Raw genomic sequence first — 144179 nt, 5'->3', positions numbered from 1 at the left:
TACAAGAATATAACTACTATAATACAGCCCCCTAAGTACAAGAATATAACTACTATAATACAGCCCCCTAAGTACAAGAATATAACTACTATAATACTGCCCCCTATGTACAAGAATATAACTACTATAATACTGCCCCCTATGTACAAGAATATAACTACTATAATACTGCCCCCTATGTACAAGAATATAACTACTATAATACTGCCCCCTATGTACAAGAATATAACTACTATAATACAGCTCCTATGGACAAGAATATAACTACTATAATACTGCCCCCTATGTACAGGAATATAACTACTATAATACTGCCCCCTATGTACAGGAATATAACTACTATAATACTGCCCCCTATGTACAAGAATATAACTACTATAATACTGCTCCTATGTACAAGAATATAACTACTATAATACTGCCCCTATGTACAAGAATATAACTACTATAATACAGCCCCCTAAGTACAAGAATATAACTACTATAATACAGCCCCCTAAGTACAAGAATATAACTACTATAATACAGCCCCTATGTACAAGAATATAACTACTGTAATACTGACCCTATGTACAAGAATATAACTACTATAATACTGCTCCTATGTACAAGAAAATAACTACTATAATACTGCCCCCCATGTACAAGAATATAACTGCTATAATACTGCCCCTATGTACAAGAATATAACTGCTATAATACTGCCCCTATGTACAAGAATATAACTACTATAATACTGCTCCTATGTACAAGAATATAACTACTATAATACTGCCCCCTATGTACAAGAATATAACTACTATAATACTGCTCCTATGTACAAGAAAATAACTACTATAATACTGCCTCTATGTACAAGAATATAACTACTATAATACTGCCCCCTACGTACAAGAATATAACTACTATAATACTGCTCCTATGTACAAGAATATAACTACTATAATACTGCCCCCTATGTACAAAAATATAACTACTATAATACTGCTCCTATGTACAAGAATATAACTACTATAATACTGCCCCTATGTACAAGAATATAACTACTATAATACTGCCCCCTATGTACAAGAATGTAACTACTATAATGCTGCCCCCTATGTACAAGAATATAACTACTATAATACCGCTCCTATGTACAAGAATATAACTACTATAATACTGCCCCTATGTACAAGAATATAACCACTATAATACTGCCCCCTATGTACAAGAATATAACTACTATAATACTGCCCCCTATGTACAAGAATATAACTAAAATACTGCCCCCTATGTACAAGTATATAACTACTATAATACTGCTCCCTATGTACAAGAATATAACTACTATAATACTGCTCCTATGTACAAGAATATAACTACTATAATACTGCTCCCTATGTACAAGAATATAACTACTATAATACTGCTCCTATGTACAAGAATATAACTACTATAATACTGCCCCCTATGTACAAGAATATAACTACTATAATACAGCCCCCTAAGTACAAGAATATAACTACTATAATACAGCCCCCTAAGTACAAGAATATAACTACTATAATACAGCCCCTATGTACAAGAATATAACTACTGTAATACTGACCCTATGTACAAGAATATAACTACTATAATACTGCTCCTATGTACAAGAAAATAACTACTATAATACTGCCCCCTATGTACAAGAATATAACTGCTATAATACTGCCCCTATGTACAAGAATATAACTGCTATAATACTGCCCCTATGTACAAGAATATAACTACTATAATACTGCTCCTATGTACAAGAATATAACTACTATAATACTGCCCCCTATGTACAAGAATATAACTACTATAATACTGCTCCTATGTACAAGAAAATAACTACTATAATACTGCCTCTATGTACAAGAATATAACTACTATAATACTGCCCCCTATGTACAAGAATATAACTACTATAATACTGCTCCTATGTACAAGAATATAACTACTATAATACTGCTCCTATGTACAAGAATATAACTACTATAATACTGCCCCCTATGTACAAAAATATAACTACTATAATACTGCTCCTATGTACAAGAATATAACTACTATAATACTGCCCCTATGTACAAGAATATAACTACTATAATACTGCCCCCTATGTACAAGAATGTAACTACTATAATGCTGCCCCCTATGTACAAGAATATAACTACTATAATACCGCTCCTATGTACAAGAATATAACTACTATAATACTGCCCCTATGTACAAGAATATAACCACTATAATACTGCCCCCTATGTACAAGAATATAACTACTATAATACTGCCCCCTATGTACAAGAATATAACTAAAATACTGCCCCCTATGTACAAGTATATAACTACTATAATACTGCTCCCTATGTACAAGAATATAACTACTATAATACTGCTCCTATGTACAAGAATATAACTACTATAATACTGCTCCCTATGTACAAGAATATAACTACTATAATACTGCTCCTATGTACAAGAATATAACTACTATAATACTGCTCCTATGTACAAGAATATAACTACTATAATACTGCCCCCTATGTACAAAAATATAACTACTATAATACTGCTCCTATGTACAAGAATATAACTACTATAATACTGCCCCTATGTACAAGAATATAACTACTATAATACTGCCCCCAAGCTGTGAGGTTGTGTTTTGTAGCTCTCCTCATGTCTGGAGCAAGCCCAGGGCGGGGCCCCCCTGGGCGGGGAAGCTCCCCAGGCAAGGCCCAGGCTTCTCGGCCTACACTGGGACAAGGCTCCCAGGCTTCTTCCAATGGGAATAATACACCCAGAGTCACTGTGAGACCTGTGACTGCAGCACAAAGCTCCAGCAAGAAAGAAGGAGATAAAGAATCTGTGTGTAAAGGTTTGGGAGGAAAACCAGCTCCAAGTGCAACAAAGAAGCCAGATGTGAGTAACGAAATGCAGCAAAGTGTGAAGCTTTGTAATCCACCCAGTGGAAGTCCAGTCCGTGCACAGCCCCAGCCGGCAGCTCAGCCTCCATCACCATCAGGTGTGCAGCTCAGCTCTCCAGTCTGCAGACAGAGACGGACGTCTCTGGAGAAACAAACCCTCCAGGAAAATCTCCAGCAGCAGCATGTGGTGTCCGGCATGGTGAATTCAGGTCGCACGAGGTCGCAGTCTGGTGTCAGCGGTAAACTTGCCGCAGTGCCTGAATCCAACAAGGTAGCCACAAAAACACCTGTGGTGGACGCAAGGGACAAGTCAGTATTCAGAGTCCCTGACCCTGTGGCCAAGCCTAAATCTGTGGAGACGCAGCGTGCCCCCGAGCTGCAGCTGGCGGAGGAGATACCCGGACTGGTCAGGAAGATGGGTGAGTTGCAGCAGCACAAACAACTGCTGCAGATGCAGATAGACTTTATCTATAATCTAAAAGCAACTAACCCTGAGAGTAACGCTGTATGTGACATGAAACTGAACTCACTTGGTGTAGAGCTGGCGAGTGTGGTGCAGGACATGGACAGTGTGCTGGAAAGCATGGGGCCCCTGAAGGAGACCTACGCAAACCGGGCACGGTTCGCCTCCTATAAGCAGGACTGTGCTGCAGAGTCCAGAACCCCTGATGTGAAGTCAGAGACCCCCCAGCTGCAGGCACGACCGGTGTTACAGGCTCCCCGCTTCTGTTTCCAGGTTGGAAAAACACTGCAACAGCAGGCAGCGGCGTGTGAACGGGAGTGTATACCTCAGATTCCAGCAGAGGCACCACAAGTCCCAGAGTGCCCCACACAGGAGCAGGACATTGCATGTGAGACTGTTTGTGCTGATGAGGCCGAGGCTGAAGCACAGACTGGCGCTAATGATGCTGTGCCTATGGGGTTGGGGGCTGGGGGGGATTTACAGGCTGTGATGGACGTTGTACTGTCTGATGATAATAATGCTGTTCATGATAATGTGCATGATATGGGTGATTGTCCCCCTTTACCATCTAGTACACAAGGTGTGACAGCCCCTCCTGCTGCAGACCCTATCCCTGTCAGCCAGCCTAGTGTGACCCGGCAGGTGCCCCCCAGGAATGCCTGGAGCCGCGGCGCTCCGTCTTTCACCTCCGGAGCAGGGTATACGGGCCAGACATTTAGGCGTATAAATGTAGTGCGTTTTAAATTCTTAGGTGCCAAGGAGGATCTCCCACAGCGCAGGTATGTGGTGAGAGAGCTACTATGCCGCCAGATGGGGTTTGTGCCGACTGAAATCCTGGCGGTAACTAATCTGCAGGACAGGCAGGGCTATGATGTCAGCTTTAAGCTCATGCCTGACCTGGATAGATTCTGGGCCAATTACCCCAAGTTCAGAGAAACTGAAGGCTGGAATAAGTTTATACTGGTTCCCATTTCCAGGCCAGATACCGTCACTGTGAATATCACCTTCTGGAATGAGGCCGTTCCCCCACAGGACATCCAGGTGTGGCTCCAGAGACATTGTGACCTCGTCTCTGGACTCACCAAGATCAGAGATGAGGATGGTATCTGGACAACGGGGTGGAAGGTCCAGGTGAAGCTGCGGCAGTATAACAACATCACTGCCCACCTACCCAACTCCTTCTTCATTGGGAGGGAGAAGGGGGCATGTTACTATCCCGGGCAGCCAAGAAAATGCTTTAAATGTGGTAAAACAGGTCATCTGGCTAATGCCTGTACTGTACTAAAGTGCAGCCTGTGTGGGGTAATCGGCCATGTCGCTGCAGACTGCCGGGACGTTAGGTGCAACCTCTGTGGTAAGATGGGCCACCCTCACAGGGACTGTCCAGACGCCTGGCACAATATCTGCAAAGCCTTCCCTGATGAGGATGTGATGGCAGGGGCAGAGGCTCAGGAGGTGGTGGCAGGGGCAGAGGCTCAGGAGGTGGTGGCAGGGGCAGAGGCTCAGGAGGTGGTGGCAAGGGTGCAGGAGGAAGAGGATTTAACTTCAGCAGGGATACTGAATAGCTCAGGTGCCCGCCAGGAGTCCACCCATGTAACACCAGAACAGCGGGGTACAGAGGGTGCAGAGGGGAACATGGAGGTCGTGCCTCAGGTAGCCCCCCCTTCAGCATCAATGTCTGTATCTGATGACTGGAGCGTAAATCATAATAAAAGAAAGAAAAAGAACACGTCCTCCCGTAAACCTGAGGCAGAATATGACTCTGGTCAGAGTGGTAGTAAGAAGGTCCAGAGTTCTGCAGATGTGATGGTTGTGTCCAACAAATATGGAGTCTTATCTGAGGATAATGATGATGACTATGAGGAAGAGTTGAGGAAAATTGATGCTGAATGTGACAGGGACACAGAGGACCATCCCCCGCCAAAGCGGAAGCCCTTATCTGTGGACCCTCAGGTGGAGGCTGACATGGACACCGGTGGTGAACAGAATATTTCTGATTCACGATGATGGCTGTTACTCTGCTCCTTCTATATTGTGTTGTGATGGCGGGGTTCTCATTAACACTGACATCAAGTAACGTGAATAGTATTAAGGTGAGGAGGACGAGACACACGGTGTATGAACATCTCAGATACCTGGACACAGATGTCATCTTCCTGCAGGAGACACGACTGACATCTCTGGGGCTTTTGAGAGAGGCAGAGAGGGAATGGCGGTCCGGTCCATCTTTCTGGTCACTGGCTGTGGAGCCTTACGCCGGGGTTGCTATCCTGTTTAACACCCATGATGTGACTGTACATAGGATGACAGAAGTGGTCATGGGAAGGTGTCGGGTCCTGGAAGTCACTATCCATGGTAGGCGACTCCGGCTTATTAACATCTATGGGCCACAGACGGTGACTGACAGGATCCAGCTGTTTAATGACGTCAGGCCTTTCCTCTTCACCTCTCTCCCGGTGGTGATGGCGGGAGACTTTAATGCCATACTGACATCAGGTGACAGCTCCTCAGGTAGGACAGTGACCAGGGACGGCAAGGTCCTACATAACATCATAATGCAGGCAGGACTGACTGATATTTTCACACAGGGAGGTCGTCAGCCAAAATTTACGTATTCTTGTTCCAACAGGAGCAGTAGGATAGATTTTGTTTTTGCGAGTCCTACTGAGGCTGTCAGCTCCCTGAGTGAGAAGGTCGTCCCTTACTCTGACCACCTCGCCTTGTGCTTCTGTCTGGGGACCTCTAACCGCCCGGACATTGGTAGAGGGTTGTGGAAGCTTAATTCCAGTCTCCTAGGTGATGCCTATGTCCAGAGTCGTGTCCACTCCCTTATTCAGGTCCATCTAGACAGGGTTGATTTTTATGACAACATGACCGACTGGTGGGAGGACGTCAAGGAGGATATCAGATCCCTCTTAAAGAGACTGTCAGTTAATAAAGGGAGGAACAAGTACAGCCAGTACCTAAAGCTGCGTAAAGAATTGGAGTCATTGTATTCGGCAGGCGGGGATGATAAAGTGAAGATCGACCGGCTGAAATCTGAGATAAGGCAGTATCAGTACAGCAGGTACACCTCCCTGGTTCTTGAACGGGATTATGGGTCCTTAGGGGCACCTGATCCCTTTGAGAATTGCAGGGAGAGGGTGGCCAAAAAAATGGTCCCAGGTCTCACTGACTCCCAGGGTGTATTGCAGGATTCACGGGAGGGTATTCTGGGGGTCGTGAGATCTTACTATGCTGACTTGTTTCAGAGGAAAGTTTTGGATAAAAATAAGATGGCTCAATTCTTGGAGGCAACTCCAGTGCCTGATACTAACGATCTGGACTTTTCTTCTTTGACAGCAGAATTAACGGTGGAGGAAGTTAAGGCGGCTATTGATAAATTATATCTGAAGAAGGCACCAGGTCCAGATGGTATAACAGCAGAATTTTATAAGGAATTCAGAGACCTCCTGGCTCCAATCCTTGTGGATGTGTATAGGAATTGTCTAGAAAATCACCTGATGCCTCCATCCATGAGAGTGTCCTCGTTAATTCTGCTGTCTAAAGGTAAAGAGCCGAGTGACATCAAGAACTGGAGGCCGATTGCCCTCTTGAATGTAGACAGGAAGATTCTGGCAAAGATCCTGTTTTCTAGGTTAGTTTGTTTGTCCCCGGCACTGTTGGCAGGCTCTCAGTTTGGCACAGTAAAAGGGCGGAACATCTCTGGAGCAGTCATCTCGATACGGGAGATGTTTGAGAGATGTAAAGCTCTGCGGTGTGGGAGATATGTTGTCAGTCTGGACCAGGCTAAAGCCTTTGACAGGGTTGATCACGATTATCTGTGGGCCACTTTGTCAAAGTACGGTGTTCCGGGACAATTCGTGGATTGGCTGAAGACTTTGTATAGAGAGGCGCTGAGCTTTCCTCTGATTAATGGTTGGCAGGGTGATACTTTTGGAGTTGAGGCAGGGGTGAGACAGGGCTGCCCACTGAGTCCGCTCCTGTATGTTTTCGCCATAGACCCGTTTCTGAGGTCACTGCAGGAGTGTGATTTTCAGGGGGTGCCGGTCCCCCACTGCCTGCCTCTGACTGTTGTTGCCTATGCTGATGATGTGACGTTGGTGATCTCCAATCCTCAAGAGGTGCGGATGTTATCGGCGGCCATCAGAAGCTACTCTGAGGCCTCCGGGTCTCTGGTCAACCTTGAGAAGAGTCAAGCTCTGTGGACGTTAGACACTGATCCCGGCTTTGATCTGCCACAGTTTGCTAAGGCCTCCACCCATATTAAGATCTTAGGGGTTAAATTTGGGAGGGATGATAATGCCAAGCTAAATTGGGAAGAGAAATTGGAAACCGGAAATGCAAAGGTTCAGCGATGGAAGAACTGGAGGCTGACCTACAGAGAAAGGGTCGCTATGTTGAAGACGTACCTGGTCCCCATCTTCTTGTATGTCTCTGTTATTTTCCCTTTGCCAGAGTCTTTCTCAGCGAGGCTTTTCAGCTTGTTCTTCCAGCTCTTGTGGGGGAATAGGTTGAACCTAATAAAGAGGGGAGTAACGTACCTACGGCGGAGAGATGGTGGGCTGGATATGTTAAATCCAAGGGTTTTCTTTGACTCCCTGTTTCTAAAAGTGAATTTTGGGAACATGGACTCAAACAGTAGCTCCCTGTGGGTGAATAGTATCAAGGACTGGATATTGCCTTTTGCAGAGTCTTGGGTGCGAGGTGGCAGTCTCAAGAGGAGGAGATGGACAGGTGGCCACCTCCCCCAGTATCTGGACTACGGTCTGAAGTGTGTCAGGAAGTGGGGACTGGAGAGGTCTTACATTGAGAGCAATACGAGAAGAGACCTATATGCTCATGTATGTGGGACGTTCTTCTTTTCTCCACTGGCCCTGAGAGATTGTGTCACCACCACCCTGCAGGAAAGTCTCAGGTTCCTAAACGGGAAACGACTTCCTCCCAAACTGTTTGACATCTCTTGGCTTTCACTACATAGTCGGCTCTTTGTCAGGGGGAACCTGAAACATCTGAGTGTCTCTGATCGGAATTGTCCCCTTGGTTGTCAGCAGGAGGAGACTATGGAGCACTTTATCTGTGATTGCTGGGGAGGGAGGAAGATCTGGGAGGAGGTGTCAGGTAATCTAAAAATCCCCAGACTTCTGACCCTAAAGTATCCTGACATAATCTATGGTGTCCCATCCACTGTCAGTAACATCGACAGAGAGACCATGTACATTATAATCAGTGTCATAAAATACTATCACTGGCACATGAGAACCCGGGTATCACTGCACAATGAGCCGTTCGATCACACCGCTGCAGCCAATCAGGTGATATCAGAACTCCGGTGGATAAAATCACTAGAAGTTGGAAGGAGTCAGAAAAACATAAAGTTATGGAGCAACGTAAAATTCAGTTAGGGAATATGATGATGATTATTATTATTATTATTATTATTTTTTTTTTTCCGCAGGCGTGGACTTTTTAATTTATTTATGTATATGATCTGATTATTTTAATGTTTTTTATTTTTTGCATATATAACCCATGTGATTTGTCTTTTTGTAATACTGGATGATTTTTGTTTGTTATAATTGTATTTATGTTTGTTTTTATAATAAAAATTGCCCCTATGTACAAGAATATAACTACTATAATACTGCCCCCTATGTACAAGAATGTAACTACTATAATACTGCCCCCTATGTACAAGAATATAACTACTATAATACCGCTCCTATGTACAAGAATATAACTACTATAATACTGCCCCTATGTACAAGAATATAACCACTATAATACTGCCCCCTATGTACAAGTATATAACTACTATAATACTGCTCCCTATGTACAAGAATATAACTACTATAATACTGCTCCTATGTACAAGAATATAACTACTATAATTCTGCTCCCTATGTACAAGAATATAACTACTATAATACTGCTCCTATGTACAAGAATATAACTACTATAATACTGCTCCCTATGTACAAGAATATAACTACTATAATACTGCTCCTATGTACAAGAATATAACTACTATAATACTGCCCCCTATGTACAAGAATATAACTACTATAATACTGCCCCCTATGTACAAGAATATAACTACTATAATACTGCTATGTACAAGAATATAACTACTATAATACTGCTCCTATGTACAAGAATATAACTACTATAATACTGCTCCTATGTACAAGAATATAACTACTATAATACTGCTCCTATGTACAAGAATATAACTACTATAATACTGCTCCCTATGTACAAGAAAATAACTACTATAATACTGCTCCTATGTACAAGAATATAACTACTATAATACTGCTCCTATGTACAAGAATATAACTACTATAATATGCTCCCTATGTACAAGAATATAACTACTATAATACTGCTCCTATGTACAAGAATATAACTACTATAATACTGCCCCCTATGTACAAGAATATAACTACTATAATACTGCTCCCTATGTACAAGAATTTAACTACTATAATACTGCCCCCTATGTACAAGAATATAACTACTATAATACTGCTATGTACAAGAATATAACTACTATAATACTGCTCCTATGTACAAGAATATAACTACTATAATACTGCTCCTATATACAAGAATATAACTACTATAATACTGCTCCTATGTACAAGAATATAACTACTATAATTCTGCTCCTATGTACAAGAATATAACTACTATAATGCTGCTCCTATGTGCAAGAATATAACTACTATAATACTGCTCCCTATGTACAAGATTATAACTACTATAATACTGCTCCTATGTGCAAGAATATAACTACTATAATACTGCCCCTATGTACAAGAATATAACTACTATAATACTGCTCCTATGTACAAGATTATAACTACTATAATACTGCTCCCCTATGTACAAGAATATAACTACTATAATACTGCTCCTATGTACAAGAATATAACTACTATAATACTGCCCCCTATGTACAAGAATATTATTACTATAATACAGCCCCCTAAGTACAAGAATATAACTACTATAATACAGCCCCCTAAGTACAAGAATATAACTACTATAATACTGCCCCCTATGTACAAGAATATTATTACTATAATACAGCCCCCTAAGTACAAGAATATAACTACTATAATACAGCCCCCTAAGTACAAGAATATAACTACTATAATACTGCCCCCTATGTACAAGAATATAACTACTATAATACTGCCCCCTATGTACAAGAATATAACTACTATAATACTGCCCCCTATGTACAAGAATATAACTACTATAATACTGCCCCCTATGTACAAGAATATAACTACTATAATACTGCCCCCTATGTACAAGAATATAACTACTATAATACAGCTCCTATGGACAAGAATATAACTACTATAATACTGCCCCCTATGTACAGGAATATAACTACTATAATACTGCCCCCTATGTACAGGAATATAACTACTATAATACTGCCCCCTATGTACAAGAATATAACTACTATAATACTGCTCCTATGTACAAGAATATAACTACTATAATACTGCCCCCTATGTACAAGAATATAACTACTATAATACAGCCCCCCAAGTACAAGAATATAACTACTATAATACAGCCCCCTAAGTACAAGAATATAACTACTATAATACAGCCCCTATGTACAAGAATATAACTACTGTAATACTGACCCTATGTACAAGAATATAACTACTATAATACTGCTCCTATGTACAAGAATATAACTACTATAATACTGCTCCCCTATGTACAAGATTATAACTACTATAATTCTGCTCCTATGTACAAGAATATAACTACTATAATGCTGCTCCTATGTGCAAGAATATAACTACTATAATACTGCTCCCTATGTACAAGATTATAACTACTATAATACTGCTCCTATGTGCAAGAATATAACTACTATAATACTGCCCCTATGTACAAGAATATAACTACTATAATACTGCTCCTATGTACAAGATTATAACTACTATAATACTGCTCCCCTATGTACAAGAATATAACTACTATAATACTGCTCCTATGTACAAGAATATAACTACTATAATACTGCCCCCTATGTACAAGAATATTATTACTATAATACAGCCCCCTAAGTACAAGAATATAACTACTATAATACAGCCCCCTAAGTACAAGAATATAACTACTATAATACTGCCCCCTATGTACAAGAATATAACTACTATAATACAGCCCCCTAAGTACAAGAATATAACTACTATAATACAGCCCCCTAAGTACAAGAATATAACTACTATAATACAGCCCCTATGTACAAGAATATAACTACTGTAATACTGACCCTATGTACAAGAATATAACTACTATAATACTGCTCCTATGTACAAGAAAATAACTACTATAATACTGCCCCTATGTACAAGAATATAACTGCTATAATACTGCCCCTATGTACAAGAATATAACTGCTATAATACTGCCCCTATGTACAAGAATATAACTACTATAATACTGCTCCTATGTACAAGAATATAACTACTATAATACTGCCCCTATGTACAAGAATATAACTACTATAATACTGCTCCTATGTACAAGAAAATAACTACTATAATACTGCCTCTATGTACAAGAATATAACCACTATAATACTGCCCCCTATGTACAAGAATATAACTACTATAATACTGCCCCCTATGTACAAGAATATAACTACTAAAATACTGCTCCCTATGTACAAGAATATAACTACTATAATACTGCTCCTATGTACAAGAATATAACTACGATAATACTGCTCCCTATGTACAAGAATATAACTACTATAATACTGCTCCCTATGTACAAGAATATAACTACTATAATACTGCTCCTATGTACAAGAATATAACTACTATAATACTGCTCCTATGTACAAGAATATAACTACTATAATACTGCTCCCTATGTACAAGAATATAACTACTATAATACTGCTCCTATGTACAAGAATATAACTACTATAATACTGCCCCCTATGTACAAGAATTTAACTACTATAATACTGCCCCCTATGTACAAGAATATAACTACTATAATACTGCTCCTATGTACAAGAATATAACTACTATAATACTGCTCCCTATGTACAAGATTATAACTACTATAATACTGCTCCTATGTGCAAGAATATAACTACTATAATACTGCCCCTATGTACAAGAATATAACTACTATAATACTGCTCCTATGTACAAGATTATAACTACTATAATACTGCTCCCCTATGTACAAGATTATAACTACTATAATACTGCTCCTATGTACAAGAATATAACTACTATAATACTGCCCCCTATGTACAAGAATATAACTACTATAATACAGCCCCCTAAGTACAAGAATATAACTACTATAATACAGCCCCCTAAGTAAAAGAATATAACTACTATAATACTGCCCCCTATGTACAAGAATATAACTACTATAATACTGCCCCCTATGTACAAGAATATAACTACTATAATACTGCCCCCTATGTACAAGAATATAACTACTATAATACTGCCCCCTATGTACAAGAATATAACTACTATAATACAGCTCCTATGGACAAGAATATAACTACTATAATACTGCCCCCTATGTACAGGAATATAACTACTATAATACTGCCCCCTATGTACAGGAATATAACTACTATAATACTGCCCCCTATGTACAGGAATATAACTACTATAATACTGCCCCTATGTACAGGAATATAACTACTATAATACTGCCCCCTATGTACAAGAATATAACTACTATAATACTGCTCCTATGTACAAGAATATAACTATTATAATACTGCCCCTATGTACAAGAATATAACTACTATAATACAGCCCCCTAAGTACAAGAATATAACTACTATAATACAGCCCCCTAAGTACAAGAATATAACTACTATAATACAGCCCCTATGTACAAGAATATAACTACTGTAATACTGACCCTATGTACAAGAATATAACTACTATAATACTGCTCCTATGTACAAGAAAATAACTACTATAATACTGCCCCCCATGTACAAGAATATAACTACTATAATACTGCCCCCCATGTACAAGAATATAACTGCTATAATACTGCCCCTATGTACAAGAATATAACTGCTATAATACTGCCCCTATGTACAAGAATATAACTACTATAATACTGCTCCTATGTACAAGAATATAACTACTATAATACTGCCCCCTATGTACAAGAATATAACTACTATAATACTGCTCCTATGTACAAGAAAATAACTACTATAATACTGCCTCTATGTACAAGAATATAACTACTATAATACTGCCCCCTACGTACAAGAATATAACTACTATAATACTGCTCCTATGTACAAGAATATAACTACTATAATACTGCCCCCTATGTACAAAAATATAACTACTATAATACTGCTCCTATGTACAAGAATATAACTACTATAATACTGCCCCTATATACAAGAATATAACTACTATAATACTGCCCCCTATGTACAAGAATGTAACTACTATAATGCTGCCCCCTATGTACAAGAATATAACTACTATAATACCGCTCCTATGTACAAGATTATAACTACTATAATACTGCTCCCCTATGTACAAGATTATAACTACTATAATACTGCTCCTATGTACAAGAATATAACTACTATAATACTGCCCCCTATGTACAAGAATATAACCACTATAATACTGCCCCCTATGTACAAGAATATAACTACTATAATACTGCCCCCTATGTACAAGAATATAACTAAAATACTGCCCCCTATGTACAAGTATATAACTACTATAATACTGCTCCCTATGTACAAGAATATAACTACTATAATACTGCTCCTATGTACAAGAATATAACTACTATAATACTGCTCCCTATGTACAAGAATATAACTACTATAATACTGCTCCTATGTACAAGAATAAAACTACTATAATACTGCTCCCTATGTACAAGAATATAACTACTATAATACTGCTCCCTATGTACAAGAATATAACTACTATAATACTGCTCCTATGTACAAGAATATAACTACTATAATACTGCTCCCTATGTACAAGAATATAACTACTATAATACTGCCCCCTATGTACAAGAATATAACTACTATAATACTGCTCCTATGTACAAGAATATAACTACTATAATACTGCTCCTATGTACAAGAATATAATTACTATAATACTGCTCCTATGTACAAGAATATAACTACTATAATACTGCTCCCTATGTACAAGAATATAACTACTATAATACTGCTCCTATGTACAAGAATATAACTACTATAATACTGCTCCTATGTACAAGAATATAACTACTATAATACTGCTCCCTATGTACAAGAATATAACTACTATAATACTGCTCCTCTGTACAAGAATATAACTACTATAATACTGCTCCTATGTACAAGAATATAACTACTATAATACTGCTCCCTATGTACAAGAATATAACTACTATAATACTGCTCCTATGTACAAGAATATAACTACTATAATACTGCCCCCTATGTACAAGAATATAACTACTATAATACTGCTCCCTATGTACAAGAATATAACTACTATAATACTGCTCCCTATGTACAAGAATATAACTACTATAATACTGCTCCTATGTACAAGAATATAACTACTATAATACTGCTCCTATGTACAAGAATATAACTACTATAATACTGCTCCTATATACAAGAAAATAACTACTATAATACTGCTCCTATGTACAAGAATATAACTACTATAATACTGCTCCCCTATGTACAAGATTATAACTACTATAATACTGCTCCTATGTACAAGAATATAACTACTATAATTCTGCTCCTATGTACAAGAATATAACTACTATAATACTGCTCCCCTATGTACAAGATTATAACTACTATAATGCTGCTCCTATGTGCAAGAATATAACTACTATAATACTGCTCCCTATGTACAAGATTATAACTACTATAATACAGCTCCTATGGACAAGAATATAACTACTATAATACTGCCCCCTATGTACAGGAATATAACTACTATAATACTGCTCCTATGTACAAGATTATAACTACTATAATACTGCTCCCCTATGTACAAGAATATAACTACTATAATACTGCTCCTATGTACAAGAATATAACTACTATAATACTGCCCCCTATGTACAAGAATATTATTACTATAATACAGCCCCCTAAGTACAAGAATATAACTACTATAATACAGCCCCCTAAGTACAAGAATATAACTACTATAATACTGCCCCCTATGTACAAGAATATAACTACTATAATACAGCCCCCTAAGTACAAGAATATAACTACTATAATACAGCCCCCTAAGTACAAGAATATAACTACTATAATACAGCCCCTATGTACAAGAATATAACTACTGTAATACTGACCCTATGTACAAGAATATAACTACTATAATACTGCTCCTATGTACAAGAAAATAACTACTATAATACTGCCCCTATGTACAAGAATATAACTGCTATAATACTGCCCCTATGTACAAGAATATAACTGCTATAATACTGCCCCTATGTACAAGAATATAACTACTATAATACTGCTCCTATGTACAAGAATATAACTACTATAATACTGCCCCTATGTACAAGAATATAACTACTATAATACTGCTCCTATGTACAAGAAAATAACTACTATAATACTGCCTCTATGTACAAGAATATAACCACTATAATACTGCCCCCTATGTACAAGAATATAACTACTATAATACTGCCCCCTATGTACAAGAATATAACTACTAAAATACTGCTCCCTATGTACAAGAATATAACTACTATAATACTGCTCCTATGTACAAGAATATAACTACGATAATACTGCTCCCTATGTACAAGAATATAACTACTATAATACTGCTCCTATGTACAAGAATATAACTACTATAATACTGCTCCCTATGTACAAGAATATAACTACTATAATACTGCTCCTATGTACAAGAATATAACTACTATAATACTGCTCCTATGTACAAGAATATAACTACTATAATACTGCTCCCTATGTACAAGAATATAACTACTATAATACTGCTCCTATGTACAAGAATATAACTACTATAATACTGCCCCCTATGTACAAGAATATAACTACTATAATACTGCTCCCTATGTACAAGAATTTAACTACTATAATACTGCCCCCTATGTACAAGAATATAACTACTATAATACTGCTCCTATGTACAAGAATATAACTACTATAATACTGCTCCTATGTACAAGAATATAACTACTATAATACTGCTCCTATGTACAAGAATATAACTACTATAATACTGCTCCTATGTACAAGAATATAACTACTATAATACTGCTCCCCTATGTACAAGATTATAACTACTATAATACTGCTCCTATGTACAAGAATATAACTACTATAATACTGCTCCCCTATGTACAAGATTATAACTACTATAATTCTGCTCCTATGTACAAGAATATAACTACTATAATGCTGCTCCTATGTGCAAGAATATAACTACTATAATACTGCTCCCTATGTACAAGATTATAACTACTATAATACTGCTCCTATGTGCAAGAATATAACTACTATAATACTGCCCCTATGTACAAGAATATAACTACTATAATACTGCTCCTATGTACAAGATTATAACTACTATAATACTGCTCCCCTATGTACAAGAATATAACTACTATAATACTGCTCCTATGTACAAGAATATAACTACTATAATACTGCCCCCTATGTACAAGAATATAACTACTATAATACAGCCCCCTAAGTACAAGAATATAACTACTATAATACAGCCCCCTAAGTAAAAGAATATAACTACTATAATACTGCCCCCTATGTACAAGAATATAACTACTATAATACTGCCCCCTATGTACAAGAATATAACTACTATAATACTGCCCCCTATGTACAAGAATATAACTACTATAATACTGCCCCCTATGTACAAGAATATAACTACTATAATACAGCTCCTATGGACAAGAATATAACTACTATAATACTGCCCCCTATGTACAGGAATATAACTACTATAATACTGCCCCCTATGTACAAGAATATAACTACTATAATACTGCTCCTATGTACAAGAATATAACTACTATAATACTGCCCCTATGTACAAGAATATAACTACTATAATACAGCCCCCTAAGTACAAGAATATAACTACTATAATACAGCCCCCTAAGTACAAGAATATAACTACTATAATACAGCCCCTATGTACAAGAATATAACTACTGTAATACTGACCCTATGTACAAGAATATAACTACTATAATACTGCTCCTATGTACAAGAAAATAACTACTATAATACTGCCCCCCATGTACAAGAATATAACTGCTATAATACTGCCCCTATGTACAAGAATATAACTGCTATAATACTGCCCCTATGTACAAGAATATAACTACTATAATACTGCTCCTATGTACAAGAATATAACTACTATAATACTGCCCCCTATGTACAAGAATATAACTACTATAATACTGCTCCTATGTACAAGAAAATAACTACTATAATACTGCCTCTATGTACAAGAATATAACTACTATAATACTGCCCCCTACGTACAAGAATATAACTACTATAATACTGCTCCTATGTACAAGAATATAACTACTATAATACTGCCCCCTATGTACAAAAATATAACTACTATAATACTGCTCCTATGTACAAGAATATAACTACTATAATACTGCCCCTATATACAAGAATATAACTACTATAATACTGCCCCCTATGTACAAGAATGTAACTACTATAATGCTGCCCCCTATGTACAAGAATATAACTACTATAATACCGCTCCTATGTACAAGAATATAACTACTATAATACTGCCCCTATGTACAAGAATATAACCACTATAATACTGCCCCCTATGTACAAGAATATAACTACTATAATACTGCCCCCTATGTACAAGAATATAACTAAAATACTGCCCCCTATGTACAAGTATATAACTACTATAATACTGCTCCCTATGTACAAGAATATAACTACTATAATACTGCTCCTATGTACAAGAATATAACTACTATAATACTGCTCCCTATGTACAAGAATATAACTACTATAATACTGCTCCTATGTACAAGAATAAAACTACTATAATACTGCTCCCTATGTACAAGAATATAACTACTATAATACTGCTCCCTATGTACAAGAATATAACTACTATAATACTGCTCCTATGTACAAGAATATAACTACTATAATACTGCTCCCTATGTACAAGAATATAACTACTATAATACTGCCCCCTATGTACAAGAATATAACTACTATAATACTGCTCCTATGTACAAGAATATAACTACTATAATACTGCTCCTATGTACAAGAATATAACTACTATAATACTGCTCCTATGTACAAGAATATAACTACTATAATACTGCTCCCTATGTACAAGAATATAACTACTATAATACTGCTCCTATGTACAAGAATATAACTACTATAATACTGCTCCTATGTACAAGAATATAACTACTATAATACTGCTCCCTATGTACAAGAATATAACTACTATAATACTGCTCCTCTGTACAAGAATATAACTACTATAATACTGCTCCTATGTACAAGAATATAACTACTATAATACTGCTCCCTATGTACAAGAATATAACTACTATAATACTGCTCCTATGTACAAGAATATAACTACTATAATACTGCCCCCTATGTACAAGAATATAACTACTATAATACTGCTCCCTATGTACAAGAATATAACTACTATAATACTGCTCCCTATGTACAAGAATATAACTACTATAATACTGCTCCTATGTACAAGAATATAACTACTATAATACTGCTCCTATGTACAAGAATATAACTACTATAATACTGCTCCTATATACAAGAAAATAACTACTATAATACTGCTCCTATGTACAAGAATATAACTACTATAATACTGCTCCCCTATGTACAAGATTATAACTACTATAATACTGCTCCTATGTACAAGAATATAACTACTATAATTCTGCTCCTATGTACAAGAATATAACTACTATAATACTGCTCCCCTATGTACAAGATTATAACTACTATAATGCTGCTCCTATGTGCAAGAATATAACTACTATAATACTGCTCCCTATGTACAAGATTATAACTACTATAATACAGCTCCTATGGACAAGAATATAACTACTATAATACTGCCCCCTATGTACAGGAATATAACTACTATAATACTGCCCCCTATGTACAGGAATATAACTACTATAATACTGCCCCCTATGTACAAGAATATAACTACTATAATACTGCTCCTATGCACAAGAATATAACTACTATAATACTGCCCCCTATGTACAAGAATATAACTACTATAATACAGCCCCCTAAGTACAAGAATATAACTACTATAATACAGCCCCCTAAGTACAAGAATATAACTACTATAATACAGCCCCTATGTACAAGAATATAACTACTATAATACTGCCCCCTATGTACAAGAATATAACTACTATAATACTGCCCCCTATGTACAAGAATATAACTACTATAATACAGCTCCTATGGACAAGAATATAACTACTATAATACTGCCCCCTATGTACAGGAATATAACTACTATAATACTGCCCCCTATGTACAGGAATATAACTACTATAATACTGCCCCCTATGTACAAGAATATAACTACTATAATACTGCTCCTATGTACAAGAATATAACTACTATAATACTGCCCCTATGTACAAGAATATAACTACTATAATACAGCCCCCTAAGTACAAGAATATAACTACTATAATACAGCCCCCTAAGTACAAGAATATAACTACTATAATACAGCCCCTATGTACAAGAATATAACTACTGTAATACTGACCCTATGTACAAGAATATAACTACTATAATACTGCTCCTATGTACAAGAAAATAACTACTATAATACTGCCCCCCATGTACAAGAATATAACTGCTATAATACTGCCCCTATGTACAAGAATATAACTGCTATAATACTGCCCCTATGTACAAGAATATAACTACTATAATACTGCTCCTATGTACAAGAATATAACTACTATAATACTGCCCCCTATGTACAAGAATATAACTACTATAATACTGCTCCTATGTACAAGAAAATAACTACTATAATACTGCCTCTATGTACAAGAATATAACTACTATAATACTGCCCCCTACGTACAAGAATATAACTACTATAATACTGCTCCTATGCACAAGAATATAACTACTATAATACTGCCCCCTATGTACAAAAATATAACTACTATAATACTGCTCCTATGTACAAGAATATAACTACTATAATACTGCCCCTATATACAAGAATATAACTACTATAATACTGCCCCCTATGTACAAGAATGTAACTACTATAATGCTGCCCCCTATGTACAAGAATATAACTACTATAATACCGCTCCTATGTACAAGAATATAACTACTATAATACTGCCCCTATGTACAAGAATATAACCACTATAATACTGCCCCCTATGTACAAGAATATAACTACTATAATACTGCCCCCTATGTACAAGAATATAACTAAAATACTGCCCCCTATGTACAAGTATATAACTACTATAATACTGCTCCCTATGTACAAGAATATAACTACTATAATACTGCTCCTATGTACAAGAATATAACTACTATAATACTGCTCCCTATGTACAAGAATATAACTACTATAATACTGCTCCTATGTACAAGAATATAACTACTATAATACTGCTCCTATGTACAAGAATATAACTACTATAATACTGCTCCCTATGTACAAGAATATAACTACTATAATACTGCTCCTATGTACAAGAATATAACTACTATAATACTGCTCCCTATGTACAAGAATATAACTACTATAATACTGCCCCCTATGTACAAGAATATAACTACTATAATACTGCTCCTATGTACAAGAATATAACTACTATAATACTGCTCCTATGTACAAGAATATAACTACTATAATACTGCTCCTATGTACAAGAATATAACTACTATAATACTGCTCCCTATGTACAAGAATATAACTACTATAATACTGCTCCTATGTACAAGAATATAACTACTATAATACTGCTCCTATGTACAAGAATATAACTACTATAATACTGCTCCCTATGTACAAGAATATAACTACTATAATACTGCTCCTCTGTACAAGAATATAACTACTATAATACTGCTCCTATGTACAAGAATATAACTACTATAATACTGCTCCCTATGTACAAGAATATAACTACTATAATACTGCTCCTATGTACAAGAATATAACTACTATAATACTGCCCCCTATGTACAAGAATATAACTACTATAATACTGCTCCCTATGTACAAGAATATAACTACTATAATACTGCTCCCTATGTACAAGAATATAACTACTATAATACTGCTCCTATGTACAAGAATATAACTACTATAATACTGCTCCTATGTACAAGAATATAACTACTATAATACTGCTCCTATATACAAGAAAATAACTACTATAATACTGCTCCTATGTACAAGAATATAACTACTATAATACTGCTCCCCTATGTACAAGATTATAACTACTATAATACTGCTCCTATGTACAAGAATATAACTACTATAATTCTGCTCCTATGTACAAGAATATAACTACTATAATACTGCTCCCATATGTACAAGATTATAACTACTATAATGCTGCTCCTATGTGCAAGAATATAACTACTATAATACTGCTCCCTATGTACAAGATTATAACTACTATAATACAGCTCCTATGGACAAGAATATAACTACTATAATACTGCCCCCTATGTACAGGAATATAACTACTATAATACTGCCCCCTATGTACAGGAATATAACTACTATAATACTGCCCCCTATGTACAAGAATATAACTACTATAATACTGCTCCTATGTACAAGAATATAACTACTATAATACTGCCCCCTATGTACAAGAATATAACTACTATAATACAGCCCCCTAAGTACAAGAATATAACTACTATAATACAGCCCCCTAAGTACAAGAATATAACTACTATAATACAGCCCCTATGTACAAGAATATAACTACTGTAATACTGACCCTATGTACAAGAATATAACTACTATAATACTGCTCCTATGTACAAGAAAATAACTACTATAATACTGCCCCCTATGTACAAGAATATAACTGCTATAATACTGCCCCTATGTACAAGAATATAACTGCTATAATACTGCCCCTATGTACAAGAATATAACTACTATAATACTGCTCCTATGTACAAGAATATAACTACTATAATACTGCCCCCTATGTACAAGAATATAACTACTATAATACTGCTCCTATGTACAAGAAAATAACTACTATAATACTGCCTCTATGTACAAGAAAATAACTACTATAATACTGCCTCTATGTACAAGAATATAACTACTATAATACTGCCCCCTATGTACAAGAATATAACTACTATAATACTGCTCCTATGTACAAGAATATAACTACTATAATACTGCCCCCTATGTACAAAAATATAACTACTATAATACTGCTCCTATGTACAAGAATATAACTACTATAATAATGCCCCTATGTACAAGAATATAACTACTATAATACTGCCCCCTATGTACAAGAATGTAACTACTATAATACTGCCCCCTATGTACAAGAATATAACTACTATAATACCGCTCCTATGTACAAGAATATAACTACTATAATACTGCCCCTATGTACAAGAATATAACCACTATAATACTGCCCCCTATGTACAAGAATATAACTACTATAATACTGCCCCCTATGTACAAGAATATAACTACTAAAACACTGCCCCCTATGTACAAGTATATAACTACTATAATACTGCTCCCTATGTACAAGAATATAACTACTATAATACTGCTCCTATGTACAAGAATATAACTACTATAATACTGCTCCTATGTACAAGAATATAACTACTATAATACTGCTCCCTATGTATAAGAATATAACTACTATAATACTGCTCCTATGTACAAGAATATAACTACTATAATACTGCTCCTATGTACAAGAATATAACTACTATAATACTGCCCCTATGTACAAGAATATAACTACTATAATACTGCCCCCTATGTACAAGAATATAACTACTATAATACTGCCCCCTATGTACAAAAATATAACTACTATAATACTGCTCCTATGTACAAGAATATAACTACTATAATACTGCCCCTATGTACAAGAATATAACTACTATAATACTGCCCCTATGTACAAGAATGTAACTACTATAATACTGCCCCTATGTACAAGAATATAACTACTATAATACCGCTCCTATGTACAAGAATATAACTACTATAATACTGCCCCTATGTACAAGAATATAACTACTATAATACTGCCCCCTATGTACAAGAATATAACTACTATAATACTGCCCCCTATGTACAAGAATATAACTACTAAAATACTGCCCCCTATGTACAAGTATATAACTACTATAATACTGCCCCCTATGTACAAGAATATAACTACTATAATACTGCTCCTATGTACAAGAATATAACTACTAAAATACTGCCCCCTATGTACAAGAATATAACTACTATAATACTGCCCCCTATGTACAAGAATATAACTACTATAATACTGCTCCTATGTACAAGAATATAACTACTATAATACTGCTCCTATGTACAAGAATATAACTACTATAATACTGCTCCTATGTACAAGAATATAACTACTATAATACTGCTCCTATGTACAAGAATATAACTACTATAATACTGCCCCCTATGTACAAGAATATAACTACTATAATACTGCTCCCTATGTACAAGAATATAACTACTATAATACTGCTCCCTATGTACAAGAATATAACTACTATAATACTGCTCCTATGTACAAGAATATAACTACTATAATACTGCTCCTATGTACAAGAATATAACTACTATAATACTGCTCCTATATACAAGAAAATAACTACTATAATACTGCTCCTATGTACAAGAATATAACTACTATAATACTGCTCCCCTATGTACAAGATTATAACTACTATAATACTGCTCCTATGTACAAGAATATAACTACTATAATTCTGCTCCTATGTACAAGAATATAACTACTATAATACTGCTCCCCTATGTACAAGATTATAACTACTATAATGCTGCTCCTATGTGCAAGAATATAACTACTATAATACTGCTCCCTATGTACAAGATTATAACTACTATAATACAGCTCCTATGGACAAGAATATAACTACTATAATACTGCCCCCTATGTACAGGAATATAACTACTATAATACTGCCCCCTATGTACAGGAATATAACTACTATAATACTGCCCCCTATGTACAAGAATATAACTACTATAATACTGCTCCTATGTACAAGAATATAACTACTATAATACTGCCCCCTATGTACAAGAATATAACTACTATAATACAGCCCCCTAAGTACAAGAATATAACTACTATAATACAGCCCCCCTAAGTACAAGAATATAACTACTATAATACAGCCCCTATGTACAAGAATATAACTACTGTAATACTGACCCTATGTACAAGAATATAACTACTATAATACTGCTCCTATGTACAAGAAAATAACTACTATAATACTGCCCCCTATGTACAAGAATATAACTGCTATAATACTGCCCCTATGTACAAGAATATAACTGCTATAATACTGCCCCTATGTACAAGAATATAACTACTATAATACTGCTCCTATGTACAAGAATATAACTACTATAATACTGCCCCCTATGTACAAGAATATAACTACTATAATACTGCTCCTATGTACAAGAAAATAACTACTATAATACTGCCTCTATGTACAAGAAAATAACTACTATAATACTGCCTCTATGTACAAGAATATAACTACTATAATACTGCCCCCTATGTACAAGAATATAACTACTATAATACTGCTCCTATGTACAAGAATATAACTACTATAATACTGCCCCCTATGTACAAAAATATAACTACTATAATACTGCTCCTATGTACAAGAATATAACTACTATAATAATGCCCCTATGTACAAGAATATAACTACTATAATACTGCCCCCTATGTACAAGAATGTAACTACTATAATACTGCCCCCTATGTACAAGAATATAACTACTATAATACCGCTCCTATGTACAAGAATATAACTACTATAATACTGCCCCTATGTACAAGAATATAACCACTATAATACTGCCCCCTATGTACAAGAATATAACTACTATAATACTGCCCCCTATGTACAAGAATATAACTACTAAAACACTGCCCCCTATGTACAAGTATATAACTACTATAATACTGCTCCCTATGTACAAGAATATAACTACTATAATACTGCTCCTATGTACAAGAATATAACTACTATAATACTGCTCCTATGTACAAGAATATAACTACTATAATACTGCCCCTATGTACAAGAATATAACTACTATAATACTGCCCCTTATGTACAAGAATATAACTACTATAATACTGCTCCTATGTACAAGAATATAACTACTATAATACTGCCCCCTATGTACAAGAATATAACTACTATAATACTGCTCCTATGTACAAGAATATAACTACTATAATACTGCCCCCTATGTACAAAAATATAACTACTATAATACTGCTCCTATGTACAAGAATATAACTACTATAATACTGCCCCTATGTACAAGAATATAACTACTATAATACTGCCCCTATGTACAAGAATGTAACTACTATAATACTGCCCCTATGTACAAGAATATAACTACTATAATACCGCTCCTATGTACAAGAATATAACTACTATAATACTGCCCCTATGTACAAGAATATAACTACTATAATACTGCCCCCTATGTACAAGAATATAACTACTATAATACTGCCCCCTATGTACAAGAATATAACTACTAAAATACTGCCCCCTATGTACAAGTATATAACTACTATAATACTGCTCCCTATGTACAAGTATATAACTACTATAATACTGCTCCCTATGTACAAGAATATAACTACTATAATACTGCTCCTATGTACAAGAATATAACTACTATAATACTGCTCCCTATGTACAAGAATATAACTACTATAATACTGCTCCTATGTAAAAGAATATAACTACTATAATACTGCTCCTATGTACAAGAATATAACTACTATAATACTGCTCCCTATGTACAAGAATATAACTACTATAATACTGCCCCCTATGTACAAGAATATAACTACTATAATACTGCTCCTATGTACAAGAATATAACTACTATAATACTGCTCCTATGTACAAGAATATAACTACTATAATACTGCTCCTATGTACAAGAATATAACTACTATAATACTGCTCCTATGTACAAGAATATAACTACTATAATACTGCTCCTATGTACAAGAATATAACTACTATAATACTGCTCCTATGTACAAGAATATAACTACTATAATACTGCTCCCTATGTACAAGAATATAACTACTATAATACTGCCCCCTATGTACAAAAATATAACTACTATAATACTGCTCCTATGTACAAGAATATAACTACTATAATACTGCTCCCTATGTACAAGAATATAACTACTATAATACTGCTCCTATGTACAAGAATATAACTACTATAATACTGCCCCCTATGTACAAGAATATAACTACTATAATACTGCTCCCTATGTACAAGAATATAACTACTATAATACTGCCCCCTATGTACAAGAATATAACTACTATAATACTGCTCCTATGTACAAGAATATAACTACTATAATACTGCTCCTATGTACAAGAATATAACTACTATAATACTGCTCCTATATACAAGAATATAACTACTATAATACTGCTCCTATGTACAAGAATATAACTACTATAATACTGCTCCTATGTACAAGAATATAACTACTATAATACTGCTCCTATGTACAAGAATATAACTACTATAATACTGCTCCTATGTACAAGAATATAACTACTATAATACTGCCCCCATGTACAAGAATATAACTACTATAATACTGCTCCCCTATGTACAAGATTATAACTACTATAATACTGCTCCTATGTACAAGAATATAACTACTATAATACTGCTCCTATGTACAAGAATATAACTACTATAATGCTGCCCCTATATGCAAGAATATAACTACTATAACACTGCTCCCTATGTACAAGATTATAACTACTATAATACTGCTCCTATGTGCAAGAATATAACTACTATAATACTGCCCCTATGTACAAGAATATAACTACTATAATACTGCTCCTATGTACAAGATTATAACTACTATAATACTGCCCCTATGTACAAGAATATAACTACTATAATACTGCCCCTATGTACAAGAATATAACTACTATAATACTGCCCCCTATGTACAAGAATATAACTACTATAATACTGCTCCCTATGTACAAGAATATAACTACTATAATACTGCCCCCTATATACAAGAATATAACTACTATAATACTGCTCCTATGTGCAAGAATATAACTACTATAATACTGCCCCTATGTACAAGAATATAACTGCTATAATACTGCTCCTATATACAAGAATATAACTACTATAATACTGCTCCTATGTGCAAGAATATAACTACTATAATACTGCCCCCTATATACAAGAATATAACTACTATAATACTGCTCCTATGTGCAAGAATATAACTACTATAATACTGCCCCTTTGTACAAGAATATAACTGCTATAATACTGCCCCCTATGTACAAGAATATAACTACTATAATACTGCCCCTATGTACAAGAATATAACTACTATAATACTGCTCCTATGTACAAGAATATAACTGCTATAATACTGCCCCCTATGTACAAGAATATAACTGCTATAATACTGCCCCCTATGTACAAGAATATAACTACTATAATACTGCCCCTATGTACAGGAATATAACTACTATAATACTGCTCCTATGTACAAGAATATATCTACTATAATACTGCTCCTATGTACAAGAATATAACTGCTATAATACTGCCCCCTATGTACAAGAATATAACTGCTATAATACTGCTCCTATCTACAAGGATATAATGACTGAGGTGTAGATGAAGGTTACTTTTTAATAAAAGGGCACTTCATTTAGACTTTATTAACCTAAAATGTCGGACAGAGAACAGTAGTTTGCAACGATCTATGTAATAATGTTACAAATCAAACATCACAGGATATGTCATGGTATATGAGCGCCGATACATATATATCTATATATTTGTGAATGTGACAGGATGTCTTCCCGTGTTGTATAATTATACGGTATTTTAGGTCATGTGAATCTTCTGATTAAAAAAAATAATGATATATTATGTCGACTCTCCATATGATGAATAAATTATAATCTGTTTGTGCCGGATGGTCACCACACTCATTCCTTGTAGGTTCCAGTCTCTTTTTAATGAGTTGGCTCTGCAGATACTGAATAAAAACAAAAATTAAATAACAGCTGTGAGGTTGATAACACTGTGCCGGCCCCTGAGTCCTCCCTTCTGACCGAGCCGGGATAAGTCTGACAACCGTGAGGAGATAAGACAATGGACAGGATCATGCGCCTTTTTGGAATACACAGAGAAAGAGAGAGAGAGAGGGTTCCTCATGGGGCGAGGGCTCGGCCCCACCTCTGCCGTCCTTCACCACGCTTTCTTCATCCCTCAACAAGTGAGTGGCAGTTCCGTGGCAAGTCTCGTTAGCCCTTCACAAACTGGAAAGTGCACCCTACACTGGAAATCTTGCATGAGGAAGGGGTGCCACTTCCGACCAGTTTCCTCCACCTAGGTGGGGGGGGTGACCTTCACCAGGAACCTTCCGGCTACGCGGGTCTCTTCTCTTTTCAAACTGGTTTCTGCCATGTAGTGCCCTCATCAAACCGCTGTCTCCAAGTCGTCGTTGGAAAGAAGTTGCTTCGCTTGAGATGTTTCCAAGTAAGATGCAAGTTCGGAGTCTCCTGTGTTTTGGGCAACGTCCAGCGGGGTTTGTCCCTGTTGAAATTTAAAAAAAATCTGGTAACGAGTAATAAAATATATTGGTCAAAATGAATACAAATTTGCTAATTTTGTAAGAATTTTTCATGGACCACTAGTTTGGAAAGAAAAGCTGGTGAAAGTGTCGTAAAGCCACCAAATCTTCAAACATGTTCTGAGGAGCAGTGGTGGCCCACTGTAGTTCCTAAAAGGTTATATTACTAGGGGCATCGGACATTGTGTTAAATTTTATTAATTGCCAACTTTCACCCAATATGGATGGCCACTTTTATGCTAAACGCAGCTGGGTTATTGGCTTCCAGCTCCAAGGTGTCTCAACTATTTGGGAAAAGAAGCCAACACAGAAAGAGGAGGGTGTAGAAAGTAAAGGTGCGGTAGCAGAAGGTCTTAGTGAGATGGAAACGGTAGCAGAAGGTCTTAGAGAGACGGAAACGGTAGAAGAAGGTCTTAGGGAGATGGAAACGGTAGCAGAAGGTCTTAGGGAGATGTAAACAGTAGCAGAAGGTCTTAGGGAGATGGAAAGGGTAGCAGAAGGTCTTAGGGAGATGGAAACAGTAGCAGAAGGTCTTAGGGAGATGGAAACGGTAGCAAAAGGTCTTAGGGAGATGGAAACGGTAGCAAAAGGTCTTAGGGAGACGGAAACGGTAGCAGAAGGTCTTAGGGAGATGGAAACGGTAGCAGAAGGTCTTAGGGAGATGTAAACAGTAGCAGAAGGTCTTAGGGAGATGGAAAGGGTAGCAGAAGGTCTTAGGGAGATGGAAACAGTAGCAGAAGGTCTTAGGGAGATGGAAACGGTAGCAAAAGGTCTTAGGGAGACGGAAACGGTAGCAGAAGGTCTTAGGGAGATGGAAACGGCAGCAGAAGGTCTTAGGGAGATGGAAAAGGTAGCAGAAGGTCTTAGGGAGATGGAACCAGTAGCAGAAGGTCTTAGGTGGATGGAAACAATAGCAGAAGGTCTTAGGGAGATGGAAACGGCACCAGAAGGTCTTAGGGAGATGGAAACGGCAACAGAAGGTCTTAGGGAGATGAAAAAGGCACCAGAAGGTCTTAGGGAGATGAAAAAGGCACCAGAAGGTCTTAGGGAGATGAAAACGGCACGAGAAGGTCTTAGGGAGATAGAAACTGTAGCAGAGGGTCTTAGGGAGATGGAAACGGCAGCAAAAGGTCTTAGGGAGACAGAAACGGTAGCAGAAGATCTTAGGTGGATGGAAACAGCAGCAGAAGGTCTTAGGGAGACGGAAACGGTAGCAGAAGGTCTTAGGGAGATGGAAACGGTAGCAGAAGGTCTTAGGGAGATGGAAACGGTAGCAGAAGGTCTTAGGGAGATGGAAACGGTAGCAGAAGGTCTTAGGGAGACGGAAACGGTAGCAGAAGGTCTTAGGGAGATGGAAACAGTAGCAGAAGGTCTTAGGTGGATGGAAACAGTAGCAGAAGGTCTTAGGGAGATGGAAACGGTAGCAGAAGGTCTTAGGGAGATGGAAACGGCACCTGAAGGTCTTAGGGAGATGAAAACGGCACGAGAAGGTCTTAGGGAGATAGAAACTGTAGCAGAGGGTCTTAGGGAGATGGAAACGGCAGCAAAAGGTCTTAGGGAGACAGAAACGGTAGCAGAAGATCTTAGGTGGATGGAAACAGCAGCAGAAGGTCTTAGGGAGACGGAAACGGTAGCAGAAGGTCTTAGGGAGATGGAAACGGTAGCAGAAGGTCTTAGGGAGATGGAAACGGTAGCAGAAGGTCTTAGGGAGATGGAAACGGTAGCAGAAGGTCTTAGGGAGACGGAAACGGTAGCAGAAGGTCTTAGGGAGATGGAAACAGTAGCAGAAGGTCTTAGGTGGATGGAAACAGTAGCAGAAGGTCTTAGGGAGATGGAAACGGTAGCAGAAGGTCTTAGGGAGATGGAAACGGCACCTGAAGGTCTTAGGGAGATGGAAATGGCAGCAGAAGGTCTTAGGGAGATGGAAATGGCAGCAGAAGGTCTTAGGGAGATGGAAACGGCAGCAGAAGGTCTTAGGGAGATGGAAACGGCAGCAGAAGGTCTTAGGGAGATGGAAACGGCAGCAGAAGGTCTTAGGGAGATGGAAACGGTAGCAGAAGGTCTTAGGGAGACGGAAACGGTAGCAAAAGGTCTTAGGGAGACGGAAACGGTAGCAGAAGGTCTTAGGGAGATGGAAACGGTAGCAGAAGGTCTTAGGGAGATGGAAAAGGTAGCAGAAGGTCTTAGGGAGATGGAACCAGTAGCAGAAGGTCTTAGGTGGATGGAAACAATAGCAGAAGGTCTTAGGGAGATGGAAACGGCACCAGAAGGTCTTAGGGAGATGGAAACGGCAACAGAAGGTCTTAGGGAGATGAAAAAGGCAACAGAAGGTCTTAGGGAGATGAAAAAGGCAACAGAAGGTCTTAGGGAGATGAAAACGGCACCAGAAGGTCTTAGGGAGATAGAAACTGTAGCAGAGGGTCTTAGGGAGATGGAAACGGCAGCAAAAGGTCTTAGGGAGACAGAAACGGTAGCAGAAGATCTTAGGTGGATGGAAACAGCAGCAGAAGGTCTTAGGTGGATGGAAACAGTAGCAGAAGGTCTTAGGGAGATGGAAACGGCAGCAGAAGGTCTTAGGGAGATAGAAACTGCAGCAGAGGGTCTTAGGGAGATGGAAACGGCAGCAGAAGGTCTTAGGGAGATGAAAAAGGCACCAGAAGGTCTTAGGGAGATGAAAACGGCACCAGAAGGTCTTAGGGAGATAGAAACTGTAGCAGAGGGTCTTAGGGAGATGGAAACGGCAGCAAAAGGTCTTAGGGAGACAGAAACGGTAGCAGAAGATCTTAGGTGGATGGAAACAGCAGCAGAAGGTCTTAGGGAGACGGAAACGGTAGCAGAAGGTCTTAGAGAGATGGAAACGGCACCTTAAGGTCTTAGGGAGATGGAAATGGCAGCAGAAGGTCTTAGGGAGATGGAAACGGCAGCAGAAGGTCTTAGGGAGATGGAAACGGCAGCAGAAGGTCTTAGGGAGATAGAAACTGCAGCAGAGGGTCTTAGGGAGATGGAAACGGCAGCAGAAGGTCTTAGGGAGATGGAAACGGCAGCAGAAGGTCTTAGGGAGATGGAAACACCAGCAGAAGGTCTTAGGGAGAAGGAAACAGCAGCAGAAAGTCTTAGGGAGATGGAAACAGCAGCAGAAGGTGTTAGGGAGATGGAAGCGGCAGCAGAAGGTCTTAGGGAGATTGAAACGGTAGTAGAAGGTCTTAGAGAGATGGAAACGTTAGCAGAAGGCCATAGGGTGATGGTAACGGTAGCAGAAGGTCTTAGGTAGATGGAAACAGCAGCAGAAGGTCTTAGGGAGATGGAAACGGTAACAGAAGGTCTTAGGGAGATGGAAACGGTAGCAGAAGGTCTTAGGGAGATGGAAACGGTAGCAGAAGGTCTTAGGGAGATGGAAACTTTTGAAATTGATATCTTTTTGGGCTGGCCATATAACAGGAATTTGACATTTGTTAATAGGCTACTCAAACTAAGCTCTCAGGGGGCCACCGTAAAGATCCACTGGCTCGAAACTGAGATCTTCTTCTAATCCTACAGACATCCAATAATAACTGTCACACGTCGTGGACCTGATAGACATAATCTGATCTGTTTTTAGAATTTTTTTGACAGAACAGGTGCAACAACTCAGTGACCCTAAAATACATAAAACCAGTTGATGATTTACCTTAAAATCCCTCTTCGACAAACAGGCACCGGCGTCCACAAGAATTTGGCAAACATGCCGGTGTCCCTGGAAAGCAGCTTTGTGCAATGCCGTCTCTCCTCTGAAAAAAAAACACATAAAAGTGAACACACATTGTGCAAGCTCATACATCTGGGACAAAAAGTCAATGTACATGTAAGTCTGATGCACAAAAATGCCCTTTCTGAACCTCAGAGATAGAAAATAAAGAGTTGGCTACATTTTATTAGGAACTAGATGGTGGCCCGATTCTAACGCATCGGGTATTCTAGAATATGTATGTGGCAGACTGGGCGCAATCAGCAGAGCGGTGTTTAAATTTGAAGCCAAAATCGCTGATTGGTCGCGGCCGGCAACCGCGACCAATCAGCAAAGCGGTCTTGAACTTTGGCGACTATATCGCTGATTGGTCACGGCCGGCGGTCGAGACTAATCAGCAGAGCGGGGTTTAAATTTTGCGCCAATAATGCTGATTGGTCGCAGCCAGCGAACCCGACCAATAGCAAAGCAGTGTTTAAATTTGGCGCCAATAATGGTGATTGGTCACGGCCGCGACCATTCAGCAGAGCGGTGTTTAAATTTGGCGGCAATAATGCTGATTAGTCGCGGCCGGCAATTTGGCGCCAACAATGCTGATTAGTCGCGGCCGGCAACCGCGACCAATCAGCAGAGCGGGGTTTAAATTTGGCACCAAAATCGCTGATTGGTGGCGGCCGCGACCAATCAGCAGAGCGGTGTTTAAATTTGGCGCCAATACTGCCGATTGGTCGCGGTTGCCGGCCGCGACCAATCAGCAGAGCGGGGTTTAAATTTGGCGCCAATACTGCTGATTGGTCACGGCCGGCAACCGCGACCAATCAGCAGTATTGGCGCCAAATTTAAACCCCGCTCTGCTGATTGGTGGCGGCCGGCGGTCGCGACCAATCAGCAGAGCGGTGTTTAAATTTGGCGCCAATAATGCTGATTAGTCGCGGTCGGCATCCGCGACCAATTAGCAGAGCGGGGTTTAAATTTGGCGCCAAAATCGCTGATTGGTGGCGGCCGGCGGTCGCGACCAATCAGCAGAGCGGGGTACTTCCGCAGCGAGAACCCGGGACATGAGCGGGCGCTCGCAGCAGAAGTATCCCGACCCGCAGCGCCGCTCCCCGGTCCTCCCTTCCGCATGGAGGTCAGCGACGCCGGCGGTCCTTCCGCTGCTACCGGCCGGGAGATGAGCGCCTCCGGCCGGTCATCTCCCGGCTGCATCTCCGTCCCGCAGATGGGTCCGGCGGTCGAGGTCCTTCTGCTGTTACCGGCCGGGATATGAGCGCCTCGCGGCGCTCATCTCCCGGCTGCATCGCCACTGAGCTCCGTCCCACAGATGAGCCGCTAACGGCCGCCATCTTTTTTCAGAAATCCCGCGGCGCTGATTGGCCGCTGCCGGACCAATGAGCGACGCGGGATTTCCAGGACAGACAGACAGAAAGACAGACAGAAAGACAGACAGACAGACGGGATAAGACAATTATATAGTAGATGAATACATCCAGAGCTGCATTTATAATTCTGCTGGATTCCCTTTTTTTTCCAAGGAGCCAAGATTAACAAAAAGGGTAAGAAAGGAGACAGAGACTGGTAAACTTACGTGGTTCTATCGACCATGTCCAGGAGATCCTCAGATCCTAAAGGGAGAAAGTAAAAAAAAAAATGGTAATGAGAGTTTAAAGGAAAACTCCACTTTACAGTATATAAGGCTGAGTAATAACCAAGGTCACAAGGGCAGATATTTGTGTTTTTTCCCTTATTTTTCTATTATCCGTCTTATCCTTACTGCTATTATGATTATCCCTATGTTAAATGGCTTGTCCGGGAATAAAAAAAACAAAGAACAAGGCTCCCCAAGGCTCCTTAAAGTGAATAGTGCAGCTTTGCGTATTATTTTCCTGCACGAAAGACACTTCCACTCATCCGATGCATACAGTCCGCAATTTACTCGAACGAGAAAAATCACTGACATGTGAATGAGCCTCAAGTTGAGGACTGTGTGGAACATTGAGGATTTCTGTGAAGGCAAGGACTCTTCAAAAATGAGGGCAGAAAAAACTTAGAACTTGTTTCATTTTGCTTAGTCTTGAAAAACAGCTTTGTCAGTCTTGCACTTAAAAACTATGAGTCAAGAAGAAAACCCAAAAGGATAAAGAGGATAATCATGCTTGAAAGAGCCATGAGGACGAAAAGCAAAAAGATGAATCTATAAGATCACCGAGATCATGGCTACACCACTGAGAAGCTCAGAGAGCCAAAAAGAACCAACAACGGTATTAAGAAGTCCATCCTATGGCTGTTAGAAGTCAAAACCCTAAATAGATACTAATATGATGAAGAGCGTTCAGAGTACCAAATTTGGCAAGGAAAACCAACAAGTAACAACTTGAGCAATCATGTCACTAGATGACTGAAGCTCTACAAGAAGAAGACCCAACTGAATGGAGAAGACAATTAGGTTTGAAAGAGGATAAAAAAAGAAAAAAAAAATCGATAGAAACAATCACGGGGATCATGACTATGCCACGGAGAAGCTCCGAGAGCCAAATAAAACCAACAATGATCTCGAGAAGCCCATTCTAATATGTTTCTAATATGGTTAAGAGTGTTCAAAGTACCAAGGGTGGCAAGAAAAACCAACAATCATTTGACCAATTAAAGCCACCATTTTCCCCTCAAAGACTGAGTGTCTGGGTTTACATTAGGAATGACCCAACTCAATGTAGAGGACCATTAGACTTGAAAGAAAAAAAATTCAATAGAAACAAGCTATCAACTCTTTACCACTCTGAAGCTTAGAAAGTCATCCAGAACCAACTATGATATTGAGAAGTCCATCCTGTTGGTGTTAGAAGTCAAAGCTCTCAACAGATACTAAGATGATGAAAACTGCTCAGAAGACCAAAGGTCACAAGAAAAACCAACAAGTAACCACTTGAGCAATCAAGCCAACTCGTCTGCTCAAAGACTGAAGCTTTACGAGAAGACGACTCAACTCAATGGGAAGACAAGCTTCAAAGACTCTAAAGAATTAAAAAAAAATTGATAGTAATGATCACAAAGATTATGACTATGCCACTGAAAAGCAAAACACAACCGACAATGATCTCGAGAAGTCCATCCTATGGTTGTTAGAAGTCAAAGCCCTCAACAGATACTAAGCTGATAAAGACTGCTCAGAGAACCAAGGCTGTCAAGGAAAACCAACATGTAACCACTTGACTAATCAAGCCAACTGTTCAAAGTACCAAGGGTGGCAAGAAAAACCAACATGTTAACCACTAGACCAATCAAGCCAACTGTTCAAAGTACCAAGGGTGGCAAGAAAAACCAACATGTTAACCACTAGACCAATCAAGCCAACTGTTCAAAGTACCAAGGGTGGCAAGAAAAACCAACATGTTAACCACTTGGTCAATCAAGCCGACCGTTTCGCTCGCAGACTGAAGCGCTGCAAGAAGAAGACCCAACTCAATGGAGAAAACAATTAGGCTTCAAAACTCCAAGAGGATTAAAAAAATATACATTGATAGAAAAGATGACTGAGATTATAACTATGCCATTAAGAAGCTCAGAGAGCAAAACAGAGCCAGCAATGATCTTGAGAAGTCCACCCTATGGTTGTTAGAAGTCAAAACCCTCAACAGATACTAAGATGATGTAAAATGTTCAGAGTACCAAGGGTGGCAAGGAAAAGCAAAAAATAACAACCTGACCAATCAACCAAACTCTTCCTCTAGAAGACTGAAGTTCTACAAGAAGACTCAACTCAATGGTAAAGATAATTAGGCTTCAAATACCCAAGAGGATGAAAAGAAAAAAAAAAATTGATAGAAATGATCACGGAGATCATAACTATGACACACTGTGAAGAAAGGATTGACAATTCTATGGAGACAACGAAGTGGTCGGTAGGAGTCAAAACCTTCAATACATGGATGCTGAATGTGCCCCACGATCTTTCCGAAGACCCTCCGTCAACTTGAGAACTTATAATTCCAGATCACTCCATTATTTTAAGGAGAATTAAAAAATACCAACCCAATGAGAAATCAATGTCATAACATTCGAAAAGATCTTTGCCACAACATGAATTTCAGGGTTGGGATGATAGAAAAAAAACACTTATCTGAAGTCAATAATGAGGAGTCCTGAGATTTGTGATGATTAGTGTGACATAAATAATTAATCTAAGGCTTAAGTAATAGACTCGGAGGGGGGCTCCAATGCTCTTTGCCCCAATGCTCTATTCTAATGTAAATCTTTAAGAAAAAAACTACAAAACAAAAATCTCCAGGATTTAGCCTGTTCCTGCAGGCGAGCCCTCCGTAATTACTGACACTGATCTACCCGAGGGATTACCACCAAGATATTAAGGGACTGAATGCCTCACAGATGGGAAATGAGAAACCTGTGTCCCAGGTAATGATTGTTTGACTATTCAGAGAAGGAACAATTGTAGGATCTTTGTGGTTGATGTCCGGAGTGAACAGACCTTCCTGACGCTTCTTGAAAGACATATCAGCTCAACCGGATACTGATCAGAGAATGCTGTCAGCTTGAGGAATAATATTTCTTTACGGGATATCTGATAAGGTCTCCTAAAAACACCACATAAGGTTTGTTCTATCTGCGGTCTTTTCATGGCACAATTTGGCACACAAAAGTCCTGCCTTTGATTACTGTCTGAGCCAACGGGCAATTGGACAGTGCCCAAAGACCCGCGAAAGGGCAACTGCGAGGCGCTTCTTCCCAACACAGTCAACAGTCCCAGGTAAGGTTCAATACAGGTCCCATTCTACTAACGATTTTTGATTTAGAATGACAAAACATTCACAATAAGTGACAACACAGTGTCCAGAGTAATGATGTCACTCACTCCGATCCTCGGTAGTCCCTACGCCAGTTCTAGACTACAGGTAAGTGCTTCCCATCTAAAACCCAAGGAATCACACCAGTACAGAGAGAATATAGACTGGTATGTTATGAATGAATATAGTGTGAAAAAGATGGTTATGCACACGTGGTATAGTAAAGGGTTGATCAATATAGGAAGAGGAAACTGACAGGATACAGGAGAAAGTGTAGCGGAGGTCAGTACAGACGGAGTATATAACCATTTTGATCAATTAGCCATTCGAATTACAGAACATTAAAAGTGACATTGTAGCATCGGTGTCCCTGCCTCCTGCTAGGCAGGGACGCCGTTCCCCTCACCTCTCCGCTCCGTGCCCGGCGTCTTCCTCCCGCTCTGCTGGCAGAGTGCGCTGCTTCCCGGCCTCTGTGCTTAGGGCGCGCGCGCTCCCCCTCTCTTAAAGGGGCCGCGCGCGCCGTCCTAAGGAGTCCCCGGCCAATGGCCGAAGGACCTCACCATATATAAGGCACCTCCTCCAAAATGGAGGTGCCCGAGCAATGTTGTTGCAAAGCCTTTCAACTCTGCTTCAGCCCTCAGGTCCCGTTACCAGTTACCTGCCAGTCACCTGCCAGATTCCTGCTTGATACCTGCCTGATATCTGCTTACCTGCTTGCTATCCTGTGGTCCGACAGTCTGCCTACCAGCACCTGCCAGTCTGTCTATGGATCAGTCCGCCTGCGGACCAGGAAGTACCTGCCAGATACCTGCCTGATACCTGCTTGCCTGTCCAGAGACTCTCACTCGCTCACCTGGGAGCGCCTACCTGCTAGCCCACCTGGGAGCGCTCACCTGCTACCTGCCTGCTAGCCTACCTGGAGGCTCTGCCGTCACTTGCCGTGACCACCTGCCTGTCCAGAGACTCTTGCCCGCTCACCTGGGAGCGCTCACCTGCTACCTGCCTGCTAGCCTACCTGGAGGCCCTGCCGTCACTTGCCATGACCACCTGTCTGTCCAGAGACTCTTGCCTGCTCACCTGGGAGCGCTCACCTGCTACCTGCCTGCTAGCCTATCTAGAGACTCTTCCCTGCTGTCACTTGCCGTGACCATCTGCCCGTCTAGAGACTCTTTCCCTGCTGTCACTTGCCGTGACCACCTGCCCGTCTAGAGACTCTTACCCTGCTGTCACTTGCCGTGACCATCCGCCTGTCAAGAGACTGACCCCGTCACTTGCCGTGACTTCCTGCCCCTTCTACCCAGAGACTGTCCCTGTCACTTGCCGTGACTACCTGCCCGCCTTCCCTGGGAGCCACCAGCTACCTTACAAGGACTGCCCCTTTGTATAGTTGCTCAGAGGTTCCACCTCCCAGACCCGTTACAGACATCATCCTGTCTGGAGTGATGATGTCACTAGTTCCAGGGTTCTGTTGTCATTGTTCCAGCTCTTAATAGTCAAGTGTTTCTCATTTAGTATCTCAGGACGGACCAGTACAAAAAGAATATACACTGGTGTGTTATAATAGAAGTCTGGGTAGAAAGGATACAATGTGGGAAGGATCGTTATGTGTAGCTGGCAATGTCTATCTATATACTCTTTCTACACTCTACACACTCCATAATTGTATGTACTTTCTCTATACTGAGCTACTATACACTACATCATTATATATATGAGTAAACAACACAGACTTTTGAAAAGCGGTATTCAAACCCACAAAACGCGCGTCAGGCCCCGACCATTTCCACCTCTTTGCCAGCTGATACTGACACTTCCACCTTTGGTAAGCCTAACCCCTCTCAAAATATCACTTTGATGGAAATCATTAGTCGTTGCTTTTTTAAGTTGTTTGTGACACTGGTTGTGACCTTGCTTTTTGAGGGGAGTTTTCTCTTGCCTAAACTGCACTTGTAATATACCTTAATATGTGGTTGTGGAGGCATTATGGCTGACATTTCATTATATTGTCCAGTTTTTTATGACACATTAAAACTTTTGTACTTATGCTTAATAAATATTTTTCACTTTTATACCTATAAGCTCTGTCTCTCTCCTGCTTATCATCATTATATATATGCCTTGTACACTGACCTACTATACACTCCTTTAGTTTTTATATTCTCCTTCTGTACTGACCGTATCTACACCTTCTCCTGTGTTCCTGTATCTCATCAATTTCCTCTCCTATATACTCCATCATTGTATATATTCCTTCTTTACTGACCTCCTATACACTCCACCATTGTATATACTCCTTCTAAACTGACATCCTATACACTCCATCATTGTATATACTGCTTCTATACTGATGTCCTATACACTCCACTATTTTACTCCTTCTATACTGAGCTCCCCTATACACTATTTCATTGTGTATACTACTTCTATACTGACCTTCTATACACTCCATCATTGTATACACTCCTTCTGAACTGAGCTCCTATACACTACATCATTGCACAGTATATACTCCTTCTCTACTGAGCTACTATACACTACATCATTGTATATACTCCTTCTGTACTGACCGTATCTACACCTTCTCCTGTGTTCCTGTATCTCATCAATTTCCTCTCCTATATACTCCATCATTGTATATATTCCTTCTTTACTGACCTCCTATACACTCCACCATTGTATATACTCCTTCTAAACTGACATCCTATACACTCCATCATTGTATATACTGCTTCTATACTGATGTCCTATACACTCCACTATTTTACTCCTTCTATACTGAGCTCCCCTATACACTATTTCATTGTGTATACTACTTCTATACTGACCTTCTATACACTCCATCATTGTATACACTCCTTCTGAACTGAGCTCCTATACACTACATCATTGCACAGTATATACTCCTTCTCTACTGAGCTACTATACACTACATCATTGTATATACTCCTTCTGTACTGACCTCTTATACACTCCTTTACTTTTCATATTCTCCTTCTGTACTGACCCCTTTTACGCCTTCTCCCATGTTCCTTTATCATCTGTTTTTTCTTACATACATAATATATATATATACTCCTTCTATACTGACCTCCTATACACTCCACCATTGTATATACTCATTCTATACTGACCTCCTATACACTCCACTATTGTATATACTCCTTCTATGCTGACCTCCTATGGATTCCATCATTGCATATACTCCTTCTATACTGACCTCCTATACCTTCCACCATTGTATATACTCCTTTTATACTGACCTCCTATACACTTAATCATTTTATATACTCCTTCTATACTGAGCTCCTATACACCCCACCATTGTATATACTCCTTTTATACTGACCTACTATATACTTCATCATTGTATATGCTCCTTCTATACTGACCTCCTATACACTCCACCATTGTATACACTCCTTCTGTACTGATCTCCTATACACTACATCATTGCATATACTCCCTCTGTACTGACTCCTTTTATGCCTTCTCCCATGTTCTTTTATCATCTGTTTTCTCTTATATACATCACATACAGTACAGACCAAAAGTTTGGACACACCTTCTCATTTAAAGATTTTTCTGTATTTTCATGACTACGAAAATTGTACATTCACACTGAAGGCATCAAAACTATGAATTACCACATGTGGAATTATATACTTAACAAAAAAGTGTGAAACAACTGAAAATATGTCTTATATTCTAGGTTTTTCACAGTAGCCACCTTTTGCTTTGATGACTGCTTTGCACACTCTTGGCATTCTCTTCATGAGCTTCAAGAGGTAGTCACCGGAAATGGTTTTCACTTCACAGGTGTGCCCTGTCAGGTTTAATAAGTGGGATTTCTTGCCTTATAAATGGGGTTGGGACCATCAGTTGTGTTGTGCAGAAGTCAGGTGGATACACAGCTGATAGTCCTACTGAATAGACTGTTAGAATTTGTATTATGGCAAGAAAAAAGCAGCTAAGTAAAGAAAAACGAGTGGCCATCATTACTTTAAGAAATGAAGGTTAATCAATCCAAAAAATTGAGAAAACTTTGAAAGTGCCCCCAAGTGCAGTTGCAAAAACCATCAAGCACTACAAAGAAACTGGCTCACATGAGGACCACGCCAGGAAAGGAAGACCAAGAGTCACCTCTGCTTCTGAGGATAAGCTTATCCGAGTCACCTGCCTCAGAAATCGCAGGTTAACAGCAGCTCAGATTAGAGACCAGGTCAATGCCACACAGAGTTCTAGCAGCAGACACATCTCTTCAACAACTGTTAAGAGGAGACTTTGTGCAGCAGGTCTTCATGGTAAAATAGCTGCTAGGAAACCACTGCTAAGGACAGGCAACAAGCAGAAGAGACTTGTTTGGACTAAAGAACACAAGGAATGGACATTAGACCAGTGGAAATCTGTGCTTTGGTCTGATGAGTCCAAATTTGAGATCTTTGGTTCCAACCACCGTGTCTTTGTGCGACGCAGAATAGGTGAACGGATGGACTCTACATGCCTGGTTCCCACCGTGAAGCATGGAGGAGGAGGTGTGATGGTGTGGGGGTGCTTTGCTGGTGACACTGTTGGGGATTTATTCAAAATTGAAGGCATACTGAACCAGCATGGCTACCACAGCATCTTGCAGCGGCATGCTATTCCATCCGGTTTGCGTTTAGTTGGACCATCATTTATTTTTCAACAGGACAATGACCCCAAACACACCTCCAGGCTGTGTAAGGGCTATTTGACCAAGAAGGAGAGTGATGGGGTGCTACGCCAGATGACCTGGCCTCCACAGTCACCAGACCTGAACCCAATCGAGATGGTTTGGGGTGAGCTGGACCGCAGAGTGAAGGCAAAAGGGCCAACAAGTGCTAAGCATCTCTGGGAACTCCTTCAAGATTGTTGGAAGACCATTTCCGGTGACTACCTCTTGAAGCTCATCAAGAGAATGCCAAGAGTGTAAAGAGCAGTCATCAAAGCAAAAGGTAGCTACTTTGAAGAACCTAGAATATAAGACATATTTTCAGTTGTTTCACACTTTTTTGTTAAGTATATAATTCCACATGTGGTAATTCATAGTTTTGATGCCTTCAGTGTGAATGTACAATTTTCAAAGTCATGAAAATACAGAAAAATCTTTAAATGAGAAGGTGTGTCCAAACTTTTGGTCTGTACTGACCTCCCACACACTCCATCATTGTATATACTCCTTCTATACTGGCCTCCTACATACTACACTATTGTATATACTCCTTCTATGCTGTCCTACTATACACTTCATCATTGTATATACTCCTTCTATACTGACCTCCTATACACTCCACTATTGTATATACTTCTTCTATACTGACCTCCTATACACTCCATCATTGTATATACTCCTTCTATACTGACCTCCTATACACTACATCATTGCATATACTCCTTCTATACTGACCTCCTATACTCTCCATCATTGTATATACTCCTTCTATACTGACCTCCTATACACTCCATGATTGTATATACTCCTTCTGTACTGAGCTCCTATACACTACATCATTGCACAGTATATACTACTTATATACTGACCTCCTATACACTCCATCATTGTATATACTCCTTGTCTATTGACCGTTTATACAGTCCTTTACTTTTTTTATATTCTCCTTCTGTTCTGATCTCTACATCTCCTCCTGTATCATTGCATTGCATAAAGCAATGGAACGTATACAAGGTCAGTAAAGAAGGATGATTGTATAGAATTTTTTCCTCTTTGTGATGACTTCAAACTTTCTAATAATTTGGGCTCTGACTCCGCGAGGATCTTGGGCAGAGTAACCCGGGCATCACCAGTGAACCATCCCAAAATCTCCTCTGCAGCTCAGGCATAAAAGGGAAGAAGCTATAGAGAAGATGCCATTACCAGACTGTCAGTCAGCGCCCAGCGGGTGCCCACACAGGAGACAAGAAGGAGGAGAGGCAAAAGAAGGAGAAAAGGAGACAAAACCAGCCAGGGCTGTGAAAAAAGAGGGCAGAGGGGGGAGGAAGCAGCAGGGAGGCGGCACATACAAAGGCTCAGCACACAGGCGCAGCGGGGAGGGAAAAATACTGCCAGAAAAGTGGGCACTGTTGTGATGATTGAGAAAAGATGGCTGCGGAGGGAAGGGACGGGGAGCTGAGGTCATGGTCAGGCGGTAGTCGATTTAACCCCTCCAGTCTCGTACACAAATGACCAAGTGTACCGCCTGAATTTACCATACAGATATAGCAGAGCTGGGATTGTCCGATACAGCAGAGCAGAAACTGTTATGTGTGGCAAAGCTGAAGTTAGTGTAATGTAAGGTTTGTCAGGGGAGCAGTCGGGATAGATGTGTCTGGAGCAGAACAGAGTTTATTTGATCTAGCAGAGCCAAGTTTGCCTAATGTAGCAGAGCCGGACTGGTCGGATGCATCAGTTTTGTTTCTGTCCGTTGTAGCTGAGCTGAGTTGGTCAGGCGTAGCAGAGATGAATATAGAAATTTTCTGCAATCAGCTCACCGTTCTCCAAGATGTATGATAAGATCTCCGCGTGCCCGGCCCGCGCCGCCAGGTGTAACAGTGAGCAGCGCACCGGCCCCTGGATCCGTAAACGTGCTCCTTTCTCACAACACTCAGTGACCTGCGGGGGAAAAAAAAAAAAACACAGAGTAAAAATTTTACAACTTCTCTGCGAAAAATTTCTCTACTTGTGTCCCTATGACAACACTTCTGAGCACCGGCAGCTCAGTTTTATCATACCAGAGGGAAATAGAGCAGATCTTTGTCCCTAGGACGACACTGAGGGGAGCACAGGACAAAGTCGAAAACTTAATACAAGAGGCTTTAGTGAAGATTTTCCCTTTTAAGGAATTTAGATTGTAAGCTCTGATGTAGCAGAGCCCGACTGAGCGTTTGTATCAACGGACTCAAATAGAAGGAGGATTCCCATCAATCAAAGGAAATTAAGAGCCAGGGAGAAAACGGTGCGAACAAAGGGTGAAGAATCCTGCGCCGGGCACGATAATGGACGGACCCGCAATTGTGATAATGGGAGGTAGGAAATTGACAGACTGAATGAACTTGGTTGTAAGTTTCTGCCACTAGAGGGCGATCTGCAAGTGGCGCTCCCTAGTGGTGACAGCAAGTTAAGCCTAGACGTCCGCTGATTGGACGGCGGCGGAGTACCCCATCAATGCCAAAACAACCCTTTAGCATCATTTTAAGCTACATTTACGTGACCTCCCCCTTCAATCATAGAGAAATCCTCCCCCCCTATTATTGCCCCTCCTCAAGGTCGTCCATCGCATTCCTTCTCCTGTGGCCTCCAACATTTACTGATTAGAGCACAAAGTGAAAAAAAAAAACCTAAATATTTAACCCCTTCAATTGCAGCCAGGTATGGCGGCACATAATAGCGTTCGCACCAGTTAACTGAGGAGCTTTGCTCCGCCTTCTATCTAAACATTCTAAGAGAAAAAAAAAAACGTTTTTTGTTGCCCCCAGCAACCAATTCAAAACTTTCATCTCTTCAACTGCTCTATGATTGGTTGCTATGGGCAACAACGACAGTTAATTCTTACAGTTTTCAAAAATTCTGCCTTTGGATGTAAAACCAGCCTGATGTTTCTGCTATGAAAATACAAAGTGAAAATATGAGTTGAATTTAATACTTATAGTGAACCCACCCGTAAAATCCAATAATCCAGAATGATGGGGGGGGGGGGGGGAGGTTATACTTTCTCTTGGACTTTCTGACTTGTGTGAGATCCAATATGGTTCCACACCAACACTCAGGCATCTTTTATTGTTCTCAAGTGTTTTCCTTGAGGCAGCAAAACAGAAGAAAAATTCTGAACTGTCAGAAGCCAGATGAATAGAATATGAGACGTAAAAATAGTGAGAAACTGAACTATTTTGTGCATTAACTCCCATGTTGATCCCTCCGATGTACCTTCAATCCCTGCGATCAATGTTGATGGTGGTCTCTACAATATGTCAAGGAGGAAGAACCCTTTTGGAGCAGGATCCCCAACCTTTCTTACCTTAAGAGCCACATTCAACTCGGTTGTGAGCCACATCCTACGAGAATAAATCTATGAAGCCCCCCTGTATGTTCCTTTATAAGGGGGCATTCTGGAAATTATAACCTTTAAAGTAATGATGCTGTGACTGCCTTCATATAATATGCTCCTTCTAAAGAAATAATGCCCCTTCAGTGCCCTCTTAAAAAATAACAATTCCCAGAGTGCCCCCTTATAAGAAATAATGCTGTGAGTGCTCCCTTATAAAGTTATAATGCTGAGAGTGTCCTCTTATAAAGTAATAATGAATGCCGCGAGTGCTCCCTTATGAAGTTATAATGCTACGAGTGCCCACTTATAAAGTTATAATGCTGAGAGTGCCCCCTTATAAAGTTATAATGCTACGAGTGCCCACTTATAAAGTTATAATGCTGAGAGTGCTCCCTTATAAAGTTATAATGCTGTGAGTGCTCCCTTATAAAGAAATAATGCCCATTCAGGGCTCTCTTAAAAGGTAACAATTCCAAAGTAAAATTTACACACAGTGTCCCCTTGAAAAATACTGTAATTCCCTAAGGTGCCCCCTTAAGTAGTAATATTATTATCATGAGTGTCCCTTTCAAGATAATAATGCCCTCCCTCCCCCGAGTCCCATCTTAAGTAATAATAACGCCTCCGAGAGCTCGGACATAGGGGGTTCACCTATTTGGCAGACTGCTGAGCCCCATGACTGTCCCTTGAGGTGTGTGTTTAGGTTTGATCACATTTTACGTTCACGGAGCTATTTTTTTTCTAAAATTTGCAGCAAAAGCGCGATTCTTTAGCGCAAAGACGTAAAAATGTTCCCACAAAATCCCTTAAGGCCATACTGTAATTATAAAAAGTGATCTGCCAGAACAGTATAAATACACAAAAAAAGGTAAAATAAGTGAAAAAACAGCCTAAAAAACTAAAAATGTCATCGAACTAGAAACATGGCATCCTCGTATTCGTAATAATCGGTCAAAGAGGCCAAACAAAGAAACCTTGAGTTCAAGGTTCTGGAACAATAATGGGCACTAAAATGGTGCCTAAAAACCTAAAAACTCCAAACGACTTTTTATAGCTCTATGAACACAAAAAATAAAAAAAGTTATGACTGTGGTGATGAAAGGAAGCAAAATCAAAACATTTTTCGGTCTCTGTAGCCAAAATTGTGTGTGTCATTAAGGGGTTAAACATCTGAACTTGCATGGGAGGATGCAAGGGAGGAGCATCATGGGAAATACCCAAAAGCATTGTGGTTCCAGAGTTGCGTAATATCAGTCTCTTCACTTATATGCAACAGGACAGGTCAGGACAGGAGAACAGTGAGTGACCCCCTGCCGACAGAGAAGGTAAATAGCGGGGCCCTGAAAAGAGGGTATGGAAACTTTAAGAAATGGAACGCTTTAAGAGATTCCTAGTTGAGCCCTAAATCTTCCCTCACTGTCACCCCCCTTCCAGTGATTTGCACCTTTTCCTTGTCGCGGGTTCACCCCGGATGATGATCCTGTAATACATTGCTTAAGTTTTTGGTAATTTAAAGCAATCACCGGATGGTACATTCCGGCCAAAATGGCGCATGGGGCGGTTTTTAGGTCATTAACAAATGTTTGCCACGGTAATATGTGATGGGGCTTGTTGTGAAAAATCCCGATCACCAGATTTTGCGATCACAATAGATTACAGTGTAATATTGGGTACAGATGCCGCTAACATGGGCTAAACTATAGGGATATAAGGGCGTATGTGATTTCATCGAGGTAAGAGTTAAATGCTCGCTTATATATACATGTACATATGTGCAGCTTGCACACCAGCTACATGTAAGCGAGCACACATACACGTACACACAAACCACATACCTGCACACACACTGTATGCAAACTAAGTACAGGCAAACACACATACATTTACCCACAACATGCATGACCATGGGCACACACACCCATAGATACATGCACACTCACTAAATACTATACATGCACACTTCACATGCATGCACAGATATCTCCAAAGCACACACACTGTATGCATACTAAGTACATACATGTAAGCACGCAGACACATGCACCCCCATGCACAATCACTAAATATTGTGTAATTACATTTCACTTTCATGCACACACACATGCACACTTCATATTCATTCATGCACACATCACATTCATGCACACACACACATACTACACATTCATTCATGCACACACACACTACACATTCATTCATGCACACACACATGCACACTTCACATTCATTCATGCACACACACACATTTCACATTCATGCGCACATGCAGACATTCATGCACACTTCACATTCATTCATGCACACATACACATGCACACGTCACATTCATGCACACACATGCACATGTCACATTCATTCACACACATGCACACGTAACATTCATGCACACACACACATGCACATGTCACATTCATTCATGCACACACACATGCACACTTCATTCATGCACTCACATGCACACTTCACATTCATTCATGCACACGTCACATTCATGCACACACATGCACACGTAACATTCATTCATGCACACACACACATTTCACATTCATGCGCACGTGCAGACATTCATGCACACTTCACATTCATTCATGCACACACACACACAAGCACACGTCACATTCATGCACACACATGCACATGTCACATTCATTCACACACATGCACACGTAACATTCATGCACACACACACACATGCATACGTCACATTCATGCACACACATGCACACGTCACATTCATTCATGCACACGTCACATTCATGCACACACACATGCACATGTCACATTCATTCATGCACACACATGCACTCTTCACATTCATTCATGCACATGTCACATTCATTCATGCACACGTCACATTCATTCATGCACACACATGCACACTTCACATTCACGCACACACACATGTCACATTCATGCACACACACGCCACATTCATTCATGCACTCACATGCACACTTCACATTCATTCATGCACACATCACATTCATGCACACACACATGCACACGTCACATTCATGCACACACACATGCACACATTCATGCACACTTCACATTCATTCATGCACACACACACATTTCACATTCATGCGCACATGCAGACATTCATGCACACTTCACATTCATTCATGCACACACACACACATGCACACGTCACATTCATGCACACACATGCACAAATCACATTCATTCATACACACACATGCACACGTAACATTCATGCACACACACACGTCACATTCATTCATGCACACACATGCACACTTCACATTCATTCATGCACACGTCACATTTATGCGCACACACATGCACAAGTCTCATTCATTCATGCACACACACACATTTCACATTCATGCACACATGCAGACATTCATGCACACTTCACATTCATTCATGCACACACATGCACACTTCACATTCATGCACACACACGTCACATTCATGCACACACACGCCACATTCATTCATGCACTCACATGCACACTTCATATTCATTCATGCACACATCACATTCATGCACACGTCACATTCATGCACACACACATGCACACATTCATGCACACTTCACATTCATTCATGCACACACACACATTTCACATTCATGCGCACATGCAGACATTCATGCACACTTCACATTCATTCATGCACACACACACACGTCACATTCATGCACACACATGCACAAATCACATTCATTCATGCACACACATGCACACTTCATTCATGCACTCACATGCACACTTCACATTCATTCATGCACACACACACACGTCACATTCATTCATGCACACACATGCACACTTCATTCATGCACACACATGCACACTTCATTCATGCACTCACATGCACACTTCACATTCATTCATGCACACGTCACATTCATGCGCACACACATGCACAAGTCTCATTCATTCATGCACACACACACATTTCACATTCATGCACACATGCAGACATTCATGCACACTTCACATTCATTCATGCACACACACACAAGCACACGTCACATTCATGCACACACATGCACATGTCACATTCATTCACACACATGCACACGTAACATTCATGCATACACATGCACATGTCACATTCATTCATGCACACATCACATTCATGCACACACACATGCACACGTCACATTCATTCATGCACACACACATGCACACATTCATGCACACTTCACATTCATTCATGCACACACACACATTTCACATTCATGCGCACATGCAGACATTCATGCACACTTCACATTCATTCAAGCACACACACACATGCACACGTCACATTCATGCACACACATGCACACGTCACATTCATACACACACATGCACACGTAACATTCATGCACACACACACGTCACATTCATTCATGGACACACATGCACACTTCATTCATGCACTCACATGCACACTTCACATTCATTCATGCACACGTCACATTCATGCACACACACATGCACACGTCACATTCATTCATGCACACACACACATTTCACATTCATGCGCACATGCAGACATTCATGCACACTTCACATTCATTCAAGCACACACACACATGCACACGTCACATTCATGCACACACATGCACACGTCACATTCATACACACACATGCACACGTAACATTCATGCACACACACACACACGTCACATTCATTCATGCACACACATGCACACTTCATTCATGCACTCACATGCACACTTCACATTCATTCATGCACACGTCACATTCATGCACACACACATGCACACGTCACATTCATTCATGCACACACACACATTTCACATTCATGCGCACATGCAGACATTCATGCACACTTCACATTCATTCATGCACACACACACATGCATACGTCACATTCATGCACACACATGCACAAATCACATTCATTCATACACACGTCACATTCATTCATGCACACCCATGCACACTTCACATTCACGCACACACACACTGTTGAAGACGAGAGGGGATCTGGCTTCTCTCAGGCAGAAAATAGACTCTAAAAAGAGATCTCTTGTATCGGCGCTTTCAAATAAGACACTCACTACAGACTGTCGCAAGAGAATCATCCTGTTTATTATTAGATGTTGTCATATTATATACCCTTAGTAAAAGAGGGTAGGACTATGTAAAGTGTAAAGGATTATGTAGATAATATGCGATCTTTGGCAGACAGGAAGTGAAGAACAATTACTTGTCAATTCTTCTGGAGGATGTTCATGATGTATGATATAGCTAACATCCTTTCACACAGATAGTGTTCTGCTTACCACTAACCTTGGGTATAATCCAGGTTAAGGGATGTCTAGGGAATTTCCTGGAATTGATAAGTGGGGGATAGGGATGATGTTCCTTGCGGACAGATTTAGATCAAGCATGATAATTGTAGGCTCTCTCAGCCAACTCCTAGGTGTGTATACAGGTCAATCTTGTGATTTTGAGAAAAACAAGATGAGGTGAATCGAGCAAAAACTCAGAGTAAATAGATTTCTTAAAGGCAATGTTGGTACTGAACCATTATTTTAACAACACATGCACACTTCACATTCATTAATACACACATGCACAATTCACATTCATGCACACACACTTCTCATATTCATTCATGCACACATTCATTCATGCACACACACACATGCACAATTCACATTCATGCACACTTCACATTAATACACACACACATGCACAATTCACATTCATTCATGCACACTTCACATTCATTAATGCACACTTCACATTCATTCATGCACACACACACATGCACACTTCACATTCATGCACACACACTTCTCATATTCATTCATGCACACATTCATTCATGCACACACATGCACACATTCATTCATGCACACACATGCACACTTCACATTCATGTACACACACATGCACACTTTACATTCATTCATGCACACACACATGCACACTTCACATTCATTCATGCACACTTCACATTCATTCACACACATGCACACTTCACATTCATGTACACACACATGCACACTTTACATTCATTCATGCACACACACATGCACACTTCACATTCATTCATGCACACTTCACATTCATTCACACACATGCACACTTCACATTCATGTACACACACATGCACACTTTACATTCATTCATGCCCACACACATGTGTAGCACCCCGAGGGCTCGGCCGCTACAGGGGTATTGCACCTCAGACCAGAGGTGTGATATTCCACTCCCGGGTAAGGATGGAGTGCGGACCGGGACTCGTTTAGCTGCATGCACCACACACACCCCATTTCCGAGGAACAGACCAACGGTGCTCCCACTAGACAGAGTGCAGGCACGACAGCTTCTGTCCCTGGCTGGAGTGGGGAGGGGAAAGTACACCCAGTGGTGTAGGAGCAGATAGGGGTGGGTCTCTGGGCATAGACAGGAGCCCATTGGTTGCTAGTCACCTGGGCTCGGGTGTCAGAAGGAGGTATAAAAGGTGGGCACCATCTTAGATCAGGGTTCAGTCCAGTTCAGTTCAGTGGAGACAGTCTGAGGAGAAGACAGGAAGCAGAGCCCCTGCATGGGCTCTGCTCTGCAGGCAGGCCTTGTCAGGAGGCTGGAGCCTGAGAGAGAGAGAGAGAAGGAACAGAAAGGAAAGTAGGAAAGGAACTGGAACAGAGGAGAAAGGAAGCAAGGAACACAGAGAAAGGCCCAGAGACACGAAGGCAGAAGGAACCCCATATGCCCAGAGGAGATACAGGGTGAAGGGTTGGCAGAGCAGGGTACCGGAACCCGAATTGGTGGAGGCAACAGATTCCTCAGCCAAAGACCGGAGGTTGTTACCACATCTTGGTGCGACCCCTCACTACATCCACCAGAAAGGCATACCGTATAGGGTCAGGGAAACCGGAGAGAGGTTTCGCCAACAGAAGGCCCGAGGAAGCTGGACAAAGGTGGGTCACTGGTGGGGACGGCCAGAGAAAGGAAAGAGAAGGGAGCTCTGAACCACACTCCGGAATTGCCTGGGAGTTGACCGAGTCCCTCACCTGGTGGACGCAGCATGACTCGGGCGGTCCTAACTGCGCACAAGTGACCTGATAAAGAACTGTGAGTAAAGCATTGAAAACTGCAACTGCACGTCTCTGTGGTTCCTCGCCGCACCAGCACCATCAGTACTGGGACACTCACACCATCACTCCCAGCATCCACACTAGCTGCCCTGAGGCAATACTTCTCCCGTGGGGAGTTATTCTATATTCGGCTGCGCAAACTACATCAGCCTCAGCGGTCTGCAGCGCAGCGGCGGTCCCCACTGACCGCAATCCACGGGTGGCGTAGTCGGACATTTGCTATACATTAAGACTGCCACTGGTTTGACCACCCTGGGCACGGACCGGGTCACCGCCACACGGAGACTACAACCCCCAGCATCCTACAACAGGCCCGGTTCCGGGTTCCCCTGCACAACACAGGCCCAGGGGGCGCGTCAACTTTGGCGTAGTCGGCAGGATCATTACCAACCCGCCACAAGCGGGTATTGCGTGCCTGAAAAAGAGACTTTTATACTTACCTGTGGTGAAGTTTCCCGCCGTCCGGAGTCGTTTCCCGCCATCCGGAGCCGATTCCCGCCATCAGACGCCATCTTGGACCGTTTCCCGCCATCTTCATCCGTTTTTCCCGCCCTGGCAGAGCGGACGCCATTATGTGCGCACCAAAGGACAGCAGGAAGCCACCTCCCATCGTGGGCCAGGTCCCAGAGTGGCGCCAAAGAAGGAGCCCGCCCCCACCAGCCATGAATGCAGCAGTGGAGATGTCCATCAGCGTGGGAGGGCTGCCCTTGAAACTGACTGTCACCAAGTTGCCCCAGGACCACCCCCAATGGGGGCGGGAAGTGAAGAAAACTGTGGGGCAGGGCGCGGTCTGGATCAGTCTGGACAGACCGCACCCGGAAATGGAGGAAGCGTCCAGCAGTGCCAACACCTTGGTCCGGAGCCTGCTGCAGGCCGCACCGCCGGACAGCCTGGTGGAGATCCTGGCGCAGCTCCCCAGAGACCCGGAGTGTGCACAGGCTGCGCTGGAGGACTTGGACCGGAGGATGGTCCGGGCACAGCAGGATGCGCTGGCCGAGTGGAGAAGGGAAATGGCCCGGCAGGCTGGAACCCGCCAGCAGGAGGCGACACCCGCAACCTGGAGCACGCCTGCCTCTGAGGATGGTGCAGGAGGGACGAAGGCCGGAGACGACGCCGCGGAGGGAGCTGCAAGGATTGAGGCAGGTAATGGGGACGTCATCACCCCGAGCCCAGCAGCTGTAAGCCTGCCCCAGCCTCCCGTCGCAGAGCCCGAAGCCCTACTCACCACACCCGTTGCCGCGCCGCCACTGCTCCCAACTAGGCCTCAAGCGGCAGGAGCCGCGGTCACGCCCCGTTCCGCGCCACGCCCCTCGACCCCGGGCGCGGCAAAAGAGGAAGTACCACCGGCCTGGTCGCAAGGCCTGGTGAACCCGGGCGCCGCTGCCCCTCCAGCGCCCTCTTCCTCAACAGTGCCACCCCCAGACCCAACCGGAAATTCCCCGGCCTGGTCGCAAGGCCGAGTGCCCCCGGGCGCTGCTCCCCGACCGAGGCCCGTGGTGCCACCCCTGGGCGCAGACCTCTTTGCGCAACATACCAGCCCGGACGGGCTGCCCTTCGTGTGGCCACCGGAGTACGTCAACCCCCGTCTCCGGAGGGAACGACCCCTGTGTGAGCCTCTGATCCCGGCTCCGGAGCCCGCCAAAATCGCTCCGCTCCCGCTGGAGGACACTCAATTCGCATGGGATCCCACCGGTGAGAATCTCATGGGGTTCACCCAGGAGACTCGGGCGGACGCAGCCCGGCGTGAGGAGAGCTGCCGTCAACAGCTGGAGGTATTTGAAAGGGAACGGCGGGAGAGGCGAATCCGAGAGGAACAGCTGCAGGCCCGGAGCGCGGAGCAGAAGCGCAGGGCCCGACAAGACCCCCGAGCCGCCCGCGGTCCCCGAGTCAACGGGACCGTAATAAAGTTCCAGCTGGAGCATGGCTGGGGCTTTATCCGAGACCATCGAACCCCCGGCGACGTCTTTGTCACCCGCAGGGACGTCGAGAGCCACCTGCCAGAGGGACACCGCGGACGCGATCTCTACCCGGGTGATGTGGTCACCTTCACCCGGCACAAGGGTGCCAAGGGACCGTACGCCCTCCACGTTCACCGGCTCACGGAAGAGGAACTACAGTACCGCCCAGAAACTGAGTACACCGAGGGTCCGGACGGACCAGTAGATTACCCGGAAGAGCGAGGAGGACACCGTTACCAGTGAACGGTAAAGTGGAACTGTATATAGTTACCCGTCAGGGTGCAAGAACTGTTGCTGATTGAAGTGTGGTCCCCGTTGGGACTAGTATGGAACTGTTAAAGAACTGTTACCTGTGTGCCCCTAATCCCTAACCAGGCTGAGGACTGTGAGCAGCCATTCCCCTATCCCCACTGGCCGAGGACTGAGAGCGGCCATCCCTTGTATATAGTTGCGCTTCTTAAAGCGCCCCCTACCGGTTTTATACAAAAACTGAAACGCCTACCTCGGAGTTAAATGGACTGTTGCACCTTTACCTGGTCGCAAGTTGCACAGTGGCCAGTGAAGAAGAGAATCTACTAAAATGTTTTACCAGAAAAAGTTTGATATGCTGAATAGTTTTATATGCTGCTAGAAAATGTTATATGACAAAAGAGTTCCAGTAATATTAAGAGTGCAGTATAATGTCTAGTAAAGAGAAAGTGTTTCCCATAAAGGGAAGTTGAATAATGCCGGCCGGTTTCTAATGTGAAAAGTTTTGAAAAAGTATTGCATGTTTTTGAATTGTCTTTGCTCTTTTCCAGCCCGAGGACGTGCTGTGATTTACCAGGGGGGATTGTAGCACCCCGAGGGCTCGGCTGCTACAGGGGTATTGCACCTCAGACCAGAGGTGTGATATTCCACTCCCGGGTAAGGATGGAGTGTGGACCGGGACTCGTTTAGCTGCATGCACCACACACACCCCATTTCCGAGGGACAGCTCAACGGTGCTCCCACAGAAGTGCAGGCACGACAGCTTCTGTCCCTGGCTGGAGTGGGGCGGGGAAAGGAAAACCCAGTGGTGTAGGAGCAGATAGGGGTGAGTCTCTGGGCATAGACAGGAGCCCATTGGTTGCTAGTCACATGGGCTCGGGTGTCAGAAGGAGGTATAAAAGGTGGGCACCATCTTAGATCAGGGTTCAGTCCAGTTCAGTTCAGTGGAGACAGTCTGAGGAGAAGACAGGAAGCAGAGCCCCTGCATGGGCTCTGCTCTGCAGGCAGGCCTTGTCAGGAGGCTGGAGCCTGAGAGAGAGAGAGAGAAGGAACAGAAAGGAAAGTAGGAAAGGAACTGGAACAGAGGAGAAAGGAAGCAAGGAACACAGAGAAAGGCCCAGAGACACGAGGACAGAAGGAACCCCATATGCCCAGAGGAGATACAGGGTGAAGGGTTGGCAGAACAGGGTACCGGAACCCAAATTGGTGGAGGCAACAGATTCCTCAGCCAAAGACCGGAGGTTGTTACCACATCTTGGTGCGACCCCTCACTACATCCACCAGAAAGGCATACCGTATAGGGTCAGGGAAACCGGCGAGAGGTTTCGCCAACAGAAGGCCCGAGGAAGCAGGACAAAGGTGGGTCACTGGTGGGGACGGCCAGAGAAAGGAAAGAGAAGGGAGCTCTGAACCACACTCCGGAATTGCCTGTGAGTTGACAGAGTCCCTCACCTGGTGGACGCAGCATGACTCGGGCGGTCCTAACTGCGCACAAGTGACCTGATAAAGAACTGTGAGTAAAGCATTGAAAACTGCAACTGCACGTCTCTGTGGTTCCTCGCCGCACCAGCACCATCAGTACTGGGACACTCACACCATCACTCCCAGCATCCACACTAGCTGCCCTGAGGCAATACTTCTCCCGTGGGGAGTTATTCCATATTCGGCTGCGCAAACTACATCAGCCTCAGCGGTCTGCAGCGCAGCGGCGGTCCCCACTGACCGCAATCCACGGGTGGCGTAGTCGGACATTTGCTATACATTAAGACTGCCACTGGTTTGACCACCCTGGGCACGGACCGGGTCACCGCCACACGGAGACTACAACCCCCAGTATCCTACAACAGGCCCGGTTCCGGGTTCCCCTGCACAACACAGGCCCAGGGGGCGCGTCACATGCACACTTCACATTCATTCACACACATGCACACTTCACATTCATGCACACACACATGCACACTTTACATTCATTCATGCACACACACATGCACGCTTCACATTCATGCACACACACATGCACACTTCACATTCATTCATGCACACACTTCACATTCATGCACACACTTCACATTCATGCACACACACATGCACACTTCACATTCATTCGTGCATACACATACTTCACATTCATGCACACACACATGCACAATTCACATTCATTCATGCACACATGCACACTTAATTCATGCACACACTTCACATTCACAATTCAAATTCATTCATGCACACACACAAACTACAGATCTACCAAAACACACACACAAACACACACTGTATGTACACTAAGTGAATAAATGCAAGCACACAGAACATCGGGAGGTTGATGGGTGAAAGAAGAAACATCCCCATTCTCTAACCGCTTAAATGCTGAGGTCATGACTTGGCAGCTGCATCTAAGGGGTTAGAAAGCAGTTAAGACTGATCCGCTCCAAGCACCTGTAGAACGTCACAATATAGCGTAGCACTGCCAATATTACACCTCTCTGATGGTATATACGTATACCACGTGTCATTCCCCCCCCCCTGATATTTCCTGCGTAACTTTATTGGGTTAGGGGCCGCACTGCAAAGGAATCCTCAATGCGTCTGACTGGTTTTCTCCGAGGCTTCTAGTGAAGAAGTGATGGAAGACAGACCTGACATTTTAACCTAATCCTAAATGTATGATGAGTCATTTGTAGAAACTCTTAAAAGGGGCAGCAGGCTGATCTGACTCCTTTATTTTTCCATCTTTTATCCAAATAATCATTCGGATCAGAGGTAAAAATTTTAAAACAAAAATTGGCCCTGACAGCCAAAATTGTGTCGTTAAAGGGTTAAAAAAATGTTTCTTTTGGGTAGGAGGAAGTGTGGGAGGTGTATCATAAGAAAGAAAGAAAAACAAATGCTTTGTGGTTCCCCAGCTGCGGATATATTAATAGTCTTGGCCCCTACATGCAACAGGCCAGGAGAACAGAGGGTGACTTCCAGCCAAAGGAGAAGGTAAATAATGACCTGGGGGGCAAAAATCAGCTTTCTGCCGGGCTGGAGGATATGGAGTAGTGCTTCAGCTAAAAGCCTTAATAGTCAGTTTAAGGAGTTTTCAGATGGTTTTGGGCCACCTCGGTCATTTACTGAGCGTTTTCCGACAGTTTTGGCCCACCTTGGTAGTTTCCTGAGCGTTCCTCCGATGGTTTTGGCCCACCTTGGTCGTTGCCTGAGCATTGCTCTGATGGTTTTTGCCCACCTCCGACTCTGGCTCCATGAAAACGGACACGGACTCTGGACTCCCAACTCCACAGCACTGGTTTCTCCGACAGTTTTGGCCCATCTCAATTGGTTCCTGAGATTCCTCTGACAGTTTTGGCCCGCCTTAGTCATTTCCTGAGCATTTCTCCAACGTTTTCAACCCGCCTAAGTCGTTTCTTGAGCGTTTTCTGACAGTTTTGGTTCATCTTGGTTGTTTCATGAGCGTTTTTCCCGACAGTTTTGGCCCGCCTTGGTTATTTCATGAGCGTTTCTCTAAATGAATACACTCAGAAAATGGGCAAGCCAAACCCGACAGTTTTGGTACACCTTGGTCGTTTCATATGTGTTTTTCCAGACAGTTGTGGCCCATCTCGGTTGTTTCATGAGTGTTTCTCTGATGGTTTTGGCCCGTTTCGGTTGTTTCCTGAGCATTTCTCCAATGTTTTTGGCCCGCCTCAGTCATTTTTTGAGCATTTTTCTGATGGTTTTGGTCCACCTCGGTTGTTTCTTGAGCATTTTTCTGATGGTTTTGGCCCACCTCGGTTGTTTCCTGAGAGTTTCTCTGACAGTTTTGGCACGCCTCGGTTGTTTCCTGAGAGTTTCTCTGACAGTTTTGGCACGCCTCGGTTGTTTCATGAGCGTTTTTCCTGATGGTTTTGGCCCGCCTCAGTCGCTTCCTGAGTGTTTCTTCGATGGTTTTGGACCACCTCAGTCCTTTCCTGTGCATTCCTTAGATGGTTTTGGACCGCCTTGGTCCTTTCCTGAGCGTTTTTCCAACGGTTTTGGCCCACCTAAATGGGTTCCTGAGCATTTTCAGATGGTTTTGGCCCGCCTTGGTCATTTACTGAGCGTTTCTCCCACTGTTTTTGCCTGTCTCGGACATTTCCAGAGCGTTTTCCCAATGGTTTTGGCCATTTGGCGGTTTTTTTTCCCCATGGTGTATAGGACATCTTTTTACTGCCGTTTTCCAGTCTTTTTAAACCCACTGTTGAATAATGAAGAAACTGCTAGGTTTTTTATCAAGTGAAAAATGATGGAAAAATGCTGTCAGAGACTAGATGTTCTCTCTCAGGTAGAATCGATCTGCATAGGTACTGAGGATTGGTGAAGACTAAAGAGCAAAGACACACACCAGGTCTCTTCAAGGCAGTCTCGTTTATTAGGTCATGAGCCCATCTTTTTATAGGGGGCTCTGGTTATGTAAAGTATTTCAAAATATTACACAATGTGTGGCATTAATACTTGTAGAAACAATGATTTGGCAGAGACCATGACTTTTGATATGATGGATTATAACTTATGGTGTCATCATGACGCCTAGAATATAAGAAAATATGACGGGCACACCGGCAGAGTGGATATAGGTGCTCAGTAGTAGAAAACGGCATAACAACAGCATAAATTGTCATTGACAGTTTGTCAGTTTGTCCTTGGCCAGAATAGAAATTCTGTGCTTTCACATGATTTCCAAGAAAAGGGGGTATTTGTACAGTCAAAAACTCCCATCCGGTCAAGTCCAACTTATGTGCACAAAACTCCTCGAAAAACTCCATCTGCACATAGCCCGATAGGGTTTGTTGCAGTTTTGGATGAAGGCTGGAGCTCCTCGATGATTACATTGTGCGATAGTGGCAAACTGAAAAAGTTGCATTCGATCAGGATTTTATCTGTAGGGTGTTTTTAAGACTTTTACTTTAGGGAAGGCTCAATGCCTAAATCTTACGTAAGATGGTAATGTACTTATTGCGTACAGTTTGCATCACGCCACAAGACTTTTTTTTTTTTTTTTTTTTTAATCCCCGACAACTCTTCTAAGTGTCGGAGAGTTTACCACCCCACCTTCATTAACGAGTCTAGTTTTGTAGTTTTTAGAATTATAGACTGTAAAACTCTCGTGTACATGCGTCTCTACAGAATTAAGCATAGGGGGGACAAAGGGAAAATCTATTATTCGTACTAACCGCTTAGATGCTATGGACCGTGGCATCTGAGGGGGTTAAGGAACTAGAGCTGTCCTGCTGTCTTCCATTCCACCGGAGCAGCAATCACAGGGCTCAGGGGCTTACAGAGATGTAGTTATAGAGTTAATCCCATAGGATAGGTGATAACTTGCGGATCACTGGGTGGTCTGACAACTGGGAACCCCACCGTTCCTGAGAAATGTGCTCTTATATTGCCCCATTGGAATGAGGGTCAACTCTGTGGGACTGCCAGAGATAGCCCATTTTCGGGATCTTTCGTCAGACCCCTACCAATTTATCTATTCTATTAATAGTACTTTTCAAATAAACTTAATAAAATAATATGTGTAAAATTGTATATATTTTTTTTGTAATAAATATAATTTCTTCTCTTCTTAGGAAAAAAAATCTCAATTCCGCTATTATGGATGCTCTAAAAAGCTGGATGCATGGGAAAAACCATGCTTCCTGGACAAAAGTGCGCGACGAGTGGTACAAGGTCATATTTTCTAAATTTTCTATTAACTGTAATTATTCTTCACTGGAATACAAAAACTGGAACCCATGGAAGGTTTGGTGCGAATCGTGGGAAGAGTTTCAGTCCTCCGAAGAAAAGCCTCCGAAATCTGAAAAGCCAAAAGCCGCCGTGTTTTCGGAGATGTTTAACCTGGCCAAACTGACCAGTGACAAGCTAGAAGAAGCGAAAACCATGAGGATAGATCTGAGTCAGAAAATCCACGAGAACGATAGTTTGAGAAACCAAAATTTCATCTTGGATAAAAAATGTGCCGAGCTTCAAATGGAATTAAATATTAGAGAGAAGATGAGAGTCCTAAATCTGGAGAAGGAAGCCAAGCTCAGAACGGCACTGGAGGGTCGGGAGCAAATCTTGATGTTACAGGTCAAACGCATGGAAGAAGAACTTTGCCAAGCCCGAGCGAAGTGTGACCAACTGGAGGAGACAATTTCTTCTTTTCAAAGTCAATTGGTGGAATATTATAAAAAAGACCAATGCCAGTTAAACATCAAAAATGACATCCATTACTATCCTTACCCTGAAAGGAACCAACCCTTTCCTTACAAACAGCTTGAAAATGGCGAGGGAGAGAAATCGTTAGATCTAGAGTCCATTAAGAATATCGCCGAAAGGCTTGGACAGGTCATCAGACTGAATGTTTTCGATTGGTTGTGTACCTGTGATGCAGAATACAGGATATGGGGATGGAGTGGAAAAGACTTCGAAAAAATCCTCCACCGGTGCACAGATTCAAGCATCTACTCATCAATAACCCCTATAATAAGAATGACTGAAATATCTTGGCGCGAAATGTGCAAACACATAGCCGAAAGGTTCGTTCCCGATCTAGACGACGTGTTGCACAAAGAACAAATGAGGACGGATGAGACGGTGTTGCAATATTTCAACCGCATGTGGATGATATATCGCTTCAACGAAGTCTTCTCATCGAGGGATGAACCCAAATACATAGATGCCATCTGTGATGGTCTGCTCCCTCACTTGCATAAAGCCGTTGAATATTTGCGTGACGACGAGGACTATGAGGCCATCGAAGCAGCCGCCCGCTTAGAGGAGTATTCTTGGTGGGATTCGGAAAGGCAAGAAGATGCACGGTATTGGGAGGTCCGGAGAGCGGGGGCCGGATGTCCTTCACGTACTACCATATGGAGAAGGTTGAAAGAGCATGGTGTTCCGCACAAAAAAATTGACGGTGCTACGTACTGGAATCTCCTGGTGCGTCTGAGCAGATATGAAGATCTTGAAACGAGAGCCAAGATAAGTTGCGAAGAGTGTAAAAGAAAACCTAAGGTAACTTAAACCTAATGGTAACCAAAAACTTTGCATTTTTTTCTAAATTAAAACCCTCTAAATTCTAAATCCCTGCTCTCAGGCTACAGATTGTAAGTAAATAGTAAAAACTGTCCGCATGACGTTACATCCGGAAGTTCCTGTAGAGATGGGTAATGTGGGCACATGATTGTATCATGAGAACCCTGACATTATATAGAAGATATGAATGGGCTATTAGGGAAGACATGGGTGCACCAAGTCCTCCAGAATGGGAGCTGCCTTCTTGTTATATTAGGGTGTTCTGAATGAGGGACCACATGCTATGATGTCAATAGGACCTAGCAAGAATTTACAATGGCTTCATTAGGCTGCAGGGTCTGGACATCATCAGTGTCGGTACGAATAGGTTCTCCGAACTTAGGTGGGCCTTTAAAGCTTGAGGGTGTCAAATGGGCTTCTACATTATGCTGATGTCATGATGGCCTCTATATTACGGTGATGTCATGAGGGCCTCTACAGTATGCTGATGTCATGGCGGCCTATATATTATGGTGATGTCATGAGGGCCTCTACATTTAGCTGATGTCATGACGGCCTCTATATTATAGTGATGTCCTGTGGACCTCTATATTATAGGGATGCCATGAGGGCCTCTATGTTATAGGGATGCCATCAGGGTCTCTATATTATAATGATGTCACGAGGGCCTCTATATTATAGGGATGTCATGAGGACCTCTATTGTATAGTGCTGTCACGAGGGCCTCTATATTATAGGGATGTCATGAGGACCTCTATAATATAGGGATGTCATGAGGACCTCTATATTATAAGGATGTCATGAGGACCTCTATAGTATGGTGCTGTCATGAGGGCCACTATAGTATAGTGATGTCATGAGGGCCTCTATGTTATAGGGATGCCATCAGGGTCTCTATATTATAATGATGTCATGAGGGCCTCTATGTTATAGGGATGCCATCAGGGTCTCTATATTATAATGATGTCATGAGGGCCTCTATGTTATAGGGATGCCATCAGGGTCTCTATATTATAATGATGTCACGAGGGCCTCTATATTATAGGGATGTCATGAGGACCTCTATTGTATAGTGCTGTCACGAGGGCCTCTATGTTATAGGGATGCCATCAGGGTCTCTATATTATAAGGATGTCATGAGGACCTCTATAGTATGGTGCTGTCATGAGGGCCACTATAGTATAGTGATGTCATGAGGGCCTCTATGTTATAGGGATGCCATCAGGGTCTCTATATTATAATGATGTCACGAGGGCCTCTATGTTATAGGGATGCCATCAGGGTCTCTATATTATAATGATGTCATGAGGGCCTCTATGTTATAGGGATGCCATCAGGGTCTCTATATTATAATGATGTCACGAGGGCCTCTATATTATAGGGATGTCATGAGGACCTCTATTGTATAGTGATGTCATGAGGACCTCTATTGTATAGTGATATCACGAGGGCCTCTATATTATAGGGATGTCATGAGGACCTCTATTGTATAGTGATGTCATGAGGACCTCTATTGTATAGTGATATCACGAGGGCCTCTATATTATAGGGATGTCATGAGGACCTCTATTGTATAGTGATGTCATGAGGACCTCTATTGTATAGTGATGTCACGAGGACCTCTATATTATAGGGATGTCATGAGGGCCTCTATAGTATAGTGCTGTCACGAGGGCCTCTATATTATAGGGATGTCATGAGGACCTCTATATTATAGGGATGTCATGAGGGCCTCTATAGTATAGTGCTGTCACGAGGGCCTCTATATTATAGGGATGTCATGAGGACCTCTATAGTATGGTGCTGTCATGAGGGCCACTATAGTATAGTGATGTCATGAGGGCCTCTATAATATGGTCCACTTTGTCCTTAAACCTGAATTCATTGACGTTCCAGACCCGATTATGACCATCTGAATAATTTCCATGTCTCGTTATTGTTTTTCAGTGATTTCGCAGATGACTTGCTGCTTCCAGAGACCTTTCAGAACAATGGAGATCCCAGAATGACGTCTTGATCAACCCAATCAACTCTTCTTTGAAGGGAAACCACAATGTGTCACGTCTACAGACCAAGCCTATGAGTGAAGTGCTAATAAAAAATAAAAATAATAATAATGAAAAAAATCTTAGCCCCAACCTTTTGGTTAGGATCTTTACCTTCAGCCACTCCCCAACAGAAGGAGGAGAGGAACACAAGATATGAGTGTCTGTGAATGAGGGTGGTCCACCAATCAACACCTGGTTTTGGCAAAGGTCTAGATGGAATATTTTTCATTCCTGACCCGCGTCCACTTTTTCAGATTAGGTTCTAAACTCAACACCGTCTTGTCTGTGTGATGTTGTTTCTGGAACCTGAGCCATTTGGCGTTAATAATGACCGACTAGAGGAACATCAGAGCCGTCCGATAGAGAGATTAATGAACCATTTGCTGAAAAACTATGGAGCATTGTGTCCATTTGATCTTCCGTGTGTAATCTTTTTTTCTTTTCACAATAATTGTTACAGGGATTCCTGCGTTCCTAACAAATCTCACAATATCTTATCATCTTTGCTCACACTGTTGGCTTGGCTCCCAGAATCAATCTGCTCCCGCTCACCAGCTGACGGTACAATGGAGCTTTTACTGATTGTCCTTCAGCTAAAATTCTCCCCCTTGTCTCTTGTTTGGTCTCTGCAGACGAGAACTTGGAGGGCTTACATCTGTAGATCTTGTTTCTAGCAATCCAAATGATTATCTTCACTGTACATTCTGCCAAAATGGGTGTGGGGGTTGGGGTGCATGTTGTCTTCGAGGAGCCTTAAAGAAGCCTTCAATGTAACCTCCAAGCACCAATGTAAAATCTGTGGTGGCCCAACTATCACATGTCCTATGGGGACTTTTTAAGCCAACTTCTGCCTTCACTTGTGGTTTCAATTTCATACTTATAGACCCCTGTATAAGCTTTGCCTGTTTCATACCGAATATACTGAATAAACCGTATGGTCTCGTAAATTGGGCATTTTCCTTAAAGTGTACTTGTAATTTCAGGTGACTTTTCAGAAGTAGCTGTCCTCTATGTCTGTAAGGAATAAAACCCTTTTTGGGCCATTATCTGACTCATATCCTGCATTTTTCGAAACGTTTCCCATCTACAGATTCTAAATTCCAGTTGTCTCTGAGCTACTGGGTGTAGACTGGCTGCTATGATGTCTCCCATACATAGCACACACAGACATGAAGGAATCCCTGTTTTCCCTTCTCCGGGCAGCCTGTGTTCGAAAGCAGCAGCAGTATGGAGGACATTATACAGCAGTACTGAGAAGTATAGCTGTGAATCCAGTACTGGGGATAGATAAAACACTTACTAGAAAGAAGCAGCACTAGCTTATATATATATATATATATATATATATATATATATATATATATATATATATATATATATATATATATATATATATATATATATATATATATATATATATATATATATATGTGTGTATGTATGTATATATACGTATATATATGTATTTTATTAGTTTATGCTACTGATTTATGCAAAATATCTCAAAATAACAGTGACCATTCAAGTCAATAAAGTTTAACCGTACAAAATAATGGACTTTATAGACACCAAAGACAGCTATTTTGTGGATTGAACAAAACTAAGAAAAGCAGGCATCCAATTACAAAGAAGGATTACAATTCTTTATTGAAACCATAATGGGGTCTACATTAACGCTTGAATGTAAACCCCACTACTGTCCCCCTTTGGGCTTTATACAATTATATTTTTTATTGGTTTAGAAATAAACTGTTACTTGGCCTTTTCGTACTACTAGAATTGTCAACTGCAGGTGAAATGCTCATGGTAGGGCAAGGAGTACAGCTTCTCTGGATGACTTTGCGTAACAATGTATTCAGTGAGCACAACGGTGCAGCACGGAAAATGAGTGGCTGACTGCAACTTTCTCCAGGGATCAAAGCTGATTACTTTAGTAGCTCAATTATGAAAATGGGTAATCCTGGTGGGACTACCCCTTTAATTATACTGTTCAACAATGGCAGAATGATGATGCATCACACTCTGGATTTTCATAAAAAAAATGTCCTCCTTGTCCCAAGTGGAGCCAAGTTTTCTACAATAACGAACACATTCTTACCTTATCGAGATCACCGTCAAGCACCGCATGTACCAGAGCTACAACAAATTTAAAAAAATACAAGGTTTAATGAAAAAATTTCTAAAATTCACAGCTTCATCATTATAGTCATGTATCCCTAGTCTAGATCTCAATCTATTCTCTCTGGCATATAGCGCCACCCTAGTCCATGTGGTTGTGTCTGGTACTGCATTTATTTGAAATGAACAGCAATACCAGATTCAGCAGTGGCGCTGTCTTTTGGGTGGAAAGGAAGCAAACCCCTTTTTCTTTAATATTATGCAGTTCGAAGTCAGAACCTGGCAGATGCAGGAGAAGGATTATAGGGGACTACGTCCACGACGTGACCTATTTGCAGTCCTATGTAAAACCGACCAAACCCAACTTTTCGGCTTCAGACGACCTCAGCTCTGGCACCTCGGTGTAGACGCACGGGCATTTGTTAGCTCTGTATTCTCGCTGCATTGCAGAGCGAGTAAACAATCCTATGCCAAGATTTCTGCTGCAGTCTCATATACTGGTGGATCCGACTTGAAAGGTATTTATGGCTAGAAGCAATTACATCAAAACAAAACGTAAAGCCGCGAGCCGAACGAGAGCCGCCGCCATTGGATAAATCACGCCGCGCTGCTAAATCATTCATTCAGACCAGGGGGACGGCGAGGGCAAAACTTCCATCGTTACTTTGTGGACCCGTCCCGGACCCCGCAACCGATGGGAACAGAATTTATTCACTTCTCCTACTTTATTTAATTTCCTTTATTTCCTTATTTTGCCCCCCCCGGGAGGGTCCGGAGCACAGAACAGCAGCTTGTGATCTGTGCAGGGGGGAATATAAGTCAGCGCGTTTCTTGGCGCGGCTCCATAAGGTTGGGCGAGTCTTCTGAATAACGATGGGCTCTGCAATGCTGGGGATGAGACCTACGTGTGTGGTGTCCTGCTGCCCCCCTCTGGTAGACCCCGAATCTGCCTCTCCTTGCTGTGGGTCCTTCAGATGCTGAACAAGGGGACTTGAGACTTTAGGGCGATTCGGTGACATTTTTATTTACACCATATGCGATCATGATGTCGGAAAGTCAGAAAAGGTCTGAAGGCAAAACTGTCTGTAATCGGGTGATTTGGTCGGGGACCCTATAAATAGAGGGAAAGGGGTCTGGTCTGGGGTTTGTAAATGGAGGGAGGGGTTATGGTCTGGGACATGTACACAATGGGGAACTGGTGTGGGGTCTGTAAGTAGAGGGGTTTTAGTTTGGTGTCTGTATGCAATGGGGGTTGTGGCCTGGGTTCTGTATACAATGGGGGGGGGTCTGGTCTGGGGTCCGTGTACAGGGAAGGCGTGGTTTGGAGTTTGTTAATAGTGAAGGATGATTTGGGGTCTGTATACAATAGGGATCTGGCTTGGGGGCCTGTAAACAGGAGAGGTACTGTATGGTTTGGGTTCTGTAAATAGGGGGGGTTCCGGTCTTGGGTCTGGTCTGGAGTCTGTATAGAGGAAGGCTTTGGTCTGGGGTCTGAAAATATGGAAGAATAATGTGAGGTCTGTTTATCAATAGGGGTCCGTAAACAGGAGAGGTGTGGTTTGGGTTCTATAAATAGTGGCGTTGCGGTCTGGGGGTCTGTAAATAGGAGGGTTGTGGTCTAGGGTCTGTAAATAGGAGGGTTGTGGTCTGGGGTCTGTAAATAGGAGGGTTGTGGTCTGGGATCTGCAAAAAGGGTTGTGGTCTGAAGTTTGTAAATACAAGGGTTGTGGTCTGGGGTCTGTAAATAGGAGGGTTGTGGTCTGGGGTCTGTAAATAGGAGGGTTTTGGTCTGGGGTCTGTAAATAGGAGGGTTGTGGTCTGGGATCTGCAAAAAGGGTTGTGGTCTGGGGAATGTAAATAGGAGGGTTGTGGTCTGGGGTCTGGAAATAGGAGGGTTGTGGTCTGGGGTCTGTAAATAACAGGGTTCTGGTCGGGGGTCTGTAAATAGGAGGGTTGTAGTCTGGGGTCTGTAAATAGGAGGGTTGTGGTCTGGGGTCTGTAAATAGGAGGGTAGTGGTCTGCGGTCTGAAAAAGGAGGGTTGTGGTCTGGGGAATGCAAATCGGAGGGTTGTGCTCTGGGGTCTGTAAAGAGGAGGGTTGTGGTCTGGGGTCTGGAAATAGGAGGGTTTTGGTCTGGGGTCTGTAGATAGGAGGGTTGTGGTCTGGGGTCTGTAAATAGGAGGGTTGTGGTCTGGGGTCTGAAAAAGGAGGGTTGTGGTCTGGGGAATGTAAATAGGAGGGTTGTGGTCTGGGGTCTGGAAATAGGAGGGTTGTGGTCTGGGGTCTGTAAATAACAGGGTTCTGGTCGGGGGTCTGTAAATAGGAGGGTTGTAGTCTGGGGTCTGTAAATAGGAGGGTTGTGGTCTGGGGTCTGTAAATAGGAGGGTAGTGGTCTGCGGTCTGAAAAAGGAGGGTTGTGGTCTGGGGAATGCAAATCGGAGGGTTGTGCTCTGGGGTCTGTAAAGAGGAGGGTTGTGGTCTGGGGTCTGGAAATAGGAGGGTTTTGGTCTGGGGTCTGGAAATAGGAGGGTTGTGGTCTGGGGTCTGTAAATAGGAGGGTTGTGGTCTGGGGTCTGAAAAAGGAGGGTTGTGGTCTGGGGAATGTAAATAGGAGGGTTGTGGTCTGGGGCCTATAAGGAGGGTTGTGGTCTGGGGTCAGTAAATAGGAGGGCAGTGGTCTGGAAATAGGAGGGTTGTGGTCTGGGGTTTGGAAATAGGAGGGTTGTGGTCTGGGGTCTGGAAATAGGAGGGTTGTGGTCTGGGGTTTGGAAATAGGAGGGTTGTGGTCTGGGGTTTGGAAATAGGAGGGTTGTGGTCTGGGGTCTGGAAATAGGAGGGTTGTGCTCTGGGGTCTGGAAATAGGAGGGTTGTGGTCTGGAGTCTGGATATAAGGGAGGATAATTTGGGGTCTGATTATCAATAGTGGTTCGCAAACATGAGAGGTATGGTTTGGGTTCTGTAAATAGTGGCGTTGCGGCCTGGGGTCTGTAAATAGGAGGGTTGTGGTCAAGGGTCTGTAAATAGGAGGGTTGTGGTCTGGAGTTTGTAAATAAAAGGGTTGTGGTCTGGGGTCTGTAAATAGGAGGGTTGTGGTCTGGGGTCTGTAAATAAGAGGGTTGTGGTCTGGGGTCTGTAAATAGGAGGGTTTTGGTCTGGGGTCTGTAAATAGGAGGGTTGTGGCCTGGGATCTGTAAAAAGGGTTGTGGTCTGGGGAATGTAAATAGGAGGGCTGTGGTCTGGGGTCTGGAAATAGGAGGGTTGTGGTCTGGGGTCTGTAAATAACAGGGTTCTGGTCGGGGGTCTGTAAATAGGAGGGTTGTGGTCTGTTGTCTGTAAATAGGAGGGTTGTGGTCTGGGGGTCTGTAAATAGGAGGGTTGAGGTCTGGGGTCTGAAAAAGGAGTGTTGTGGTCTGGGGTCTGAAAAAGGAGGGTTGTGGTCTGGGGAATGTAAATCAGAGGGTTGTGCTGTGGGGTCTGTAAAGAGGAGGGTTGTGGTCTGGGGTCTGTAAATAGGAGGGTTGTGGTTTGAGGTTTGGAAATAGGAGGGTTGTGGTCTGGTGTTTGGAAATGGGAGGGTTGTGGTCTGGGGTCTGTAAATACAAGGGTTGTGGTCTGGGGTCTGTAAATAGGAGGGTTGTGGTCTGGGGTCTGTAAATAGGAGGGTTGTGGTCTGGGGTCTGAAAAAGGAGGGTTGTGGTCTGGGGAATGTAAATAGGAGGGTTGTGGTCTGGGGTCTGTAAAGAGGAGGGTTGTGGTCTGGGGTCAGTAAATGGAGGGCAGTGGTCTGGAAATAGGACGGTTGTGGTCTGGGGTCTGTAAAAAGGAGGGTTGTGGTCTGAAGATAGGTGAGGGCTCTCGTCTGAGGACAAGAACAAGGATGGTCTGTATACAGTTGGGGGGTCTGTAAACGGGAAATGTGTCATCAGGGGTCTGTATACAGGAACAATTCGCTTGCGGGGGTCTATATATACAGTGAGGAACTGGTCTGGAGTCTGTATATGTAAGGGGGAGTCTAATCAGGGGTCTGTTTTCTTTAAGGGGTCTGGTCTGAGATCTGTTTTCATTTAGGGGGTGGGTTGGAGGCTACGTGTAGGGTTTGGGCCCAAGGCCAAAAATTTTACACATCCTTAATTTTTTATTCCCTATTCACAAAGCCCCTTCTGAAACAGAGTTTCCTCTTAACGGACACAGAGAAGCTCTTCTTACTTTAGACATCCCCTCTCTCTTGTCTCTGACCCTCTGTATACACTGTATATGTCCTGTCAGGGAGTGGTCTACAGCTGTACTCCTGTGTATGCAGTGAGCTCCCCCTAGTGGTGGCCGCACACAGCCAGGATTGTGACCTTAAGAGTAGGTCATGGTGTCCTCGCCTCTAAACCTGCACCTGGGGTCTCAGGATGAAATCTGTCCCACCCACAACCCGCAAGTGTTTAGGCTTTTTCTCATAGGAATTGTATCTCACCTTGTTCTTCCGCTGACACCGGGGATCTAGAGCAAAAAAACAAAGAGAATTAACCATCTTTCTAGTTAAAAAATATAAATATTTAGAAAGTTCTAATTAAAATGTTCCCATTAACAGAAATCCGGAAGAGCCCGACGTATATACGTGGATCAACAAGGAGTAAATGGTGACGTAGACAATGGATAGATGTGATTAAAAAAAAAGCTGTGTAACCATGGTAACAGACTACAAATAAACAGAGCGTAGTCTGATCCCTCTATGTAGCCAGAAAAATCCCACCGAACTCTCATCCAGCTCCATCCAATTCCCGGAGATAATGAAGGGAAACGAGATGCTAATTAGTTGTTAATGACCTGATGATACAACCTGGACTCCAAGCAAGAGCTCATAAATCAGAGCAACGAGCTCATCCATCATGAGGAGGACGGCTGGGGGTTGTAGTCCCTGGAAACAGGCTGTCAGATATTCCAAATAATCTTCTGTCTAATAGATCAATCTGTGAACATGAGGCCTGAGATCACACCGACTCCTATGGTTAATACAGGATGTAACTAACACAGTGACTGCACCAGCAGAATAGTGAGTGCAGCTCTGGAGTATAATACAGGATGTAACTCAGGATCAGTAATGTAATGTATGTACACAGTGACTGCACCAGCAGAATAGTGAGTGCAGCTCTGGAGTATAATACAGGATGTAACTCAGGATCAGTAATGTAATGTATGTACACAGTGACTGCACCAGCAGAATAGTGAGTGCAGCTCTGGAGTATAATACAGGATGTAACTCAGGATCAGTAATGTAATGTATGTACACAGTGACTGCACCAGCAGAATAGTGACCGCAGCTCTGGAGTATAATACAGGATGTAACTCAGGATCAGCACAGGATCAGTAATGTAATGTATGTACACAGTGACTCCACCAGCAGAATAGTGAGTGCAGCTCTGGAGTATAATACAGGATGTAACTCAGGATCAGTAATGTAATGTATGTACACAGTGACTGCACCAGCAGAATAGTGAACGCAGCTCTGGAGTATAATACAGGATGTAACTCAGGATCAGTAATGTAATGTATATACACAGTGACTGCACCAGCAGAATAGTGAGTGCAGCTCTGGAGTATAATACAGGATGTAACTCAGGATCAGCACAGGATCAGTAATGTAATGTATGTACACAGTGACTCCACCAGCAGAATAGTGAGTGCAGCTCTGGAGTATAATACAGGATGTAACTCAGGATCAGTAATGTAATGTATGTACACAGTGACTGCACCAGCAGAATAGTGAACGCAGCTCTGGAGTATAATACAGGATGTAACTCAGGATCAGTAATGTAATGTATGTACACAGTGACTGCACCAGCAGAATAGTGAGTGCAGCTCTGGAGTATAATACAAGATGTAACTCAGGATCAGTAATGTAATGTATGTACACAGTGACTGCACCAGCAGAATAGTGAGTGCAGCTCTGGAGTATAATACAAGATGTAACTCAGGATCAGTAATGTAATGTATGTACACAGTGACTGCACCAGCAGAATAGTGACCGCAGCTCTGGAGTATAATAGAGGATGTAACTCAGGATCAGTAATGTAATGTATATACACAGTGACTGCACCAGCAGAATAGTGAGTGCAGCTCTGGAGTATAATACAGGATGTAACTCAGGATCAGCACAGGATCAGTAATGTAATGTATGTACACAGTGACTCCACCAGCAGAATAGTGAGTGCAGCTCTGGAGTATAATACAAGATGTAACTCAGGATCAGTAATGTAATGTATGTACACAGTGACTGCACCAGCAGAATAGTGACCGCAGCTCTGGAGTATAATACAGGATGTAACTCAGGATCAGTAATGTAATGTATGTACACAGTGACTGCACCAGCAGAATAGTGACCGCAGCTCTGGAGTATAATAGAGGATGTAACTCAGGATCAGTAATGTAATGTATATACACAGTGACTGCACCAGCAGAATAGTGAGTGCAGCTCTGGAGTATAATACAGGATGTAACTCAGGATCAGCACAGGATCAGTAATGTAATGTATGTACACAGTGACTCCACCAGCAGAATAGTGAGTGCAGCTCTGGAGTATAATACAGGATGTAACTCAGGATCAGTAATGTAATGTATGTACACAGTGACTGCACCAGCAGAATAGTGACCGCAGCTCTGGAGTATAATACAGGATGTAACTCAGGATCAGTAATGTAATGTATGTACACAGTGACTGCACCAGCAGAATAGTGAGTGCAGCTCTGGAGTATAATACAGGATGTAACTCAGGATCAGTAATGTAATGTATGTACACAGTGACTGCACCAGCAGAATAGTGAGTGCAGCTCTGGAGTATAATACAGGATGTAACTCAGGATCAGTAATGTAATGTATGTACACAGTGACTGCACCAGCAGAATAGTGAGTGCAGCTCTGGAGTATAATACAGGATGTAACTCAGGATCAGTAATGTATGTACAAAGTGACTGCACCAGCAGAATAGTGAGTGCAGCTCTGGAGTATAATACAGGAGGTAACTCAGGATCAGTAATGTAATGTATGTACACAGTGACTGAACCAGCAGAATAGTGAGTGCAGCTCTGGAGTATAATACAGGATGTAACTCAGGATCAGTAATGTAATGTATGTACACAGTGACTGCACAAGCAGAATGGTGAGTGCAGCTCTGGAGTATAATACAGGATGTAACTCAGGATCAGTAATGTAATGTATGTACACAGTGACTGCACCAACAGAATAGTGAGGGCAGCTCTGGAGTATAATACAGGATGTAACTCAGGATCAGTAATGTAATGTATGTACACAGTGACTGCATCAACAGAATAGTGAGTGCAGCTCTGGAGTATAATACAGGATGTAACTCAGGATCAGTAATGTAATGTATGTACACAGTGACTGCACCAGCAGAATAGTGAGTGCAGCTCTGGAGTATAATACAGGATGTAACTCAGGATCAGTAATGTATGTACAAAGTGACTGCACCAGCAGAATAGTGAGTGCAGCTCTGGAGTATAATACAGGATGTAACTCAGGATCAGTAATGTAATGTATGTGCACAGTGACTGCACCAGCAGAATAGTGAGTACAGCTCTGGAGTATAATACAGGAGGTAACTCAGGATCAGTAATGTAATGTATGTACACAGTGACTGCACCAGCAGAATAGTGACCGCAGCTCTGGAGTATAATACAGGATATAACTCAGGATCAGTAATGCAATGTATGTACACAGTGACTGCACCAGCAGAATAGTGACCGCAGCTCTGGAGTATAATACAGGATGTAACTCAGGATCAGTAATGTAATGTATATACACAGTGACTGCACCAGCAGAATAGTGAGTGCAGCTCTGGAGTATAATACAGGATGTAACTCAGGATCAGCACAGGATCAGTAATGTAATGTATGTACACAGTGACTCCACCAGCAGAATAGTGAGTGCAGCTCTGGAGTATAATACAGGATGTAACTCAGGATCAGTAATGTAATGTATGTACACAGTGACTGCACCAGCAGAATAGTGAACGCAGCTCTGGAGTATAATACAGGATGTAACTCAGGATCAGTAATGTAATGTATGTACACAGTGACTGCACCAGCAGAATAGTGAGTGCAGCTCTGGAGTATAATACAGGATGTAACTCAGGATCAGTAATGTATGTACACAGTGACTGCACCAGCAGAATAGTGAGTGCAGCTCTGGAGTATAATACAGGATGTAACTCAGGATCAGTAATGTAATGTATGTACACAGTGACTGCACAAGCAGAATGGTGAGTGCAGCTCTGGAGTATAATACAGGATGTAACTCAGGATCAGTAATGTAATGTATGTACACAGTGACTGCACCAACAGAATAGTGAGGGCAGCTCTGGAGTATAATACAGGATGTAACTCAGGATCAGTAATGTAATGTATGTACACAGTGACTGCATCAACAGAATAGTGAGGGCAGCTCTGGAGTATAATACAGGATGTAACTCAGGATCAGTAATGTAATGTATGTACACAGTGACTGCACCAGCAGAATAGTGAGTGCAGCTCTGGAGTATAATACAGGATGTAACTCAGGATCAGTAATGTATGTACAAAGTGACTGCACCAGCAGAATAGTGAGTGCAGCTCTGGAGTATAATACAGGATGTAACTCAGGATCAGTAATGTAATGTATGTGCACAGTGACTGCACCAGCAGAATAGTGAGTACAGCTCTGGAGTATAATACAGGAGGTAACTCAGGATCAGTAATGTAATGTATGTACACAGTGACTGCACAAGCAGAATAGTGACCGCAGCTCTGGAGTATAATACAGGATATAACTCAGGATCAGTAATGCAATGTATGTACACAGTGACTGCACCAGCAGAATAGTGACCGCAGCTCTGGAGTATAATACAGGATGTAACTCAGGATCAGTAATGTAATGTATATACACAGTGACTGCACCAGCAGAATAGTGAGTGCAGCTCTGGAGTATAATACAGGATGTAACTCAGGATCAGCACAGGATCAGTAATGTAATGTATGTACACAGTGACTCCACCAGCAGAATAGTGAGTGCAGCTCTGGAGTATAATACAGGATGTAACTCAGGATCAGTAATGTAATGTATGTACACAGTGACTGCACCAGTAGAATAGTGAACGCAGCTCTGGAGTATAATACAGGATGTAACTCAGGATCAGTAATGTAATGTATGTACACAGTGACTGCACCAGCAGAATAGTGAGTGCAGCTCTGGAGTATAATACAGGATGTAACTCAGGATCAGTAATGTAATGTATGTACACAGTGACTGCACCAGCAGAACAGTGAGTGCAGCTCTGGAGTATAATACAGGATGTAACTCAGGATCAGCACAGGATCAGTAATGTAATGTATGTACACAGTGACTCCACCAGCAGAATAGTGAGTGCAGCTCTGGAGTATAATACAGGATGTAACTCAGGATCAGTAATGTAATGTATGTACACAGTGACTGCACCAGCAGAATAGTGAACGCAGCTCTGGAGTATAATACAGGATGTAACTCAGGATCACTAATGTAATGTATGTACACAGTGACTGCACCAGCAGAATAGTGAGTGCAGCTCTGGATTATAATACAGGATGTAACTCAGGATCAGTAATGTATGTACAAAGTGACTGCACCAGCAGAATAGTGAGTGCAGCTCTGGAGTATAATACAGGAGGTAACTCAGGATCAGTAATGTAATGTATGTACACAGTGACTGCACCAGCAGAATAGTGAGTGCAGCTCTGGAGTATAATACAGGATGTAACTCAGGATCAGTAATGTAATGTATGTACACAGTGACTGCACAAGCAGAATAGTGAGTGCAGCTCTGGAGTATAATACAGGATGTAACTCAGGATCAGTAATGTAATGAATGTACACAGTGACTGCACAAGCAGAATGGTGAGTGCAGCTCTGGAGTATAATACAGGATGTAACTCAGGATCAGTAATGTAATGTATGTACACAGTGACTGCACCAACAGAATAGTGAGGGCAGCTCTGGAGTATAATACAGGATGTAACTCAGGATCAGTAATGTAATGTATGTACACAGTGACTGCATCAACAGAATAGTGAGGGCAGCTCTGGAGTATAATACAGGATGTAACTCAGGATCAGTAATGTAATGTATGTACACAGTGACTGCACCAGCAGAATAGTGAGTGCAGCTCTGGAGTATAATACAGGATGTAACTCAGGATCAGTAATGTATGTACAAAGTGACTGCACCAGCAGAATAGTGAGTGCAGCTCTGGAGTATAATACAGGATGTAACTCAGGATCAGTAATGTAATGTATGTGCACAGTGACTGCACCAGCAGAATAGTGAGTACAGCTCTGGAGTATAATACAGGAGGTAACTCAGGATCAGTAATGTAATGTATGTACACAGTGACTGCACCAGCAGAATAGTGAGCGCAGCTCTGGAGTATAATACAGGATGTAACTCAGGATCAGTAATGTAATGTATGTACACAGTGACTGCACCAGCAGAATAGTGAGTGCAGCTCTGGAGTATAATACAGGATGTAACTCAGGATCAGTAATGTAATGTATGTACACAGTGACTGCACCAGCAGAATAGTGACCGCAGCTCTGGAGTATAATACAGGATATAACTCAGGATCAGTAATGCAATGTATGTACACAGTGACTGCACCAGCAGAATAGTGACCGCAGCTCTGGAGTATAATACAGGATGTAACTCAGGATCAGTAATGTAATGTATATACACAGTGACTGCACCAGCAGAATAGTGAGTGCAGCTCTGGAGTATAATACAGGATGTAACTCAGGATCAGCACAGGATCAGTAATGTAATGTATGTACACAGTGACTCCACCAGCAGAATAGTGAGTGCAGCTCTGGAGTATAATACAGGATGTAACTCAGGATCAGTAATGTAATGTATGTACACAGTGACTGCACCAGCAGAATAGTGAACGCAGCTCTGGAGTATAATACAGGATGTAACTCAGGATCAGTAATGTAATGTATGTACACAGTGACTGCACCAGCAGAATAGTGAGTGCAGCTCTGGAGTATAATACAGGATGTAACTCAGGATCAGTAATGTAATGTATGTACACAGTGACTGCACCAGCAGAACAGTGAGTGCAGCTCTGGAGTATAATACAGGATGTAACTCAGGATCAGCACAGGATCAGTAATGTAATGTATGTACACAGTGACTCCACCAGCAGAATAGTGAGTGCAGCTCTGGAGTATAATACAGGATGTAACTCAGGAACAGTAATGTAATGTATGTACACAGTGACTGCACCAGCAGAATAGTGAACGCAGCTCTGGAGTATAATACAGGATGTAACTCAGGATCAGTAATGTAATGTATATACACAGTGACTGCACCAGCACAATAGTGAGTGCAGCTCTGGAGTATAATACAGGATGTAACTCAGGATCAGCACAGGATCAGTAATGTAATGTATGTACACAGTGACTCCACCAGCAGAATAGTGAGTGCAGCTCTGGAGTATAATACAGGATGTAACTCAGGATCAGTAATGTAATGTATGTACACAGTGACTGCACCAGCAGAATAGTGAACGCAGCTCTGGAGTATAATACAGGATGTAACTCAGGATCAGTAATGTAATGTATGTACACAGTGACTGCACCAGCAGAATAGTGAGTGCAGCTCTGGAGTATAATACAGGATGTAACTCAGGATCAGTAATGTAATGTATGTACACAGTGACTGCACCAGCAGAATAGTGACCGCAGCTCTGGAGTATAATACAGGATATAACTCAGGATCAGTAATGCAATGTATGTACACAGTGACTGCACCAGCAGAATAGTGACCGCAGCTCTGGAGTATAATACAGGATGTAACTCAGGATCAGTAATGTAATGTATATACACAGTGACTGCACCAGCAGAATAGTGAGTGCAGCTCTGGAGTATAATACAGGATGTAACTCAGGATCAGCACAGGATCAGTAATGTAATGTATGTACACAGTGACTCCACCAGCAGAATAGTGAGTGCAGCTCTGGAGTATAATACAGGATGTAACTCAGGATCAGTAATGTAATGTATTTACACAGTGACTGCACAAGCAGAATAGTGAGTGCAGCTCTGGAGTATAATACAGGATGTAACTCAGGATCAGTAATGTAATGTATGTAAAAAGTGACTGCACAAGCAGAATGGTGAGTGCAGCTCTGGAGTATAATACAGGATGTAACTCAGGATCAGTAATGTAATGTATGTACACAGTGACTGCACCAACAGAATAGTGAGGGCAGCTCTGGAGTATAATACAGGATGTAACTCAGGATCAGTAATGTAATGTATGTACACAGTGACTGCATCAACAGAATAGTGAGGGCAGCTCTGGAGTATAATACAGGATGTAACTCAGGATCAGTAATGTAATGTATGTACACAGTGACTGCACCAGCAGAATAGTGAGTGCAGCTCTGGAGTATAATACAGGATGTAACTCAGGATCAGTAATGTATGTACAAAGTGACTGCACCAGCAGAATAGTGAGTGCAGCTCTGGAGTATAATACAGGATGTAACTCAGGATCAGTAATGTAATGTATGTGCACAGTGACTGCACCAGCAGAATAGTGAGTACAGCTCTGGAGTATAATACAGGAGGTAACTCAGGATCAGTAATGTAATGTATGTACACAGTGACTGCACCAGCAGAATAGTGAGCGCAGCTCTGGAGTATAATACAGGATGTAACTCAGGATCAGTAATGTAATGTATGTACACAGTGACTGCACCAGCAGAATAGTGAGTGCAGCTCTGGAGTATAATACAGGATGTAACTCAGGATCAGTAATGTAATGTATGTACACAGTGACTGCACCAGCAGAATAGTGACCGCAGCTCTGGAGTATAATACAGGATATAACTCAGGATCAGTAATGCAATGTATGTACACAGTGACTGCACCAGCAGAATAGTGACCGCAGCTCTGGAGTATAATACAGGATGTAACTCAGGATCAGTAATGTAATGTATATACACAGTGACTGCACCAGCAGAATAGTGAGTGCAGCTCTGGAGTATAATACAGGATGTAACTCAGGATCAGCACAGGATCAGTAATGTAATGTATGTACACAGTGACTCCACCAGCAGAATAGTGAGTGCAGCTCTGGAGTATAATACAGGATGTAACTCAGGATCAGTAATGTAATGTATGTACACAGTGACTGCACCAGCAGAATAGTGAACGCAGCTCTGGAGTATAATACAGGATGTAACTCAGGATCAGTAATGTAATGTATGTACACAGTGACTGCACCAGCAGAATAGTGAGTGCAGCTCTGGAGTATAATACAGGATGTAACTCAGGATCAGTAATGTAATGTATGTACACAGTGACTGCACCAGCAGAACAGTGAGTGCAGCTCTGGAGTATAATACAGGATGTAACTCAGGATCAGCACAGGATCAGTAATGTAATGTATGTACACAGTGACTCCACCAGCAGAATAGTGAGTGCAGCTCTGGAGTATAATACAGGATGTAACTCAGGATCAGTAATGTAATGTATGTACACAGTGACTGCACCAGCAGAATAGTGAACGCAGCTCTGGAGTATAATACAGGATGTAACTCAGGATCAGTAATGTAATGTATGTACACAGTGACTGCACCAGCAGAATAGTGAGTGCAGCTCTGGAGTATAATACAGGATGTAACTCAGGATCAGTAATGTAATGTATGTACACAGTGACTGCACCAGCAGAATAGTGACCGCAGCTCTGGAGTATAATACAGGATATAACTCAGGATCAGTAATGCAATGTATGTACACAGTGACTGCACCAGCAGAATAGTGACCGCAGCTCTGGAGTATAATACAGGATGTAACTCAGGATCAGTAATGTAATGTATATACACAGTGACTGCACCAGCAGAATAGTGAGTGCAGCTCTGGAGTATAATACAGGATGTAACTCAGGATCAGCACAGGATCAGTAATGTAATGTATGTACACAGTGACTCCACCAGCAGAATAGTGAGTGCAGCTCTGGAGTATAATACAGGATGTAACTCAGGATCAGTAATGTAATGTATGTACACAGTGACTGCACCAGCAGAATAGTGAACGCAGCTCTGGAGTATAATACAGGATGTAACTCAGGATCAGTAATGTAATGTATGTACACAGTGACTGCACCTGCAGAATAGTGAGTGCAGCTCTGGAGTATAATACAGGATGTAACTCAGGATCAGTAATGTAATGTATGTACACAGTGACTGCACCAGCAGAATGGTGACCGCAGCTCTGGAGTATAATACAGGATGTAACTCAGGATCAGTAATGTAATGTATGTACACAGTGACTGCACCAGCAGAATAGTGACCGCAGCTCTGGAGTATAATACAGGATGTAACTCAGGATCAGCAATGTAATGTATGTACACAGTGACTGCACCAGCAGAATAGTGAGTGCAGCTCTGGAGTATAATACAGGATGTAACTCAGGATCAGTAATGTAATGTATGTACACAGTGACTGCACCAGCAGAATAGTGAGTGCAGCTCAGGAGTATAATACAGGATGTAACTCAGGATCAGTAATGTAATGTATGTACACAGTGACTGCACCAGCAGAATAGTGAGTGCAGCTCTGGAGTATAATACAGGATGTAACTCAGGATCAGTAATGTATGTACAAAGTGACTGCACCAGCAGAATAGTGAGTGCAGCTCTGGAGTATAATACAGGAGGTAACTCAGGATCAGTAATGTAATGTATGTACACAGTGACTGCACCAGCAGAATAGTGAGTGCAGCTCTGGAGTATAATACAGGATGTAACTCAGGATCAGTAATGTAATGTATGTACACAGTGACTGCACAAGCAGAATAGTGAGTGCAGCTCTGGAGTATAATACAGGATGTAACTCAGGATCAGTAATGTAATGTATGTACACAGTGACTGCACAAGCAGAATGGTGAGTGCAGCTCTGGAGTATAATACAGGATGTAACTCAGGATCAGTAATGTAATGTATGTACACAGTGACTGCACCAACAGAATAGTGAGGGCAGCTCTGGAGTATAATACAGGATGTAACTCTGGATCAGTAATGTAATGTATGTACACAGTGACTGCATCAAAAGAATAGTGAGGGCAGCTCTGGAGTATAATACAGGATGTAACTCAGGATCAGTAATGTAATGTATGTACACAGTGACTGCACCAGCAGAATAGTGAGTGCAGCTCTGGAGTATAATACAGGATGTAACTCAGGATCAGTAATGTATGTACAAAGTGACTGCACCAGCAGAATAGTGAGTGCAGCTCTGGAGTATAATACAGGATGTAACTCAGGATCAGTAATGTAATGTATGTGCACAGTGACTGCACCAGCAGAATAGTGAGTACAGCTCTGGAGCATAATACAGGAGGTAACTCAGGATCAGTAATGTAATGTATGTACACAGTGACTGCACCAGCAGAATAGTGACCGCAGCTCTGGAGTATAATACAGGATATAACTCAGGATCAGTAATGCAATGTATGTACACAGTGACTGCACCAGCAGAATAGTGACCGCAGCTCTGGAGTATAATACAGGATGTAACTCAGGATCAGTAATGTAATGTATATACACAGTGACTGCACCAGCAGAATAGTGAGTGCAGCTCTGGAGTATAATACAGGATGTAACTCAGGATCAGCACAGGATCAGTAATGTAATGTATGTACACAGTGACTCCACCAGCAGAATAGTGAGTGCAGCTCTGGAGTATAATACAGGATGTAACTCAGGATCAGTAATGTAATGTATGTACACAGTGACTGCACCAGCAGAATAGTGAACGCAGCTCTGGAGTATAATACAGGATGTAACTCAGGATCAGTAATGTAATGTATGTACACAGTGACTGCACCTGCAGAATAGTGAGTGCAGCTCTGGAGTATAATACAGGATGTAACTCAGGATCAGTAATGTAATGTATGTACACAGTGACTGCACCAGCAGAATAGTGACCGCAGCTCTGGAGTATAATACAGGATGTAACTCAGGATCAGTAATGTAATGTATGTACACAGTGACTGCACCAGCAGAATAGTGACCGCAGCTCTGGAGTATAATACAGGATGTAACTCAGGATCAGTAATGTAATGTATGTACACAGTGACTGCACCAGCAGAATAGTGAGTGCAGCTCTGGAGTATAATACAGGATGTAACTCAGGATCAGTAATGTAATGTATGTACACAGTGACTGCACCAGCAGAATAGTGAGTGCAGCTCAGGAGTATAATACAGGATGTAACTCAGGATCAGTAATGTAATGTATGTACACAGTGACTGCACCAGCAGAATAGTGAGTGCAGCTCTGGAGTATAATACAGGATGTAACTCAGGATCAGTAATGTAATGTATGTACAAAGTGACTGCACCAGCAGAATAGTGAGTGCAGCTCGGGAGTATAATACAGGAGGTAACTCAGGATCAGTAATGTAATGTATGTACACAGTGACTGCACCAGCAGAATAGTGAGTGCAGCTCTGGAGTATAATACAGGATGTAACTCAGGATCAGTAATGTAATGTATGTACACAGTGACTGCACAAGCAGAATAGTGAGTGCAGCTCTGGAGTATAATACAGGATGTAACTCAGGATCAGTAATGTAATGTATGTACACAGTGACTGCACAAGCAGAATGGTGAGTGCAGCTCTGGAGTATAATACAGGATGTAACTCAGGATCAGTAATGTAATGTATGTACACATTGACTGCACCAACAGAATAGTGAGGGCAGCTCTGGAGTATAATACAGGATGTAACTCAGGATCAGTAATGTAATGTATGTACACAGTGACTGCACCAGCAGAATAGTGAGTGCAGCTCTGGAGTATAATACAGGATGTAACTCAGGATCAGTAATGTAATGTATGTACACAGTGACTGCACCAGCAGAATAGTGAGTACAGCTCTGGAGTATAATACAGGATGTAACTCAGGATCAGTAATGTAATGTATGTACACAGTGACTGCACCAACAGAATAGTGAGGGCAGCTCTGGAGTATAATTCAGGATGTAACTCAGGATCAGTAATGTATGTACACAGTGACTGCACCAACAGAATAGTGAGGGCAGCTCTGGAGTATAATACAGGATGTAACTCAGGATCAGTAATGTAATGTATGTACACAGTGACTGCACCAGCAGAATAGTGAGTGCAGCTCTGGAGTATAATACAGGATGTAACTCAGGATCAGTAATGTAATGTATGTACACAGTGACTGCACCAGCAGAATAGTGAGTACAGCTCTGGAGTATAATACAGGATGTAACTCAGGATCAGTAATGTAATGTATGTACACAGTGACTGCACCAACAGAATAGTGAGGGCAGCTCTGGAGTATAATACAGGATGTAACTCAGGATCAGTAATGTATGTACACAGTGACTGCACCAACAGAATAGTGAGGGCAGCTCTGGAGTATAATACAGGATGTAACTCAGGATCAGTAATGTAATGTATGTACACAGTGACTGCACCAGCAGAATAGTGAGTGCAGCTCTGGAGTATAATACAGGATGTAACTCAGGATCAGTAATGTAATGTATGTACACAGTGACTGCACCAGCAGAATAGTGAGTGCAGCTCTGGAGTATAATACAGGATGTAACTCAGGATCAGTAATGTAATGTATGTACACAGTGACTGCACCAGCAGAATGGTGAGTGCAGCTCTGGAGTATAATACAGGATGTAACTCAGGATCAGTAATGTAATGTATGTGCACAGTGACTGCACCAGCAGAATAGTGAGTGCAGCTCTGGAGTATAATACAGGAGGTAACTCAGGATCAGTAATGTAATGTATGTACACAGTGACTGCACCAGCAGAATAGTGAGTGCAGCTCTGGAGAATAATACAGGATGTAACTCAGGATCAGTAATGTAATGTATGTACACAGTGACTGCACCAGCAGAATAGTGAGTGCAGCTCTGGAGTATAATACAGGATGTAACTCAGGATCAGTAATGTAATGTATGTACAAAGTGACTGCACCAGCAGAATAGTGAGTGCAGCTCTGGAGTATAATACAGGAGGTAACTCAGGATCAGTAATGTAATGTATGTACATAGTGACTGCACCAGCAGAATAGTGAGTGCAGCTCTGGGGTATAATACAGGAGGTAACTCAGGATCAGTAATGTAATGTATGTACATAGTGACTGCACCAGCAGAATAGTGAGTGCTGCTCTGGGGTATAATACAGGATGTAACTCAGGATCAGTAATGTAATGTATGTACACAGTGACTGCACCAGCAGAATAGTGAGTACAGCTCTGGGGTATAATACAGGATGTAACTCAGGATCAGTAATGTAATGTATGTACACAGTGACTGCACCAGCAGAATAGTGAGTGCAGCTCTGGAGTATAATACAGGAGGTAACTCAGGATCAGTAATGTAATGTATGTACACAGTGACTGCACCAGCAGAATAGTGAGTACAGCTCTGGGGTATAATACAGGATGTAACTCAGGATCAGTAATGTAATGTATGTACACAGTGACTGCACCAGCAGAATAGTGAGTGCAGCTCTGGAGTATAATACAGGATGTAACTCAGGATCAGTAATGTAATGTATGTACACAGTGACTGCACCAGCAGAATAGTGAGTGCAGCTCTGGAGTATAATACAGGATGTAACTCAGGATCAGTAATGTAATGTATGTACACAGTGACTGCACCAGCAGAATAGTGAGTGCAGCTCTGGAGTATAATACAGGAGGTAACTCAGGATCAGTAATGTAATGTATGTACACAGTGACTGCACCAGCAGAATAGTGAGTGCAGCTCTGGGGTATAATATAGGATGTAACTCAGGATCAGTAATTTAATGTATGTACACAGTGACTGCACCAGCAGAATAGTGAGTGCAGCTCTGGAGTATAATACAGGATGTAACTCAGGATCAGTAATGTATGTACAAAGTGACTGCACCAGCAGAATAGTGAGTGCAGCTCTGGAGTATAATACAGGAGGTAACTCAGGATCAGTAATGTAATGTATGTACACAGTGACTGCACCAGCAGAATAGTGAGTGCAGCTCTGGAGTATAATACAGGATGTAACTCAGGATCAGTAATGTAATGTATGTACACAGTGACTGCACAAGCAGAATAGTGAGTGCAGCTCTGGAGTATAATACAGGATGTAACTCAGGATCAGTAATGTAATGTATGTACACAGTGACTGCACAAGAAGAATGGTGAGTGCAGCTCTGGAGTATAATACAGGATGTAACTCAGGATCAGTAATGTAATGTATGTACACAGTGACTGCACCAACAGAATAGTGAGGGCAGCTCTGGAGTATAATACAGGATGTAACTCAGGATCAGTAATGTAATGTATGTACACAGTGACTGCACCAGCAGAATAGTGAGTGCAGCTCTGGAGTATAATACAGGATGTAACTCAGGATCAGTAATGTATGTACAAAGTGACTGCACCAGCAGAATAGTGAGTGCAGCTCTGGAGTATAATACAGGAGGTAACTCAGGATCAGTAATGTAATGTATGTACACAGTGACTGCACCAGCAGAATAGTGACCGCAGCTCTGGAGTATAATACAGGATATAACTCAGGATCAGTAATGCAATGTATGTACACAGTGACTGCACCAGCAGAATAGTGACCGCAGCTCTGGAGTATAATACAGGATGTAACTCAGGATCAGTAATGTAATGTATATACACAGTGACTGCACCAGCAGAATAGTGAGTGCAGCTCTGGAGTATAATACAGGATGTAACTCAGGATCAGCACAGGATCAGTAATGTAATGTATGTACACAGTGACTCCACCAGCAGAATAGTGAGTGCAGCTCTGGAGTATAATACAGGATGTAACTCAGGATCAGTAATGTAATGTATGTACACAGTGACTGCACCAGCAGAATAGTGAACGCAGCTCTGGAGTATAATACAGGATGTAACTCAGGATCAGTAATGTAATGTATGTACACAGTGACTGCACCAGCAGAATAGTGAGTGCAGCTCTGGAGTATAATACAGGATGTAACTCAGGATCAGTAATGTAATGTACACTGGGTACGGAAAGTATTCAGACCCCTTTAAATTTTTCACTCTTTGTTTCATTGCAGCCATTTGGTAAATTCTAAAAAGTTTTTTTTTCTCATTAAAGTACACTCTGCCCCCATCTTGACTGAAAAAAACTCTGAAATTTTGCACATTTATTAAAAAGAAAAACTGAAATATCACATGGTCATAAGTCTTCTGACCCTTTGCTCAGACACTCATATGTAAGTCACATGCTGTCCATTTCCTTGTGATCCTCCTTGAGATGGTTCTACTCCTTCATTGGAGTCCAGCTGTGTTTAATTAAACTGATAGGACTTGATTTGGAAAGGCACTCACCTGTCTATATAAGACCTCACAGCTCACAGTGCATGTCAGACCAAATGAGAATCATGAGCTCAAAGGAACTGCCCAAGGAGCTCAGAGACAGAATTGTGGCAAGGTACAGATCTGGCCAAGGTTCCTAAGAGCACAGTTGTCTCCATAATCCTTAAATGGAAGAAGTTTGGGACCACCAGAAGTCTTCCTAGACCTGGCCGTCCAGCCAAACTGAGCAATCGTGGGAGAAGAGCCTTGGTGAGAGAGGTAAAGAAGAACCCCAAGATCACTGTGGCTGAGCTCCAGAGATGCAGTAGGGAGATGAGAGAAAGTTCCACAAAGTCAACTATCACTGCAGCCCTCCACCAGTCGGGCCTTTATGGCAGAGTGGCCCGATGGAAGCCTCTCCTCAGTGCAAGACATATGAAAGCCCGCATAGAGTTTGCTCAAAAACACATGAAGGACTCCCAGACTATGAGAAATAAGATTCTCTGGTCTGATGAGACAAAGATAGAACTTTTTGGTGATAATTCTAAGCGGTATGTGTGGAGAAAACCAGGCACTGCTCATCACCTGCCCAATACAATCCCAACAGTGAAACATGGTGGTGGCAGCATCATGCTATGGGGGTGTTTTTCAGCTGCAGGGACAGGGCGACTGGTTGCAATTGAAGGAAACATGAATGCGGCCAAGTACAGAGATATCCTGGATTTGCAAAAATTTCTACATTTCTGTTTTTTTCAGTCCAGATGGGGTGCACAGAGTACTTTAATGAGAAAAAAAAATGAACTTTTTAGAATTTACCAAATGGCTGCAATGAAACAAAGAGTGAAAAATGTAAAGGGGTCTAAATACTTTCTGCACCCACTGTATATAGATAACTTATATAATATTGGTTTGTTCAGTGTCCATCCCAGGTTCTCTGTGCAGTGATGACAGATGATATAATGATATATATATATTCAGGGCGAGTCACAGTGACAGATCACAAATGATGGCGGTTTAGGAGAATTTCACAATGGTAATGTCGTGCTCGCTTCAAGAACAGATGAAGGGTCTGTGCGGTGATGGCGGGGAGGGCCGGCTGCCGCTGTGCCGGATAGACACTTTGCATCATTCACAAATTCATAACTTCATGATGGATAAAGCTGATATTCGCTGTTTGTTTTCTCTAACCGCTAATAAAAGGTATTTTCATACGCCGATGGAGGATAAGAAAGGAAAATGCACCCAAACAAAAGCGCGGTCACAGCGCCATCCAGTGGCCATGACCAGTCCAGGAAACGCATGTCGACACATTGCGAGGAGATTTATCAAAATTTGGTGTATACACCCATACGGATGTGTCCCCCCCCCACCAGCTTTCCATTACATTATATTATAGCTCAGGCTGCAGAAACTGATATTATATTTTTTCATTATTTTTATTTTTTTACATGATTTTTTTTTATTATTTCTTGCTGTTTTCTTTTTCTAATAAATATAGGAAAAAAATGCAGTTATTGTGTCTAGAATTATTTGTACGATTCAATAGTAATGAAATACAGGATATTTATACAAAAAGTTATCCCTACAGGACCTAGAGATATTTCTATAAATGCCCCATTATTATTAATTGTACCGTATGACTGGCTGCAGTGCAATAATAAGCTCATATCACATTAAGACGACTGCAGACGATCACTATAGGTCAGTAGGACCTGCATGACTTCTCCTTATATCAGCCGCACCATTTTATGGCTCCTCCTGGTCATATTTAGCACAGTATAAAGGAAGCGTCTGTTACAGGTTCTGCAGGTCCCGTATCCTGCTTTTTGCTATCACAACTTCATTCAACCATTAGAATGGTAATTAATCTTCTTGACTGGCATCCAGGAGAGAGCCAAGTGATCGTTCGCGATCCTGATAATGCCACATTAGTGCTTCTGTAGGGTTAGAAACCAGAAGACAAACAAATGAGCATCCCACAGGCTGAGAAAAGCAGCAGGTCCCAGCAAGATCACAAATGTCAAAACCCTGTACAAAAGATTACCTCCCGTTGTCACTTATCAATTAAAGAGGACCTGTCACTTGCTCAAAAAAATGAATTAAATACCTTCTAAAAATCCCTAAGTTCTCCTGATTCTGCCACTCTTTTCCGTTTTGCTCTGCGTCACTCCATTGCAGAGATATTCACATTTGTTTCTTCTGGAGTGCAGCATGGGAAATCTCTGCTTTGCAGTCCAACGTGACGTTTCTTCAGAGACTTCTCTGAAATTGTGCGCTTTCACCCCTCCTTCTCAGATGCTGACAATCACAACACATCATCTTGGAGGGAGGTGTGAAACCGCACACCCCCAGAGAAGACTCACCTCTAGACTTTAAAGCAGAGATTTCACATACTGCGCTCCAGAAGAAACAAATGTGTACATCTCTACAATGGAGCGACGCAGCGCAAAATGGAAAAGAGCGGCAGAATCAGCGGAGCTCAGGGGTTTTTACAAGGTATCAATATTATAAATCTTCTTCATAATTTGTATCAAGGAGTGACAGTCTGTGGGCAAAATGATCCTGTTCACGGTATATGACAGTCTGTACAGGGTTGAAAACAGGCAGCCAGCCAACATACCCTCCTACAGGCTGAGAAAAGCAGCATGATCAGATATGTAAAGCACCTGTACAAAACACTCATTACCCCAATCTCTGATTACTCAGGTTGCATTAGAAAATCATGAATTAGTTGCCTGCTCCTGTTCCTGCAGGTCCCGTATCCTGTTTTCACAGTCGCAACTTCATTTATTGGCTCGAAATATAATAAATTTTCCTCCTCAAACCTGGTATTGATCTGAGCCTACCCGCAGCATGATCAGGAATGAAGGGGCCCCCCAAAATAACTAAATTGTAGCATTTTTTACACTATAGATCTTTGACTACAATATTGCTTAAAAATGGAGAGGAAAAAAATAACCTTAGCGAGGTGGTGAAAAAACAATGATAGCACAAGAAGAATTGGCCAAGCTCAGCAGGTTAGGAATATACCCGGGACTGAAACGCGTGAGGCCGCATGAACCTGAAAATAGGAGATCAGCTCCGTGCGCTAAAGACGAGGTCCGCTGTGTGCGACTGGTAATCTCAGCTCTGTCAAGAAAGATTTCATCTTGGCTCAGGCTCCGCCGAGGACTCTTATTCCATCACAATAACCTCATTACTTGCAGTCCCTATCTGCTCCTGACATCCACAACATCTATGAGGCAGAACAGACTGCCCCTCCAGGGGGCCACGAACGTCCAGATGAGAGAAAGAGAACTGCAACTAATCCAGAGGAAGCGCACTGCTCCAGAAGCAAATCCACGTTTGCATCAGGGGGACAAATTACCAAAATAAACATATATTTGTGTGTGTTTCATCCAGTTTATTGATTTCTATAGAAATCTAAGTAGGAGGAGAAGTTAGCTTCTTCCGCCTTCACTGATGCTACTTCTTTGTGCATTCTAGCTACGTCCTCCTTCACTGTAGCTAGTTCCTCATCTATTCTAGCTACGTCCTCCTTCACTGTAGCTAGTTCCTCATTTATTCTAGCTACGTCCTCCTTCACCGTAGCTACTTCCTCGTCTATTGTAGCTCCTTCCTCCTTCACCGTAGCTACTTCCTCGTCTATTCTAGCTACTTCCCCTTCATTGTTGATACTTCCTCGTCTATTCTAGCTACTTCCTCCTTCACTGTAGCTACTTCCTTGTGCATTCTAGCTAATTCCTCCTTCACCGTAGCTACTTCCTCGTCTATTGTAGCTCCTTCCTCCTTCACCGTAGCTACTTCCTCATCTATTCTAGCTATTTCCTACTTTATTGTAGGTACTTTCTCATCTATTCTAGCTACTTCCTCCTTCACTGTATGTATTTTCTCATCTATCTATTCTAGCTACTTCCTCATGTATTCTATCTACTTCCTCCTTCATTGTAGCTACTTCCTCATGTATTCTAGCTACTTCCGCCTTCACTGTTGCTGCTTCCTCATCTATTCTAACTACTTCTGCCTTCACTGTTGATACTTCCTTGTCTATTCTAGATACTTCTGCCTTCACTGTTGCTACTTCCTCATCTATTCTAGCTACTTCCTCATTCACTGTAGCTACTTCCTCATCTATTCTAGCTACTTCCTCATGTATTCTATCTACTTCCTCCTTCATTGTAGGTACTTTCTCATTAATTCTAGCTACTTCCTCCTTCATTGTAAGTACTTTATCATCTATTCTAGCTACTTCCTCGGTCATAAAAGTTTGCTCATTCACTAAAGATACTTTTGTTACTACAGTCTCCTCTAATGTTGATACTTCCCCCTTCACTGTAGCTTTTCCCTCCTATATTGTAACTACTTACTCTTACATTGACGCTACTTCTTCCTCCACTATAGCTACTTCCTTTTTCAATGTTACTACTTCCGCTTCCACTGTTGCCACTTCCTACTTCATTGTGGCTACATCCTCCTCCACTCTCGCTAGTTCCTCCGCCATTGTAGCTACTTCCTTGTCTACTATTTCATTGTATCTACTTCCTTCTACAATTAGCTACTTCTTACTTCATTGTAGCTACTTCCTTCTCCACTATCTCTACTTTCTCCTCCATTGTTGCTACCTTCTCCTTTATTGTAACTCCCCCCTCCTACATGGTAGCTACTTCCTCTTCCATCGCTGCCACTTCCTACTTCATTGTAAATACTTCCTCCTCCACTGTTGCTAGTTACTCCTCCACTGTAGCTATTTCCTTCTCAACTATTGCTAGTTCCTACTTCATTGCATCTACTTAGTCCTCTACTGTAGCTACTTACTCTTGCATTGATACTACTTCCTCATCCAATGTAGCTACTTCCTTTTTTACTGTCGTCGCTACTTACCACTACCTGCATCATTGTAGCTCCTCCCTCCTATGTTGGAGCTACAATTTCTCCCATTGATGCTACCTCCTCTTCCATTCTCTACCTTCCTCCTCCTCTGTAGTTACTTCCTTCTACACTATCATTACTTTCTACTTCACTGTAGCTGCATCCTTCTCCACTCTAGCTAGTTGCTACTTCAGCGTAGCTACTTCCTCCTCCTGCGTAATTACTTCCTTCTTCACTATCATTACTTCCTACTTCATTGTAGCTACTTCCTTCTCCACTCTTGCAAGGCAAGTTCCTCCTTCACACTCTCTAATTCCTCCTCCACTCTCTCTCACTAGTTGCTCCCAAATGAAGCTACTTCCTTCTCCACTCTCACTAGTTCCTACTTCACACTAGCTACTTTCTTCTCCACTACTGCTATTTTTTTACTTCATTATAGCTAATTCCGGCTCTACTTTCGCTAGTTCCATCTCCACAAGCACTACTTCCCACTTCACTGTAGCTACTTCCTCCTCTACTCTCACTAGTTACTCCTCCTCGGTAGCTACTTCCATCTCCACTATCACTACTTCCCATTTCATTGTAGCTACTTCCTCCTCCTCTGTCGCTACTTCCTTCTCCACTATTACTACTTCCCATTTCATTGTAGCTACTTCCTCCTCCACTGTTGCTACTTTTTAACCAATCTTATCCACAAAATGTGAAAAAATATCTGTCAATTGGTGCAAATGTTACGTCTGCAACGTGCCGATTCTTTCAAAGACTTTTACCCTTTGCAGTGCATGGGGTGAATGCTGGCACATGCGGATTTCAGGGAGGAGTTGCTGAAAGAATTAGTGGGGAAATGCATTTTTTTGCGTAAACGTCTTCTAAGTTTAGTCTCACGTTAAATTAAGAGTGAGGGGGATGGAGGGTTCTCCCAATGTGACTGCCACGGAGAACCGAAATTAGAAAAGGGGTCCCCTGGGTGGCCCAGTGATATGACTCATTCCTCCGTAGGTGATGGCCTGCCAGCTCCAGGTGTGACACTATAAGGGGGCTTCCTCCCCTTCCCTGCCCTATCCTCATCATCGACATGACTAATCAGATCCCACCTGAAATAAAGCAGGATGAACGCAGTGCTTGCTTGATTAAAAAGCAGAACGTATAATTAATTTTCTCCTGCATGCCGGCAATTACAATCTCATTTTCTCGGTGCCCTGAGGACGCGCGTGTGATAGCAGATCTCGGCCAAAAAAAAATTATTTTTTTTACAAACCCTTTCAGATTCGTTGACAAAGCAATGAAGTTTTAATCTATTTTCTGAGCAAAACACAAATAAAAAAGTTCTTGATTCGCCAATAAACCAATATGGCGGCCATTATAGCGCACAAGGAGGTTTTGCATCCTTAATAAACCCTTAAGAATTTTGAATGGCAAAAGTCGGATGTTCTCCTAAAATGCTGCAATATTTGCGTAAAAATTTCTGGTGTAGATAAAACTGCCTGAGGTGGGACTGGAAGTCATTTGCGGCAAATTTTTAAACTTTTTGCGAAAAGACGCAAATGATGAATGAGCTGAAAACATCTGGAAATCCTAAACTTTTCCCACAATGACGAATCTTAAAAAAAATAGACTTTTAAAAAGGTGCAAAGTAAAAGAAGAATAAGGCGCAAATGATAAAGAGGAGAAAAACACCAAAAATAAGAAAAAAGGTGTAAAGTAAAAGAAGAATAAGGCGAAAATGATGAAGAGAAAAACACCAAAAATAAGAAAAAAGGTGCAAAGTAATAGAAGAATACGGTGAAAATGATGAAGAAGAGAAAAACACCAAAAATAAGAAAAAAGGTGCAAAGTAATAGAAGAATAAGGCGAAAATGATGAAGAGGAGAAAAACACCAAAAATAAGACAAAAAAGGTGCAAAGTAATAGAAGAATAAGGCGCAAATGATAAAGAAGAGAAAAACACCAAAAATAAGACAAAAAAGGTGCAAAGTAATAGAAGAATAAGGCGAAAATGATGAAGAGGAAAAAAACACCAAAAATAAGAAAAAAGGTGCAAAGTAATAGAAGAATAAGGTGAAAATGATAAAGAGGAGAAAAACACCAAAAATAAGAAAAAGGTGCAAAGTAAAAGAAGAATAAGGTGAAAATGATGAAGAAGAGAAAAACACCAAAAATAAGAAAAAAGGTGCAAAGTAATAGAAGAATAAGGTGAAAATGATGAAGAAGAGAAAAACACCAAAAATAAGACAAAAGGTGCAAAGTAATAGAAGAATAAGGCGAAAATAATAAAGAGGAAAAAAACACCAAAAATAAGAAAAAAGGTGCAAAGTAATAGAAGAATAAGGTGAAAATGATGAAGAAGAGAAAAACACCAAAAATAAGAAAAAAGGTGCAAAGTAATAGAAGAATAAGGTGAAAATGATGAAGAAGAGAAAAACACCAAAAATAAAAAAAAAGGTGCAAAGTAACAGAAGAATAAGGTGAAAATGATGAAGAAGAGAAAAACACCAAAAATATGAAAAAAGGTGCAAAGTAATAGAAGAATAAGGTGAAAATGATGAAGAAGAGAAAAACACCAAAAATAAGAAAAAAGGTGCAAAGTAATAGAAGAATAAGGTGAAAATGATGAAGAAGAGAAAAACACCAAAAATAAGAAAAAAGGTGCAAAGTAATAGAAAAATAAGGCGAAAATGATAAAGAGGAAAAAAAACACCAAAAATAAGAAAAAAGGTGCAAAGTAATAGAAGAATAAGGTACAAATGATAAAGAGGAGAAAAACACCAAAAATAAGAAAAAGGTGCAAAGTAAAAGAAGAATAAGGTGAAAATGATGAAGAAGAAAAAAACACCAAAAATAAGAAAAAAGGTGCAAAGTAATAGAAGAATAAGGTGAAAATGATGAAGAAGAGAAAAACACCAAAAATAAGAAAAAAGGTGCAAAGTAATAGAAGAATAAGGTGAAAATGATGAAGAAGAGAAAAACACCAAAAATAAGAAAAAAGGTGCAAAGTAATAGAAGAATAAGGCGAAAATAATAAAGAGAAAAACACCAAAAATAAGACAAAAGGTGCAAAGTAATAGAAGAATAAGGCGAAAATAATAAAGAGGAAAAAAACACCAAAAATAAGAAAAAAGGTGCAAAGTAATAGAAGAATAAGGTGAAAATGATGAAGAAGAGAAAAACACCAAAAATAAGAAAAAAGGTGCAAAGTAATAGAAGAATAAGGTGAAAATGATGAAGAAGAGAAAAACACCAAAAATAAGACAAAAGGTGCAAAGTAATAGAAAAATAAGGTGAAAATGATGAAGAAGAGAAAAACACCAAAAATAAAAAAAAGGTGCAAAGTAATAGAAGAATAAGGTGAAAATGATGAAGAAGAGAAAAACACCAAAAATAAGAAAAAAGGTGCAAAGTAATAGAAGAATAAGGCGAAAATAATAAAGAGAAAAACACCAAAAATAAGACAAAAGGTGCAAAGTAATAGAAGAATAAGGCGAAAATAATAAAGAGGAAAAAAACACCAAAAATAAGAAAAAAGGTGCAAAGTAATAGAAGAATAAGGTGAAAATGATGAAGAAGAGAAAAACACCAAAAATAAGAAAAAAGGTGCAAAGTAATAGAAGAATAAGGTGAAAATGATGAAGAAGAGAAAAACACCAAAAATAAGAAAAAAGGTGCAAAGTAATAGAAGAATAAGGTGAAAATGATGAAGAAGAGAAAAACACCAAAAATAAAAAATAAGGTGCAAAGTAATAGAAGAATACGGTGAAAATGATGAAGAAGAGAAAAACACCAAAAATAAGAAAAAAGGTGCAAAGTAATAGAAGAATAAGGTGAAAATGATGAAGAAGAGAAAAACACCAAAAATAAGAAAAAAGGTGCAAAGTAATAGAAAAATTAGGCGAAAATGATAAAGAGGAAAAAAAACACCAAAAATAAGAAAAAAGGTGCAAAGTAATAGAAGAATAAGGTACAAATGATAAAGAGGAGAAAAACACCAAAAATAAGAAAAAGGTGCAAAGTAAAAGAAGAATAAGGTGAAAATGATGAAGAAGAGAAAAACACCAAAAATAAGAAAAAAGGTGCAAAGTAATAGAAGAATAAGGTGAAAATGATGAAGAAGAGAAAAACACCAAAAATAAGAAAAAAGGTGCAAAGTAATAGAAGAATAAGGTGAAAATGATGAAGAAGAGAAAAACACCAAAAATAAGAAAAAAGGTGCAAAGTAATAGAAGAATAAGGTGAAAATGATGAAGAGAAAAACACCAAAAATAAGACAAAAGGTGCAAAGTAATAGAAGAATAAGGTGAAAATGATGAAGAAGAGAAAAACACCAAAAATAAGAAAAAAGGTGTAAAGTAATAGAAGAATAAGGTGAAAATGATAAAGAGGAAAAAAACACCAAAAATAAGAAAAAAGGTGCAAAGTAATAGAAGAATAAGGTGAAAATGATGAAGAAGAGAAAAACACCAAAAATAAGAAAAAAGGTGCAAAGTAATAGAAGAATAAGGTGAAAATGATGAAGAAGAGAAAAACACCAAAAATAAGAAAAAAGGTGCAAAGTAATAGAAAAATAAGGCGAAAATGATAAAGAGGAAAAAAAACACCAAAAATAAGAAAAAAGGTGCAAAGTAATAGAAAAATAAGGCGAAAATGATAAAGAGGAAAAAAAACACCAAAAATAAGAAAAAAGGTGCAAAGTAATAGAAGAATAAGGTACAAATGATAAAGAGGAGAAAAACACCAAAAATAAGAAAAAGGTGCAAAGTAATAGAAGAATAAGGTGAAAATGATGAAGAAGAGAAAAACACCAAAAATAAGAAAAAAGGTGCAAAGTAATAGAAGAATAAGGTGAAAATGATGAAGAAGAGAAAAACACCAAAAATAAGAAAAAAGGTGCAAAGTAATAGAAGAATAAGGTGAAAATGATGAAGAAGAGAAAAACACCAAAAATAAAAAAAAGGTGCAAAGTAATAGAAGAATAAGGTACAAATGATAAAGAGGAGAAAAACACCAAACATAAGAAAAAAGGTGCAAAGTAATAGAAGAATAAGGTACAAATGATAAAGAGGAGAAAAACACCAAAAATAAGAAAAAGGTGCAAAGTAAAAGAAGAATAAGGTGAAAATGATGAAGAAGAGAAAAACACCAAAAATAAGAAAAAAGGTGAAAAGTAATAGAAGAATAAGGTGAAAATGATGAAGAAGAGAAAAACACCAAAAATAAGAAAAAAGGTGCAAAGTAATAGAAAAATAAGGCGAAAATGATAAAGAGGAAAAAAAACACCAAAAATAAGAAAAAAGGTGCAAAGTAATAGAAAAATAAGGCGAAAATGATAAAGAGGAAAAAAAACACCAAAAATAAGAAAAAAGGTGCAAAGTAATAGAAGAATAAGGTACAAATGATAAAGAGGAGAAAAACACCAAAAATAAGAAAAAAGGTGCAAAGTAATAGAAGAATAAGGTGAAAATGATGAAGAAGAAAAAAACACCAAAAATAAGAAAAAAGGTGCAAAGTAATAGAAGAATAAGGTGAAAATGATGAAGAAGAGAAAAACACCAAAAATAAAAAAAAGGTGCAAAGTAATAGAAGAATAAGGTATAAATGATAAAGAGGAGAAAAACACCAAAAACAAGACAAAAAAAAGCATACATCAGGCCCAAAGTATAAAAAAAAGTCTGAAAAAGCTTCAGAACTTTTCATTACTCAATGATCATATAACATTGGAAAACCCCTGTAAGTGATAATTGTAGCAGTATTAAGGGGGTTGTCCCATATACAACATACATCACCCTATCTATGGGATTATGGTCACTGGGGGTCCAACTGATTACAAAGGTCCCAAAGTCGCCTTTGTGAATGAAACAGTAGTGAGCATGTGCGACCATCGTACATTGGTGGTGGCACATGCTCAGTACCGCTCTATTCACACAGAGGACGTTCTCAGGATCGGTGAGGGTCTTCTCAGTAGCCGGACCCCAGCGATCATACATTTATCATGTTGTCATTTATGGTACAGCCCCTTTCACTAGTAAAAGAGGAACAAATTTAAAGGGGCATTTTGGGAACAATAGGTCCGACTTTCGGCACCTGCTCTTTGATGGGACCTCATTGTTAATATCTATTTGATCCTCTCCAAAGACATAAAACGCCATAGTACAGGAGACTCACGGGAGAGCGCTGGAGGAAGGAGAATCCTGCGTCTTGTCTGACAGCTCGTTCTGTAGAGACAACTTCCCTGGCACGCAGCTGTCGCTCACGATACGTTTCCGACACGTTGGCGTCCACCACTCAGACAACCTGGGAGCACATGACACACACAAGCCTTAGTGAAAGCATGGCGTTTGTGGGGTTAATCCCGTCCGCCATATTGGGGAGGATTTATGGAAACTGTCTCTGTTGCCCGTAGTAACCAATCACAGTACAGCTTTCATATCACCACAGCCATTTTAGAAATAAAAGCTGATCTCTGATTGGTTGCTATGGACAACGCAGACACTTTTCATATAAGAAGCCTAATATGTTCGTTATTTAAAGGGGTTGTCCCATCTTTTTTTTTCAGGCAGAAAAGTCGAAAATAAGAGCCTTTAATTGTGATTTTTGACCAAAAAGTGAGAAGAACATGTCCAATATTTGTCCCGTTTCACATATTGCCACAGCCAATAGTGAAACGTAAAAACGTGCGAAAAGCACTAGGCCTCAGTTATCTGCTCTGTCTTAGTTACCCATAGCAACCAATCACATCGCACCATTCATTTTACCATAACAGCTATAGAAATAAAAGCTGGGCTCTGATTGGTTGCTACGAGCAACAGGGACCGTGTTGATAGATAAGACAATTTTTCGTTTCTGAAATTTTTCTTCATTTTTCGCCGTAATTCTTTTTTTTTTGCCGCCTGCGTAGGCCTCATTTATCTGTCTAACAGAGGAGCTGTCTTTCAGGCCCATAGCGACCAATCACAGCGCAGCTTTCATTTTACCACAGCAGTTTTAGGCATGAAAGCTGCGCTGTGATTGGTTGCTATGGGCAACAAAGGCATTTTTCTTTTTGTTTGTGTCGTATTCCTTCACTTTTGGTTTCCTTCACTCACTAAACGCTGCGTGTCCTAGTTACGGCATTTTTACTTGACTGTTTTGCATGATTTTTAGGAAAAAGTCACATTTTTGGTTGTTTTTCCACCATTTCTTCTCTTTTCTTTGTTGTTGTTTTATAACGTTGCGGCCATATGTAGCTGTAAGTCATTAGGGAATCAACGGTTTTTAACTACTTTTTTTTGACACTTGTGACATTTTTTTTTCATAGATTTTTTTGTTTTTAAAGGGGTATTCCCATCTCCAAGATCCTATCCCAATAATATTAGCAAATACCTCCAATTAAAAATATAGTATAGTTATTCTGATTAGCTATGTCGCTTACTCCATGTGCAGGGCATTGCAGTAGTTTAGGTATCCATGGTTACGACCACTAACAGCTAACTGTCACTATATGAATGGTCGTAACCATGGATATCTAAGCTACTACAATGCCCTGCACATGGGGTAAGCGACATAGCTAATCAGAAGAACTATACTACATTTCTAATTAGAGGTTTTCGCTAATATTACTATTATTACACCTACTACATATTGGGATTGATTTAGGAGATGGAAATACCACTTTTAAAGTATAAAAAAAAAATCTATAAAAAAATGACAAAAGTAGTTAAAAAAGTTGATTCCTTGATGACATACAGCTACATATGGCCGCAGCAGAGGAGTCAGACGGAAGGGGTTTTTGCGCTGAGAAGACCCAAATAATTTATTTTAATGGACGCCAAGCAAGGTTTACAGGGGTTGCCCATGATTACAAAAACATGGCCTACTTCATCCTGAAACAGCGCCACCACTGACTTCAGGTTCGGTCTGGTATTGCAGCTCTGCACCATTCAATTCAATACAGGATATGAAATGGCAATGTGTTTGGAAAACGGAGACAATGCTTTTTCCCCTTGTGGCAAAAATACTAAGCTGTTCCATGGCAGGAAGTGTTGTCATAGGTACAAAAATATATATTTTTTTTAACAAAGGAGGCCTGTGATATCAATGAGGTTATGATATTAAAATGCTGCACTCACCCCGAGGGCTGCTCGACCACGAGATCCGGCATCCCTGTCCCAGCACCTCCCTGCGGACTCCCGGCAGCCTCAGGGTCTAATATGAAGATCTCATCCTGGGAAATCTCAGTGACAAAGTGGAGATGTTCCTGAGGAGACAAAGACGATTCCCTTCCATAGGATCCGCTATGAATCTACTAACTGCCGAAAGTCAATGGACATTGTGCCCCCCGTCACCACTCACCTGGGATCTATCTATGCGATAAAACCGGTCAGCGGAGGTAGCTGTGGAAGAAAGGAAGAAACACAGAATACTCAGTAAGTAAAGTACACAACCGTACACATACCGCACCCTCTATAGAAAATAAAGCCCACCATCTAGGAAGCACCATCGAGGATTCAGACGCTGGGCGGAGAGCAATCGCGGTAATGAGCCCTCCTGTTCCTACACAGCAAGAAAACAGTCAGTATTATAGTAGTTATATTCTTGTACATAGGAGCAGTATTATAGTAGTTATATTCTTGTACATAGGGGCAGTGTTATAGTAGTTATATTCCACTACATAGGTGCAGTATTATAATAGTTATATTCTTGTACATATGGGGACAGTATTATAGTAGCTATATTCTTGTACATAGGGGGCAGTATTATAGTAGTTATATTCTTGAATATAGGGGCAGTATTATAGTAGTTATATTCTTGAATATAGGGGCAGTATTATAGTAGTTATATTCCACTACATAGGAGCAGTATTATAATAGTTATATTCATGTACATATGGGGACAGTATTATAGTAGCTATATTCTTGTATATAGGGGCAGTATTATAGTAGTTATATTCTTGTACATAGGGGGCAGTATTATAGTAGTTATATTCTTGGACATAGGAGCAGTATTATAGTAGTTATATTCCTGTACATAGGAGCAGTATTATAATAGTTATATTCTTGTACATAGGGGGCAGTATTATAGTAGTTATATTCTTGTACATAGGAGCAGTATTATAGTAGTTATATTCTTGCACATAGGGGGCAGTATTATAGTACTTATATTCTTGTATATAGGGGCAGTATTATAGTAGTTATATTCTTGTACATAGGGGCAGTATTATAGTAGTTATATTCTTGCATATAGGGGCAGTATTATAGTAGTTATATTCTTGTACATAGGGGGCAGTATTATAATAGTTATATTCTTGTACATAGGGGCAGTATTATAGTAGTTATATTCTTGTACATAGGGGGCAGTATTATAGTAGTTATATTCTTGCATATAGGGGCAGTATTATAGTAGTTATATTCTTGTACATAGGGGCAGTATTATAGTAGTTATATTCTTGTACATAGGGGCAGTATTATAGTAGTTATATTCTTGTACATAGGGGCAGTATTATAGTAGTTATATTCTTGTACATAGGAGCAGTATTATAGTAGTTATATTCTTGTACATAGGAGCAGTATTATAGTAGTTATATTCTTGTACATAGGGGGCAGTATTATAGTAGTTATATTCTTGTACATAGAGGCAGTATTATAGTAGTTATATTCTTGTACATAGGGGGCAGTATTATAGTAGTTATATTCTTGTACATAGAGGCAGCATTATAGTAGTTATATTCTTGTACATAGGGGCAGTATTATAGTTGTTATATTCTTGTACATAGGAGCAGTATTATAGTAGTTATATTCTTGTACATAGGGGCAGTATTATAGTAGTTATATTCTTGTACATAGGGGCAGTATTATAGTTGTTATATTCTTGTACATAGGAGCAGTATTATAGTAGTTATATTCTTGTACATAGGGGCAGTATTATAGTAGTTATATTCTTGTACATATGAGCAGTATTATAGTAGTTATATTCCTGTAAATAGGGGGCAGTATTATAGTAGTTATATTCTTGTACATAGGGGCAGTATTATAGTAGTTATATTCTTGTACATAGGGGGCAGTATTATAGTAGTTATATTCTTGTACATAGGAGCAGTATTATAGTAGTTATATTCTTGTACATAGGGGGCAGTATTATAGTAGTTATATTCTTGTACATAGGAGCAGTATTATAGTACTTATATTCTTGTATATAGGGGCAGTATTATAGTAGTTATATTCTTGTACATAGGGGCAGTATTATAGTAGTTATATTCTTGCATATAGGGGCAGTATTATAGTAGTTATATTCTTGTACATAGGGGGCAGTATTATAATAGTTATATTCTTGTACATAGGGGCAGTATTATAGTAGTTATATTCTTGTACATAGGGGGCAGTATTATAGTAGTTATATTCTTGCATATAGGGGCAGTATTATAGTAGTTATATTCTTGTACATAGGGGCAGTATTATAGTAGTTATATTCCTGTAAATAGGGGGCAGTATTATAGTAGTTATATTCTTGTACATAGGAGCAGTATTATAGTAGTTATATTCTTGTACATAGGGGGCAGTATTATAGTAGTTATATTCTTGTACATAGGAGCAGTATTATAGTACTTATATTCTTGTATATAGGGGCAGTATTATAGTAGTTATATTCTTGTACATAGGGGCAGTATTATAGTAGTTATATTCTTGCATATAGGGGCAGTATTATAGTAGTTATATTCTTGTACATAGGGGGCAGTATTATAATAGTTATATTCTTGTACATAGGGGCAGTATTATAGTAGTTATATTCTTGTACATAGGGGGCAGTATTATAGTAGTTATATTCTTGCATATAGGGGCAGTATTATAGTAGTTATATTCTTGTACATAGGGGCAGTATTATAGTAGTTATATTCTTGTACATAGGGGCAGTATTATAGTAGTTATATTCTTGTACATAGGGGCAGTATTATAGTAGTTATATTCTTGTACATAGGAGCAGTATTATAGTAGTTATATTCTTGTACATAGGAGCAGTATTATAGTAGTTATATTCTTGTACATAGGGGGCAGTATTATAGTAGTTATATTCTTGTACATAGAGGCAGTATTATAGTAGCTATATTCTTGTACATAGGGGGCAGTATTATAGTAGTTATATTCTTGTACATAGAGGCAGCATTATAGTAGTTATATTCTTGTACATAGGGGCAGTATTATAGTTGTTATATTCTTGTACATAGGAGCAGTATTATAGTAGTTATATTCTTGTACATAGGGGCAGTATTATAGTAGTTATATTCTTGTACATAGGGGCAGTATTATAGTTGTTATATTCTTGTACATAGGAGCAGTATTATAGTAGTTATATTCTTGTACATAGGGGCAGTATTATAGTAGTTATATTCTTGTACATATGAGCAGTATTATAGTAGTTATATTCCTGTAAATAGGGGGCAGTATTATAGTAGTTATATTCTTGTACATAGGGGCAGTATTATAGTAGTTATATTCTTGTACATAGGGGGCAGTATTATAGTAGTTATATTCTTGTACATAGGGGGCAGTATTATAATAGTTATATTCTTGTACATAGGGGCAGTATTATAGTAGTTATATTCTTGTACATAGGGGCAGTATTATAGTAGTTATATTCTTGTACATAGGGGCAATATTATAGTAGTTATATTCTTGTATATAGGGAGCAGTATTATAGTAGTTATATTCTTGTACATAGGGGGCAGTATTATAGTAGTTATATTCTTGTACATAGGGGCAGTATTATAGTAGTTATATTCTTGTACATAGGGGGCAGTATTATAGTAGTTATATTCTTGTACATAGGGGGCAGTATTATAGTAGTTATATTCTTGTACATAGGGGCAGTATTATAGTAGTTATATTCTTGTACATAGAAGCAGTATTATAGTAGTTATATTCTTGTACATAGGGGCAGTATTATGGTAAGACATCTTACATACCTGGCAGTGATCTCTGTTTGGGGATACGGAATGCAAATCCTTTAAAAGACAAACACAATCAATCTTTGGGTGAAGTGACTGACATCAGAGAACAATAGATTGTTACACTGCACACACCTCACTCTCTGTGTAATCTGCAGCCACCTGCTGGTGCACTGGAGACTGCATCTCACGGGCTTCTACAGTTATATGAAAAAGTTTGGGCACCCCTATTAATCTTAAGCTTATTGTTTTATAAAATTTGGTGTTTTTGCAACAGCTATTTCAGTTTGATATACCGTATGTAATAACTGTTGGACACAGTAATGTTTCTGCCTTGAAATGAGGTTTATTGTACGAACAGAAAATGTGCAATCTGCATTCAAACAAAATTTGACAGGTGCATAAGTATGGGCACCTCACCAGAAAAGTGACATTAATATTTTGTAGATCCTCCTTTTGCAAAAATAACAGCCTCTAGTCGCTTCCTGTAGCTTTTAATGAGTTCCTGGATCCTGGATGAAGGTATTTTTGACTATTCCTCTTTACAAAACAATTCCAGTTCAGTTAAGTTTGATGGTCGCCGAGCATGGACAGCCCTCTTCAAATGATCCCACAGATGTTCAATGATATTCAGGTCTGGGGACTGGGATGGCGATTCCAGAACATTGTAATTGTTCCTCTGCATGAATGCCTGAGTAGATTTGGAGCGTTGTTTTGGATCATTGTCTTGCTGAAAGATCCATCCCCTGCATAACTTCAACTTTGTCACTGATTCTTGAACATTATTGTCAAGAATCTGCTGATACTGAGTGGAATCCATGCGTCCCTCAACTTTAACAAGATTTCCAGTGCCGGCATTGGCCACACAGCCCCAAAGCATGATGGAACCTCCACCAAATTTTACTGTGGGTAGCAAGTGTTTTTCTTGGAATGCTGTGTTTTTTTGCCGCCATGCCTAACGCCTTTTTGTATGACCAAACAACTCAATCTTGGTTTCATCAGTCCACAGGACCTTCTTCCAAAAAGAAATTGGCTTCTCCAAATGTGCTTTTGCATACCTCAGCCGACTCTGTTTGTGGCGTGCTTGCAGAAACGGCTTCTTTCACATCACTCTCCCATACAGCTTCTCCTTGTGCAAAGTGCGTTGTATAGTTGACCGATGCACAGTGACACCATCTGCAGCAAGTTGATGCTGCAGCTCTCTGGAGGTGGTCTGAGGATTGTCCTTGACTGATCTCACCATTCTTCTTCTCTGCCTTTCTGATGTTTTTCTTGGCCTGCCACTTCTGGCCTTAACAAGAACTGTCCCTGTGTTCTTCCATTTCCTTACTATGTTCCTCACAGTGGAAACTGACAGGTTAAATCTCTGAGACAGCTTTTTGTATCCTTCCCCTGAACAACTATGTTGAATAATCTTTGTTTTCAGATCATTTGACAGTTGTTTTGAGGAGCCCATGATGCCACTCTTCAGAGGAGATTCAAACAGGAGAACAACTAGCAAGTGGCCACTTTAAGTAGCTTTTCTCATGATTGCATACACCTGGCTATGAAGTTCAAAGCTCAATGAGGTTACAAAACCAAAAAAAGGGCTTTAGTAAGTCAGTAAAAAGTAGGTAGGAGTATTTAAAACAAGAAAATGATAAGGGTGCCCATACTTATGCACAGGTCAAATTTTGTTTGAATGCAGATTGCACATTTTCTGTTAGTACAATAAACCTCATTTCAATGCAGAAACATTACTGTGTCCAACAGTTATTACATATATCAAACTGAAATAGCTGTTGCAAAAACACCAATTTTTATAAAACATTAAGCTTAAGATTAATAGGGGAGCACAAACTTTTTCATATAACTGTATACAAATGACAATCCGCGCTGTTTGCTGAGGGCGCTCCCCCCCCCCCCAGGGTCTATTTAGGCGACATGAATTTATTCTGATCTCCACAAATCCCCTCCGGTCACTTTCTTTCCTGCTATTTACTCTCCTATTATTGCTGACTCTATTAGAAGCTTCTAAAAACTACAGGTTTTGTTCGATACGACCCTGACAGCTCCCCCGTCCCCTTTCCGAGTCTCCTACGGCCCCGTACTATGCATAAAAAAACCTTAAAAAATTGAAGCATTTATTCACAATTTTTTTACAGGTCTATGGAAAAATTTTGTTGATGGCTTCCAAAAACAGCGCCAGCCCCGTCTGCTGGTTGGGTCTGGTACTGTAGCTGAGCTCCATTCAACTGAATGATGCTGAGCGGCAATACCACATACAACCTGTAGACAGGGGTGGCGCTGTTGTGGCAATCCCAAATCATAGATCATTCTGCGGTGCTAATTAGCCTGACCGTGCCCCTTTATGGAGCTGGAGCTATAGGGGCTCCATATAGCGCCATACTGTGCAGGACTCACCTCTTGGAGGCGGTCGATATACATCCGGCAGGTCTCCAGGTCGCAGTCTCCTCGCACCACAATGATCCCTAGAGGAATGGCTGCAGGAGAGAAGATCCATCACACATTATAATATCGCACCGGTCTCTCATCCTGCACAATAGCAGCGCTCGCTGAGTGTGAATGGAGACCTCAATGTATAAATGTAGGGCCGAGCGAGAGCTGGCTGTTCTCCTATAGATATAACCCCGTATTATCATCCGTACGGTCCAGCGATCTCACAGCCCCGGATCTAATCGTCCTCCCGACTGTCGTCTCATCCTCATCGTCAGGTCTAGAGATGAAGCCGTAACTACAACTACAAGAGGCACCGAGAAAAGTCTCCGAGCAGGAAGAAAATCTACAGCAAATAACAATATTCCCTCTTCTGATGAAACGATTTACATCACTGATCCTGTACTGATCCTGAGCTACATACTGTATTATACTCCAGAGCTGCACTCACTATTCTGCTGGTGCAGTCACTGAGTACATACATTACATTACTGATCCTGAGTTACATCCTGTATTATACTCCAGAGCTGCACTCACTATTCTGCTGGTGCAGTCACTGTGTACATACATTACATTACTGATCCTGAGTTACATCCTGTATTATACTCCAGAGCTGCACTCACTATTCTGCTGGTGCAGTCACTGTGTACATACATTACATTACTGATCCTGAGTTACATCCTGTATTATACCCCAGAGCTGCACTCACTATTCTGCTGGTGCAGTCACTGTGTACATACATTACATTACTGATCCTGAGTTACCTCCTGTATTATACTCCAGAGCTGCACTCACTATTCTGCTGGTGCAGTCACTGTGTACATACATTACATTACTGATCCTGAGTTACATCCTGTATTATACTCCAGAGCTGCACTCACTATTCTGCTGGTGCAGTCACTGTGTACATACATTACATTACTGATCCTGAGTTACATCCTGTATTACAATCCAGAGCTGCACTCACTATTCTGCTGGTGCAGTCACTGTGTACATACATTACATTATTGATCCTGAGTTACCTCCTGTATTATACTCCAGAGCTGCACACACTATTCTGCTGGTGCAGTCACTGTGTACATACATTACATTATTGATCCTGAGTTACATCCTGTATTATACTCCAGAGCTGCACTCACTATTCTGCTGGTGCAGTCACTGTGTACATACATTACATTACTCATCCTGTGTTACATCCTGTATTATACTCCAGAGCTGCACTCACTATTCTGCTGGTGCAGTCACTGTGTACATACATTACTGATCCTGAGTTACATCCTGTATTATAACTCCAGAGCTGCACTCACTATTCTGCTGATGCAGTCACTGTGTACTTCCCTTTACGTCTCCTTCCCCTTTAAGCTCCTATTATATAACAGATCCTATATCCACTAATCAATATTTACTCTGCTCTTCGCGTTTCCGCGGTTAATCAAGAGCTGCAGTCACGGCTGGTGTCCCGGTGACATGAGAGCAGGTACACGGATTCCCATGTAATTGCAGGCAGAGTCCTGCGGCGCGGCGGCTGCACAGGCGCTTGTACCTCTCCAGTCACTATGAATAATGAGTGCAGGGGATGAACACGACTCCATTACACCGTTATCAGCCGTGTTGATTAATGACTTCTGCCGTCACCCATAGAGGGACTTCATTACGCGGGGAGCGCGGGCAGCGCAGAGGAAGCAGCGCCCCGGCTGGGTCTGGTACATGCTACAAAGCAATTAGGTTGTGCATTGCTGCGGGGGGGAGAGGGGGCGGCTGAAGGAGAATATCACTTTCCTAAGGGTTTTATTATGTGTTCACTTGTCAAGTGCAGAGCCTGCTCCGAGAAGCGGAACCGCCGTTCTGGGCTAGGTAAGCGCTGTCTGAACTGGGGCGCTGCGGTAGCGCCACCTAGAGGACTAGGTGTCTGACACTCAGTCCTGCTGCACTGTGAAACCCTGCCCCCCACCACTGATTGGTGTATACAAAAAAGCTACCAATCAGAGGGGTGGGTGGGGTTATACATAGCTCAGCATTCCAAGCTCTGCTAGAAAAAAACTCTGATAGTATAAAAACTGCAGTGACACATTGCTGGAATCAGGGTCTCTGCCCCTACATTGTGCTGCTCTCAGATTACATAGCAAAAAACCTGCTGATAGATTAGTGTTTTCATGCTACATCCAATAGATGGCACCAGAGGTTCTGACCTCTTCCTCCCTGAAGATATAATTTCCCAGAGGAGTAATGCATGGCCTATAAATCTCCTTACACCAACCAAGCTCTCTCCCCCTTAGACATACTTTTTAGGTTTAGTACTTTTTGCTTTAGTGTTTATTTGCTTTTTAGTTATAAATTTTAGTGCTTTATAGTTTTATCACTTTTTTAGTTGCTGTGTTTTTGTACATTTTTAGTATTTTTACACGTGTTACTTTTAGTTTTTAATACATTTTTAGTTCTTGATGTTAATGATTTTTAGGTGTAATACTTTTTAGCTGTGATTGTTATTTTTAGTTTGTACTTAGTTTTTGTTTCTTTTTGTAATTTTTAGTTTTGAATACTTTTTTTAGTTTTTATTTTAATGCTTTTTAGTTTCATTACTTTTTATTATTGTGTTTTTGTTCTTTTAAGTTTTTGCACTTTTTCGTTTTTGGGATTTTTTTTGCAATTTTTAATTTTAGCTTTTAGTACTTATTAGTTGTGGTTTTGGGGTTTTTCAGTTTTTACTTTTTAGGTTTTTTGCAATTCTAAGTTTTAGTTTTTAGTACTTTTTAATTATTAACTCATCGCTTTTTCGTTTTAATACTATTAAGTTGTGATTTTAATGCTTATTTGCTTTATTACTGTTTAGTCGTATTTGTTTTCAATTTACCTTTTGTTCTTTTTATTTATTTTTATTTTTTTGCAATTTTTTAGGTTTAGTACTTTCTATATGTGATTCTGTACGTTTTTAGTTTTTTTTTGCTCTTTTTACTTTTAGTTTTCTAATACTTTTTTAGTTATTGATTTTAATGCTTTTTATATTTATCGCTTCTTCGTTGTGATTTTGTACTTTTTTTAGTTTATTTGTACATTTTACTTTTAATACTTTGTTAGTGATTTTAATGCTTTTTAGTTTTATTCCTTTTTAGTCTTATTTTTGTTCTTTTTTTAGTTTTGGTACTTTTTAGTTTTAGAGTTTTTATTTCCAATTTTTAGTTTTAATACTTATTACAGTAGTTTTGTTTTTGTTTATTTTAAGCTATTTTTTTTTGCAATTTTTTAGGTTTAGTACTTTTTATTTGTGTTTCTGTACGTTTTTAGTTTCTTTTGCTCTTTTTACTTTTAGTTTTCTAATACTTTTTTAATTATTGATTTTAATGCTTTTTAGATTTATTGCTTCTTCATTGTGATTTTGTACTTTTTTTAGTTTATTTGCACATTTTACTTTTAATACTTTGTTAGTGATTTTAATGCTTTTTAGTTTTATTCCTTTTTAGTCTTATTTTTGTTCTTTTTTTAGTTTTGGTACTTTTTAGTTTTAGAGTTTTTATTTCCAATTTTTAGTTTTAATACTTATTACAGTAGTTTTGTTTTTGTTTATTTTAAGCTATTTTTTTTTGCAATTTTTTAGGTTTAGTACTTTTTATTTGTGTTTCTGTACGTTTTTAGTTTCTTTTGCTCTTTTTACTTTTAGTTTTCTAATACTTTTTTAATTATTGATTTTAATGCTTTTTAGATTTATTGCTTCTTCATTGTGATTTTGTACTTTTTTTAGTTTATTTGCACATTTTACTTTTAATACTTTGTTAGTGATTTTAATGCTTTTTAGTTTTATTCCTTTTTAGTCTTATTTTTGTTCTTTTTTAGTTTTGGTACTTTTTAGTTTTAGGGTTTTTATTTCCAATTTTTAGTTTTAATACTTATTACCATAGTTGTGCTTTTGTTCTTTTGTTTTTTTTCTCGCTCTTTTTACTTTTTAATACTTTTTTAGTTATTGATTTTAATGCATTTTTTCATTACTCTTTAGTCCTATTTTTATTATTTTTAGTTTTTTTTGTGTGATTTTTAGAACTTTCTATTTGTGTACTTTTTTTGTTTTTTTTTTTTGCTCAGCCCCTAACTACATGGGCTCCATTTTCTGCTGGTCTCCTTTAGGAATCATTTACCTCCACTGTGTGGCACTAGAGAGTTTTCTAGAGAGCTAATTTGCATGTTTTTCCCATGGAACACTGCCAATAAGTCTCCTGACACTGCTAGTCTCCATAAGGAGTGCCTATCCTCCTTTGAAGCATACGGTATATAGTTCTCCTGCCCCTGTTTACCAACTCACAGGCTTCCCTCAGCTTGTCCTTGTCGAAATGCAGCCCCTCGTACACCTGTAGGCGGATTCGGTTGACTCGGATCCGTAGCCGGTCAGGCATTGAGTGTGGGCTGAGGAGAGAAGAAGCGATGCATCATTTGACTGCTCCCCCAAAAAAATTTTTTTGCATGTATTTTATATTATTCTACAAGAAAATAACAAATTTGATGGCAGAGGTCCCCCTAGTTAATTCCTAATCATTTGTAAGATATCATGTCATAACCCTCCGTTACACCTCCTGGAAATGAAGAATAAACTTACAACAGGGCATTACCCTTCTTCATCTAAAAAGGGGGTGACAACATTAAATCCTGGAGCATCATGTCATGTCCCTCTGTTACACCTCCTGGAAATGTATGGTGTCACCATTCTTCATCTAAAAGGGGGATGACCCCATAAAATTCCGGAGCATCGTACCATGTCCTTCTGTTACACCTCCTGGAAATGACGAATAAACTTAACACGGGGCATCAGCATTCTTCATCTACAAAGGGGGAGACCCCATCAAATTCTGGAGCATCATGTTATGTCCCTCCGTTATATCTCTCGGAAATGTATGGCGTCACATTTCTATTCTTCATCTCAAAAGGGGGTGACCCAACATATTTTCTGAGGATACCTCCCATTGCCAAGGCAAATGGCAGCATCCAATATTGGCAGGAGGAGTAACAGAGGAACGTCACACAGGTGCCACAGGATCAATACCTCATGGGGAATACAAGACATATGCAGGATAATTGACAAGGCAAGTTGTTCTAAACAGTTGTCCATTCATTTTGTCATTTCCAGGAGGAATAACAGAGGAACAACACAGTGGCCATTTATATAGAGGTTGCTATAGCCAGTTGACAAGGCAAATTGTTATAGCCAGTTGCAAACTAATTTCTACATTTCCAGGAGGAATAACAGAGGAACGAAACAATATTCTAAGAAAAGATGCTGTATGGTGTTACTTCATGGAGAATAAAAGCATTTACATAAAACTGTAATTAATGGTTATAACCAATTGTGAAATAATTTCTACATTTCCAGGAGGATTAATGGAGGAATGACAGGATGTACGGCTCTAAGAAAAGATGCTGCGGTATTGTTAGCAGAAATACTAAAACAGAAGCGGTTGACAAGGTAAAAAGGAATAACCCTTCGCTAATTCATTCCTACATTTCCAGGAGGAATAACTGAGTGATTACTCAATGAAAAATTGAGGGGGGGGGATACAAAGACATATTATGGATGCTTAAAGGGGTATCCCCATCAACATGTAGTAGGTGATTCATTCCTACATTTCCAGGAGGAATAACTGCGTGACTACTCAATGAAAAATTCTAAGAAAAGACAGTCCAGGATTATTATATCATTGAGGGGAGGAATCCAAAGACAGGGTAATGTAGTAATAATAATATTAGCAAATACCTCCAATTAGAAATTTAGTATAGTTCTCCTGATTAGCTATGTCACTTACCCCATGTGCAGGGCATTGCAGTAGCTTAGGTATCCATGGTTACAAGCTCTCATATAGTGATATTTAGTTGTTAGTGGTTGTAACCGTGGATAACCAATGGGGTAAGTGACCTAGCTAATCAGAAGAACTATACTACATTTCTAATTGGAGATATTTGCTAAAATTATTATTATACCTACTACATATTGGGATAGGATCTTGAAGATAGGAAAACCCCTTAAAATAAATAAATAAATAAAACGTTTCCATGCACTGACAGCAAGAATCGGGGGGGATCGGAGGTCCTTGTGGGGGCACTGCAGTGATGAGGATGGCGCGTGGTAGAGCGAGGACAGCTCTGAGAGGGGGAAGTCACATACTTACACAGTGAAGGAGTCTGGGGGTGCGGAGACGCGTCGGTGGTCAGCGGTGGGCACTTTATGGACACTGTGGCAGACAGCACAAAGGCAGCACAAAAAACAGAGTGCAAGGCGAGAGGTGAGAGGGCATGAGAGAGAGAGAAAACCAGAGAGAGACAGACACACAACAGGTTAACGGGGACACGAGGAGAGTGCTGCACAACCGATGAGTGGCACCCATGCATCTCTCTACGGGATGGATGGCGGGGGAGGGGGAATGTCACACAGCATGGCCCCTTTAAGAAAAAAAAATCCCCGGAAGTTTTGCCTTTCAGGATCCAAGCAAAGTTGTACTGATTTCCGGATTGATTCTCACCCAGCTTTCCTGGTGTCCTGAATGGAAAATCCACCCAGAAATGTAACAATTATACTCATTTTGCCATTCAGGACACTAGAAAAGTTGTCACCCAGCTTTCCTAGCATCCTGATTGGCAAGTCATGATATATCCTCTGCTTTACAACTAAGCAGATCTGTCATCCGGGATAGTAAAAAAAAAGTTGTATATGCCGCCATATTAGAAGCCATGTCACCCAGCTTTTCCGGTGTCCAGAATGGCAAATGTACTTCAACTTACCATAACTCATTCCCCCGGTTACTACTGCGGCAATACAAGGAAGATTTGCCATTCAGGATGCTAGAAAAGCTGCAAATTGGGTCTTACTCAGCTTTCCCTGTGTCCTGAATGGCATTTCTGAAATAATAGGAAAATGTGTCATTCAGGATAATATAGAATCATATTCGGGGTTACCTCACCCAGCTTTCCTTGTGTCCTCCATGCGTTGGACCATGCCCAGCTGTATAACTAAGCAGATTTGCCATTCAGGATCCCAGAAAAGCTGTAACGGTGACCATAACGGGAGTCATCTCCCCCAGCTTTCCCAGTGTCCTGCACGGCAATGATACCACGAAATGTGCCGACACCTCCCCTGCTTTACTACTGGTGCAGATTTATCACTAACACAGCTGTTATGCTGCCATGTTGGTTCTCATCCAGCTTTCCTAGAAACCTGAATGGCAAATCTACCTGGAAATGCCCTGATAAGTAGATTGTCTTCACTATTACTTCATATCCTGCCATTCAGGAGACAAGGAAAGCTGTAATAGTGCCATCCTGGTTCTTACCCAGCTTTCCTAGGGTCCTGAATGGCAACTCCACTTAGAAATGTCAGGTGTACTTTCCCTCCAGATTTCCATTCAGGTTCCTGGGAAAGCTGCAATGGCGACCACAGTGGGAGTCATGTCGCCCAGCATTCCTAGTGTTCTGACACATAGAGAGGCAGATTTGCCATTCAGGATCCTGGGAAAGCTGCAATGACAGCTATAGTGGGAGTCATGTCACCCAGCTTTCCTAGTGTGCCGACACATAGCGAGGCAGATTTGCCATTCAGGATCCTGGGAAAGCAGCAATCGCGGTCATAGTGGGAGTCATGTCACCCAGCTTTCCTGGTGTCCTGAAAGGCCACAATACCGTCACATAGTGAGGCAGATTTGCCATTCAGGATCCTGGGAAAGCTGCAACGGCGGCCATAGTGGGAGTCATGTCACCCAGCTTTCCTAGTGTCCTGAAAGGCCACAGTACTGTGACATAGCAAGGCAAAATACTAGAAGAGTATTAGAGGTCAAATTGGTTGTCACCCAACTTTCTTAGTGTCCTGAAAGGCAAATCTACCTAGAAATGTCACGTTTCCTGACCCCAGAAACACTCCGGCTTTGCTTATGCTGCTGTTTTTGCAATTCAGGGTTGTAGAAAAGTAGTACAGGCGTCCTTACATGTTCGTACTCAGCTTTCCCTGCATCCTGAATGGCCGCTCAGCACAGAAATGCCAGGCGTAATCCCCCTCTTTCCTAGTAATTGAGGTGAATTCCACCCACCCAGGCCGCAAGGGCCCTCGGGGGGCATTTGGCCCCTGCTATTACCCCGGAATGACACTTTGAGGTGAGATGTAACAGGAAAATGAGACTGCCGCCGTCCGTAATGCGAAATGGCACAGAAAGTATCGCTGCGGAGCGCACACTCCCCAATTCTGTGCACCCCCTGCCCGCCGGACCCTACACATTCTATTGGGGTACCTCCATGGACCAATGACGACATTTAAAGGACGGAAGTGTCCCTTTAAGGTCGGTGGGCATCTATTATAGCCAGTACCCTACTAGATCCCATAGGTAAATAAATAATAAGCCAAGAACTCTGGGAAATCACGGGTCCTCCAGGGAGGTGCTGTGTGACGGTTACCACCGGGGGCGCTGTGACTCACTCATTCAGTAAGGGCATGGACGTTCTCCTCTTGCTCTTCTGTACCATGTTAGCTTGGTTCCGTAAGCAGATACGAATGAGGGAGGGGGCGAGGCGGCAGGGCTCTCCGTCCACCTGCATGGGGATGGCCTTGTACGTCAGCAGGGTCACCTCCCTACACTGGTGAAGCCTCTCTCCGTGCCCACCGACCTGCAGGGCAGCCTGGAAAAACAAGACTCGCTGGTATAACCTGGGTATCTCCTGTATATAATTATATATGGACAGCTGGTATAACCTGGGCATCTCCTGTATATAATTATATATGTACAGCTGGTATAACCTGGGTATCTCCTGCAAATAATTATATATGTACAGCTGGTATAACCTGGGCATCTCCTATATATAATTATATATGTACAGCTGGTATAACCTGGGTATCTCCTGTATATAATTATATATGGACAGCTGGTATAACCTGGGCATCTCCTGTATATAATTATATATGTACAGCTGGTATAACCTGGGCATCTCCTGTATATAATTATATATGTACAGCTGGTATAACCTGGGTATCTCCTGCATATAATTATATATGTACAGCTGGTATAACCTGGGCATCTCCTATATATAATTATATATGTACAGCTGGTATAACCTGGGAATCTCCTGTATATAATTATATATGTACAGCTGGTATAACCTGGGTATCCTGCATATAATTATATATGTACAGCTGGTATAACCCGGGCATCTCCTGTATATAATTATATATGTACAGCTGGTATAACCTGGGCATCTCCTGTATATAATTATATATGTACAGCTGGTATAACCCGGGCATCCTGCATATAATTATATATGTACAGCTGGTATAACCCGGGCATCTCCTGTATATAATTATATATGTACAGCTGGTATAACCTGTGCATCTCCTGTATATAATTATATATGTACAGCTGGTATAACCTGGGCATCTCCTGTATATAATTATATATGTACAGCTGGTATAACCTGGGCATCTCCTGTATATAATTATATATGTACAGCTGGTATAACCTGGGTATCTCCTGTATATAATTATATATGTACAGCTGGTATAACCTGGGTATCTCCTGTATATAATTATATATGTACAGCTGGTATAACCTGGGCATCTCCTGTACATAATTATATATGTACAGCTGGTATAACCTGGGTATCTCCTGTATATAATTATATATGTACAGCTGGTATAACCTGGGCATCTCCTGTATATAATTATATATGTACAGCTGGTATAACCTGGGTATCTCCTGTATATAATTATATATGCACAGCTGGTATAACCTGGGCATCTCCTGTATATAATTATATATGTACAGCTGGTATAACCTGGGTATCTCCTGTGTATATTTATATATGTACAGCAGGTATAACCTGGGCATCTCCTGTATATAATTATATATGTACAGCTAGTATAACCTGGGCATCTCCTGTATATAATTATATATGTACAGCTGGTATAACCTGGGTATCTCCTGTGTATATTTATATATGTACAGCTGGTATAACCTGGACATCTCCTGTATATAATTATATATGTACAGCTGGTATAACCTGGGCATCTCCGGTATATAATTATATATGTACAGCTGGTATAACCTGGGCATCTCCTGTATATAATTATATATGTACAGCCGGTATAACCTGGACATCTCCTGTATATAATTATATATGTACAGCTGGTATAACCTGGGTATCTCCTGTATATAATTATATATGTACAGCCGGTATAACCTGGGCATCTCCTGTATATAATTATATAGGTACAGCTGGTATAACCTGGGTATCTCCTGTATACAATTATATATGTATAGCTGGTATAACCTGGGTATCTCCTGTATATAATTATATATGTACAGCTGGTATAACCTGGACATCTCCTGTATATAATTATATAGGTACAGCTGGTATAACCTGGGTATCTCCTGTATACAATTATATATGTACAGCTGGTATAACCTGGGTATCTCCTGCATATAATTATATATGTACAGCTGGTATAACCTGAGCATCTCATATATATATATAGTTATATACAGTGGGTACAGAAAGTATTCAGACCCCTTTAAATTTTTCACTCTTTGTTTCATTGCAGCCATTTGGTAAATTCTGAAAAGTTCATCTTTTTCTCATTAAAGTACACTCTGCACCCCATCTGGACTGAAAAAAAAACAGAAATGTAGAAATTTTTGAAAATTTATTAAAAAAGAAAAACTGAAATATCACATGGTCATAAGTATTCAGACCCTTTGCTCAAACACTCATATTTAAGTCACATGCTGTCCATTTCCTTGTGATCCTCCTTGAAATGGTTCTACTCCTTCATTGGAGTCCAGCTGTGTTTAATTAGACTGATAGGACTTGATTTGGAAAGGCACACACCTCACAGCTCACAGTGCATGTCAGACCAAATGAGAATCATGAGCTCAAAGGAACTGCCCAAGGAGCTCAGAGACAGAATTGTGGCAAGGTACAGATCTGGCCAAGGTTACAAAAGAACTTCTGCATTACTCAAGGTTCCTAAGAGCACAGTGGCCTCCATAATCCTTAAATGAAAGAAGTTTGGGACCAACAGAAGTCTTCCTAGACCTGGCCATCCAGCTAAACTGAGCAATCGTGGGAGAAGAGGCTTGGTGAGAGAGGTAAAGAAGAACCCCAAGATCACTGTGGCTGAGCTCCAGAGATGCAGTAGGGAGATGGGAGAAAGTTCCACAAAGTCAACTATCACTGCAACCCTCCACCAGTCGGGCCTTTATGGCAGAGTGGCCCGACGGAAGCCTCTCCTCAGTGCAAGACATATGAAAGCCTGCATAGAGTTTGCTTAAAAACACATGAAGGATTCCCAGACTATGAGAAATAAGATTCTTTGGTCTGATGAGACGAAGATAGAACTTTTTGGTGATAATTCTAAGCGGTATGTGTGGAGAAAACCAGGCACTGCTCATCACCTGCCCAATACAATCCCAACAGTGAAACATGGTGGTGGCAGCATCATGCTATGGGGGTGTTTTTCAGCTGCAGGGACAGGACGACTGGTTGCAATTGAAGGAAACATGAATGCGGCCAAGTCCAAATCCAGGTGGGAAAAACTTGTGGCATCATTCCCAAGAAGACTCATGGCTGTACTAGCTCAAAAGGGGGCTTCTACTCAATACTCAGTTTTTCTTTTTTAATAAATTTGCAAAAATTTCTACATTTCTGTTTTTTTCAGTCTAGATGGAGTGCAGAGTGTACATTAATGAGAAAAAAATGAACTTTTTAGAATTTACCAAATGGCTGCAATGAAACAAAGAGTGAAAAATTTAAAGGGGTCTGAATACTTTCCGTACCCACAGTATGTACAGCTGGTATAACCTGGGTATCTTCTGTATATAATTATATATGTACAGCTGGTATAACCTGGGCATCTCCTGTATATAATTATATATGTACAGCTGGTATAACCTGGGCATCTCCTGTATATAATTATATATGTACAGCTGGTATAACCTGGGCATCTCCTGTATATAATTATATATGTAAGCTGGTATAACCTGGGCATCTCCTGTATATAATTATATATGTACAGCTGGTATAACCTGGGTATCTTCTGTATATAATTATATATGTACAGCTGGTATAACCTGGGCATCTTTTGTAGATAATTATATATGCACAGGTGGTATAACCTGGGTATCTTTTGTAGATAATTATATATGCACAGGTGGTATAACCTGGGCATCTCCTGCATATAATTATATATGGACAGCTGGTATAACCTGGGCATCTCCTGTATATAATTATATATGTACAGCTGGTATAACCTGGGTATCTCCTGTATATAATTATATATGTACAGCTGGTATAACCTGGGCATCTCCTGTATATAATTATATATGTAAGCTGGTATAACCTGGGCATCTCCTGTATATAATTATATATGTACAGCTGGTATAACCTGGGTATCTTCTGTATATAATTATATATGTACAGCTGGTATAACCTGGGCATCTTTTGTAGATAATTATATATGCACAGGTGGTATAACCTGGGTATCTTTTGTAGATAATTATATATGCACAGGTGGTATAACCTGGGCATCTCCTGCATATAATTATATATGGACAGCTGGTATAACCTGGGCATCTCCTGTATATAATTATATATGTACAGCTGGTATAACCTGGGTATCTCCTGTATATAATTATATATGTACAGCTGGTATAACCTGGGCATCTCCTGCATATAATTATATATGTACAGCTGGTATAACCTGGGCATCTCCTGTATGCAATTATATATGTAGAGCTGGTATAACCTGGGCATCTCCTGTATATAATTATATATGTACAGCTGGTATAACTTGGGTATCTCCTGTATATAATTATATATGCACAGGTGGTATAACCTGGGCATCTCCTGTATGTAATTATATATGTACAGCTGGTGTAACCTGGGCATCTCCTGTATATAATTATATATGTACAGCTGGTATAACCTGGGTATCTCCTGTATATAATTATATATGTACAGCTGGTATAACCTGGGCATCTCCTGTATATAATTATATATGTACAGCTGGTATAACCTGGGTATCTTTTGTAGATAATTATATATGCACAGGTGGTATAATCTGGGTATCTTTTGTAGATAATTATATATGCACAGGTGGTATAACCTGGGCATCTCCTGTATGCAATTATATATGTAGAGCTGGTATAACCTGGGCATCTCCTGTATATAATTATATATGTACAGCTGGTATAACCTGGGTATCTCCTGTATATAATTATATATGTACAGCTGGTATAACTTGGGTATCTCCTGTATATAATTATATATGCACAAGTGGTATAACCTGGGCATCTCCTGTATGTAATTATATATGTACAGCTGGTGTAACCTGGGCATCTCCTGTATATAATTATATATGTACAGCTGGTATAACCTGGGTATCTCCTGTATAGAATTATATATGTACAGCTGGTATAACCTGGGTATCTCCTGTATATAATTATATATGTACAGCTGGTATGACCTGGGTATCTCCTGTATATAATTATATATGTACAGCTGGTATGACCTGGGTATCTCCTGTATATAATTATATATGTACAGCTGGTATAGCTTGGACATCTCCTGTATATAATTATATATGTACAGCTGGTATAACCTGGGGATCTCCTGTATATAATTATATATGTACAGCTGGTATAACCTGGGTATCTCCTGTATATAATTATATATGTACAGATGATATAACCTGGGCATCTCCTGTATATAATTATATAAGTACAGCTGGTATAACCTGGGCATCTCCTGTATATAATTCTATATGTACAGCTGGTATAACCCGGGTATCTCCTGTATATAATTATACATGCACAGCTTGTATAACCTGTATATACTGATATGGAGCATGCTAGTTTAACCTGGGCATATCAGATATTAGGTGACTTACCAGAGACGCCATAGTGAAGCCAATGACCTCGATATAACCATCGTCGTGCCGCTGAGGTTCAAAGTCTCTGTGGTCACCAGGGTTTCCCCAGGGCATTGTGCCAGCACAGTACCTGGCAGCCAGAGAGTGAGGAGACGCGGTCAGTGACAGTACAGACTGTGAATAGCATCAGATCTAGCACAGACTCTACAGCGGCCATCACTACACCACTGATTACCTGGGGATATTCAAGAAGACAATACACTGAAACTTCAGCTCTTGGATCTTGGGGGTGAGGTCAGTCCCATCGCACTGTAACATCAGATGAATAGATCATATTAGACTATATTAGATCTGGCAGCCAATCACAGGGAGAGAAAGCTGCTCCTGCTGTGATGTTAGTATGGCAGGAAGTAGCTAGCTTCTTGTCCTGCTTTAGTAAGAAACAGAGAAGCGATGGCAGGATCTGACTACACATGGTTTGTTTGTAGTCTGTTACCATGGTGATAGACAGACAGGGTTTGTTAGTAGTCTGTTACCATAGTGATAGAGACATTGTTTGTAGTCTGTTACCATAGTTATAGAAACAGAAGGCAGTATCTGACTACACAGGGTTTGTTTCAAGTCTGTAACCATGGTGACAGAAACAGAAGGCAGTATCTGACTACACATGGTTTGTTTGTAGTCTGTTACCATGGTGATAGAAACAGAAGGCAGTATCTGACTACACAGTGTTTGTTTGTAGTCTGTTACCATGGCGATAGAAACAGAAGGCAGTATCTGACTACACAGGGTTTGCTTTTAGTCTGCTACCGTGGTGATAGAAACAGAAGGCAGTATCTGACTACACAGTGTTTGTTTGTAGTCTGTTACCATGGTGATAGAAACAGAAAGCAGTATCTGACTACACATGGTTTGTTTGTAGTCTGTTACCATGGTGATAGAAACAGAAGGCAGTATTTGACTACACATGGTGATGGAAGGAAAAGACAATTAACAGTTTTGCACTGAGTTAACCAAAATGATGATCCTTGCTCCAGAAAAGACTGACAATGATTTTCCTAAAGCGTCTTCTTTGGCGTCTCTTGAGACATTTTTGTGCCTGAAGAAGGGACCGGTCACTTCTTTTAGTCGCTTCACGGCTTTCGAAGCCTGAAGGGGTTAAAAGAAGTTACAAAAGACGGGAGATACGCACAAGTTGGGTTTCGCTTGAAAATATGTTGTGTGCACATACCATAATACAGGATTAATAGGGATTGGCGGATAATTCCCGGCGCATTTACCCACTATGCCGACAACAGAATCAGCTCTGAGTACCGCAATAGTTTTCATTACACTCCGTCTGCACGACACTTGCACTGCTGATCAGCATATTTTCCACTGCAGATTCAATATTTTTTTTACTATGCTCTTTTGGAAAAGTGATTATCTTCTGTTTGGTTCTAGATTGTTTTTTTTTTGTTTTTTTTATGTTTTCTACGTCTAAACACCAGGCCCCGTGCTGCCCAATGGAGCAGAGAAAATTAGAACATAAAGAGTAAATTGGCATATGTTCTTTCCACAGAAGACACCCAATTTTCTTAAGCAATAATTCGAGAGGATATAAAATTTCATTATGCGCGAGGAATTAAAGCGGAACAGACACTAAAAAGAAAGAAAAGTATTAAAAAGCATTAAACGCGCAGGCAGCAGATTTTCCTATGGATATTTTGCATAATATTAATACTTGTCCGTTTAAAAAAAAAACAACTGATTATTAAAATCGGATTACTATGTCAGTAACAAGTGTGGTTTGTGCCCTGACAATCCTCATCAATCAGGAGAAATATGGAGATGCATTGGTTGCAAGGGACAGGCTGCCTGACAATTCCATATAATGAAGAAGCTAACTAGCAAGCTTGTAATTCCCCCTTGTCATTATTAATCAGATTTTTCTAAGTACTAACTCTAGTTCTGAGTCCTCAGAGACTCGTAGATCCGTCCATGCTGGGAGATCAAGAGTTAACTCTTATCAGTGTTTGCTTCCTCCTGTTTTGCCTGGGCGGGGCTGCAAGCTATTTAAGCTCCTAAAAGCCTGCTGTCTATTGCCAGTTATAATTTGACTAGCTTCTGTAAACATCTTGTTATCCTACAGTGGGGAAAAAAAGTATTTAGTCAGCCACCAATTGTGCAAGTTCTCCCACTTACAAAGATGAGAGAGGCCTGTAATTGTCATCATAGGTAGACCTCAACTATGAGAGACAAAATGAGGAAACAAATCCTGAAAATCACATCGTCTGACTTGGAAAGAATTTTTTTTCAAATTTTGGTGGAAAATAAATATTTGGTCAATTACAAACAAGCAAGATTTCTGGCTCTCCCAGACCTGTAACTTCTTCTTTAAGAGGCTCCTCTGTCCTCCACTAATTACCTGTAGTACTGGCACCTGTCTGAACTTGTTATCAGTATAAAAGACACCTGTCCGCAACCTCAAACAGTCACACTCCAAACTCCACTATGGTGAAGACCAAAGAGCTGTCGAAGGACACCAGAAACAAAATTGTAGCCCTGCAACAGGCTGGAAAGACTGAATCTGCAATAGGCAAGCTGCTTGGTGTGAAGAAATCAACTGTTGGAGCAATAATTGGAAAATGACAAGATCACTGATAATCTCCCTCGATCTGGGGCTCCACACAAGATCTCACACCGTGGGGTCAAAATGATCTCAAGAACAGTGAGCAAAAATCCCAGAACCACACGCAGGGACCTAGTGAATGACCTGCAGAGAGCTGGGACCAAGGTTACACAGGCTACCATCAGTAACACACTTCACCGGCAGGGACTCAGATCCTGCAGTGCCAGACTTGTCCTCCTGTTTAAGCCATTACATGTCCGGGCCCTTCTGAAGTTTGCTAGAGAGCATTTGGATGATCCAGAAGAGTATTGGGAGAATGTCATATGGTCACATGAAACCAAAGTAGAACTGTTTGGTAGAAACACAACTCGTCGAGTTTGGAAGAGAAAAAATGCTGAGTTGCATCCAAAGAACACCATACCTACTGTGAAGCATGGGGGTGGCAACATCATGCTTTGGGGCTGTTTCTCTGCCAAGGGACCAGGACGACTGATCCGTGTACATGAAAGAATGAATGGGGCCATGTATCGTGAGATTTTGAGTGCAAACCTCCTTCCATCAGCAAGGGCATTGAAGATGAAAACTGGGTGGGTCTTTCAGCATGACAATGATCCCAAGCACACCGCCAGGGCAATGAAGGAGTGGCTTCATAAGAAGCATTTCAAGGTCCTGGAGTGGCCTAGCCAGTCTCCACATCTAAACCCTATAGAAAACCTTTGGAGGGAGCTGAAAGTCCGTGTTGCCCAGTGAATGCCCCAAAACATCACAGGAGATCTGCATGGAGGAATGGGCCAACATACCAGCAACAGTGTGTGTCAACCTTGTGAAGACTTACAGAAAACGTTTGACCTCTGTCATTGCCAACAAAGGATATATAACTAAGTATTGAGATGAACTTTTGTAATTGACCAAATACTTATTTTCCACCAAAATTTAAAAAAAATTTCTTTCCCAATCAGACAATGTGATTTTCAGGATTTGTTTTCTCATTTTGTCTCTCATAGTTGAGGTCGACCTATGATGTCAATTACAGGCCGACCTCATCTTTTTAAGTGGGAGAACTTGCACAATTGGTGGCTGAATAAATACTTTTTTTTCCCACTGTAACTAACTAATTCTAGATCCGTCCATGCTGGGAGATCAAGAGTTAACTCTTCTCAGTGATTGCTTCCTCCAGCTTGGCCTGTGCTGCAAGCTATTTAAGCTCCTAAAAGCCTGCTGTCTAGTGCCAGTTATAATTTGACTAGTTCCTGTAAACATCTTGCCATCCTGCTTTGCTTCTCTTTTGACAGTCCAGATTTTGATCTCGGCTGGTTTTTTTCACTATTCTACTGCTTTATGAATTTGTCCCTGCGCTGACCTCCTGGTATTGACATGGCTGCTGGACTTTCCTTCTTGCCAACTCCCACCACCGGATCCCTGCATAGTGACTAAAGGTGAAGGCCAGGGAATCCCTGAGATTTGGAGAACGGAGTAGCTAGCGCCAAGCCTGTTCATGGTAGCCATCTTTAGAGTGCCCCTCTTACAATGCTTACTCCAAGCATTTAAGCAAAACAACAAGCCATCCCACATCTCATCCAGCCTTAGTAATCAGATTTTCTCTAAGTATCCATTTAGGAAAAGAATAGTGCTGCTACATGGTAAATTAACAGTAACTGGGTCTCCCATCCATGCTTACATTCAGCACACCAACACACATCTCAGTTAGCTTTTTTAATCAGATTTTTCTAAGTAAGCATTTCAGACTGTTTTATTAATCAGATTTTACATGGCATCTATTTAGTTTAGGACCTTCATATAGAATTGTGCTGCTACACGGGAAATAAAACTTAACTGCTTCCTCCATCCGCGTACACAGGGATTTCATGTAGCATTTAACACCAAGTCATTATTCATATCAGCCTGTAGTATTAATCAGATTTTTCTGACAAGCATGTAACTTTTTCGCTAAATTGCAAATAAAACACAAGTGTGTCCACTATCCACCTATATCCAAGCCATCCACATGGAGGCAGAACAGCATGGCAATGTATTTCTCAATCAGCTTTATTAATCAGATCTAGATGGAGAAACTCACAAGGATGGAAACATGTTCCTAACTAGTAGTGTTGAGCCACCCCCGTAGTGTTCGAGTTCGGTTCGGTTCGTCGAACACCCGTGTGTTCGCCGAACTGTTTGTCGAACACCTTCGAACACCGTTAAAACCAATGGCAGGCAAACAAAAACACATAGAAACACATAGAAAACACCTTCAAAGGTGTCCAAAAGCTGACAAACTGCTCAGAAGACATAACTAACACATGGAAAAGTGACAAGTACATATAGTCATGCGAAAATAAAAGAGGTGGAGGAGTAAAAGGAGGGGGAGACACAGATATAGGCATGTCATGCCCTTCTAAAATCCAAAAAGTGAGAAGCCGAGACGGCCAGTCCGCTCCTGCCCGTGCCACCTCCGTGTCGCCGGGTTTGTGCCAGAGCCGCGGTGAACCCTGACGGCCAGCCCCCCTCTCCCAATACTGGTGCCTGTCCGCTGGTGGGTCGAGAGAGCCCCCCTGTGGTGGAGGCAGCTCTAAGCTTTTTAATTTAAATTGTCCCTCTAATTTGAATGAATACACTTTAAATCCATTTACAAGGATCTATTGGAGGGCAAGTCTCATGCCAGCAGCCGCGTAATTCCAGCTCCAGTAGCGTCCACTAAAGCTGCTGCAGTTAAAAAGCTTTTATAAGGATCGAGCTCGGCTGTCCACCGCAAGGCATCCTAGTGCCAGTCCCAGCCCCTATGCCTTGGGGTGCCTCCTGATGCTCTTCACTAAGTATCCCGTGGTCCCGAAGCATTTCCTTTGAAAAAATTAAGTGTCCAAACTACAGGTGGTGTAGCTTGCTTAACAGCCGGGATAATCCGCTGACTAGCAGACACTGCTACTAGGCACAAAGTATTTCCTGGGCTAGATGCAGTTAAAAATTTGTAAGTAGATACTCTCGTTGGATGCTGAGAAAGCATTCCATAGAGTCTCCTGGCACGCCATATATGATTCTCTTAAAAAGCTTGGGGTAGGGGTCTAGGGGACCCTTTTATAGCCAAAATCACGGCCCTGTATCACAATACGTCACCTAGGCTGAAGATAAATGGAACTGTAGCACCGAGGGCTCGGTTGCTACAGACGTATTGCACCTCACCCAGATGTGCGATATCTCACTCTCAGATAAGGATGGAGTGTGGATCAGGACCCGACACCTGCATGCATTACACCACATTGCCGTGGGGCAGGGCGACCAATATGCCCCTGAGATGGGCACGACAGTCCCTGTCCCTGGCTGGAGTGGGGGGAGGGAACACTGAGGAAGGGGAACCCTGCAGTGCAGGAGCAGGGAGGAAGCAGTTCCTGGGTGCATTGAGAAGGGAGTATAAAAGGTGGGCACCATCTTAGTTCAGTGCAGAGAAGTCTGAGCAGAAGTGGCAGGGAGCAGGGGCTCTGCATGAGCTCTGCTCCGGAGGCGGGCCTAGTAACAGAGGCCCAGGCCTGCAAGAGGGAGAAGGAAGGAAGAGGAGCGGAGAAGGCTCCAGGAACGAGGAATGAAGGGATCCCAGGGGTGCGGACGGGCGAGTCGCCACCGCACGCCCGAATCCACCTGCGTGGAGGGGTCAGGCCAAAGGGGGAGACCGGTCCCCGAACTAGTGGAGGCAGGAAACGACCCTCAGCTAGAAACCGGAGGCTCTGACATTTTATGTGGCGCAGCCCCTCGCTACACCCGCTAGGAAGGCACCACATAGGGTCAGGGAAACTGGCGCCAAGTTTACCAAGAGGAGGCCCGAGGCAGCCGGACAGAAGTGTTGGTAAGAAAGGCCAGACAAAGGACACACAAAGGCGGTCCTGTGAAGCGCTCCAAAGTTATCTGGGAGTTGTCTGAGCCCCTCACCTGGTGAGCACAGTACGACGTGGGCAGCCGTTACCTGCAGACGTGGTCTGGATAATAAGAACTGTGAGTAAAGGCCCTGGACTGCATCACTGACTCCGTGTCGTTACTGCTGCTGCCCTGTACCATCACCCCCATCCTCCGCATACACTGCCCTGAGGCTATACTCCTCCCGTGGGGAGTTATGCTACCCTCTGCTGCACCCACAACACCAGCCTTAGCGGTCTGCCCTGTAGCGGCGGTTCACTCTGACCGCAATCCACGGGTGGCGTAGTCGGACATTTAAACATCAAAACCACATAAATAGTTCCGCCACTGGTTTGACCGCCCTGAGCCACGGAACCGGATCGCCGCCACGAAGACTACAACCACCAGCATCCACCAAAAAGGGTCCGGCTCCGGGTGTCTCAAGGCCCAGGGGGCGCGTCAGAACATTTTCATCACCTTTCACAATCACCAATGGGACAAGGCAGGGATGTCCTCTGTCCCCTCTCTTATACATCCTAGTGACGGAGCACCTGCTCTCATCAATTCGCCATAACCCCAATATTAGGTGGATTGAGGTGGGAGGCACCGAGTACAAGTGCTCTCTATTTGCTGATGATGTCCTAGTATATATCACTCAATCACATATATCCATCCCTGCTGTTATGGCTGAAATAGATCACTTTGTTACATGGTAAAATTTTAAAATCAATGCAGCGAAGTCTGAGGCCCTCGATGTCTCCCTCCCTAAATCCATATAGGATTCCATCCAGTCCAACTTTCCCTTTGCCTGGCCCTCACAGGGTATCAAATACTTAGGAATTCCTATTCATAGAGACCTCTCCCATCTATGTTATCTTAATTTTGGGCCCTTTATTGAACAATTCCATACAGACCACGGTTGGCAAGTTAGAACTGTAAGATTCACTACGTGAACCACTGGTGTTTTGTGGAAAAGCACATGTACACTGCGTTCCAAATTATTATGCAAAAAGTGTTTAGGAGTGATAAGGGAAGAATTTGTTTGTTTGTCAGTTAAACTCATTGATGGTGATGTGTGTCAGGGCTCTTTATATCACTGTAAGCAATTGCAGACACCTGTGCTAATTAGTTTGGCAGGTGTGTCCAATGAAAGGCAAGACTACTTAAGAAGGCTCTCTCACATTATTAAGCAGCCTACATTTTCTGCCAAAATGGGAAAGAAAAAGGATGTGTCGGCTGCTGAGAAGCAACAAATTGTGGAGTGTTTAGGTCAAGGCATGACTACAATCAACATTGTGCGATGATCAGGATGAAGTGTCTTGGCAATCAAGAAGTATGTAGCTGATTCACAGTACACACGTGTGCGTGCTGATAAGGGCAAATTGAGGACTCTTTCCTACAGGCAATTACGTCAGGTTGAAAGAGCAGCGGCAAAAAAGCCTTGTCATAGCAGCAGACAAGTTTTTGAAGCTGCTTGTGCCTCCAACGTCCCCCGAACAACAAGATGCAGGGTCCTTCAGAGGTTTGCAGCTGTGCATATGCCATCCTGTCGACCTCCTCTATCCACTTCACACAAGCAGAAACGGCTCCAGTGGGCCAAACATTACATGAAGACTGATTTCAAAACTGTTTTGTTCACGGATGAGTGCCGTGCAGCGCTCGATGGTCCAGATGAATGGAGTGGAGGATGGCTGGTTGATGGACACCCCACGCAAACACGACTACAGCGCCAACAAGGAGGAGGTGGAGTAATGTTTTGGGCTGGAATCATGGGGAGAGAGATTGACGGCCCCTTTAGGATCCCTGAAGGCGCTAAAGATGAACTCCATAATGTATGTGGATTTTCTCAAACAGCACTTCCTGCCATGGTTCAAGAAGAAGAACCGTGTATTTCACAGCAAGATCATTTTTCTGCATGATAATGCACCATCTCATGCTGCACATAAAACATCTGCATCTCTGGCTGATATGGGCATAAAAGGGGACAAACTTATGGTGTGACCCCCATGCTCCCCTGACCTCTACCCCATTCAGAACCTTTGGAGCATCATTAAAAGGAGTGTCTATGATGGCGGGAGGCAGTTCACATCTAAGCAACAGCTCTGGGAGGGTATTCTGTCCTCATGCAAAACAATTGAAGCAGAAACCATCCAAAACCTGACAAATTCAATGGACGAGAGAGTTCAGAAGCTCCTTTCGAACAAGGGGTCCTATGTGAAAATGTAACATCACCTAAAATAAAGTTTTGAGTTGAAAACTGTTTGATTTCAGTTTCTAACAACCTGCTAATGCTTATAATTTCAAAAATGACCATTTTTTTGGTCTTTATTAAAATGAAAAGGTTGATCGAAAAGTTTGGGGGATCTAAGAGTGTGGCAACCCAGTAGTCATGATTACTTCGAATTCTGACAATATGAGGGTCATGCTGCAGGTAGTGCAGCAAGAAGGCACTTATGTGTCTTGCGCATCTCGGAGCCCCAAAATTATTTTCCGGGCTAGATGCAGCTAAAAATTATTTTTAATTTTAAATCTGGTGAAGCTTATTATAGATGGCCTAATAGGATCAGTGCTGCACACTGCTACAAAGCCCAAATTATTTTCCAGTCAAGATACAGATAAACATGATTAGTAATTTGAAAGCTTAAAACGGTTGGTAGGGTGATTTTAACCAATCATCAAGCTTTTACTCTCCCCAGGATGACACAGGGGTAGAAAAGTCGTTTCGGATCCATGATTTGTTCATCTTTATGAACGTGAGTCTGTCTACATTATCAGTGGAGAGCCGCGTGCGCTTTATCTGTCAGCACACCACCAGCAGCGCTGAACACACGTTCAGACAGAACGCTGGCTGCGGGGCATGACAAGATCTCCAAGGCGTAAGTGGCTAGCTCCGGCCATTTATCCAGATTGGAAGCCCAAAAAGAGCAAGGGTCCAGTGACACAGTCGTGGCTTCAATGTTTACTTGGAGATACTCCTGTACCATCGTCTCTAGGCGTTGACTATGTGTCAGACTTCTTGTCTCCTGTGGCCTTGCAAAGGATGGGCTAAAAAAGTGGTGAAATGATTCCGCAAAATTGATGTTACCAGCAGATACTGTGGTTCTGTTACGGTTTGAGTGCTGAACACTTGACGGTCCCACGGTTGGCAAGTTGGAACTGTGAGATTCACTACGTGCACCACTGGTATTTTGTGGAAAAGCACATGTAAGATTCTGCAACAGTCTCTGCTGATACTCCTGCATGCGTGCATCCCTTTCTATGGCAGGAATAATTTCTGCAAATTTACTTTTGTACCGGGGATCTAACAGTGTGGCAACCCAGTAGTCAGGATTATTTCTAATTCTCACAATTCGAGGGTCATGTTGCAGGTAGTGCAGCAAGAAGGCACTCATGTGTGTTGCGCATCCAGGAGCACCAAGTCCCTGTTGTGTTGGTGGCGAGGTAGCAATCATGCTTCCTTCCTCTGTCCTCTCCCCCCAACCTCGCACAACAGAAATGTGATCAAGGTCTCCCTCATCTGATGAGTCTTCCATCAGTTCGTCCTCCACTTCTTCCTGGGCTCCTGCACCTTCCTCACTAGTTTGGCTGCTACCATGCGCCCTGGTAAAACCATCTCCCCCACCCTCACATGCCTGCCGCCTTGGTGCTGCCGACCGTCTGGACCTTGCAGATGTTAGCCCTTCCGCATACAACTCCTCCTCCTCTACTTCCTCCACCTCCTCTTGTGCCACCACCTGACTCCGAATTCTGTTTAACATGTGCTCCAGCATGTAAATCACCGGAATAGTCATGCTGATAATGGCATCGTCAGCACTAAACATCTTCGTCGCCATTTCAAAACTGTGCAGAAGGGTGCATAGGTCCCTGATCTGAGACCACTCCTCCAGCGTGATTTGCCCCACCTCTGAATCTCGTTGGCCCAGGCTATACGTCAGAACGTATTGCACCAGGGCTTGTCGGTGCTGCCACAGTCGCTGCAACATGTGCAGAGTTGAATTCCACCGGGTAGGCACATCGCATTTTAGCCGGTGAAGTGGCAGGCCCAACGACTTCTGTAGAGATGTAAGTCGCTGAGCTGCGGGATGCGAACGGCGGAAGTGAGCACACAGCGACCGTGCCCTCTGCAGAAGGCCATCTAGTCTGGGATAGTGGGCTAAAAATTGCTGGACAACCAGGTTCAACACGTGAGCCATACAAGGCACGTGTGTGACATTGCCCCGGCGAAGGGCCGCACCCAGGTTTGCAGCATTGTCGCACACGGCCTTCCCTGGTTTCAGGTCCAGTGGAGACAACCATTCATGAAATTGGTTCTCCAGAGCTGACCACAACTCCTCAGCTGTGTGACTCACATTTCCCAGACATTTCAATGTAAAAACCGCCTGATGACGTTGAGCCCTACTGCCAGCATAGTAAGGAGGTGTGCAGGATCCCTTCTGCGCAGTTAGAAAGCTTGTGGCATGACCAGACAGGCTTTGGGTGCAGGTGGAAGACCGAGAGGAGGTTGAGGAGGCAGAAGCAGTGGAGGAAAAATGACATAAAGAGGATTGACGCACAACTCGTGGGGACGGCAAAACTTGGACAGCAGCCCCTTGTCCTGCTGTCACCATAGTTACCCAGTGCCCAGTCAGCGACATGTAACGCCCCTGTCCATGCCTACTCGTCCAAGTGTCTGTGGTGAAATGCACCCTGTCACACACAGAGTTTCTCAAAGAAGCGGTGATGTTGTGTGCGACATGCTGGTGGAGCGCAGGCACACCTTTCTTTGAGAAGTAGTGCCGACTGGGCATCTGGTACTGGGGCACTGCGACGGACATAAGGTCTCGAAAATCCTCTGTGTCCACCAGGCGGAAAGGCAGCATTTCTGTAGCCAAGAGCTTGCAGATGGTGAAATTCAACCTCTTAGCTTTCTCATGGCTAGGAGGAAATGGTCTTTTACTTGTCCACATCTGAGGGACCGAGGGCTGGCTATTGTGCTTAGACGGGGTTGATAAGGGTGTCCCCGGCAAACTGCCGGTCTGTGAGGAAGATGCAGGCGGACATGTTAGGTTGCCTTGATCCAAAGGTGGTGCTATCGATGTCGGACAGCGCTCAAGACCAGCTGGTGTTACCACCTCCAAAGAAAATGATGACCTGCCAATCACGCTGGCTGTTGCGGGTAAAGAGGTGGCAGGTCTGCGCCCCAAAACAGGTGTGACTGCTGTCCCCCCAGTCACAGAGGATGAAGAGGCCGCGGATGCACAAGATATGGCAGACGGTGGTTGGCCCGGCCGGCTAGACCGCATTGTAGCACACTGAGCTTCCCACTGCAACTTATGCTTCATGTCCATGTGCCGGTTCATGCATGAAGTACTCAAACTATGTATTTTTTGGCCTCTACTTAGCTTTTGCTGACAAATGTTACAGATAACACGAGTTGGGTCATCTTTATCGATCTGAAAAAATGCCCAGGCTATGCAAGGCTTAGCACCCATGCGACCTGAAGAGCCACCACGACTTGTGGTGAGAGGCAGAGTTGTGTTTGAGGATGCAGTTGTTGACGTGCTTCCAGTACTACGTCTCTGTCCAGGAAGGCGCAACCTGACCTCGTCGTCACTAGCATCTTCCTCCACCTCCTCTGCTGACCTCATCTCTTGGCTGACTGTGGGTTGACAGTAAGTGGGATCTCCGACCTCATCATCATCACCCTGTGCGTTATCACACCCGTCGTCCTCAGAGCCAACCTGTTCCTGCCCTGACAAAAAACTAAAGTTGTCGCTCCAATCAGGTATTTGAGTCTTATCATCGTCTTCCTCATTGTCTCCACCAACAGGAGTTACAGTTTGGGAATGAGGGTCTACATTATGGTCAGAACCTTCTGCGTCTGGTCCTGGATCCGACTCATAAAGATTCTGGGCATCAGTGCAGATCATTTCCTCGTCTGGATTCACAGAAGCTCTGGAGTCGACCTCTGATTCCCAGGCTATAGTATGAGTAAACAGCTCTGCAGACTCAACCATCTGTTCTACCTCATACTCAGACGGGCAGCTGGAGATTTGGGAGCTGTGAGGAAGCAAGTGCGATTTGGGTGACACCTTTGAGGACTGGAGTATTTGTGATGTTGAAGTTGATGTGGAGGAGAGCCACTTAAAGGAGCACTTGATATCCGTTGAAGCACCTGCTGTTTTTGTGCCTCATCTGGAATTTGTAGCGATTGGCGTGGCCGTAAGAAAGGGATCTTATCACATTGTCCGCTAAAAGAAGTAGACATTTTAGTTTGGCTGGAAGATGGTCTTTCTTCTGCAGATGTTACTGTTGCTTTAACACCTACCCCACGGACACAACCTTTTTTCCCCTTCCCAACACGCCTATTCTCCTTTCCACCAGCAGCAGGCCTTTTTCCACTCATTTTGGTGGTTAACTAATTCACAACTCTGGAGTTGTTTGCACAAAAAAACAATGGATGGGAACCGAGCAGAGCTGAGTGGCCAAACTGTGGTATTAGGCCAAAACTATTGGCTGGGTTAGATGCAGAAAAAAATTATTTTTAATTTGCAACTTGATGGAGGTCAGTATAGATGGACTAATAGACCAAGTCCCACACACCGCTAGAAGCCCAAATATTTTTTCAGAGCTAGATGTAGAAAATTTTTTATTCAATTTGCAACCTGATGGAGGTCAGTATAGATGGACTAATAGACCAAGTCCCACACACTGCTAGAAGCCCAAATATTTTTTCAGAGCTAAATGAAGAAAAAAATTATTTTTAATTTGCAACCTGATGGAGGTCAGTATAGATGGACTAATAGACCAAGTCCCACACACAGCTAGAAGCCCAAATATTTTTTCAGAGCTAGATGCAGAAAAAAATTATATTCAGTTTGCAACCTGATGGAGGTCAGTATAGATGGACTAATAGAATGATGCTATGCCCAAAAGATTTTACTTCACTAGGTGCAGTAAAAAAATTGGTATTCTATACACAGGTGGTATATCTTGCAACACAGATAGGCTACTCCACTGACTAACACACTCTGCAATAGGCCAAAAAGGATTAGCTTTGCTAGATTCAGCCAAATGCTGTGAAAAAAACTTGCACAGCACTGGCACAGACCTGCCTGGCAAAAACTGATAGGAACTGATGTAACCTAGTCCTGAAAAGGACTGAAATTACAATTAGTCTTTACTCCCACAATCTATCTATTTAAGAGCACAGACCTCCCTGATAAAAGTCGTAGGAAATGCTGTAACCTAGTCCTTAAAAGGACTGCAATCACAACTATTCCCTACTCCCAAGCTATCTGTATATTTGTGCGAAAATTGGCTTGAAATTAACAAGGTATAGCGCACACAGCAACAGCGGTGCCGTCTAACACGCAGCTGCAGCAGTGAGAAAATGGTGGCGACGGGGAAAATGGCTTGGTCTTATAGGGCAAGGACATGTGACATACACTGCCAATGAGACATGCCCTTGCTTGTGTGAAAAAAAGCACTTCGCTCCGTGTGTGCGCTGCTGATAGGCTGACAGATTGCACCTCCCCACTGCAAATGCGGGAAAGAGAAAAAAAAATGGAGATCTTCATTGTTCCTGCAGAGATCCATCCCCTGCCCCTCCCCCCGCCCAGCTGTACACTCAAACTGCGGATTAACATTAATTTTCATCATTACTGAGAAAAAATCCAGTTATGATTTTGGTGCACGAACAGTTATCGAACATAACCTCGAACAGCCGAATTTTTCTCAAATTGTTCGTGTTCGCCGACCGGCTCGAACACCGCCCAAAACAGCTCGAATTTGAGATTGGCGAACAGTTCGAGTAGAACAACGCTCATCTCTAGTAACTAGAACAAAAACATAACCGGGCCCCACCTTCCATGTACATCCAAGACAGGTTTACATCTAGCAGTGAATATCAGACATGCTTTATTAATCAGATTTTTCTAAGTGTACAGTTAGATGGAGAACATCACGTGAATGGAATTGGGCAATTGTGATAATTGTAATAAAAACATAACTAGGACCACTATCCACGTGAACATGTCAGCAGGACAACATCTCATTCCATTTCTCAGCCTGTGTTATTAATCAGATTTCTATAGGAAACCTCACAAGGATTGATTTACCGTACATTGCTACACTGTAAATAATACATAATTAGGTCCACCTTCCATGTAAATCGTGAGTCGTGCCGTGCATTATCTATAAAGCCACTACACATCTTAGCTGATTTATTAATCAGATTTTTCTAATTTTCCACTTAGGTTGAGTCATTTAGGTGCTGCTCCAAAAAATATCTAGGCCCACCATCCACATCTATCCAAGCCATACATACAGTAAGTCAGTAAAACACTGTGCCACTCCATATCTCAGCCAGCTTTATTAATTAGATTTTTCTAATTATCCATTTAGGCTAAGAACCACATATATCAAAGCCAAACATACGGAGAAGCTCATGGATGGATGGACCTGTTGCATCTATGGCCACCCCGGCCCATCTATGTGAACATTTAGAATATCATTAGAATAATACCCCATACCATTTCTCATCCTGCTTTATTAATCAGATTTTTCTAATTATCTATGCTCAAAATATCAAGCCCCACCATCCACATACAGTACAGACCAAAAGTTTGGACACACCTTCTCATTTAAAGATTTTTCTGTATTTTCCTGACTATGAAAATTGTACATTCACACTGAAGGCATCAAAACTATGAATTAACACATGTGGAATTATATACTTAACAAAAAAGTGTGAAACAACTGAAAATATGTCTTATATTCTAGGTTCTTCAAAGTAGCCACCTTTTGCTTTGATGACTGCTTTGCACACTCTTGGCATTCTCTTGATGAGTTCAAAAGGTAGTCACCGGAAATGGTCTTCACTTCACAGGTGTGCCCTGTCTGGTTTAATAAGTTTGATTTCTTGCCTTATAAATGGGGTTGGGACCATCAGTTGTGTTGTGCAGAAGTCAGGTGGATACACAGCTGATAGTCCTACTGAACAGACTGTTAGAATTTGTATTATGGCAAGAAAAAAGCAGCTAAGTAAAGAAAAATGAGTGGCCATCATTACTTTAAGAAATGAAGGTCAGTCAGTCCAAAAAATTGGGCAAACTTTGAAAGTGTCCCCAAGTGCAGTTGCAAAAACCATCAAGCGCTACAAAGAAACTGGCTCACATGAGGACCGCCCCAGGAAAGGAAGACCAAGAGTCACCTCTGCTTCTGAGGATAAGTTTATCCGAGTCACCAGCCTCAGAAATCGCAGGTTAACAGCAGCTCAGATTAGAGACCAGGTCAATGCCACACAGAGTTCTAGCAGCAGACACATCTCTACAACAACTGTTAAGAGGAGACTTTGTGCAGCAGGCCTTCATGGTAAAATAGCTGCTAGGAAACCACTGCTAAGGACAGGCAACAAGCAGAAGAGACTTGGGCTAAAGAACACAAGGAATGGACATTAGACCAGTGGAAATCTGTGCTTTGCTCTGATGAGTCCAAATTTGAGATCTTTGGTTCCAACCACCGTGTCTTTGTGCGACGCAGAAAAGGTGAACGGATGGACTCTACATGCCTGGTTCCCACCGTGAAGCATGGAGGAGGAGGTGGGATGGTGTGGGGGTGCTTTGCTGGTGACACTGTTGGGGATTTATTCAAAATTGAAGGCATACTGAACCAGCATGGCTACCACAGCATCTTGCAGCGGCATGCTATTCCATCCGGTTTGCGTTTAGTTGGATCATCATTTATTTTTCAACAGGACAATGACCCCAAACACACCTCCAGGCTGTGTAAGGGCTATTTGACCAAGAAGGAGAGTGATGGGGTGCTACGCCAGATGACCTGGCCTCCACAGTCACCAGACCTGAACCCAATCGAGATGGTTTGGGGTGAGCTGGACCGCAGAGTGAAGGCAAAAGGGCCAACAAGTGCTAAGCATCTCTGGGAACTCCTTCAAGATTGTTGGAAGACCATTTCTGGTGACTACCTCTTGAAGCTCATCAAGAGAATGCCAAGAGTGTACAGAGCAGTCATCAAAGCAAAAGGTGGCTACTTTGAAGAACCTAGAATATAAGACATATTTTCAGGTGTTTCACACTTTTTTGTTAAGTATATAATTCCACATGTGTTAATTCATAGTTTTGATGCCTTCAGTGTGAATGTACAATTTTCATAGTCATGAAAATACAGAAAAATCTTTAAATGAGGTGTGTCCAAACTTTTGGTCTGTACTGTATATCCAAGACATACATATGGAGAACCTCATGGATAGATGGACCTGTGCTCCTCCATCTATGCACACCCCGGCCCATCTGTGTGCACATCTAGCCTATCATTAGAATAATACCTCATACCATTTCTCATCCTGCTTTATTAATCAGATTTTTCTAAATATCTATAGCCAAAATATCTAGGCCCACCATCCACATATACATATGGAGAGCCTCATGGATGGATGGACCTGTGCTCCTCCATCTATGGCCACCCCGGCCCCTCCATGTACTTATCATTAGAACAATACGCCATAGCATTTTTCAGCCTGCTTTATTAATTAGATTTTTATCTATACAGCTGAAAAAAACTTCACATAGAATAATTTTTTTTTTTTTTTTTATCATGATAGTTATTAAAATAATCGACATCTCAGCACTCACCACAACTTTTACGTGTTTGGACAAATCTCTAGAGCTCCTCTGTAAAAAGTCGGAGAAGGCAGCCTGAGGAGAGAGACGTTACTTCAAGAAATTTGCCGACAACAAACCGATAAAACATAAAGTTTAGTCTAACAGTTTGATTAGCGGTTAAGGCGGCTGCTCTGCCCTCCATGCTTTTGACTGCAGCACTACTTCAATGTAGTAGCAGCACCCATGCCGATTTTTATTACAGAATGTGAGTAGGAGACGTCCCTGACGGGACACTTACCCCTGCATAGAACATCTTGTTGCGAAAACGACTGTTGAATTTTTCTGGATTTGCTTCTGCAAGGAAGACAAGGAATACTTTACATTTACTACAGCAATGTAGGTCTGAGTGCACGGGAATTCCTCTATGTTATTCTGCTACACCAGGTCCTTCTCTTGTTACATTTACGGTACTCTGCTGCCCCCTGCTGTCTCGTTGTTGCTATTACATGACGTGGACAATCTTTACAGTAGAATACAGGAAAAATATATATCTTTGTACCGTGTTAGCCAGTAGATAGAAAAATATTACAATTTTAGAGTCCTCAGTGGTTGATACCTTTTAATGGCTGACTGAAAAGACGGTAACGAATAGAAGCTTTTGATACTACTGAGGCATAGAATAACACAAGATCCGAAGAGTCACATAATCACAACAGGACACAGGAATAATGCAATAAATATTGGAATAGTTCAGAGATCAGGAGTGTGAAAGTATTATTGTCCTGTGATTGAAGTCTGGTCCAGGGTTGTGATGACCCCACAGGTCTGAGGAGCAGATTCCTTAGATGATATAGAAAGACATAAATCAATGCGACACATTCATTCCTGCACTGAGTGTGTCAGAGGTCATCATGAGTTTGTACTCCCAGACTCTTCTGTCTCTCTAAGATTTGAAGTTCCCTTTTTTATACCAGTAATTTCATGTCCGTGATGCTGTGATCAGGGATACAAAAATGTTTGGCAGCAAGTAGATCTATTCTTTTTCCTTTTATTGTGTGGCAATGAGAATTCATCCTTGTTGTAAGTCATTACATTAAGACCCCCAATTGGACATTTGGTGCATATAATTAAGTACACCACATTAGATGTGATGCAGCTGCCTGTGCAAAATCTGTGTTTAGTTAGTTTGCAACCTGCTGAACCTGAATCCTGAAACCATCCTGTCTGTAACTGGACCTGGACCTGTCCAGTACCTGTGTTCCAGAACCTGTCTAGTCTGAACCAGCACCTGACCCTGTTATCCGTCTGCTGTTCCAGGATCCGCACTGACTGAACCTGCACAAGTATCCGGTCCAGCCTTGGACTCAGAGTCCGTATCAGCGTTCCTGACCCTTGGGGTCAGTTGCTGCAGTACCGGGGACTACCCTGAATTGGTACCTAGCGGCTACCTGCAACTAAAGCCCAACTCCACCGTCAGGGGATCTAGTATAAGCCATGTCCCTCCAAAGGTAAGCCTGGCCCATGGTGCAGTGGATCCATGATCTACCAGCGTGACAGTATATGTGTAATGTATATATATGTGTGTAATGTGTATATATGTGTGTAATGTGTATATATGTGTGTAATGTACGTGAATGTGTGTAATGTATATGAATGTCTGTAATGTGTATGTATATGTGTAATGTGTATATATGTGTGTAATGTATATGAATGTCTGTAATGTGTGTAAAGTGTATGTATGTCTATAATGTGCATATATGTCTGTAGTGTGCATATATGTGTGTAATGTGTATGAATATGTGTAATGTGCATATATATGTGTAGGGCTGTGGAGTCAGTGTCATGGAAATTGAGGAGTCAGAGGTTTGGCTTACCGACTCCACAGCCCTGTATGTGTGTAATGTGTATGAATGTGTGTAAAGTGTATGTGACGATACAGAGTAAAATCTTAATTATGCCAGACATACTTTCTGATGGCAAGAGCAGCATATCTTTATTTTTACGTTGACTCTTTAATCTGTGTTCTTCTTAAGTTGATTAACACAGACTATTATTTGTATAACCCTGAATGTTATCTGCTCTTTGATTCTGAAACAATGATGTGTATTTAAAAGAGCCCCTGTAATACAAACGATATAAATAGATTAGCTAGAACAATGAATGTTTGCTAGCTATGTTAAATACCATTGTAGGGTGTTTGCCAGTCAATCTTGGGGGATGAGCTGTGGATAATATCATCGCTAACCCTTGACCTGTGGATGTGTATTTAAAAAGGAGATATGCTTCTTTAGGAGTCAGTCTTGGGACAGAGATTCAGAAAGACATTAGAAGGAGAATGAGAGACATCCTTCAGGACAGCAGATGGATTGCATGGCTTCCAAAGAGACACAGATTTGTATTCTACATGATTCTAGCCTAAGGGTATAGGCCCTGACTGGAAAGATAAGGATCTGCTCTATTAACCATCAGAGAGACCATGGATACTTTTGAGGAGTCCAGGAGAGGACGACCCAACGGTCGCCTGGCTCCATGGAAACTCTCGGAGAGGCCAGGCTTTGACCCTTGGGTCTCCTGGCCTTGTACCTCGATGGACTGCTAGCTTCCTAAGCTTGCCGCTACCTTCTCTCTGTGGTGGCCCGCCAGAAGCGGGGGGCCAATGGTTGAGGTAGTCGGCCCTGGAAGTCTCCAAAGTCGCAGCTGTTCTATCCCAGGCGGGCGGAGCGGAAGCGTGAGACTGTGTAATGTTGTATCATCTTGGAGATTTGCTGGGACTGTTCCGTGTTTTTATTGTCCGCTTTGTGGTTCAATAAGGTATTGCCACGCTGTTCTACCCTCACCCTGTGTTGTCTGAGTAGTGGTACGCCCATGGAAGACACCGGGTCTTCACAGTGTATGTACGTCTGTAATGTGCATATATGTCTGTAGTGTGCATATATGTGTGTAATGTGTATGTGCGTAATGTGCATATACTGTATGTATGTAATGTGTATGTATGTCTGTAATGTGCATAAATGTGTGTAATGTATATGAATGTGTGTAATGAGTATGTATGTGTATGTATGTGTATAATGCGTATGTATGTGTGTGATGTGTATGTATGTGTGTGATGCGTATGTATGTGTGTGATGTGTATGTGTGTGATGCGTATGTATGTGTGTGATGTGTATGTATGTGTGTGATGTGTAAGTATGTGTGTGATGTGTATGTATGTGTGTGATGCATATGTATGTGTGTGATGCGTATGTATGTGTGTGATGCGTATGTATGTGTATAATGCGTATGTATGTGTGTGATGTGCATGTATGTGTGTGATGTGTAAGTATGTGTGTGATGTGTATGTATGTGTGTGATGCATATGTATGTGTGTGATGCGTATGTATGTGTGTGATGTGTATGTATGTGTATAATGCGTATGTATGTGTGTGATGTGTATGTATGTGTGTGATGCGTATGTATGTGTGTGATGCGTATGAATGTGTGTGATGTGTATGTATGTATGTGTGTAATGTGTATGTGTGTGATGCGTATGTATGTGTGTGATGTGTATGTATGTGTGTGATGTGCATGTATGTGTGTGATGTGTAAGTATGTGTGTGATGTGTATGTATGTGTGTGATGTGTAAGTATGTGTGTGATGCGTATGTATGTGTGTGATGCGTATGTATGTGTGTGATGCGTATGTATGTGTGTGATGCGTATGTATGTGTGTGATGCGTATGTGTGTGATGTGCATGTATGTGTGTGATGTGTATGTATGTGTGTGATGTGTATGTGTGTGATGTGTATGTGTGTGTGTGATGTGTATGTGTGATGCGTATGTATGTGTGTGATGCGTATGTATGTGTGTGATGCGTATGTATGTGTGTGATGCGTATGTATGTGTGTGATGTGTATGTATGTGTGTGATGTGTATGTATGTGTGTAATGCGAATGTATCTGTGTAATGTGTATGTGTGTGATGTGTATGTGGGTGATGTGTATGTATGTGTGTGATGTGTATGTATGTGTGTGATGTGTATGTATGTGTGTGATGTGTATGTATGTGTGTGATGTGTATGTGTGTGATGCGTATGTATCTGTGTAATGTGTATGTGTGTGATATGTATCTGTGTGTGATGTGTATGTGTGTGATGTGCATGTATGTGTGTGATGTGTATGTATGTGTGTGATGTGTAAGTATGTGTGTGATGTGTAAGTATGTGTGTGATGCGCATGTATGTGTGTGATGTGTAAGTATGTGTGTGATGTGTATGTATGTGTGTGATGCGTATGTATGTGTGTGATGTGCATGTATGTGTGTGATGTGTATGTATGTGTGTGATGCGTATGTATGTGTGTGATGCGCATGTATGTGTGTGATGTGCATGTATGTGTGTGATGTGTATGTATGTGTGTGATGTGTATATATGTGTGTGTGTGATGTGTATGTATGTGTGTGATGTGTATGCATGTGTGTGATGTGTATGTATGTGTGTAATGCGTATGTATGTGTGTGATATGTATGTGTGTGATGCGTATGTATGTGTGTGATATGTATGTGTGTGATGCGTATGTATGTGTGTAATGCGTATGTATGTGTGTAATGCGTATGTATGTGTGTGATGTGTATGTGTGTGTGTGATGTGTATGTGTGTGATGCGTATGAATGTGTGTGATGCGTATGTGTGTGATGTGTATGTATGTGTGTGATGCGTATGTATGTGTGTGATGCGCATGTATGTGGGTGATGCGCATGTATGTGGGTGATGCGCATGTATGTGGGTGATGCGCATGTATGTGGGTGATGCGCATGTATGTGTGTGATGCGTATGTATGTGTGTGATGTGTATGTATGTGTGTGATGTGTATGTGTGTGATGCGTATGAATGTGTGTGATGTGTATGTATGTGGGTGATGCGCATGTATGTGGGTGATGCGTATGTATGTGTGTGATGTGTATGTATGTGTGTGATGTGTATGTGTGTGATGTGTATGTATGTGTGTGATGTGTAAGTATGTGTGTGATGTGTAAGTATGTGTGTGATGCGTATGTATGTGTGTGATGTGTATTTGTGTGATGTGTATGTATGTGTGTGATGTGTATGTATGTGTGTGATGTGTATGTATGTGTGTGATGTGTATGTATGTGTGTGATGTGTATGTGTGTGATGCGTATGAATGTGTGTGATGTGTATGTGTGTAATGTGTATGTATGTGTGTGATGTGTATGTATGTGTGATGTGTATGTATGTGTGTGATGTGTATGTATGTGTGTGATGTGTATGTATGTGTGTGATGTGTAAGTATGTGTGTGATGTGTATGTATGTGTGTGATGTGTATGTGTGTGATGTGTATGTATGTGTGTGATGCGTATGTATGTGTGTGATGTGTATTTGTGTGATGCGTATGTATGTGTGTGATGTGTATGTATGTGTGTGATGTGTATGTATGTGTGTGATGTGTATGTATGTGTGTGATGTGTATGTATGTGTGTGATGTGTATGTGTGTGATGCGTATGAATGTGTGTGATGTGTATGTGTGTAATGTGTATGTATGTGTGTGATGTGTATGTATGTGTGATGTGTATGTATGTGTGTGATGTGTATGTATGTATGTGATGTGTATGTGGGTGATGCGTATGTATGTGTGTGATGTGTATGTATGTGTGTGATGTGTATGTATGTATGTGTGTAATGTGTATGTATGTGTGTGATGCGTATGTATGTGTGTGATGTGTATGTATGTATGTGTGTAATGTGTATGTATGTGTGTGATGCGTATGTATGTGTGTGATGTGTATGTGTGTGTGATGTGTATGTATGTGTGTGATGTGTATGTATGTATGTGATGTGTATGTGGGTGATGCGTATGTATGTGTGTGATGTGTATGTATGTGTGTGATGTGTATGTATGTGGGTGATGCGCATGTATGTGTGTGATGCGCATGTATGTGGGTGATGCGCATGTATGTGGGTGATGCGCATGTATGTGTGTGATGCGCATGTATGTGTGTGATGCGTATGTATGTGTGTGATGTGTATGTGTGTGTGTGATGTGTATGTGTGTGATGCGCATGTATGTGTGTGATGCGTATGTATGTGGGTGATGCGCATGTATGTGGGTGATGCGCATGTATGTGGGTGATGCGCATGTATGTGGGTGATGCGCATGTATGTGTGTGATGTGTATGTGTGTGATGTGTATGTATGTGTGTGATGTGTATGTGTGTGATGTGTATGTATGTGTGTGATGTGTATGTATGTGTGTGATGTGTATGTATGTGTGTGATGTGTATGTGTGTGATGTGTATGTATGTGTGTGATGTGTATGTGTGTGATGTGTATGTATGTGTGTGATGTGTATGTATGTATGTGATGTGTATGTATGTGTGTGATGCGCATGTATGTGGGTGATGCGTATGTATGTGTGTGATGTGTATGTGTGTGATGTGTATGTGTGTGTGTGATATGTATGTATGTGATGCGTATGTATGTGTGTGATGTGTAAGTATGTGTGTGATGTGTATGTATGTGTGTGATGCGCATGTATGTGGGTGATGCGTATGTATGTGTGTGATGTGTATGTGTGTGATGTGTATGTATGTGTGTGATGTGTATGTGTGTGATGTGTATGTATGTGTGTGACGCGTATGTATGTGTGTGATGTGTATGTGTGTGATGTGTATGTATGTGTGTGATGTGTATGTGTGTGATGCGTATGAATGTGTGTGATGTGTATGTATGTGTGTGATGTGTATGTATGTATGTGTGTAATGTGTATGTATGTGTGTGATGCGTATGTATGTGTGTGATGTGTATGTGTGTGATGCGTATGTATGTGTGTGATGTGTATGTGTGTGATGCGTATGTATGTGTGTGATGTGTGTAATGTGTATGTATGTGTGTGATGTGTATGTATGTGTGTGATGCGTATGTATGTGTGTGATGTGTATGTGTGTGATGCGTATGTATGTGTGTGATGTGTATGTGTGTGATGCGTATGTATGTGTGTGATGTGTGTAAT

General features: G+C 41.3%; 2 protein-coding genes across 2 annotated transcripts; one reads left to right on the top strand and one right to left on the bottom strand.

Moving 5' to 3' along the window:
- Positions 1-28877: 28877 nt before the first annotated feature.
- On the bottom strand, positions 28878-137573 carry DGKI (diacylglycerol kinase iota). The gene is made up of 19 exons (XM_073650182.1): positions 137474-137573; positions 137206-137268; positions 120317-120390; positions 120100-120211; positions 114640-114839; positions 112349-112411; positions 110494-110594; positions 106170-106249; positions 103785-103823; positions 100312-100381; positions 100181-100221; positions 99958-100085; positions 98015-98143; positions 71064-71089; positions 66582-66619; positions 44545-44665; positions 34827-34863; positions 33185-33284; positions 28878-29480 (listed from the first exon to the last, which is right to left on the bottom strand). The coding sequence occupies exons 1-19, from the start codon at positions 137486-137488 to the stop codon at positions 29364-29366; spliced, it is 1554 nt and encodes a 517-aa protein (XP_073506283.1). The 5' UTR covers positions 137489-137573; the 3' UTR covers positions 28878-29363.
- Positions 47276-65526, top strand: LOC141164696 (uncharacterized). The gene is made up of 3 exons (XM_073650183.1): positions 47276-47448; positions 60986-62414; positions 64383-65526. Exons 2-3 carry the CDS (start codon positions 61011-61013, stop codon positions 64383-64385), a joined length of 1407 nt encoding a protein of 468 aa, XP_073506284.1. The 5' UTR covers positions 47276-47448; positions 60986-61010; the 3' UTR covers positions 64386-65526.
- Positions 137574-144179: the final 6606 nt, after the last annotated feature.

This window comes from Phyllobates terribilis, unplaced genomic scaffold (genome assembly GCF_046119375.1).
Source record: "Phyllobates terribilis strain yellow unplaced genomic scaffold, ASM4611937v1 Scaffold_10__3_contigs__length_209671492, whole genome shotgun sequence".
In the NCBI taxonomy this organism is placed as follows: Eukaryota; Metazoa; Chordata; class Amphibia; order Anura; family Dendrobatidae; genus Phyllobates; species Phyllobates terribilis.
The sequence above is the reverse complement of the archived record's forward strand: the minus strand, read 5'-3'. Positions and strand labels throughout refer to the sequence as shown.

What these genes read in the sequence shown, in the direction of transcription:
- LOC141164696 (XM_073650183.1), top strand. Translation starts at nt 61,011, where the DNA reads ATGGATGCTCTAAAAAGCTGGATGCATGGGAAAAACCATGCTTCCTGG.
- DGKI (XM_073650182.1), bottom strand. An exon ending in TCCATGCCCTTACTGAATGA is followed by an intron (nt 112,412 to 114,639) that starts GTGAGTCACAGC and finishes TGTCTGCCACAG; the next exon opens with TGTCCATAAAGTGCCCACCG. An exon ending in CAAACAGAGATCACTGCCAG is followed by an intron (nt 100,382 to 103,784) that starts GTATGTAAGATG and finishes CTTGCTGTGTAG; the next exon opens with GAACAGGAGGGCTCATTACC.